At 44.3% G+C, this 122,685-nt stretch overlaps 4 protein-coding genes and 1 long non-coding RNA gene across 5 annotated transcripts in view; all 5 read right to left on the bottom strand.

Moving 5' to 3' along the window:
• Positions 1-1,443: 1,443 nt before the first annotated feature.
• Positions 1,444-63,787, bottom strand: LOC144983614 (NACHT, LRR and PYD domains-containing protein 12-like). Its single transcript, XM_078930498.1, has 10 exons — positions 63,724-63,787; positions 59,039-59,196; positions 51,493-53,308; positions 44,107-44,283; positions 34,051-34,227; positions 27,773-27,946; positions 15,089-15,262; positions 6,696-6,872; positions 5,636-5,809; positions 1,444-5,324 (listed from the first exon to the last, which is right to left on the bottom strand). Exons 2-10 carry the CDS (start codon positions 59,154-59,156, stop codon positions 5,318-5,320), a joined length of 2,994 nt encoding a protein of 997 aa, XP_078786624.1. The 5' UTR covers positions 59,157-59,196; positions 63,724-63,787; the 3' UTR covers positions 1,444-5,317.
• LOC144990519 (uncharacterized) lies at positions 21,844-25,339 on the bottom strand. Its single transcript, XM_078944044.1, has 2 exons — positions 24,785-25,339; positions 21,844-23,763 (listed from the first exon to the last, which is right to left on the bottom strand). Exons 1-2 carry the CDS (start codon positions 25,337-25,339, stop codon positions 22,006-22,008), a joined length of 2,313 nt encoding a protein of 770 aa, XP_078800170.1. The 3' UTR covers positions 21,844-22,005.
• Positions 63,788-84,203: 20,416 nt separating the features above from the next.
• The window catches only part of LOC144983597 (NLR family CARD domain-containing protein 3-like), a 92,703-nt gene continuing 54,221 nt past the window's right edge, over positions 84,204-122,685 (bottom strand). The window contains exon 11 of the mRNA XM_078930455.1: positions 84,204-87,506. Coding sequence (XP_078786581.1) covers positions 87,494-87,506 — 13 coding nt within the window. The 3' untranslated portion in view covers positions 84,204-87,493. The remainder of the gene's footprint in view (positions 87,507-122,685) is intronic.
• On the bottom strand, positions 94,412-103,217 carry LOC144983662 (uncharacterized). Its single transcript, XR_013647425.1, has 3 exons — positions 102,955-103,217; positions 100,386-100,559; positions 94,412-94,648 (listed from the first exon to the last, which is right to left on the bottom strand). It is a non-coding gene; the product is annotated as an uncharacterized LOC144983662 (long non-coding RNA).
• LOC144990518 (protein NLRC3-like) lies at positions 105,648-110,287 on the bottom strand. The gene is made up of 5 exons (XM_078944043.1): positions 110,277-110,287; positions 108,432-108,510; positions 108,072-108,270; positions 106,105-107,944; positions 105,648-106,009 (listed from the first exon to the last, which is right to left on the bottom strand). Exons 1-5 carry the CDS (start codon positions 110,285-110,287, stop codon positions 105,769-105,771), a joined length of 2,370 nt encoding a protein of 789 aa, XP_078800169.1. The 3' UTR covers positions 105,648-105,768.

Raw genomic sequence — 122,685 nt, 5'->3', positions numbered from 1 at the left:
CTCCTCTTTTCAGTTTGCTTATTATGGGTAATGTCTGCCACCTGCTGCTGTGATCTGCTGCTGCAGTTTATCAGAGATTGAACCATTTTTGGAGGAAACTTGTTCTCCAAATCAGAAGGAATTTCAACATTAATATATCCGTGACAATCTCTCTACATTAATCCAAAGAATTAAACAAATACTCAATTATTTATACATTTATTTGGAGAAGTAAGACCCATTTCATCAGAAAATCTCCACTAATTCAGGAATATAATTAGGGAGGTGTCAAGACGATTGATTTAGAATCAATGGTTGGAACTTTTAGAATCAAATGTTTAAAGACTTTATAGCTAATCCTGAATCATTCTGGTTTCATTTTCCCCAAATCATCTTCAAAAAAGTCGCTGGATTAGATTTTTTGTTGATGTGACTTTGAAATTTCCAAAATTCCTCTAAAGATTTAAGAATTTCACCAACAAGTACTTTTCCAGTGGAAAATGCTATGTAGTCCTAGTTTTCACCTCACTGCGCCCCCCTGTGGAACAACAGAGTAATGACCACAAACAGGAAGACAATGTTTCAGCAGAATTGGTTTGACCTCAAGATCATTTTGGAAACGATGTTCTGGATTCAAATGGAGAAATTCTTCAATGAAGAGACTTCAAAAGTCAATTTGATATTTAATGTTCAACCAAGGAATTTCAGAAAACCTGCAGAGAAATTCCAATTGCTTTAATCCATTTAATAAGAAATAGAATATTGTCTTCCAATGTTCAAATTAAACTACCAAATTTAGTCATAGATGAAATAAAACTCACTGAAAAATGTGATGATAAATATGTAAACAAATCCTTTAAAGGTCAATTCTACCATGACTTTAACAGTAAAGGATCATCAATCTAAAATAACAGACACATCAGGTGATCAACTATGGAAATTCATCAAATGGCCCGTAGTCCCCAAAATGAAAGAAATGCATCCAAATGAAAACAGATCATCTGAATTGACTGTGTTTGAAATTGAAGTCAGACTGTATTTCTCCTCATTGAATGGATTCAGAACTCAAATCCTTTATTGATGACATTTGGAAATCTGCTCCAGGATAGTTACTGATCTAGAGTCCAGATTGTTAAATGCCTTGAAATGTCATTGATGCTGAAAGATTTCTAGATTTTTAGACATGTAGACATTGTTTTGTGTGTGTAGAGCTGTGCCTTGCATCATTGTGTGGTTGTGTCTGAGAGTTTGTAATGATTATATTTCAATAATAATCAAATCTAAAAAGAGGGCGTCAGCAGCTTTAGCATCACCCACCAAGCTTTAGTTTGATGTTTTCTACTGGATTTATTTCCTTTTTGTGGAATAAAGTTGTTTTTAAAACATGATGGTGCTGAAACCAGGGAATTCTGGGATATGTCGGCATGTATAAATGCACACAAACATCCTGCAGACACACAGAACTCTGTGTTGATTATTTATTGATTTATTTATTCAATCATTCAAACTTTATTGCACATGATGTCATTTTCCAAGGATTCACTTTCAGGTTTGCAATAAGTACATCATTGTAAATAACAAATACACACATTTATAAATCTACTTTTAATGAAACCAAGTCATTGTAATTTTCAAAATAAAAGCCCGTTGTCCAACAGAGTTGTACTTTTCTAGCTGCAGACGTTTTTACCGTTTGAAAAAGTTCTCATCTGCTCCAAAACAGCCATCAAAGTGTATTTTGGAGATGTAGCTTCCAGCCTTAAAGGAGGCGGCGCTGTCATGGTGTGGGCTTTCCACTCTGGGATCTGTTTGTTCCCAAAAAGCATCTCAAAGCCATGAGGACTTTTCTGAACTTCCAGTCCCACACAGACACATGAGTTGGTTTGGTTCTCCTGTGTTCTGCAGCAGAGACGTTTTCCTAAACTTGTTGATGACTAAAGTTCTGCTGGTATTTTTCCTCTTCTAAACAGAACCAGAACCCAGAGAGTTCTGCCTTTTGTAGAGCTGCTTGCTTCAGTGTGTAGAGGAGTGTTTGATTCTCACATCTGGATCTATTTTGGCTAAAGGTGCTGTTTGCTGGTAACCCCCCCGCTGAGGATGTCTTTCTGTATTTGTGCTTCTGTTCATCACTAATTCAATCAACTTTTCGCAGAAAAACATCATTCAAACTAGTTTTTAATGTCTATTTCATATACATTTCCATCCATCCATCTTCCTCCGCTTATCCAGGACCAGGTCTCGGGGGCAGCAGTCTAAGCAGAGATGCCCAGACTTCCCTCACCCTGGCCACTTCCTCCAGCTCCTCTGGCGGGACTACGAGGCATTCCCAGGCCAGCCGAGAGATGCTTTTTTTGCTTTTTGGCTCAGCTCCCTCTTCACCACAACAGACCGATACAGCGACTGCATAACTACGGACGCCGCTCCGATTCGCCCGTCAATCTCACACTCCGGTATTCCCTCACTCGTGAACAAGACCCCAAGATATTTAAACTCCTCCACCTGGGACAGGGACAGGGACACACCACCACCGAGAGATGGCAACAGGACAACATCATCTGTAAAAAGCAGAGAGGAAATCCTGTGGTCCCCAAACCAGATCCCCTCCGGCCCCTGGCTGCGCCTACAAAATCTGTCCATAAAAACTATGAACAGAACCGGTGATAAAGGGCAGCCCTGCTGGAGTCCAACATGGACCGGGAACAGGTCTGACTTACTGCCGGCTATGCGAACCAAGCTCCTACTCCGGTCATACAGAGACCGGACAGCTCTCAGTAAGGGCCCCCGCGGTCGAACGCCTTCTCCAAATCCTCAAAACACATATGGTTTGGGTGAGCGAACTCACACAATCCCTCCAGCAACCTAGATAGGGTGTAGAGTGGGTCCACTGTTCCAGGAACAGGACGGAAACCGCACTGATGTTTCTGAATCTGTGGTTCGACTATCGGATGGACTCTCCTCTCCAGTACCCTGGCATAGACTTTCCCAGAGACGGTGAGGAGTAGTTGGAACACACCCTCCGGTCCCCCTTCTTAAAGAGGGGAACCGCCACCCCTGTCTGCCAGTCCAGTGTTACGGTTCCCAAGAGCCACGCAATGCTGCAGAGACATGTTAGCCAAGACACTCTCACAGGATCCAGAGACTTGAGGTGCTCAGGGCGGACTTCATCCACTCCCAAGGCCTTGCCACTGAGGATCTCGTTGAATACCTCAGTGACTTCAGCCCGGGTAATAGACAGCCTCCCCCCAAAGTCCTCATTTTCTGCTTCTTCAAAAGAAGGCGTGTCAGTGGGATTGAGGAGATCCTCGAAGTATTCCTTCCACTGCCCGACAATGTCCCCAGTCGAGGTCAACGCCCCCCCACCTGCACTGAAAACGGTGCCTGCGGAGAACTGCTTTCCCCTCCTGAGGCCGCGGATGGTTTGCCAGAATTTCTTCGAGGCCAACCGATAGTCCTTCTCCATGGCCTCACCGGACTCCTCCCAGGCCCGAGTTTTTGCATCCGCAACAGTCCGGGCTACAGCTCGCTTTGACTGCCAGTACCAATCAGCTGCCTCTGGAGTCCCACAGGCCAGCCAAGCCTGGTAGGACTCTTTCTTCAGCTTGACGGCATCCCTTACTTCTGGTGTCCACCACCGGGTTCGGGGGTTACCGCCGCGACAGGCACCAGAGACCTTGCGACCACAGCTCTGAGCAGCAGCCGAGACAATGGAGGTGGAAAACATGGTCCACTCGGACTCAATGTCCCCAACCTCCCTCGGTACCTGTTTGAAGTTCTCCCGGATGTGGGAGTTAAAGACTTCCCTAATGGGAAGGGCTCAGCCAGACGTTCCCAGCAGACCCTCACAGTACGTTTGGGTCTTCCAAGTCTTTCCGGCCTCTTTCCCCGCCAGCGAATCCAACTCACCAGCAGGTAGTGATCAGTGGACAGCTCCGCCCCTCTCTTCACCAGAGTGTCCAAGACACAAGGCCGAAGGTCGCCTGAAACAACTACAAAGTCGATCATTGACCTCCTGCCTCCTAATCCCCCGTGAACCCCCAACTTAATGTGATGGAGTTTGAGAGCTCGAGTGATCCCAGGAGCTAAGCTGTCTGGGACTTAAGCCCCTGGTAGGGTCTCCCATGGCAAACCGGTCCTGGATGACGAGCCAGACGAAGAGCGATTTAGAACTCCTGATGAAAGGAAACAGCAAGGACCCGATTACGTTGCCCGGATTGGCGTTACCCGGGTCCTACTCTGGAGCAAGGCCCGGGGTTGGGGCTCACAGGCCTGGTGACCGGGGCTCTTCCCATGGGCCCACCACCCGTAGGAGACCTCAAAAGCGGCCGATGCATTGTGGTTTTGGTGGCAGTCGAGGGCGGATGCCTTGGCGGCCCAAACCCCGGTCATGGAACTTGGCTTTTGGGACATGGAACGTCACCTCTCTGGGAGGAAAGGAGCCTGAGCTGGTGCGAGAGGTTGAGAGATCCCGTCTAGATATAGTTGGGCTCACCTCCAGACATAGCCTGGGTTCTGAAACTCAGTCCTTAGAGAGGGGTTGGACTCTCATATACATTTGTACATTTTTATTGTTTTATTCTGTTGGTTTTTGTCTGGTAGCTGCAGCATCAAATGACTTTAGAAAACGTAAAAAAGTGAAATAATTCAGATAAATGTGTATAGAAAAAACAAAGAAGTGGAGATGACAGTTTCTCTCTCTTCCAAATCAGCCCATGAGCCCAGCCTGATGTCACCACTGTTAGACTGCAGACTGGGGCTGCTATGCTGCTCCAACTCTTCTATCTGATCCTCAATCATCAATACAACCACTGGCACCTGGTCAGGGGCGTGTCCAACCTGAGAGGTAACCATCCATGACAATCCCCTTCACGTTGTAGCAGTGTTTCCAGCTAGAGCTAGGGCCTCCATCCACATCAGTTTAGAGAAACCGTCCAGGTTTACTTTGAACCAAGAGGAAACTTTTTTATTTAAAATGGAAACTAACTGGAGCCAGGTTAGTTTACCAGCTATTTACTGGTTGTTGTTACAAATTCATATCAGTGTTTATTTGCAGGAAACGACCAAACTTCACAATTTGACCCCATAGTGACCTTTCAGAAGTTAGAATTAGAGGAAGTGCAGTTCTCCATCAGTCCACTGGGGGAGCTGCAGCACCATAACGGAGAGACAGTGGAGCTGATCTCAGATCAGTTCCTGCTGCAGCTCTGACACTCATCTCCACTTCCTCTGATTCCTCCATCACTCTGATCTCCACCTCCCAGGAACACCGTCCAGTCACCACATCTCTGCAGACCAGCTGCTGCTGCTGCTCCTCTCTGCTCCTCCAGGAGGAACATCAGATTCAGAAGCTGCAGAAAGTAGAGAGACAGAGATGAAGGAGTGTCTCCTTATCTGGTCTGTCAGTCAGTGATGCAGCACAGCAGCAGAAAGAGCAGCAGGAGCTTCAGTCCTGTTCAGAGCAGCAGCTTCCTGTCATCTTCACCTGTTGGAGCTTCTGCTGCTCTGATTGGCTGACTGTTGTCCTGAAGCCTGTCATCATTCTCCTCAGAGCTTCACTGAGAAGCTGCAGCTTCACAGGAAACTCTGCATCTTTGCTCTCAGACTAACTTTAGGACCAAACATCTGGAAGCAGCTGGACTGACTCCAACCCTCTACTGACCTCAGAGTCTGCAGTTTGGAGTTTGGACTCTCCACCAGATCCTGGAGCTGCTGAACATCTGAAGACCGAAGGTTGTTGTAACTCAGATCCAGTTCTGTCAGGTGGGACGGGTTGGACTTCAGAGCTGAGACCAGAGCAGCACAGCTGGTCTTTGACAAACTGCAGCCATATAACCTGAATCCAGAACAAAGAGTTGAGTTTAAAGACAAAGTTCCTGTTTTTCTTCTTCACTTCTTCTAAAGAGTTCAGAGCTGAAGAAGATCAGAAAGTTTAGAAAAAGTCCAAAGATGTGAAGCAACAGCAGCAGATCAGAAGAGTCCAGCAGAAGCAGAGAAGAAGAACATTCAGGAACATTCAGGACAACATGCAGCTGCTTCAGGAAAGAAGTCCAGATGTGTGAAAGTCAAACATCAGCCTGTGGCTGCATCCAAACCAACTGATGTTTCTGCAGCAACAGCAGAAAAAGTCCACTTCCTCTTTCTGCTCAGCTCTTCTCCAAACAGCACTGAATCATGGGAGAATTTCAGCAGCAGGATGCTGGAAAGTCTTCCTCCCAGTTTTCAGGAGATGATCTTCCAGTCCTTCTCTGCTGCAGCCCTTCAAGCAGAGACTTTCAGCTCCAACAGATCAAAGCAGAGAGAAGAAGGAAGTGATGAGGAAGAGTCAGCAGCAAATGTTGGACATTGATCCCTGATCAAGCATGACTTCAGCTCTGAATGAAGAGTCAGAAGCTGCTGGGAGCTTTGATGGATGATGTGATGATGTTTGTGGATGAAAAGGTGAGGATGTTTGTGGAGGATGTGTCTGTCAGAGCAGCATCCAGCTGCAGCAGGACTCTGTCACCCTAACCCTTTGGACTCTCAGCTGCATCTGCTGAAACACAGCAGAACTCAGAGTGCATGTGAGCGTGCACGTGAGGCTGCTGCTTCTGCACTGCTTTAAAGGAGTCTCTTGGACCAAAGACACAGAGCAGAGCTGATGAGCCTCATGTCTGCAGTTCAGTCCTAACACAACTTTGTCATCATATTGATGTGAACACAACTGAAACATGGAGTCTGACCTCAGAGTCTGCAGTCTGCAGTCTGGACTCTCCAGAAAACCACACAGATGAACAACTCCTGAATCCAGCAGGATTTTGTTGTAGCTCAGGTCCAGTTCTGTCAGATTGGACGGGTTTTTCTTCAGAGCTGAGACCAGAACTTCACAGCTGATCTCTGACAAACTGCAGACCTTCAACCTGCAATGAGACAGAAAAGTGTGTTCAGGAGCAGTGATGCAGCTGGAGGTCCAGGAACTTGGTCCATTCAGTCAGGTGGGACCCGCCCTGATGAGACACTGACAGATGACATTTTTAGGAGAGATTTTGGAGGAAAAATCATGAAGACCTGGAAATGAAAATGAATTATGCATCGGGGGGGGGGGGGGGGGCTGTTTAGCAATTTCTTTTTCTGACTTTGACCCAAAAACATGAAGGTGAATGAAAATGCAGTAGATTTAATATAACTTTTATATGAAATGAAACTGAGAGTTAAAAATGGATTTTCATTTGAATTATGAACCAATAATCCAATAATTTTACTTTGATTAAAAAATTTGATTTCTAAAATGCCCCTCGTTTCCATCTGTGGGCTCAGAGCACCACAGATGATGGGTCGGTAAATTACCCACCAATTTACCCGCTGTAAATAATATTTTGAGCTCTTGTTTCTGATCCTAATCCATTCGTAGCCCTGGCTGAACTGGACCACTCCCACTCCTGGTTTACACGCATTGACCTCACTGATGTTTTATCTTTTTTCTGTCTGCTTCTACATCCTGAGTGTAGACATCTTCTCATTTACGTGTGAGACCAGCAGATGTGTTACACATGTTTTCAACAGGGGTTCTCACTCTCTCCAGGAATTTCCCATCAGGTATTAAAGGAGGTGCTTTCTGACTGTCCCCTGGAAGCCAACGTCACTCTCATGTATGGGGATGAAATTCTGATTTGTCATTTTAGGTCTGACTGGCTGCAGCAGACATTACGTCACCAATTACACAGGATTGAACCAACCACTCCATGACATGGTCAGACAGCAGAATAGGAGGAACCTTAAAGCAGACCTGCACTGGACTACAGAGGCTGAAACTGCTGTCATTGAACTAAAATAGACCCTGGCTGCAGCCTCTGAGCTGGCCACACCAGATTATATGTAGTAGCCCGTTCTTTCTTGGTGTTTCTGGAACAGAAGATCTAGCAAACGCTGTTCTGTTCCAGACAAAAGGGGGAGGAAGAGTAATACTTATGTACCTAAGCGTTATGTTAGACAACATGGACATGAGACATCACAAATGCACCTAACATACAGTTGGAGGAACCAAACCACTCTAGCACACAGTCATGGAATACCCATTACAAATATTGACCACACATGGAGGAGTGGCTCACATTCACACACAAAGGGATCAACATCACAGACCAAATGAGCACAGGAACAACACATGTGTGCTGAACCGGTGGAACAAACAGGAGAAGATCAGGTAGGATGTGCAGTCCACAGGGAGCAAAGAGTTCTACAGATGGTTGTTGTTTCAGGCATGACAAGGATGCATTGAGATCAGCATATGACGACGGACGGACGGACGGACGGACGGACGGACGGACAGACAGACAGACAGACAACTTTATTTATCCATTTGGGAGGTTCCCGCATGGACATTGACATCTCCATCGCATACAGCACTGATTAACATACATATAGGGATGTCACCAGGAAAACCAGAGAGGTTTCTGGTGGAAACCAGAGGCAGAATGAGGAGATCAGAATTGATTTTCCAGACATGGTGACCTCCATCAGAGGTCACAGGTATGTGTTGGTGTGCATGGATGAATTTACTGGGTGACCAGAGGCGTGGTCTACCAAGAGGGAGGACATCAAATCAGTGATAAATGTCTGGTTAATCAGTACATCCATCATCATGGTTTTCCCATCAAAGTCAGGTCACAGTCAAAACTGAATTGGGTAAAATCTGTGCACACACCAAAGTAAATGGGGTTGACTCTCTACCATTTGCTCTGATGTCAATCAGATGCTCAGTTATTCAGAGAGTAAGTTTGACCCACATGAGTAGCAGACAGAACTTTTTACAGGGCCACAGTCCCGGTTTCCATGCTCGGGAAGCTCAAATAACACAATGATTATTAAAATTCTCTCCATAGTTTTTTATCAGTTTTCTCCAAACAGGGGGTGAAGAGTCCAGAATGAGTCCCCACTGAGACTGACGCAGGTCTTGACTGGGTGCTGATAAAGGTCATCAAATGGAGATGGTCAGAAGCATGTTGGACAAACCCTTCCAAGTTGTGGAGAGAACGTCGCATGCAGTGAGGGTCCAAGGCAAAGGTGACACCTGGTTTCATTGGAGCAGCTGAACCACAGTGACCTTTGACACGGGTCCAGCTGGACCTCCAGGCAGCAGCTGAACCACAGTGACCTTTGACATGGGTCCATCAGGACCTCCAGGCAGCAGATGAACCACAGCGACCTTTGACACGGGTCCAGCAGGACCTCCAGGCAGCAGATGAACCACAGTGACCTTTGACACGGGTCCAGCAGGACCTCCAGGCAGCAGATGAACCACAGCGACCTTTGACACGGGTCCAGCAGGACCTCCAGGCAGCAGATGAACCACAGTGACCTTTGACACGGGTCCAGCAGGACCTCCAGGCAGCAGCTGATCCAGCGGTTTCCCACAGAGGCTCAACCCACACAGGGGCAGAATAGTCCCCGGGTTGCACCAGGAGTCATGTGCTCCTAAAGTTCTCCTCCTCAAGAATAGGGCTGGAGCGCCCCTAGTGGTAGGACTCAGGAGAGGAGAAGAACATCAGGTGGTTGAGTTTCTCTCCTACTTTTCTGTGTTGGTTTGATTTCAGCATTTGTGAGGTCATCCATGTTGTGGTGTTTTTGTGAAATGTTTATTCAGGTCTGTGGTGAGTCGGGTCAGGTGGGATTATATCTTTTGTGATTTTTGTGTTTGTTGCTATTTTGTGCGTTTGGTTGTTGTTTGATTCGTTTTGTGTGTGTGGTTGTTGTTTGATTCGTTTTGTGTGTGTGGTTGTTGTTTGATTCGTTTTGTGTGTGTGGTTGTTGTTTGATGGTTCACTCGTCGTCCACCTCCTGTCCTCCACCATTGACAGCCGGGCCCCAAAGGGAATGATGACCTTGTTGGCAGCAGGGGGGTCCTGGGTTTGTTGGTGGAGGGGGGTGGGGGGATGCGGTGGCACTGTGTTTGTGATGTTTTGTCCTTCTTTTGCTTTGTTTGTGTGTGTTGTTATTGTGGGGTGGGGTTTCTTCTTTTAGGTTTTTCATTTTTGATTTTGGATCTCTTAAGAGATCGAGACAGGGGTATTGTATTTTCTATGATCTTTTATCATGCATTTACTGGATTCTATATATGCATGTCTATTGTATTGCAAAAATATGCTGGATTCCTGCCTTCAGTAACAGATAATATGAACAGATGTCATCAGTAGGCCTGTTTTTGACCTTTGGTCTCTGTTTTCTTTCTGTACTGGAGTGTTTATGGAGCCACGACACCTGCAATGCAGACTACACAAAAAAACACCAGTCTAATTAAAGCTACAAGTAGCATTTAGCGGGCCCGAGCACGTGCGACCGCCTGGCACAGGCGACCAACCCGCGAGCAACGCCCTGCTTAAGCTGTTAAATGTCGTTCTTCCTTCTGCTTTCTGGAGCTGCAAGCTACTGTTAACATGACAGGAGCCTGTAGGTGGGGGGTGGGGGGCTGTAATCTGTTGGCTTTAAGGACAGAGACTTTTGCATATAGCATGAAAAAAAATTCTTCAACTGAAGCCTTGTTTAGACCTGCTCAATTTCTCATCCAGAAAAAGGCATTTTCAGATTAAAAATCAATCAAGCAATAATGATAATTAATAACACTGTACCTAATGATGAGAAAAATGGAACTGATCTAATTTCCACTACAATGTCTAGACAAGTGTCAGCTATGTCTGATAACTTGGCCAATTAGCTGGACCGGGATCTTGCAAAGTGCAGGTGGTTTAGCATCCAGTGTGATGAGTCTGGAAAGCAGCATTACTGCATAGCTGTCGGTTTTTATCAACATCAAGAGAAGAACTCTTGACACAACTGCCCTTACAAACAACTACAAAAGGAGTTGAAATGTATAACATGGTGAAAAAGTCTTTGTGCAGAATAATGTACCATTAGTAAAGCTGGCAGCAGAGACGGCAGACGGGGCTCCTGCTATGATCAATAAACAAACAGGTTTCATCACTCACTGTAAAGCTGACCCAGACTTTCCAAAATGTCTGCATTACTGCTGCGTCATTCACCAGTAGGACTTATGTGTAAAAGTGATTGGCCCTGGACTAGAGGTAAGTTCGGGCCTAAAAAATCCAGCCCGACCCGACACAGGTCCGCGGGCATTAAAGCCGAACCCGGCCAGAACCCGACCAATTAACTTGACTTGCAGGCCCGAGCCTGAAGCAAACCCGAAATTTCAAATTATCCCATGGTATTTTTGGCAGAAAAAAAACGCAAGATTTAACGTTAAAATAATCTACATATTTTTATGATCATGATAAATGCATTTGCACAATGAAATAACGCTGGAACACAGAATAAGAGGCCAGACAAAGAGAGTGAAAGACAGATCTTGATGCGCACTCGCTTCATTACGCGGAGAAATAGTGCAGCCACGGCGGTGCATGTTTGACTTTTCAGTTCCCCTGTCTTAAGTTTATCCTTGACTTCTTGCTGCTCCATATCGGGGATACCTAAACAAAATAGATGCGGACTTGAGGAGGGAAGATTACATTCACGACACGTGCACAGAGCTGCGGGTGGCCGGCGCCCCCCTCTTTCTGCCAGTTGCTGGACCACAGTGTATGTCAATCAACGGTGTGCTGGTGACTGGTGGGATAGAGGGGGCGGGGTCTGCGTGTGTGTGCGTTCGGTGAACGTTGTCCCTCTGAGTAAGAAGAAGCTGGCTGTGCCTTTCGGTTCGTGCGTAACCATTCTGACGTTCAGGATTAATAAAGAGCCGTTTGACAACCGCCCGCCTAAGGAGCTTCTTTGCAGCCATTACAATATATTTATTAAAAAAGTCAGCGAGAGAGAAGCCCGGCCCGAACCGACCCGAACGTAATGATTGTCATTTAGTGCCCGAAATTCGGGTCGGGTCGGGTCGGGTTCTGACTCGGGCTCGGGCTTAAGATCTTACCTCTACCCTAGACACATAATGACTACTATAGTGAAAATCATAAACTTCCTCAGCTGCAAGGCAAAACAGCACAGGATTTTCAAGGTGCTATTGGAGGAGATATCTGCTGAATATGGTGAATATGAATTTGGTGAATATGAACTTGCATTTTTGACCGACATTACTGGAAAACTAAACCTCTTGAACTGCGAGATGCAAGGCAATGGCAAAACTATATTTTTTTATGGAACAGCTTGCTGGAGCCAGTGTTTCTTGTGGGGATCTTTTCTGCCAGGGCTTGCCGGCTTGGTCGGTGGATGTTGCTGCAGTTGTCACCCTTGCTGGGGCAGCTGGAGTTAAACTTTGCAGCCTCACAGCTGTGAAGTGGACCCCGTTGCTGTCCCAGGCTGGGTGGGCGCTGTGGCGATGTTCCAATGGCCAGGCTGGCTCCTGATATGAAGAGATTCCCAAATACTGTTTCCTAACCGCAGAGCCAAGTATATGTTTACATGTTTAGGTCAATAATGTGATGAACAGCTTCATGTTGTCTAGTGATGTAAGTTTTTAACCTAATTAAACCTAAACATGCCACCCTGTTACTAATCCAGTTGATATACTTCTCCATCTGTGTCTTAGTGATATAAAAGCATTGTTTTTATATTTAGAGCTCTAAGCAACCAAAAGGTTTTCTATATAAAATACCTGTTTACAATTGTGCTCGCAGGTGAGGACACAGGCGCAGACGCAGGGACTCGTAGTCAAATCGTAGGTTTTAATAACACTCACGATTGTAACAATAATCCAAAACGATCCCATGACAGGGACGGGATCAGTGCAGGCTAAATACCCTCCAGGTGATTCAGCAACAGGTGAGACCAATAAGGTAAAGATAGAACAAACGAGCAGAGACAAAAAACCGGAAGTGTCAAAACAAAACCCAACAACCACCCTGGCCCAGAACCTGACAGTACCCCATCTTCAAGGAGCGCACCACCAGGTTTGTCAGGGTGCCGGCGGTGGAAATCCCGCTTCATGTTCTGGTCCAGGATGTAAGAGGCAGGTTCCCAGGACCTCTCCTGAGGACCGTAACCCCGCCAATCCACGAAGTACTGAAGACCCTGACCCCGTCGTCTGACGCCCATCAGGCGACTGATCGTCAAGGTCGGGTGTCCGTCGATGACACAAGGAGGCGGAGGCGGGGGAGCGATCTGATGGAGACTACTCGTGATCTGGGACACATGAAACACTGTGGACAAAAGGACAGACTGACCCGGCATTTAAGTGGGAGCTCGCAACCGGTGCCGGTCAGCCAGCCGCTTGTTGTTTGCAGATGAGCGTTGAAGGCCAGCACGGGCCTCCGTCCAAATGGGTCTGCATCGGCGGTAGAGGTGTTGGACTGAGGGAACTGCCACCTCCTTCTCCTGCTCGGGGAACAGCGGGGGTTGGTAGCCCAGAGAACATTCCAAACGGGGACATGCCTGATAGTATTGAATATTTCTTCAGCGGGCCGGCCTTCTTTCATTAATTTTCGTAACCCGCTCTATCCCCGCTATATGCGGCTCTTTCTTCCGTGTGCTAGGCCGGAGCGCCTCGACTATCGTGTCGACCTATGATGACCGTATTTTGCACTCTCTGTGTAGGATAAACTGGAGGAGCGCGGGGGGAAACAACTCTCAGCTGGAGGATGTGAACAGGTGAACAGGTAAAGAGGCGGGGGAGGGGCTTTGGCTTCAAACTCTGTCAGAGAGATTGAAACACAGCGTCAGATTTAGACGCAGCTTTCACTGCAGGAGTTGAAGCACAGACTCTCTCTGGGACTATCTTGTGATCTCAAACATGGAAACATGATTACCAAGTAGAACTCTCCAAAATACTAAACCCCATCTCTCCACATTCTTGGTGTCTAGTGTTGCGGAGTGGGTGTGTGTGTGTTGGGGACCGCACATGCGTGTGTGAGAGGAGGGAGCAGAAGAAAGGAGAGGAGAGTAGCGCACTTGCCGCGACAGAGAGGGAGGGGTGTGAGAGCGGAGGGAGGAGTGTGCGTTCATATTGTGTGTGTTTAGAGGAAGGAGAACCGTAATAAAGAGAAAGTTTCTGGCAAGACTGCTGCTAGCTTCTCTTGTAGCAATAACATGCTCCCTCCACAGCTCACCGTGACATTACCTTTTGTTAGGTAGTTAGCCGCTCAGCCCAGTGGAAATTTCAGAATAAAAGCACTTCAATTGCTGCTTTACTTCTGTTGTGAGTTAAAGTGTTGTGAGGTAAGTTAATATGTTGTGTTGTAACCCTTCTGGGCCATGAGTTAATGTATTGTGTTGTAACTGTACCGTCTTGTCCGTACGTTGTCCACTGTAAGGACAAGACGGAAACAAGAATCACAAAGTGAAGCAAGTTTGATCATGGCAGAGGAGATCAGCGCTTCAGCCAGACCATTTACCCAGAGAGAAGTTCTGAAGAGCTTTGATTTGACCAGGATTTATCATTTAAGGCTCACAGATCTCAGACGTGGAAAACTGCCTTTTTTCACTGTTCAATATAGCTAAGATCAGAAATCTACTCTCTAAGAGTGATGCTGAAAAACTCATCCATGCGTTTGTTACGTCTAGACTGGATTACTGTAACTCTTTGTTAGCAGCGTGTCCTAAGAGTTCCTTAAGAAGTCTCCAGCTTGTTCAGAACACAGCAGCTAGATTGTTAGCAGGAACTAGCAGAAGAGATCACATCACTCCTGTGTTAGTTTCACTTCACTGGATCCCAGTTGATTCTAGAATCAAGTTCAAGATCCTCCTGTTAACCTAAAAGGCCTTACATGGAATGACCCCATCCTATATCAAAGACCTCATAGTCCCTTACCATCCAATCAGAACACTTCACTCACTAAATGCAGGACTGCTTGTGGTTCCTAGAATTAGTCAAAGTACAGTTGGAGGTAGAGCGTTTAGCCACCAAGCCCCTGTTTTATGGAATAAACTCCCAGCTCATGGAAGAGAGGCCGACTCAGTTTCTACATTCAAAGTTAGACTGAAAATATTCCCCTTTGGACAGGATTATTGTCAGACTAGATCTACATGAGAACCTCTGAAAAAAGAGAAAAAGGAGCCTCAGAGTCTCAGCAGCAGCATACGGTAAGGTGGGAATGGGGGGGTCAGTCATCACTCTGTAGTCATGTCATCAGTCAGTCATCTGGACTCATCATATTGATGTGAACACAACTGAAACATGGAGTCTGACCTCAGAGTCTGCAGTCTGCAGTCTGGACTCTCCAGAAAACCACACAGATGAACAACTCCTGGATCCTGCAGGTTGTTGTAGCTCAGGTCCAGTTCTGTCAGATTGGACGGGTTTTTCTTCAGAGCTGAGACCAGAACTTCACAGCTGATCTCTGACAAACTGCATTCCTTCAACCTGCAATGAGACAGAAAAGTGTGTTCAGGAGCAGTGATGCAGCTGGAGGTCCAGGAACTTGGTCCATTCAGTCAGGTGGGACCCGCCCTGATGAGACACTGACAGATGACATTTTCAGGAGAGATTTTGGAGGAAAAATCATGACCACCTGGAAATGAAAATGAATTATTCATGGGGGGGGGGGGCTGTTTAGCAATTTCTTTTGAAATTTGACATGAAAACATGAAGGTGAATGAAAATGCAATAGATTTAATATAATTTTAAAATGAAAAGTAACTGAGAGTTAAACATGGATTTTCATTTGAATTATGGACCAAAAAAAAAGTTTAAATTCCAATAGATTTTACTTTGATTTAAGAAAAGTCTTTTTTTTTTTTTGACAATCAACAGAATATGGACCATTTTTTCTTATTTGATTTTATTTCACAGCATTACCTTATAATAAAAAAAAATAAAAAGAATATAATGATAAAAAGAATTCTCTTTCAATTATTGAAGATGGTTAAATTGATTGATTTCTAATTATTTTATTTCACTTGCTCCAAAAATGGATTCATGATTTTTTCTAATGAAACATAATTTGCACATATATTTAACTTTGGATACTTGATAAATTTTTGATATGAACATTTCTGAAACAGTCTTGTGTTTATTTTACTGACAGTTTTATTTTTTTAATCATATGCATTGTTTTTCTGAAGTATATAATCTGCATATATACTGTAGATAACTGATCTGATGTTGATTTCTAAAATACCTTTTTTCTACATAATAATTAAGTAATTCATCTTTGTCATGTGCTTTATTGATATTTAAGGATTCTTAATTCTGTCTGATAAAAGTGATGAACCGGATATTGATAAATCATGTCATAAAATGGTTACAGTAGAACAGGGGTGGGATTATATAAATTCACTTCCTTCCACTCCCTTTTGAGCAATATTTAATTTTATGTCTAATTATCCTAAGTTTGATACGTATTACTATTATTCAAATGATCAAAATTATTAAAATAATCATTAAAAATAACATTCGTATTAAATAAATAAATACATATTAATATTAAGCTGCGAAAGTGCAAAAACATGTGATCAACTATAAAACACATGTACAATTAGTTTTTTGTTAAATACAAACAAATAGGTAAGTGATAAAGTACACACCAAAACAAACAACTGTTCAGGGACAAAAAGAAATGAAAACAGCAACAACTTCAATAAAAGTAAAATGAATAGATTAGAGAAAGAAAGAAAAAGAAAAACACCCCTGGGACCGTGGAGTGTCACTGTAACACGGCGTTGTACAGTCTGATGGCTGTGGGGAGGAATGACCTGTGGTAGCTCCTTCTTGCACTGTGGGAGCAACAGTCTGGTACTGAAGGAGCTGGTCAGTGCCTCCACAGTTTGGTGCAGGGGTTGGGAGGGGGTATCCATGGTGGATGTCAGCTTAGCCAACTTCCTCCTGTCCCCCACCTCCTCCATGGACTCTAGTGTGCAGCCCAGGACAGAGCCGGCCTTCCTGACCAGTTTATTAAGCCTCTTCAAGTCTCTGCCTGTACTGCCCCCCGCCCAGCACACAACTCCATAAAGGACCACTGAGGCCACCACAGTGTCATAAAAGGTCCTCAGCAGCTGTCTGCAAACGCCGAACGACCTCAGTCTCCTCAGCAGGTGAAGGCGACTCTGACCCCTCCTGTACAGAGCATCCGTGTTGTTGGACCACTGCTATTTAGTTGAACTTCCAGTTATTTAAATGTGTCCACGACCTCAATGTCTGAACCCTGGATGTCCACCGGTGACTGTGGTGGTGAGGACCTCCTGAAGTCCAGGACCAGCTCCGTCGTCTTACTGGTGTTTAGTAGCAGGTGGTTAACTTCACACCAGCCAACAAAGTCAGACATGACCCCCCTGTACTCCTGCTCGCCCCCCCGATACACAGCCCACAACGGCACTGTCCTCTGAGAACTTCTGCAGGGGACAGTGGTGGGAGTCGTAGGTGAAGTCCGATGTGTACAGGGTGAACAAGAAGGGGGAGAGCACAGTCCCCCGAGGTGCCCCCGTGCTGCAGACCCCCACATCACACACACAGTCACGCAGCCTCACAAACTGTGGTCTGTCTGTGAGGCAGCTGATGGTCCAAGCCCCGAGCACCAGACGATAGAGGCTCAGATCTACCACACCAGACAAGATCCAAGGTGTAAGCAGTGCAAAGAGGCGCCTGAAACAATCCAGCACATAACTGCAGGGTGTAAAATGCTGGCAGGGAAAGCATACATGGAGCGCCACAAGCAAGTGGCTGGAATAATATACAGGAACATGTGTGCAGAATATGAACTGGAAACCCCAAGGTCAAAATGGGAAACACCTCCGAAGGTGGTAGAAAATGAGAGGGCAAAGATCCTGTGGAACTTCCTATCCAGACTGATAGGATGGTAATGGAAAACCAACCAGACATTGTAGTGGTGGATAAAGAACAGAGGAAAGCCGTTGTGGTGGCTGTGGCAGTGCCAAGCGATGGGAATATCAGAAGGAACATGAGAAACTGGAGAAATACCAGGGACTCAGAGAAGTCTGTTTTATAGGACTAGATGTTGTTATCCCTGAATAATTACTAAGGCACCGATGAGACACTGTGGCAAGCAGATAAATGGTGACGTCACTTGGGTTTTCAAGTGGACGCCCTCCTTCCTCAGTGTTTCGCTGATAGGCCCATGACACCTCCAGAGGGTTCAACAGTGAATCCCAGCGTCCCAGGTTCACCATCAGTCACCATACATTTGGAGGCCCAGGTCAGGTCCTTCCTCTTGATCCATAGCCACTGACTTCCCTTCTCAGCTGCCTGGGAGAGGTCTTTAATTGCCTGCCTTTGAGCCTTCCCTCGCACTCCCATCTCCCTGAATAGCCTGGGTGTTGAGGTGGCCACAAAACCCCTGCAGCCTACTTCCACTGGGCGTACATTCACGCTCCAGCCTTGCTCTTTGGCGTCTGCTGCAAGTTCGGCGTACCTCAGCATCTTTCTTTCATAAGCCTCCTCTATTGCACTCTCCTAGGGTACTGTGAGCTCTATGATGTATACGAGCTTGAGTGTGGATGACCACAGTACAAGGTCTGGTCGAAGGTTGGTGGATGCAACCTCCCGTGGAAAGCAGAGTTTCCTGTCCAGGTCCGCCAGCATTTTCCAGTCCCATGCTCTACCCAGCTGTCCTATGTCAGCTGCACTGGTGGTGTTGAAGGTGGCCTGACCCTCTCGGAGGAAGGGTATTAGCTGCCGATGAGATGTTGCCTGAGGAAGGGCGTTCACGCTTGTTCTCTGTTTTTCCAGCACTGTTGCAAACACCTTAGAACCACATTGTGTCGCCAGGTGTAACGGCCTTGACTGAGGCTGGTCTTGCATCCCACCAAGATGTGCTTCAATGTTGCTGGGCTTTGACATAAGGGGCATGAGGGGTCTTCGCCATACCACTGTTTTAGGTTTGCAGGAGAAGGCAAGACATCGTAGGTAGCCCTAATTGTAAAACTTGCCCTGGATGCCTCCATCTCCCACAGGTCTTTCCAGGAGACCTTCCTCTTCTCCACTCCTTCCCATCCCATCCACTGACCTTGCTTTGCCTGGGCCACGGCTTGAGCACACCTTGCTGCCTCCTCTTCCCGGCGTATCTCTTGGACCACCAGTCTACGCCTCTCAGCTGGGTTGGCCTTCCTCCAGGAAGGTGCGCTAGATGAGAGACCAAGACCACTCCTCCCCTCCTGCACGAATCCCACAATGTCTTTGTGTCTAAGTGCTGCCTTGGTCAGATCAGTTGCTGCCTTGGGGGCCCACTTCCTCCCAGTGGCCAGGATGGGAGCTGCTTGGACAACCATTGAGTCACAGGTATCTTGGAGTGTCATTTCCAACCTGACCTTGGCACACTTGTACTCCTCTACCAAACTGGATATAGGTAGTTCTAACATCCCCTGCCATAGAGTCCAATGGTACTGAGGCACCTGGGAAGGCCAAGCCACTTTCTGGCATAGGCATTGATCAGCCTTTCCAACTTTTCCACTTTTGACAGTGGCACTTCATACAGGGTTAATGGCCAGAGAAGTCGTGGGAGTAAACCATACTGCATGCACCAAAGCTTGAGTTTGCCAGGGAGCAGGGTTCTGTTGATTTTCTCTAGGCCACCAGCTATGTCCTTTCTGAGCTGCTCTACCTGCTCTTTGTCTTCGAGGGAAGCATCATAACAGCGGCCTAAGCTTTTCACGGGTTTTTCGGAAACTGTTGGGATAGGTTCCTCGCCAACGTGGAAGCGGTGGTCTGACAGCTTCCCCTTGACGATGGAGATACTTTTGGACTTACTTGGCTTGAGCTTCATCCGAGCCAACTCTATGTTCTTGTGAAGCTTTCCCAACAGCCGTACTGTGCAAGCCTTGGTCGTAGTCAGAGTAGTCAGGTTATCCATGTAGGCCCTGACCGGTGGAAGCCTCAGCCCAGGTCTTATTTGTTGCCCGCCAACCACCCACTGAGAAGCCCGTATGATGACTTCTATTGCCAGGGTGAATGCCAATGGGGAGATGGTGCAGCCAGCCATGATTCCCACTTCCAGGTGTTGCCACGCTGTAGTGTACTCTGCCGTCGTCCCACACAGTTGGATATCCTGGAAGTAGGCTTTTACCAGGGTTGTGAGAGCTGGTGGGACTCTGAAATAATCAAAGGCTGTCCACAGGAACTTGTGGGGGACAGAGCCAAATGCGTTTTCGAGGTCCAGGAAGACCACATGGAGATCTTTTCTTTCTTTCTTGGCAAGCTGAATCTGATGCCAGATAACGCTAGTGTGTTCTACACATCCTGAGAAGCCTGGGATCCCTGCTTTTTGGATTGATCTGTGAGATGGATAATGCACTGTAGGCAGGGGGGAGCCTTCTGCCCTGCATTCAAGATTATGTTCTGTGGCTGACCATCCAAAAAAGGAATACTTATGTAAACTCTTATGTACTCTTATATAAGGTTCTATGTTGCTAATAACCAAAAATGGAGAATGTCTTGATATGTTTATGTTTCTATGACTGACCCCCAAAAGGAATGTTTAATATAAAGTTTTATCCTGTTAAGGGAGGACTCTGTAGAGCATATCCTGACAATGTTTAGAATTTTATCCTATCCTGTTATGTTACTGACCCGTAAAAGGAGTGCTCTGTAGAAGATATTCTGACATGTTTATGATGGTATAGGATGAGTCTACGTGCAGGGTGAGCCTGCGGGAAGGGACCGGCCCTCCTTTTCCTCACGCTCATCAAAGAATATAAAAGATAAGGAAGCCCAATTTTATTTAGAGTCTGCTGTGGGTTACGTACGAACGCCCAGCCGGAGTTTTGTTTCAAGCCACTCTATCGGGACTGTTGGCTCTCCAGTCCGTGTGTCACGGTAGGGGCAGATGAATCTTTTCTGTTGAAACTGGATGGCTTAAACTCCTGTGTTATGTTGTGTCACTGTTTTGAAGCGGGGAATAAAAAGACACATTTTATTCTAGCTTGCAGTCTTTGAGTCATTTGTTTCTGCTCAGTGCCTACCTCCCTCGAACCTGCAAAAAATTATTTCATTAAACAATGTGTCAATCAAGTTGTTTCTGTGCAGGTAGCTTGTTAGTCTATGAGCCACCACACTGAAGAAGATTTTTCCCTCAACATTTAAGAGACTGATCTGGCGGAACTGGCCGAGAACTGCGGAGTCCTTCTCCTTGGGGATGAGGATCCCTCCAGCTCTCCGCCAGGATGCTGGAATCTCCTTCTTTATCCACAAAACTTTCATCAGCTTCCATAGGGATTGCAGGACGCCTGGGGCATTTTTGTAGAGCCTATAAGGAATTCCATTGGGGCCTGGTGCGGATGCGGCCCTTGCCCAATGCACAATTTTGACCACTTCACTCCACCTGGGTGGACTCGCGTCAAGCTGGTATTCTGGTGTGCTCACTGGTGGCATGTCAGGTGGGAGTGAGACCTCTTCATTGTGTCGGTCATCCGTACAGGTTTTTTTAAGATGTTCTTCCAGCACAGCCTTTGATGCAGAGAGACTTCCACTTTTTTCTTTTGTAAATAGACTCTTTACAAATTTGAAGGGATCTTTATAGAAGCGTGATCTTGTTTGCTCCTTCCTTCTGCATTTCCTCAGGAGGTTTTCTGCTCTTCTCAGTGTGGACAGCCTACCCTTGATCTCTTCCTGCAGAACGTTTATTCCCTCCTTTTCCTCCTCTGTGGCCTTCCTCCACTGTTTCTTCAGCTGCCGCCTCTCCTTAACTAACAGGTCTATTTCTTTTTGCCTTCGGGATTTGGTGAGGATTGTCGGAGTAGATCGTTTGCCCTCGACCACTCCGAACCGTTCCAATCCGTATGTGAAGATGAGAAGAAGAAGAACTGAGCTTGGAGAAGAAAACCACCCACGGTTATATATATATAATTGCCCCTCTCACCCTCCGCGGGTGGTTTCTCCTCCAAGCTCGGGTCCTCTACCAGAGGCCTGGGAGCTTGAGGGTCTTGCACAGTATCTTAGCTGTGCCTAGCACTGCGCTTTTCTGGACTGAGAGGTCTGAGGTCTTTCCAGGTATCTCAACTCAACTCAACTTTATTTATATAGCACTTTCATACAACAGTAGTTGAGACAAAGTGCTGAACACAACAGTAAAAAACATTAAAACATGTTAAGGGGGGGAAAACACAGAGGGAGATAAAACTATAGAAAACAGTAAACAGTTAGAAAAACAGTGGTCGTCATATTGGGTTAAAAGCCAGAGCATAAAAATGGGTTTTTAAACGGGTTTTAAAAATGGTCAGTGAAGGGGCTTCTCTAATGGCCAGCGGCAAAGTATTCCACAGCTTTGGAGCGCCTACAGCAAAAGCTCTGTCCCCTCTGAGCTTCCGTCTGGACCTCAGTACCTCTAGAAGCATCTGATCAGCTGATCTGAGGCACCGTGCCGGCGAATAGGGAGTGAGAAGCTCAGAGAGGTACAGCGGGGCAAGACCGTGTAAAGATTTAAAAACAAGCAGAAGAATCTTAAAATGAATTCTAAAATGCACAGGCAGCCAGTGAAGCGATGCTAGGATCGGTGTGATGTGGTCTCTTTTGCGTGCTCCAACCATAAGATGAGCAGCTGCATTTTGAACACGTTGGAGACGCAAGAGAGACGACTGGCTGAGTCCAAGATAAAGAGAGTTGCAGTAATCCAGCCGGGACGTGATGAAAGCATGGATTACTGTTTCAAAGTGTGCAGGTGTTAAAAAAGGTTTTACCTTAGCAAGTTGGCGAAGGCTTAAAAAGCTTAACTTCACTACAGAGCTTATCTGTTGGTCCATCCTAAAATTACTGTCCAATTTAACACCGAAGTTAGAAACAGTTGATTTTAAGAAACCAGTCAGAGAGCCCAGATCAATCGGGGACGGTCCACTAAAATCATTCGGTCCAAAAATTACAACTTCTGTTTTCTTTTCATTCAAACTCAAGAAACTTAGGGCCAACCAGTCCTTAATGTCATGGAGACATGACAGGAGCTGCGTCACAGAGAGATTATCCTTTTTTAGCGGCAGATAGATCTGACTGTCGTCAGCGTATAAATGAAAGGAAATGCCGTGTTTTCTTAGAATGGACCCTAAAGGTAACAGATATAAAGAAAACAGAAGAGGTCCCAAAACCGACCCTTGTGGGACCCCATAGGGAACCCGAGCTGTGGTGGATTCATAACCACCTAAACTGACACACATGGTTCTTTCCGCCAGGTAGGATTTGAACCAGTCCAGTGCAGTACCTTGAATCCCCACCAGGTTCTGGAGCCTAGAAATTAAAGTGCTATGGTCTACGGTGTCGAATGCTGCAGTTAGGTCCAGCAGAACTAGAACAACATAATCTCCAGCATCATTGGCCAAGAGAATGTCGTTGCTGACTCTTAGCAGTGCTGACTCAGTACTGTGAAGGGGTCTAAACCCAGACTGGAAGACTTCAGGAATTTTATGTTGGTTTAAGAAATCCTCCAGCTGTGAATAGACCACTTTCTCCAAGAGTTTAGAGATATAGGGCATCTTGGAGATGGGTCTAAAATTGGCCAGTACAGCACTGTCCAGGCTGGGTTTTTTAAGTATCGGCTGAACCATTGCATGTTTAAAGGTGGAGGGGACGACACCAGCAGCAAGACTGCTGTTGATAATAGAGAGGACCGTCTGTGCAATGCTGGGGAAGACCTCCTTGAAAAACTTAGGAGGGATGGAGTCTAGGGGAGAACCTGATGGTTTGCTTTGACTGACTAATTCATTTAAAAATTGAAGAGACGCTGGCTCAAATTTTCTAAATACAGCTGGGCAGAGAACACAGGTCGAAGGGTCGGAGGAAGGTAGAGTAATGTCAGCCCTTATATTTGATACCTTATTGTTAAAAAACTGTAAAAACATATTGCACAGGTCAGTGGAAGCTTCTAAGGACACCGCCTGTGGAGGATTAAGAACAGAGTCTATCATTTTAAAAAGCACCCGTGGGTTATGCTGATTAAGAACAATAATATTAGCCAAGTACTATTGTTTAGCAAGTTTTACAGTGCCCTGGTAAAAATGCCAACAATTCTTCAAGATTTGTAGTGAGATTTGCAGTTTGTCCCTCCTCCACCTGCGTTCAGCTTTCCTACAGGCCCTCCGAGCTGCCCGGGTTCTCTCATTGAACCAGGGCTCAGGTTTAGGACGGGGCTTTAGTGTCTTTAGAGGAGCCACAGAATCCAGGATGCTGGTGCAGGAGGAACTGAACCAGGAACTCAGCTCAAGAACATCAGCAGCAGAGGGAGGGACAACGAGCTGGTTAAAAGCAGAGGAAAACTGACCAGCAGTGGAAGAGTTAAAAATCCTGCGACGCTGAGGAGGGGCGGTAGATTTAACAGCAGTGCGTGAAAGTCCAGCTTCAAACACTACAGGCATGTGGTCTAAAACAGCTAAGTCACAGATCTCAATATTAAAAACAGGTAGTCCATGGGAGAGGACGAGATCCAGTACGTGTCCTGGTGTCATGAGTGGTTCCAGACACCCACTGAACAAGGTTAAAAGAGTCAATGATCTCTAAAAAGTCCTTCACCAAAGGCTTTTCAGGGCAACACACATGAATATTAAAATCCCCAACAATAAGAAAACGATCGTAGAGTGGCATCATTTCAGCCAAAAAGTCAGAAAATTCCTTCAGAAAATCTTTGTTGTACTTGGGAGGTCTGTAAACGACAGCGCACAGCACCGGGTCGGACCTCCCCACCTCGAAAGAAGTCAGCTCAAAGCTGGGGTACGATGATGACACACAGTGTCGTTTACACTTAAAATCGTTTGTAAAGACAGACGCAGTACCTCCTCCCCGACCAGACATCCGCGGGGAGCTAAAGTATGAAAATCCAGCAGGTAAAAGATCCACAAGAACACTGTCCTCACCTGGAGATATCCAGGTCTCTGTAATAAAGAGGAAATCCAGGCAGCGGGAAGTGAAGAAATCCCTCAAAATAAAAGTTTTGTTTGCTAGCGATCTGGCGTTTACCAGGCCGAATCTGGAAGCAGCGGCAGCCTGTATGTCATGGGACAGAAGCGACCGGGAGAGCGACGACAGGTTCCCGGGATTTACCCCGCGCCGGCGGGGGCGAGGAGAGCAGGAGCGGCGGGGCTGGTCTCCTCCGTCAAAGCCAGCAACAGGAATAATGCAGACCTCAGGTGGATCCAGGGAGCGCCAGGACAGCATGGAGCGGGGAAATAATCTAAATCCTGTTCGGGAAGAGGACGGGGAGCGGGCCCAGATGCCCTTCAGCTTCACAAGGCGGCCCCCGCGCTTGCCGCGTTTCCGATGACGCTTCCGCCGCAGGAAGAGAGCCGACGCCCTGAGCAGGTAGGCTGGGATGCCCAAAGGCAGAGGAGGTAGTGTTTGGCGACAGTACAACTTGGACGAACTTAGATCAGAGTTGGTAAATTGATGATCCAAAAGAAACTGACGATTATACACCAATAGAGACTCGGTTAGTCGCGTGCCAAGGTACAAAAACAACACAATCACGAACAACAGGGAGCGGGGTAGACGAGCAGCCACACACACCGGCGCCATCTTTCTTGTCTATCTGTTGTAGCCACTCCTCCAGCTTGGGGGTTACTGCCCCGAGTGCTCCAATTACCACAGGCACCACTGTCACCTTCACTTTCCAGGCTTTCTCCAGTTCTTCTCTGAGTCCCTGGTATTTCTCCAGTTTCTCATGTTCCTTCTTCCTGATGTTCCCATCTCTTGGCACTGCCACATCCACCACAATGGCTTTCCTCTGTTCTTTATCCACCACTACAATGTCTGGTTGGTTCGCCATTACCATCCCATCAGTCTGGATCTTGAAGTCCCACAGGATCTTTGCCCTCTCATTTTCTGCTACCTTCGGAGGTGTTTCCCATTTTGACCTTGGGGTTTCCAGTTCATATTCTGCACACATGTTCCTGTATATTATTCCAGCCACTTGATTGTGGCGCTCCATGAATGCTTTACCTGCCAGCATCTTACATCCTGCAGTTATGTGCTGGATTGTTTCAGGCGCCTCTTTGCACAGCCTACAACTTGGGTCTTGTCTGGTGTGGTAGATCTGAGCCTCCATTGCTCTGGTGCTCAGGGCTTGTTCCTGAGCTGTCAGGATGAGCGCTTCAGTGCTGTCCTGTAGGCCAGCCCTTTCTAGCCATTGGTAGGACTTCTTGATATCAGCCACTTCAGTTATGGTCCGGTTGTACATCCCATGTAGGGGTTTGTCCTCCCATGAGGATCTGTCCTCCAGCACTGTATCCTCTGCTCTCCATTGCCTGAGACATTCACTGAGCACACTGTCAGTTGGGGCCTTGAGCTTGATGTACTCATGCATCTTGGATGTCTCATCCTGGATAGTGGCTTCTACGCTCACAAGTCCTCGGCCTCCTTCCTTGCGGCTAGCATACAGTCTCAGGGTGCTGGATTTGGGATGAAACCCTCCATGCATGGTGAGGAGCTTTCGTGTCTTAACATCCGTGGTCTGTATCTCTTCCTTTGGCCATCTTATTATTCCTGCAGGGTATCTGATAACTGGCAGTGCGTAGCTGTTTATTGCCCGGGTCTTATTTTTGCCATTGAGCTGGCTTCTCAGGACTTGCCTTACTCGTTGGAGGTATTTAGCTGTTGCAGCTTTCCTTGTTGCCTGCTCCAGGTTGCCATTTGCCTGCGGAATTCCAATGTACTTGTAACTGTCCTCGATGTCTGCTATTGTTCCTTCTGGGAGTGAGACCCCTCCTGTGTGGACTACCTTGCCTCTCTTTGTCACCATCCGGCTGCATTTCTCGAGCCCGAATGACATCCCAATGTCAGTACTGTAGATCCTGGTGGTGTGGATCAGGGAGTCAATGTCACGCTCGCTCTTAGCATATAGCTTGATGTCATCCATGTAGAGGAGGTGACTGATGTTGGCCCCATTTCTGAGTCGGTATCCATAGCCAGTCTTGTTGATTATTTGGCTGAGGGGGTTCAGACCTATGCAGAACAGCAGTGGGGACAGAGCATCACCTTGGTATATCCCACATTTGATGGACACTTGTGCAAGTGGATTCCCATTGGCTTCAAGGGTGGTTTTCCACAGCTTCATTGAGTTTCCTATGAAGTCTCTTAGAGTCCTGTTGATGTTGTACAGCTCCAAGCATTCAGTGATCCATGTGTGTGGCATTGAGTCATAGGCCTTCTTGTAATCAATCCAGGCTGTGCACAGGTTGGTGTGTCGTGACTTGCATATATATATATATATATATATATATATATATATATATATATATATATATATATATATATTATACAAAATCTAATTAGATGCCACCAAAGGCAATAGAAATCATTGTCATGTGGGCACCGACGACCTCACCAAGATGGCGTCGCGCTCCACCACTTTTGGCCTGGTTTCCCAAGCAGGCGTGTCTCCTCTAGCGATAGAGGTCATTGGCTAGATTGTTAGCAGGAACTACCAGAAGAGATCACATCACTCCTGTGTTAGTTTCACTTCACTGGTTCCTAGTTGATTCCAGAATCAAGTTCAAGATCCTCCTGTTAACCTATAAGGCCTTACATGGTGTGACCCCATCCTATATCAAAGACCTCATAGTGCCTTACCATTCAATCAGAAACCTTCACTCACTAAATGCAGGACTGCTTGTGGTTCCGAGAATTAGTAAAAAGTACATTTGGAGGTAGAGCGTTTAGCCACCAAGCCCCTGTTTTATGGAATAAACTCCCAGCTCATGGAAGAGAGGCCGACTCAGTTTCTACATTTAAAGTTAGACTGAAAACATTCCTCTGTGGACAGGATTATTGTCAGACTAGATCTACATGAGAACCTCTGAAAAAAGAGAGAAAGGAGCCTCAGAGTCTCAGCAGCAGCATACGGTAAGGTGGGAATGGGGGGGGTCAGTCATCACTCTGTAGTCATGTCATCAGTCGGTCATCTGTCAGTCATCATATTGATGTGAACACAACTGAAACATGGAGTCTGACCTCAGAGTCTGCAGTCTGCAGTCTGGACTCTCCAGAAAACCACACAGATGAACAACTCCTGAATCCAGCAGTTTGTTTATGCTCAGGTCCAGGTGTGTCAGATTGGACGGGTTTTTCTTCAGAGCTGAGCCCAGACCTTTACAGCTGATCTTTGACAAACTGCATCTCTCCAACCTGCAATGAGACAGAAAAGTGTGTTCAGGAGCAGTGATGCAGCTGGAGGTCCAGGAACTTGGTCCATTCAGTCAGGTGGGACCCGCCCTGATGAGACACTGACAGATGACATTTTCAGGAGAGATTTTGGATGAAAAGTCATAAAGACCTGGAAATAAAAAATGAATTATGCATGGGGGGGGTGGCTGTTTTGGAATTTGTTTACAGTCCCTGACAAAAGTCTTGTCGCTTATCCATTTTGTAGAAACAAAAGCGTATAACCTTACTTTTAATGAATCCATTGGTTTTAGAAATGTCGCATATGAAAGCTAAAACCCTCCCAAATTATGTTCAATATACTAAAATAAAACTGCTTCACTTAAGAAAGATTGGTCATTTAATGAACACAGAAAGGTCACATTTTGGCAAGACAAAAGTTTTGTGGCCTTGTCATATGATGCACCCAATCCTAGATTACAGCCTCACCTGTGTCAATTACTGATCAATCAACTAGTGGGTGGGTATAAAAAGAACCCCAGCACACCAGGCCTTCACATCAACTGCAACTTGACCTCTGACAACATGCCTAAGATTCACCCTGAGACCAAAGCGTTGATTATCAAGAGGCTGAAGACCAGATCCACTGCTGAGGTGGCTGACACCTTCAATGTGTCTCAGCGTCAAGTACAAAGAATAAGAAAAAGATTTGAAGAGACTGGAGATGTTTTTGACAAGCCCAGGTCCGCAAGACAACTGCTCGGGAGGACCATTTGTTGGTTCGAAAATCCAAGGCCAGCCCCTTTTCCACAGCAGCAGAGCTCCACCAGGCCTGGTCACCTCAAGTCCCTGTGTCAACCAGAACAGTTTGTATAATTCTGTCTCAAAATGGCCTCCATGGTCAAATCAGTGCCCAGAAACCAGCACTAAACAAAAGGCAATTGAAAAAACGTGTGGCATTTGCCAAGGCCCACAGCCTGCTAAAAGGATGGACGCTGGAAAAGTGGCAGAAGGTGGATTTCTCAGATGAGTCTTCAGTTGAATTACATCACAGGAGACCAACTGGAGCCCGCATATACCCAAGATTCACCCAGAAAACAGTTAAGTTTGGTGGCGGAAAAATCATGGTCTGGGGTTACATCCAGTATGGGGGTGTGCGAAACATTTGCAGGGTGGAAGGCAATATCAATAGCCTAAAATATCAAGAAGTTTTAGGTACCTCTTACATTCCCAACCATAAAAGGGGTCAAATTCTGCAGCAGGATGGTGCTCCATCGCATACTTCCATCTCTACATCAAAGTTCCTCAAGGTGCTCCAGGACTGGCCAGCCCAGTCACCAGACATGAACATCATTGAGCATGTCTGGGGTAGAATGGAAGACCAAACCAAAGAATCTTGATGAACTCTGGGAGGCATGGAAGACTGCTTTCTTTGCTATTCCTGATGACTTCATCCATAAATTGTATGAATCATTGTCAAACCGCATGGATGCTGTCCTTCAAGCTCATGGAAGTCATACAAGATAATAAATATGGATCTCACAGTAGCACTACTTAATTCACTGATGTTATGCAACATATTTTTGTTTTGAAGTAAATTATTTGTTACATTTTCACATTACTCTCTGTAGGCGACAAAACTTTTGTCTTGCCAAAATGTGACCGTTCTGTGTTCATTAAATGATCAATCTTTCTTAAGTGAAGCAATTTTATTTTAGTATATTGAACATAATTTGGGAGGGTTTTAGCTTTCATATGCGACATTTCTAAGACCAATGGATTCATTAAATGTGAGGCTATACGCTTTAGTTTCTACAAAATGGATAAGCGATAAGACTTTTGTCAGGGACTGTATATGCTGACCCAAAAACATGAAGTTTAAAGAAAATGCAGTAGATTTAACTTTAAAATGAAATGGAACTGAGAGTTAAACATGGATTTTCATCTGAATTATGGACCAAAAAAATAAAAGTTTAAATTCCAATAGATTTTACTTTGATTTAAGAAAAGTCTTTTTATTTTGGACAATCGACAGAATTGTCAAGAACACGTACGTTCGACTGCTCTTCGTGGACGTCACATCAGCTTTTAACACCATCATCCCGCAGACCCTCACCCAAAAACTACACACACTTGGACTGAGCCCCACTCCGTGCGACTGGGTCTTGGACTTCCTGACAGACAGACCACAGTCTGTGAAAATCCGCAACGTCTCCTCCTCCCCGATCACCCTCAGCACGGGCTCCCCCCAGGGCTGTGTGCTGAGCCCCCTCCTGTTCACCCTGCTCACGCACGACTGCACAGCGAGTCACCCCAGCTGTCTGATCGTGAAGTTTGCGGATGACACAGCTGTGGTTGGACGCATCTCCAACAACGATGAGTCCGACTACAGGCAGGAGGTGGAACATCTGGAGAGCTGGTGCAGAGACAACAACCTCTGTATCAACGGGAAGAAGACCAAGGAGATGATCTTGGATTTCAGGAAGGACAGATGCCCCCCTCTCCCCATTCACATTGGAGGGGACGTGGTGGAAGTGGTTTCCAGCTTCAGGTATCTGGGCGTGCACATCTCCAGCGACCTTACCTGGAGCACCAACACCTCCTGCCTGGTCAAGAAGGCACACCAGCGCCTCTATTTCCTGAGGAGGCTCAGGCGTGCTGGGATGGGGATCTCAGTCCTGACCTCCTTCTACAGGTGTGTGGTGGAGAGCGTCCTGACCTCCTTCTACAGGTGTGGTGGAGAGTGTCCTGGCCTCCTACAGGTGTGTGGTGGAGAGAGTCCTGGCCTCCTACAGGTGTGTGGTGGAGAGCGTCCTGGCCTCCTTCTACAGGTGTGTGGTGGAGAGCGTCCTGACCTCCTTCTACAGGTGTGTGGTGGAGAGCGTCCTGGCCTCCTACAGGTGTGTGGTGGAGAGCGTCCTGACCTCCTTCTACAGGTGTGTGGTGGAGAGCGTCCTGGCCTCCTTCTACAGGTGTGTGGTGGAGAGCGTCCTGACCTCCTTCTACAGGTGTGTGGTGGAGAGCGTCCTGGCCTCCTACAGGTGTGTGGTGGAGAGCGTCCTGGCCTCCTACAGGTGTGTGGTGGAGAGCGTCCTGACCTCCTTTTACAGGTGTGTGGTGGAGAGCGTCCTGACCTCCTTCTACAGGTGTGTGGTGGAGAGCGTCCTGGCCTCCTTCTACAGGTGTGTGGTGGAGAGCGTCCTGACCTCCTTCTACAGGTGTGTGGTGGAGAGCGTCCTGACCTCCTTCTACAGGTGTGTGGTGGAGAGAGTCCTGGCCTCCTACAGGTGTGTGGTGGAGAGCGTCCTGGCCTCCTTCTACAGGTGTGTGGTGGAGAGCGTCCTGACCTCCTTCTACAGGTGTGTGGTGGAGAGCGTCCTGGCCTCCTACAGGTGTGTGGTGGAGAGCGTCCTGACCTCCTTCTACAGGTGTGTGGTGGAGAGCGTCCTGGCCTCCTTCTACAGGTGTGTGGTGGAGAGCGTCCTGACCTCCTTCTACAGGTGTGTGGTGGAGAGCGTCCTGGCCTCCTACAGGTGTGTGGTGGAGAGCGTCCTGACCTCCTTTTACAGGTGTGTGGTGGAGAGCGTCCTGGCCTCCTTCTACAGGTGTGTGGTGGAGAGCGTCCTGACCTCCTTCTACAGGTGTGTGGTGGAGAGCGTCCTGACCTCCTTCTACAGGTGTGTGGTGGAGAGCGTCCTGGCCTCCTACAGGTGTGTGGTGGAGAGCGTCCTGGCCTCCTTCTACAGGTGTGTGGTGGAGAGCGTCCTGACCTCCTTCTACAGGTGTGTGGTGGAGAGCGTCCTGGCCTCCTACAGGTGTGTGGTGGAGAGCGTCCTGACCTCCTTCTACAGGTGTGTGGTGGAGAGCGTCCTGGCCTCCTTCTACAGGTGTGTGGTGGAGAGCGTCCTGACCTCCTTCTACAGGTGTGTGGTGGAGAGCGTCCTGGCCTCCTACAGGTGTGTGGTGGAGAGCGTCCTGACCTCCTTTTACAGGTGTGTGGTGGAGAGCGTCCTGGCCTCCTTCTACAGGTGTGTGGTGGAGAGCGTCCTGACCTCCTTCTACAGGTGTGTGGTGGAGAGCGTCCTGGCCTCCTACAGGTGTGTGGTGGAGAGCGTCCTGGCCTCCTTCTACAGGTGTGTGGTGGAGAGCGTCCTGACCTCCTTCTACAGGTGTGTGGTGGAGAGCGTCCTGGCCTCCTACAGGTGTGTGGTGGAGAGCGTCCTGACCTCCTTCTACAGGTGTGTGGTGGAGAGCGTCCTGGCCTCCTACAGGTGTGTGGTGGAGAGCGTCCTGACCTCCTTCTACAGGTGTGTGGTGGAGAGCGTCCTGGCCTCCTTCTACAGGTGTGTGGTGGAGAGCATCATGACCTCCTGCATCACAGTGTGGCACGGCAGCTGCTCTGCAGCAGAGAGGAAAGCTCTGCAACGAGTGACCAAAGCTGCACAGAGGACTGTGGGCTGCAGCCTGCCGTCCACCACTGACCTCTATACGACCAGATGCAGGAAACGGGCCTCCCACATCCTGAAAGACCCCACTCACCCCTGACACCCTCTGTTCTCCCTGCTCCCCTCAGGCAGGAGACTGAGGAGCATAAAGAGCAGGACCTCCAGACTGAGGAACAGTTTATTCCTTGAAGCAGTCAGACAGCTGAACTCCGGTTGATCACTGCACCCCCCCACCCCCCCTCCATGGACAACAAGCTAATTCTAAAGTGCAATATCACAGGGCTGTGCAGTAATTAATATAATATACTGTGCAATTTGAAACATACTTTCTGTGCAATACTCACCAGGAACCACACCGTAACATATTGATATGACATTGATATTATATTATTTATTTATGTCTGAATGTAAACGGCTGGCCCGGGACCAGAAAGCCTAATTTCGTTTTATCATGTGATAAAATGACAATAAAGATTTCCTGATTCCTGAATGTGGACCTTTTTCTCATTTTATTTTATTTCACAGCATTACCTTATAATAAAAATGTAAAAAGAATATAAAGATAAAAAGAATTCTCTGTCAATTATTGAAGATGGTTAAATTGATTGATTTCTAATTATTTTACTTCACTTGCTCCAAATATGGATTCATGATTTTTTCTAATGAAAAATAATTTGCACATATTTTAACTTTTGATACTTGATCAATTTTTGCTATGAACATTTCTGAAACAGTATTATGTTTATTTTACTGATATAGTATTATTTTTTAATCATATGCATTGTTTTTCTGAAGTATATAATCTGCATGTATTTTGGATAATTGATCTGCAAAGTGAAGCAAGTTTGATCATGGTAGAGGAGATCAGCGTTTCAGCCAGACCATTTACCCAGAGAGAAGTTCTGAAGAGCTTTGATTTGACCAGGATTTATCATTTAAGGCTCACAGATCTCAGACATGGAAAACTGCATTTTTCACCTGTTCAATATAGCTAAGATCAGAAATCTACTTTCTAAAAGTGATGCTGAAAAACTCATCCATGCATTTGTTACGTCTAGACTGGATTACTGTAACTCTTTGTTAGCAGCGTGTCCTAAGAGTTCCTTAAGAAGTCTCCAGCTTGTTCAGAACGCAGCAGCTAGATTGTTAGCAGGAACTAGCAGAAGAAATCACATCACTCCTGTGTTAGTTTCACTTCACTGGATCCCAGTTGATCCTAGAATCCAGTTCAAGATCCTCCTGTTAACCTAAAAGGCCTTACATGGAATGACCCCATCCTATATCAAAGACCTCATAGTCCCTTACCATCCAATCAGAACACTTCACTCACTAAATGCAGGACTGCTTGTGGTTCCTAGAATTAGTCAAAATACAGTTGGAGGTAGAGCGTTTAGCCACCAAGCCCCTGTCTTATGGAATAAACTCCCAGCTCATGGAAGAGAGGCCGACTCAGTTTCTACATTCAAAGTTAGACTGAAAACATTCCTCTGTGGACAGGATTATTGTCAGACTAGATCTACATGAGAACCTCTGAAAAAAGAGAAAAAGGAGCCTCAGAGTCTCAGCAGCAGCATACGGTAAGGTGGGAATGGGGGGGTCAGTCATCACTCTGTAGTCATGTCATCAGTCAGTCATCTGGACTCATCATATTGATGTGAACACAACTGAAACATGGAGTCTGACCTCAGAGTCTGCAGTCTGCAGTCTGGACTCTCCAGAAAACCACACAGATGAAGAACTCCTGGATCCTGCAGGTTCTGGTTCCTGCTCAGGTCCAGGTATTTCAGATTGGACGGGTTTTTCTTCAGAGCTGAGCCCAGAACTTCACAGCTGATCTCTGACAAACTGCAGTTCTCCAATCTGCAATGAGACAGAAAAGTGTGTTCAGGAGCAGTGATGCAGCTGGAGGTCCAGGAACTTGGTCCATTCAGTCAGGTGGGACCCGCCCTGATGAGACACTGACAGATGACATTTTCAGGAAAGATTTTTACGACGGAGTTTTAGGGCCACGGTGAGGAAAAAAAAAATTCTGGCCAACGTGGCGAGATTAAAGTCGTCATGTCGACTTTAATCTTGTCTTGACGAGAAAAAACTTGACACAAAGTTTCGAGAAAAAACTCGTCTTGTCGAGATAAAAGTCGAAATAAAGTTTCGAGATTAAAGTCGCAATGTTGCGCGCGAGAGAAAAAAACTAAATTTACGAGATTATTGTGGAAGTGAGCAGCATGCAGAGCAGCAGGTGAACACCGTGCAGCAGCAGAGCAGACCGACTAAACTTTGTTGAACAGGTGAGCTGAATGTTTATTGGTAACGTCCCAAATGTCTGGAGGCTCATTTGATTGATTTACGATTCATTAAAGTTTTATTTATTGATGGTTGGTTTGCAGGATCTCTGCAGCCCGATGAAGCCATCGGGTGTCCCTGCAGCTGTCTGCTTGAATCCTTTCTTCCTCCACCAAAGACAAGATCTCTATGTTTGTGTGACGCTTCCGTCTGAGGAGGAGAAGCACTTTTTGCCTTTTTCAACGTTGTAATGCTAATATAACAGACTATTTTCATTCATCTTTGTTTTGTAATGATCAAACCGGTCGCTTCATCTGCAGGAGGGGGCGTATGTAACACTGTTTGCATCCGCATTGGTGTTCAGGTGACAGGTTCATGACGTAATGTGACAAATGAACTTCAGGTTATGTGAATGAAAAGGAGAATAAAGGCTGCAGCGGTCCTCTACACCCAAACGTGTCTCTGAGCTCCTTATTTTAGTGATGAAAGTCTGCTTTACTGACACCGAACCCCGGAAAGACTGCTACACGGAAAATAATCTGATTTTGAGTCGCCAAAAGGTTCAGAATCTCTTTGTTTTAAACCTATAATAATCCGGCAATGAAGCTTCACAAAAGGCTCCACATATTTCATCTTCAAACTAAGCTCCGATAAACAGACCACTACGGGGTTTTCTCCTTGTTAATCTATGACTTTTTTCCCGTGAATGTACGAGTTTTTATCTGCTAATAAAATTACTTTTATTGGTGGCCGTAAAACTCTTTTGTAAACTCTTAAATACAAAGCCACTAGCTCACTAACATAAGCCATAACACTGAATACTCCTGAAAGACTCAGTTTCTCTGCTCTCGCGCAACATTGCGACTTTGATCTCGAAACTTTATTTCGACTTTTATCTCGACACGACAAGTTTTTTCTCGAAACTTTGTGTCGAGTTTTTTCTCGTCATGACGAGATTAAAGTCGACATGACGACTTTAATCTCGTCATGTTGGCCAGAATTGTATTTCCTCACCGTGGCCCTAAAACTCCGTCGTAGATTTTGGATGAAAAATCATGACGACCTGGAAATAAAAATGCATAATGCATGGGGGGGGGGGGGGGGGGGGGGGGCTGTTTAGCAATTTCTTTTTTTTGTTGACCTGAAAACATGAAGTTTAATGAAAATGCAGTAGATTTAATATATTTTTAAAATGTAATGTAACTGGGGGTTGAAAATGGATTTTCATCTGAATTATGGAACAAAACAAACAAAAGTTTAAATTCCAATAGATTTTATTTTGATTTAAAGCTTTGACTTAAGAAGAGTCTATTTTTTTTGACAATTCACAGAATTGTTATTTTATTTTATTTCAAAGCATTGCTTCATAATAAAAAAAACTAAAAATTACAAAGAAAATAAAGATAAAAATAATTCTGTTAATTATTTAAATTAGTAAAATTGATTTCTAATTATTACTGAAAGAGTGGTATGTTTAATTTACTGATATAGTATTAACATTATTAGGCAATTTCATGATGGAATGAGGGCACAGGTTTCAGTTGGTAGTGGACCCAGTGACACCTTTCCAGTTAACCATGGCGTGAAGCAGGGATGGGTACCGAGCCCCGGTTTTGTACGAGCCCCAGGGTCACATTCTTCAGGACCGCAGTATCGTTAAGAACTGACCTGAACGGTCTGCTATCTGCACTGGAGAAGTGGCTTTTTTTGTGTCCCACAAGATATAAACGTTATCTGCCATATTTAACTCATCAAGTCAGTCAATTTTCCTTTAATTAACGATGATGTTAATTTCGCTGTTTTCGCTGAACAAGAGAGGTTTGTCTGGCTATTTGTGCACACGGGGGGGCGGAGCTGTTCAGACAGTACGCCCGCGCACACACACAAGGCAAGGGAGCGCGCACACAGACAGTGGTGATCTCGTAGGGGACACGTGACTGCCCCCCGAAAAAAATCCTTTTATCCCCCTATATACTAAGAACACCCATATCCGTGTAAAATTAATGAAGTTTGCGTCAAGGAGTCCCTTTGATGCCCTTTGATGCACTTTATGTTCTTAATTTGTTATTTATTCATTTTTTTTTCGTCCTCATAAAGTATCGATAAGAGTATCGTTAAAATACCGGATGGATAAGCAGTATCGATAAGAGTAGTAGTACTGTTAAAACCTTAACGATACCCATCCCTAGCTGTGTACTGGCACCAATCCTCTTCTCTCTTCATCTTACAGCTGTACTGGATACTATGAAAGAAGGCCCAAACAAGGGTGTCTTCATTCGCACAAGAACTGATGGTAAACTCTTCAACCTCGCCCGTCTTCGTGCCCACACTAAGACACAGGACGTGTGTCAGAGAACTACTTCATGCTGATGACTCAGCCCATCTAGCTAGTAACGCAAGGGTGGGCAATTATTTTAACTGGCGGGCCACATTGGGTTCTAACATTGGATAAAAGGGCCAGACCACGAGCAGATGCGTGCAGTGAGAATGATATAACATGGAATGTAGATAAAAACATTTGGATGGAAAATTATATTCTAAAACAAAACATTCTAGAGTTCTTAGTTTAAAACTTTTGCTCCCATTTTAGATCTCTTTTTTATTGTGAAGCCCTTTGGTACCTTCAAGGAGTTGTAAAGTGCTGTATGAATAAATTTTCATTCATTCATGACCCTTTTAATAAAATAAATAACACTATTTATGAAATAGAACAATGACCAAATATCTATAAATAAATAAAGGATCCTCTCCAGTCATAAATTCCACTGAGATTTTGAGGACTGCAGCTGCGCTGTGACCCGCTGCACGTCTGTTTCTCATCCAGTAATAATGAAAAAGCACATTTCTATGTCTCCTGCTGCAGCTACAAATATATCTGCACGACCTTTTTACCAGTACAAAGTTCCTCGTTTATTGCAGGAGTTCTAAAAATAACCAAGATCGGTGAAATCCACGGAGTCTGATTACAGACGTGTATGACAGTAAAACTCCTCACTGCCTAAATACAGCTTTCTCACACAAACATGAACATTTTCTCCCTTTTTTCTTGTTTAAATTCTCAAACCTTCCTAGAAATGAGGTCCAGGATCTTAGAATGAAAACAAAGATGTGATCGATCACAGATTTCTTAAGCTCTGAAGAGATCTGTGTTTCTAGGAGACACGGCACGGACTGAGGAGATTGATTGTAGGGTTGTGCCGATGGACGTCGTCCATCGTGATGGGTGACTGACATCCCGATGGAGAGACCACCATCGTGATGCCACGCCCCCGCCACGTTGCGCGTCGACACCATAAGCCGCGGTTACATGTACAAAATATCTTGATGGGATCAATGGTCGGATTAGAATCCAACCGTGTAGATGGGCCCAGAAAAATGTTTTCAGAATATAAAAACGTTCACTAAGGTCACAATTTCGGTCGGAATAAATCATTCGCACATGCGCAGTTTGAAAACCGGAAGGGGATACAACTTTCGCCGAGCGGTTTTTTTTTCCAAACTTTATTGAATGTAACAATTCAATACAAACATAACAGCGCCGAGCGGCTATATACATTGACATGTCAGCTCGGTAAAATACGAGATGCTCTTCTAAACGTGCTTTTAATAATGTTACGGTTATTATGAAACACCTGTTCGCTCATCATTTGAATTTTAATCCGTGTGGTCAGTGCTTTTTCTGAACGGAGCCAGGATTAGCAGTATGCTAACACGGGCTAACAACGTTAGCTTTGGGTGGTGCTGCATCCTGTGAATAACATCAGCCTTTATTTAGTCGGGACACGACTGGAAACACAAATCCACGTGATTGTTTGAATGTTTTCTAAGGACTGAGCGACATTTCTGCTTTGATGCTCAAACCTCTGTGTCTGCTGACGATCCGAGCTGTGCTCAGACACACGTTTAGACCCGGTTCTGAGTTCGGTTGCTTGTACCCCTAGAGCTGCGGGACGGATCGCAGTCTTAAATCTCCCACACATACCGCTCATGTACCCCCCCCCCTTCCCATCAAACACAAAGCTGTAAATCCGCACTCCGCCGGTCCACTTCGCTAAGTGCGGGAGTGGGCTACTTCTTTTCTATCTTGCTTGTTACTTTTTCTGTTAAAGTCACTTCCGTCAGTTTATACTGGATCATCGCGGATTAACCATTAGTTGGGAAATAAAATGAAAAAAGCAAAATAACGAATAGCAGTTATATAAGAACGAAAAATCGTCCATCCCGATGGTTGACAGCAAACATCGTCAACGGCCAAATTAGGAGACATCGCCCAACCCTAATTGATTGACAAGGTCTCTAGCCAATCTGCACACAGAACAGGGTACGCTGTATAAAAAAGGCAGCATAATCGCTCTAAAAGAATGAGCTAAACCGGGAAAGATGAACTGCGACGTAGAAAGGAAAGACTGTCTTGTGTTGTGTTTGACAGATTATAGAGGCTTTAAGGTTGGAGCACAGACTGCAGAAGTGGGGAAGAAAATGTCAAGTCTTGATCGTCTGGCCAGATTAAAAAAAACAAAAAAACATGGGTCTCTGATATTGTTCAGCGGGCCGGACCAAACATGGAGGCGGGCCGGATCCAGCCCGCGGCCCGTAGTTTGCCCACCGCTGTAGTAACGCATCTGATATGCAACAGATTGTAGATCGCTTTTCCTCCGCAGCTGAGATTTTTGGATTGAAGATTAATATCTCTAAGACCAAACTACTGTATCAGCCTCCCACATTATCCAACGAACACCCAGAGACGATTATGGTCCATGATGAACCACTGAAATCAACAGAAAGTTTTACTTACCTGGGCAGTACCTTAACTAACTCAAACTCAGCTGATCTGGAAGTGGAACAGAGAATACTTTCTGCCACTAAGGCATATGGTGCACTACAAAACAGACTGTGGAGTTGCCATGACATCAGCAGTAGGACCAAAGTGAAGGTATATGCAGCCGCAGGCTTTCCCTGTTTGCTATACTCTATCGAGTGTACCACTCTCTACAGCAGACACATCAAGGCTCTAACAAGACTTCAGCTTCGCCACCTTTGCTTCTTTCTTAACATCAAGTGGCAAGACCGTATGTTGAGATTTTGAGACGTGCCAACACAGTGTTGATGCCCTAATAACATCGTCCCAACATCGATGGGCAGGGCATGTATGTATGTCGGATTGCCCAAAGCAGTATTCTACTCTGAACTTTTTCAAGGAAAAGGAGCCGCGGTGGACAGAAACTATGCTATAGAGCTGTGTTAAAGCTACACATGAAGAGAGCAGGCATTCCACACTACAACTGGGAAGAAGAAGCCCTACAAAAATCCAAATGGCGTGAAACTTTAAAGAAAGCCATGAAAACCATTGAAGACCAACGCCAACGTGAATACCAACGGCACATCACCGGCGTCACTCCGTAGCAACCTCAACCGATTTCAAATGCTTGAGATGTGATCGCTTCTGCAGATCCCGCGCTGGGCTAGCAGCCCACATGACAGCCTGTCATTTTCTATTCCTCAAACTCGAGACAGTCAACTTCAACACACGAAGGACAGCCATATTTTTTAATCACATACATGATTTTTCTAATGAACATAATCTGCCTATTTTGTAGATAACTAAACTGATGTTGATTTCTAAAATACTTATTTTTTTATATAATAAATAATTCATCTTTGTCATGTGCTTTATTGATATTTAAGGATTCTTAATTTTGTCTGATAAAAGTGATGAACTGGATAATGATAAATGATGTCATAAAATGGTTACAGTAGAACAGGGGTGGATTATACAAGTTCACTTCCTTCCACTCCCTTTCAAGCAATATTTAATTTTATGTGTAATTATTCTAAGTTTGATACGTCTTTGTATGAATGTATAGCTGATGATTTTAATGTTTTTGTGTATTATTTTTACTTGAATGTTTAAAATAAACCATTTCAAATCAAAATCTAATCAAATCAAATCAAAAATTCAAATATCATTCATTCATCTTTAATCCTAAATTTTTAAATGCATTTTCAAATGACATCACATTGTAAAGGGAATTGTTCATTGGAAATTGATGATCACTTTGAATCATGGGTAAAAAAATTCATCAATAGGAAAATCTTGATCACATTTTAAGGGATCCAACACAAATCAAGAGAATATACAAAGTTTTTACCCCCTGCAGATATTTTACAGAGATTCATGAAAACAAAGTTGCTGATTCATGAAGACAAAGTTGCTGATTCATGAAAACTCATCAAAGAGACATTGTAGAATCTTCCAACAGCAAAGCTAAATGAACAGAACCCTGTTCAGAACCTTTAGAACAGGAAATCCCCCTCTGTGTTCCAGAGAAATCCACAATGAGTCCAGATTTCCAAAAGAACTGGGATTAGCGGTTTGGCCCTGAAGAACTCATGACCAGGGGCCTCATTTATAAAACTTTGCTTAGGATTTGCGTCAGAAGTGGCGTACGGATGAAACATAGGACGTGCGTACGCACAGAAATATTCGGATTTATAAAACCGTGCGCACGCACATCCTACGCATCTTTCCCTTAATAAATCACAATCAATTCTAAATGTTCCGCAGCTTTTGCGGCTTCATGACACGCCCATAGTTGCCCATAAATAGTCAGTGAAACGCCCACAAGTTAATATTAATTGATAGCGAAACCATGGCAAACACAGAGAGGAAATCAAAAAAACGTAACTTCACTCAATGTGAAGTAGAAGTGATCGTTGGCGAGGTGGAAAAGAGGAGAAAAGTGTTGTTTGGAGGGCACAGTGTGGGCATTACTAATGGCAAAAAGGCACGTGAGCGGCAAACGGTGGCAGACGCCGTAAATACTGTAGCCTCACAACCTCGGACCGTGGCCGAAATAAAAAGCCCGCAAAAGTCAAATAGGACGGCTCGAGGAAGTGGGAACCGGCTCATAAGCCAGTCGTCCTCGTTTGCCAGCAAGTCTTCTTGCTGTCTAAAGATGCGTTCACTCCGAATTCTTCCATTTGCCACATCTTCTAAGAGCGCAAGATCAGCCATTGTGCGTCATTACGCATTGTGATGGGGCATTTTATTTCCCTCCATTTAATTACATCTGACAATCTACAGATGTCGGTAATAATCCACGTGGAAATGGGAAATTGTTCAGCGCAAAAGTAATTTCTTGTTGCTTTCTGAATGGTTGAGACATACGCCATACATGGTTTTATCAAAAATAAAACAAACTAAAGGCATATGCATGAATACCATAATTCCACAGCTTATGAAGAAATGCTTTACTATGAAAACAACTTTCCCCAGTGGAAAATTAATCAATCAATCTATCTATCTATCTATCTATCTATCTATCTATCTATCTATCTATCTATCTATCTATCTATCTATCTATCTATCTATCTATCTATCTATCTATCTATCTATCTATCTATCTATCTATCTATCTATCTATCTATCTATCTATCTATCTATCTATCTGCATCTATATCTGCTCCTCCAGACGGACACATTGACGGGAATATCAGTTTTGTACATTATTTCGTTCTGTTAACTATATTATTTATGAGGATGAATTGCACAACATGCCAATATTGCAGAACATATTTCACTTTTCTTTCTGCAAATATGTGTTCATTTGAATTTTCGTTTGATCTTTTTTGTTTGTTTCACTGCTGATCGATCAAACGGGTGTTGGTGTAGCTGTTAATTGTAAGACTTGCTTTGTGAAGTCTTCATGTTATTTCTGAGAGGCAGTATTGTCATTTTCACTTTCACGTGTTTCTTCCATCTGCCAACGGTGTCGCCGTTTCTCATTTCACCCGTTTTTGTGCGTACGCCTGGGTCAGAGCTTGCGTGAAGGACCGCACATTTTCCCGTCAAGTTGCTTTTTATAAATCTCAATTATTGCGTAGAGAGTGGCGTACGCCTTCTTTTGTGCGTACGCAACATTTATAAATGAGGCCCCAGGACTGCTGCTGAACTAGTTCAGATAGTTAACGGCACATTTGAGGGAGAGAAATGACAGAGCAATGCAATATTGGAGTGTGTCTGAAGGTCACACACACAACAAGCTCTGAAGAATTCAACTTCTGTTGTTCTGAGTAAAGTCAGCCTGCCCACTTCTCACAACAACAGAGATGAAAATAGCAGCTAGCAAGCTACACAAGCGCACACCATACAATACAACAAAGAAACACTTGGAGGCAGAATTAGGAACAATTCTGCCTCCATAGTGCTGCGTTTCAGCACTATGGCCCCCGTTTATGGAACAGTCTGCCAGAGGATCTGAGGGCAGCAGAGAGCGTTAATGCTTTTAAGAAAAGGCTCAAGACCCATCTTTTTAATCTGGCTTTTAGCTAATTTTATTTATATATTTATTTATTTTTACTCCTTTTATTTATCTATTTATTCACTTATTTATTTATATGTATTAACTTATTTTTTTTTATTTATTGATCCATTTTGTTTTGTTTTATGAACTTGAAATAGATTTTTAAAGCGTAATTTTAATTTACCGTATTTCAATGTTTTATTGTTTTTATCAATATGTTTCCTTTTTTATTCTCATTTTCATTCATTTTTATTTCCGGTGCTTCCTCAGCTGGAGCCCCTCCCTCTGGGTCGGCTGCTGTTCAGCCACTGCGGCTCTAGATGGGGACCTGCATCACCGCTTAGCTGTGGTGGAGCGGTCCCCGCCTGTGATACTGCATTTGGCTGTGTATGCGGCTGTTCACAGAGGGGGAGGTTCCAATTACCAGCGTTTCCAGCATCATGTTCTTGTGCTCAGCCTATTTCTAATTGTCTTTCCCCATCGGTTTAAGGGTGGGAGGTGTGAAAGGAGTGGGGGGCTAGGTACGGGGATGTGGGCACTATTTACTTATTTATTTATTTATTTGTTTGTTTATTTATTTATTTATTTATTTATCTATTTATTTATTAATCATCATGATTTTTTTATTTTATTTTGTTGTGTTTTAATGTAAAGCACTTTGTGTTATATTTTAATATGAAAAGTGCTTTATAAATAAAGTTTGATTTGATTTGATTTGAAAGAGCATTTTCTGTCAATCCCTCTTCTGTCAGAGTAGAAGATCCAGAAAGCAGAAGAGATGAAGATTCAGACACTTCATCAGACACTTTTCAGCCGTGCAGAATCACAAAGTGAAGCAAGTTTGATCATGGCAGAGGAGATCAGCGCTTCAGCCAGACCATTTACCCAGAGAGAAGTTCTGAAGAGCTTTAATTTGACCAGGATTTATTATTTAAGGCTCACAGATCTCAGACGTGGAAAACTGCATTTTTTCACCTGTTCAATATAGCTAAGATCAGAAATATACTTTCTAGCCTCAGAGTCTCAGCAGCAGCATACGGTAAGGTGGGAATGGGGGGGGGGGGGGGTCAGTCATCACTCTGTAGTCATGTCATCAGTCAGTCATCTGTACTCATCATATTGATGTGAACACAACTGAAACATGGAGTCTGACCTCAGAGTCTGCAGTCTGCAGCCTGGACTCCTCAGAAAACCACACAGACGAAGAACTCCTGAATCCTTCAGGTTCTGGTTCCAGCTCAGGTCCAGTTCTGTCAGATTAGACGGGTTTTTCTTCAGAGCTGAGGCCAGAACTTTACAGCCGATCTCTGACAAACTGCAGACCTTCAACCTGCAATGAGACAGAAAAGTGTTTTCAGGAGCAGTGATGCAGCTGGAGGTCCAGGAACTTGGTCCATTCAGTCAGGTGGGACCCCCATAATGATAAACATCGTGAGTTCCCATTCCATTCAGTAAAAAAGTAAGAATCTTCCCATTCTTCGCAGAGCCACACACGTAGATGTCAGGAGCAGCACACATTTTTAATCCCCTCTGATGGATTTGAGTGTGGTTTAAGAGGTTAAGAAATTAGGCACAGTATTGTAACAACTCAGCTGCTACGTCAGAAGTACGCTGCTGATTAACTGACAGCGTTGGGGAGCTGTCCGTGTCCCAAATACCACACGACTATAAAGCTGAGGGGGCGGAGTACTTAACCCTGAGAATCATTTTCTGACGTGCAGTAAGGTGGATTCTGGTGAGGCACTGACTCCTCTGATGTCAAATTTACAATAGGATTTAACTGGTAATTCTTTGTAACTAAACATTCCTCTTTCAATGTCCCTTACACCAACGAATTCACAAACATCTGGACAGAGCATCCTTATGCTGTCCAAATAATTCATATTCATAATAAAAACATTAAATACATTACACTTCAGATTTATGTAGCATAAATTACTTTGAGCCTTCATTTAAAATTTTTGCTTTTGACATTTGTTTTATTTAACATGACTGATTGACCTGCAGAAGCTGATGATTTATGTTACACTAATGCATATCAGCAAATTATCTCCTTCACGAAGTGACAGTGAACTTTCTCCATTAGATAACAATTCTTGCAGCTCCTGCACACATTCAGGGCCAATGTATGTGTACCCTCACTCAAACAGCCAAACAGCATGAACCTCACTTCTGCTAACAGCTACCTGGCTCATGGTTTTGCACTCAAGATTACCCACTTCCCATGATCCTTAGGGGCATAAGGCGGGGCTAACCCCCGGGCCAGTCTTAGACTATCTGATCGGTTCCTTAACGTGAGTGTCAGTCCCCGATGCCTTGATTTCATGTTTCCAGGTACTAAACAGGGACTGGCAGACATATTGAGGAGAACATCGACAGAAGATTGAGAGCAGCTCTTTTCCACACGGGGATTTCTCTGTTCTCCAAAACGTAATAGGGCCCCTTTTTCAGAGAGATTTCAGCTCAATCATCTCCAGTTGTCTCGCTGCCTCATCAGTGACAAGCGGGGATCTCAGGCAGTCAGTCTCTGCATTAAAGGGTCCATGATAAAAGTAATCTGCAGTCGTTTCCATCCAGTTGCGCAAGCAGCGTCACGTTCTGCGCTTTATTCATTTGGATTGCAGCTTTCTGCTGTGTGATCTCCGCAAAGAAGGAAAGTGGGACAGAGATTGTTGTTTTGAATGTGCACTTTGAAAAGCTTCAACTTGTTCATAAAGGAGACAATTTGTGTCAGATCAGGAAGAGCTTTTGATTTTCTCAGGGATACGTTAAGTTCTTTTCTGTCATGAGCAATGTAAGTGCTTCCAAAAGCTCATAATGATAAATATCGTGAGTTCCCATTCCATTCAGTAAAAAAGTAAGAATCTTCCCATTCTTCGCAGAGCCAATGTTGACTTATTTTTTCCGGCATTGGGTGTAACCCGCGGTCACGTAGATGTCAGGAGCAGCTTCGAAAATGCACACAGCCAATTTAATTTTATTATCGTTTATTTTTAATCCCCTCTGATGGATTTGAGTGTGGTTTAAGAGGTTAAGAAATTAGGCACAGTATTGTAACAACTCAGCTGCTACGTCACTGTGGCAGGGAAGCAAGAAGTACGCTGCTGATTAACTGACAGCGTTGGGGAGCTGTCCGTGTCCCAAATACCACACGACTACGGGCAGACTCAGAGGGGGCGGAGTACACTGAGAATCATTTTCTCCTTTCCGACAATACGCCCATACTGACAAACAGCATGCATGAGACTTCTGCTTCCAGCCCTCTCACTTATGGTTGTCACCCAAGATTCCCCACTTCCCATGAGTCTTTGCGGGGCTAACCCCCAGGCCGTCACATTATATTGAAAATACGATGAGATGCAAAGAGGCAAGAGCCGCGTGTTCGCCACCCCTGCACTAGACCATTGCAGACATCTATGGATGCATTAAGATTACAGCATTTTTGATGCCCATATGTGACACATCAGAACGCTGTTCTGGATGTGTGGTTTGTACGTGATAAAACGCCGCTTTTTACACCCGTCTTAGGGCAACACAAGACGGTGTAAATTATATTCTACTTCTAAAATATGCTCAAAAAGCATTTTTTACACCACTTTTCCTGGTGATTTGTGACGCCTTTAGCTTGCCATAGAAAGACGGTGACACGCGGGGGTGTAACAGGTTAAACCCAGACTTTCTGTCTGTTCTGACAAAGGTCAACAAGTTTTAAAATGAATACTAAGACTGATCACTCCAAAAAAAAAGAATGACTGTCCAATTGTGGAAAAAAATATATAACTATATTATAATATAACTATAATGATCAAACTAAGGAAAAAGTAAAAACATATATTTTTGCAATAAAAGCACCATGACAGAATGAACTGACACTCAGTTCCTCTGTCTTGTAATGGAACAAATGATAAGACTAAATACTCTCATTTTATACTCTTTTTCCTGTAAGCGATCACGTGATTGACTTCCACATCCTAGCGGTAGAAGCCGGCTGGCCCGATCGAGCTCTCAAGGGTGTCTTCTATGAGTCTTTAAATGAACCTATCAAGGACCACCTTTGTACCCAACCTGAAGCCACCACATTTTAGGAACTTGTCTCCGCTGCCCTCCGTTCTGACATCCGGCGTAGGGAGCGGTTCAATGAACGCAAACAATCCCACAATACCAAAGCCATCTCCGCTACTCTTATCTCTCCTCCCCTCTCTCAGATCATCCCTCCTTTAAAGTCATCTGAGGAATCTATGTAAATAGGACACTCAAAATTATCTGCTGAAGAATGCCAGAAGTGTCGTGAGGAGGGCTCTTGCTTCTATTGTGGATAACAGGGACCTAGGGGGTCAACATCTTTCCCGCATGACCCACCGTACGAAACCCATTCTTCTGATTTCATCTGGCAATCATAGAGAAACTATTCAATTTATTATCACTAATTCTAAACATACTCCCATCATTTTAGGATTTTTGTGGTTAAAATCACACAATCCTCAGCTAAACTGGTCTCATCGGCAGATTTTGAACTGGAGTGCCTATTGTGTGGCCAACTGCCTCCAGTCCGCTGTTCCCCCCGTCTCCACTCGTATTTGCAACCCTCCTGACAATGTTGACCTGTCCAAAATTCCTGGGTGTTATCATTGAAGCAGGCCACATTCGACTGGACCCTTCTAAGATCGAGGCTGTTAGTAACTGGGAACCCCCGGAAAAAACCACAGCAATTTCTGGGGTTCGTCAATTTCTATCGCCGTTTCTTCAGGAATTACAGTAGCATCGCCACCCCTCTAACCAAACTCACTTCCACGAATCACCCGTTTCATTGGGGACCTGCAGCCCAGGCGGCATTCAACAAACTCAAGCAACTTTTTGTTTCAGCTCCCATCCTCATCCAACCTGATCCCTCTCGACAATTCATAGTAGAGGTGGATGCCTCAGATTCCGGCGTGGGAGCAGTCCTCTCTCAAAAGGAGGAGTCCTCGGGTAAACTAAAATTATCGCCTGCAGAGCAAAATTATGATGTCGGCAACAGAGAATTGCTTGCTATCAAGTTGGCTCTGGTAGAGTGTCGTCACTGGCTGGAGGGGGCTGAACAGCCTTTTACAGTATGGACTGACCAAAAGAATTTGGCGTATTTACGCATAGCCAAGAGACTGAACTCACGTCAAGCCCGCTGGTGTTTATTTTTCGACCGATTCCATTTTAATATCACTTACAGACCCGGCAGTAGGAATGTCAAACCCGATGCTCTCTCCCGCAAATACAGCCCTTCTGAAAACTCCATCTCCACCATCATACCAGAAACCTGCATCGTGGGCAACCTCATTTGGGTCCAGCAACACAAGACGGGTCCAGCAAGCACAAGGTGAGGAGCCCAACCATGCACCATGTCCTAGAGGTACTCTTTTTGCCCGATCTTCTCTCAGGTCCGAGGTCATTACATGGGGGCATGCTTGGAAGGTGTCCTGTCACGGCGGAGTACATCAGACTATCAGTCTTATCCGTAAGAGGTTTTACTGGCCCTCATTGGAGAGAGACGTTCATGAATACATCGCGGCCTGTACCACCTGCGCCCGCTCTAAGTCTTCGAACTCTGCTCCAGCTGGACTACTTCCGCCACTACCTACTCCTAGTCGCCCCTGGTCTCACGTCGCAGTTGATTTCATCACCGGTCTGCCACCCTCTCATGGTAACAATGTCATTTTCACCGTTATTGACCGGTTTTCTAAGATGGCTCATTTCACTCCCCTTCCTCAACTGCCCACCACCACTGAAACCGCAAACACCCTGGTCAACTTTGTGTTTCGTCACCATGGCATCCCGTCCGATATTGCATCAGACAGGGGACGCCAATTTCTCTCCCAAATCTGGAAGGCCATTTGCTCCCCCATCGGAGCATCGGTCAGTCTCACATCTGGATAACATCCTCAGTCAAACGGCCAAGCTGAGAGGGCCAATCAGGAGCTGGAGGCGGCTCTTTGTTGTCTGGCGGCACAAAATCACAAAGGACTGGTCTCAGTATTTGGTTTGGATTGAGTACGCCCGCAACGCACATCCTTCCTCCGTTACTGGGGTGTCTGCGTTCGAGGCCGCCCTTGGTTTCTCACCACCTCTGTTTCCGTCCCAGGAATTCGATTTGGCGGTGCCATCGGTCCAACATCTCCAGCATTGCCAACGCATCTGCCGCCAGACCAAGGCTGCTCTCTTCCGCACCAAGGAGAGCAACTGCCGCATCGCCAATCAACACAGGGTGGTGGGACCCACTTACCAGCCTGGACAGAGGGTCTGGCTCTCTGCACGGAACGTTCCCCTCCAAGCCACCTCCCGGAAACTGGCTCCCCGGTACATTGGACCCTACGAGATCGACAGGATCATCAATCCTTCCTGTGTCCATCTGAAACTCCTGGCTGTTCTCAAGGTACACCCTTCATTCCATGTCTTGCAAATTAAACCTGTTATAGACAGTCCTCTGTGCCCGCCGTCCGCTTCCCCTCCACCCACCTGGGTCACGGACGGCGCCCCCGCCTTCACGGTTAGCCGGGTAATGGATGTCTGACGCCGTGGCCGTGGGTTCCAGTTCCTCGTCGACTGGGAGGGTTATGGTCCTGAGGAGCAGTCCTGGATTTCCCGCTCGCTCATTCTGGACCCCTCCCTGATTGAAGACTTCTACCTGGCCTACTCGCTGTCCCAGACCGCCTGGAGGCGGTCGTTGAGGGGGGGTACTGTCATGGTGCCTCTGTCATCTCTCCTCCCCTTCCCCTCTCTGCTTGGCTCCTGATGCATCCCAGCTTTGTCCACTCAACTCATTACCCAACTGGCCTTCTTAAGGAGATCCTGAACCAGCATTCTTCGCCAGTTCGTTGCCCCCTGATGGTGCATAACCTGGTCTCTAGTCAAGTCTTGTTTGTTCATGTCTAACCTTGTTGTTGCCTCACCTTCAGGAAATTCATACCACGAGTGGACACCTGAGTCACCAGATCTCCTAAGCCACAGAACCTCTCTGAACCTCGAGAGCCTCCAGCCTCGCCACGAGCCTACACCGACCTCCAGCCACGCCACGAGCCAACTCCGACCGCGTACCTCGCCTCAAGCCACAGCTACCTTAGGCTACTTCCAGCAACTTCTCCCGCTGTTCTCCAACAAGCAACGTCATGATCTCAAGCTAATCCATATTACATTAAAACTTTACTTACCATCTACTCACCTGTGTGTTCGTTCTGGGTTCCAGCGCCTGGGTCTGCCTCGCCTAGCTTGCCATAACAAATATACCTTTAAAACCTTTTTGACCTTCTGTTTGTGAATGACAATAAATGTCAGATCTGTTGGAAATGTTTCTGTATTTCTTTGTATCAGAGTTCACATTATTGTTGGTGACAGCACAGTTGTTCTGGAGAAAATGTCAAACTGACACTTTGTGTCACAAACGTTGCTGACCCCTGGTTTAAACCTTTCCCTGGCCAGGTAGCCCCGCCCCCAAGCCTCATCCATAAACTACCTGCAGAGGTTCTTCACTCTAATTCAGCAAAGATTTAGTGTCTGTTTAAGCACCAGGAACAAGAACCAGAAACCAGTCTAATGAAAGAGCTGGTTCTGATCCAGGCTGGGTTCTGAAGAAGAACCAGAACCAGGTCTGTGGGAAAGACCTGTCAGTCTGCTGCAGGTTGACCTCTTCATATTTCTGCATGAGGAGCTGCTGCTCTGTGGCTCAGAAATCTGCTGCAACTGTTTTTCCACTGAAATCTGCACTTCTGGGATGGATTCCGGTTTTCTTTCAAGAACACAGAACATGAACTTCTCCCAGATATCAACCCCTGGATGGATTTACGTTCTCCTGTTTAGTCTGGTGTGGAAAAACATGCCAGAAAAAAGGTCATCAGATGAGACCCAGCTGGGGTTTTGAATTGAACTGATGTTTTTCTTCTATCTACTGCTGTTTCTTCATCAGTGACGTCTATCTGACACTTTCTCCTAAATCACAGAAAACCAGACTCAACTTCTTGTAGATCAGTGGTTTTCCACCTTTTTTCAGCCAAGGTTCACTTTTACCTTGACAAAAATCCTGCGGCACACCAGCAACCAAAACTAAAAAGAGAATCTCTGTGGTCTGTATTGATGTACAGTCCCTCCATGATCTCACCAGCATTTTTTGGAATAATTGAACTGATGTTTTTCTACTACCTACTGCTGTTTCTCTGTTAGTGACGTCTATCTGACACTTTCTCCTAAATCACAGAAAACCAGACAACTTCTTGTAGAGAATCAACATTTGAATGAAAGCTGAACTGAGAGCTTCCAGTTTACAGTATGGACTCTTCAGTCCAGCTGACAGTCGCTTCACTCCTGAATCTTGCAGGTTGTAGTTTAGACTCAGGTCCAGAAGTCTGAGTCTGGAGGACTGAGAGCTGAGAACTGAGGACAGTACTGCACAGCTTTTCTCTGACAGATCACAGCAATTCAGGCTGAAGAAAACAAAGACAGACAGCAGTTATTGAATCTTTCATGTTTCATTCAGATTCATTTGTCCACTGAAGGTGATTTTCATGAGAGTTCTTACAGAGCTTTGTTGGAGGCTTTGACCACTGGCAGCAGCCTCAGAAGACCCTCCTCTGAATCAGTGTATTTAAACAGGTTAAACTCTTCCAGATCTTCTTCTGATGACAGCAAGATGAAGACCAGAGCAGACCACTGAGCAGTAGACAGTTTATCTGTGGAGAGACGTCCTGACCTCAGGACCTGTTGGATCTCCTCCACTAGAGATCCATCATTCAGTTCATTCAGACAGTGGAACAGGTTGATGCTTCTCTCTGCAGACAGATCCTCACTGATCTTCTTGATGAACTGGACTGTTTCCTGATTGGTCTGTGAGCTACTTCCTGTCTGAGTCAGCAGACCTCTTAGGAGACTCTGATTGGTCTGCAGTGAAAGACCCAGGAGGAAGCGAAGGAACAAGTCCAGGTGTCCGTTTGGACTCTGTAAGGCCTTCTCCACAGCACTCTGGTACAACTGGACTGGACTGCTCTGTTCAGGCTGAGAGATCGGTTTCAGTTTGAGAATCTTAAAGGATATTTTCTTCTGTTTGTCCATGAGGTTGAGTCCAGAGGTGATGAAGGTCAGGTGGACATGAAGAGCAGCCAGAAACTCCTGAACACTAAGATGGATGAAGCAGAAGACCTTGTCCTGGTACAGGCCTCTCTCCTCTCTAAAGACCTGTGTGAACACTCCTGAGTACACTGAGGCTGCTCTGATATCGATGCCACACTCTGTCAGGTCGGATTCATAGAAGATCAGGTTTCCTTTCTGCAGCTGCTCAAAAGCCAGTTTTCCCAGAGACTCCATCATCTTCCTGCTCTCTGGACTCCAGTGAGGATCTGTCTCAGCTCCTCCATCATACTTGACCTTCTGGACTTTGGCCTGAACCACCAGGAAGTGGATGTACATCTCAGTCAGGCTCTTGGGCAGCTCTCCTCTTCCTCTGCTCTTCAGCAGATCCTCCAGAACTGTAGCAGTGATCCAGCAGAAGACTGGGATGTGGCACATGATGTGGAGGCTTCTGGATCTCTGGATGTGGGAGATGATCCTGCTGGCCTGCTCTTCATCACTGAACCTCTTCCTGAAGTACTCCTCCTTCTGTGGATCATTGAACCCTCTGACCTCTGTCACCATGTCAACACACTCAGCAGGGATCTGATTGGCTGCTGCAGGTCGTGTGGTTATCCAGAGGAGAGCAGAGGGAAGCAGGTTCCCCCTGATGAGGTTTGTCAGCAGATCAGCCACTGAGGTGGACTTTCTAGGGTCCTTCAGGATCCGAGCCTTGTGGAAGTCCAGAGGAAGTCGACTCTCATCCAGACCATCAAAGATGAAGAGGACCTGGAAGTCTTCAAAGCTGCAGATTCCTGCTTGTTTGGTTTCAGGGAAGAAGTGATGAACAAGTTCCACCAAGCTGAACTTCTCCTCTTTCAGCACATTCAGCTCTCTGAAAGTGAATGGAAATGTGAAGTGGAGGTTCTGGTGGGCTTTGCCTTCAGCCCAGTCCAGAGTGAACTTCTGTGTTAAGACTGTTTTCCCGATGCCAGCCACTCCCTTAGTCATCAGGGTTCTGATTGGTTCTGGTCTTCCAGCTGGGAGTTGGAAGAGCTCTTCTTGTCTGATGCTTGTTTCTGCTCTGTCTGCTTTCCTGGATGCTGCTTCAATCTGTCTGACCTCACGTTCTTCATTCAGCTCTCCTCTTCCTCCCTCTGTGATGAAGAGCTCTGTGTAGATCTCATTCAGAAGGGTTGGGCTTCCTGCTTTAGCCATCCCCTCAAACAAACACTGGAACTTCTTCTTCAGACCAGATTGGACTTCATGTCGACAAACTGCAGCAGCAGATCCTGAATGAAGACAACAAACAGTAAATCAAGTCTCTGCAGCCCTGTATGATGAGGGTTTGAATCCCTGTTGAGACAATAGCATCTTGAAAATCCTGTGATGTTTTACTTTTCAGCTGAGGTTGTTTATGATTTTCACAATAGGAGTCATTATATGTCCAGAGCCAATCACTTCTGCACATAGGGCCTACTGGTGAATGACGCAGCAGTAATGCAGACATTTTGGAAAGTCTGGGTCAGCTTTACAGTGAGTGATGAAACCTGTTTGTCTATTGATCATAGCAGGAGTCCCTTCTGCAGTCACTGCTACAAGCTTTTCTAATGGTACCTTTTTCTGCACAAAAACTCCTTCACCATGTTATACATCTTCATCCTCTTATAGTTGTCTGTTAGGGCAGTTGTGTCAAGAGTTCTTCTCTTGATGTTAATAAAAACTAACAGCTGCGCTGTACTGCTGCTTTCCACAGACTCATCACACTGGATGTGAAACCACCAGCACTTTGCAATATCCCGGTCCAGCTAATTGGCCAAGTTATCAGACATAGCTGACACTTATCTAGACATTTTAGTGGAAATGAGATCAGTTCCATTTTTCTCATCATTAGGTACAGTGCAGTGACGTGCGGTCGGGTGAGGCCTGTCATGATCGTGATAAAATAGAAAAATAAATTAAGTAAATATTACTTTCCACATCTCAACGTTCCCTTCTCTACTTCTGTGCCTGTCCCAACCCCGGTTGCTTTGAGAGGGTTGCGTCAGGAAGGGCATCCGGCGTAAATCATTGCCAAGTTTACCATGCGACTCGTTCGCAGTGGCGACCCCTGATTGGAAAAGCCGAAAGAGAGAAACAAAAACTTTCCACATCTCAACATGTTTTCCACAGTTTCTGAGGTTAAAATCGCCACATTTTAGTGTTGCACAATCACATACGGAGTGGAAACTCCGGGTGAGGCTCAGGAGCGCTGTGTCTCATGTCTGACTGCAGGAGTCAGTTTAAATAGATGTGCGGTTGGAACGCTGCTGTCTATGGGAGCGAATATGTAGCAAAATTAAAAATAAAAGTCCAAACCAGAAATGCTTTTTCCTTTTCAAACTGAAGCTGCATTTGTTGACTCAAAATTAAAAAGAAATCAGCCAAACTGCTTTTCATTTTCTTCTTCAACATCGCTTATTCTGTCCCTTAATTAAAATCATAATGATGAATAATGATAAATGGATTAACAGAAATGCTTTTTCGTTTTCACAATGTAACTGCATCAAATGACTCAAAAATAAAATTAAATGTCACTCCGTCAAAATGCTTTTCCTTTTCTTCTTTAACATCACTCGTTCTGTGACATAATTAAAGCCAAAACGCAAAGAGAGGATTGCATTGTTGTTTTCACATACAGCCCGCCATAGCTGTAGCAAAATTCAATACCAGTGAAAATTTCCTAAACAACACCCTTTGCCCTCCTGGCAGGGTTGCCAGATTAGGTGGTTTGGTTCTAAATTTGTGGGTAAAGGGTTAGATGATTTTAGGATTTAGATGATTTTAGGATTTAGATGATTTTAGGATTTAGATGTTTTTAGGATTTAAATGTTTTCAGGATTTAGATGTTTTTAGGATTTAGAGGATTTTAGGATTTAGAGGATTTTAGGATTTAGATGTTTTTAGGATTTAGATGTTTTCAGGATTTAGATGATTTTAGGATTTAGATGTTTTCAGGATTTAGATGTTTTCAGGATTTAGATGTTTTTAGGATTTAGATGTTTTTAGGATTTAGATGTTTTCAGGATTTAGATGTTTTTAGGATTTAGATGTTTTTAGGGTTTATATGTTTTCAGGATTTAGATGTTTTTAGGATTTACATTTTTTCAGGATTAAGATGATTTTAGGATTTAGATATTTTCAGGATTTAGAGGATTTCAGGATTTAGATGTTTTCAGGATTTACAGCGGGAAAATAAGTATTGAACACGTCAACATTTCTCTCAAAAAACATATTTCTAATCGAGCTATTGACATGAAATTTTCACCAGATGTCGGCATCAACCCAAGTAATGCACACATAGAAAGAATGTGTAATAAAGTGAACTGGCACAGGGAATAAGTATTGAAAACGCTTACTGAAATGTATTCAAAATTTAGTGCAAAAACCTTTGTTGGTGATTACAGCCTCAAGACGCCTCCTGTATGGAGAAACCAGTCGAAATAGCTCAGGTGTGATTTTTGGCCCATTCATCTACACAAACTGCCTTCAAATCTTCAAGGTTCCGGGTTTCTTCTGTGAACCCGGATCTTCAGTTCTTTCCAAAGATTTTCAATTGGATTCAAGTCTGGTGATTGACTGGGCCATTCTAGCAGCTTTATTTTCTTTTTCTTCAACCAGTTGAGTGTTACCTTGGCTGTGTGCTTGGGATCGTTGTCTTGCTGAAAGATCCAGCCTCTTTTCATCTTCAGCAGCCTGGCAGATGACAGCAGATTCTGATCAAGAATGTCTCCATACTTTTCTCCAGTCATTATTCCTTCAATGATATGAAGTCTACCAGTACCACATGCTGAAAAACAGCCCCACGCCATGATGCGCCCACCTCCAAACTTGACTGTTGGTATGGTGTTTTGGGGGTGATGTGCGGTGCCATTTTTCCTCCAAACATGTTGTGTCTTATGACATCCGAAGAGTTCAATTTTGGTCTCATCTGACCAGAGTATCTTCTCCCAGAATGTCATGGGTTTATCCAAATGTTGTGTGGCAAACTCCAAACGAGCTTCAACATGCTTCTTCTTCAAAAATGGAGTCTTGCGTGGTGTGCGTGCATGGAGGCCATGGCGGTTGAGTGCATTACTTATTGTTTTCTTTGAAACAACGGTACCTGCTGATTCCAGGTCTTTCTGAAGCTCTCCACGAGTGGTCCTGGGCTGTTGGAGAACCCTTCTGATGATTGTTCTGACTCCTCTGTCTGAAATCTTGCGAGGAGCACCTGGCCGTGGCAGGTTTATGGTAATGCCGTGTTCTTTCCACTTCCGGATGATGGCCCCAATGGTACTCACTGGAACTTTCAGAAGTTTAGAAATGCGCCTATAACCAATGCCTTCAGTGTGTTTTGTAACAATAAGGTTGCGTAGGTCTTTGGACAGCTCTTTGCTTTTACCCATCATGCAATGCTTCTTGTCTAACACCTTGATGGTGAGAAACCTTTTTAAAAGGCATCAATCAGGACTATACCAGCTGATATTACTTTGCACTAATAGGGGGCAGGTTAACCTTCTGAATACTGACAAACTCCAGCTGCTTTCTTGGCTTGCCAGACCTTTTTACCCCTCCTTTTCTTCATGTGTTCAATACTGATTCCCTGTGCCATTTCACTTTATTACACATACCTTCATTTATGGACATAAATGTTTGGATTTCTTTCTATGTGTGCATAACTTGGGTTGATGCCGACATCTGCTGAATATTTCATGTCAATAGTTCGATTAGAAATATGTTTTTTTAGAGAAATGTTGACGTGTTCAATACTTATTTTCCCCGCTGTAGATGGTTTAAGAATTTAGATGTTTTCAGGATTCAGATGTTTTCAGGATTTAGATGTTTTTAAGGTTTAGATGATTTTAGGATTTAGATGATTTCAGGATTTAGATGATTTTAGGATTTAGATGTTTCCAGGATTTAGATTATTTCAGGATTTAAATGTTTTCAGGATTTAGATGTTTTCAGGATTTAGATGATTTTAGGATTTAGATGATTTTATGATTTAGATGTTTTCAGGATTTAGCTGATTTCAGGATTTAGATGATTTCAGGATTTAGATGATTTTAGGATTTAGATGGTTTTCAGGATTTAGCTGATTTCAGGATTTAGATGATTTTAGGATTTAGATGATTTTATGATTTAGATGTTTTCAGGATTTAGCTGATTTCAGGATTTAGATGATTTTAGGATTTAGATGATTTTATGATTTAGATGTTTTCAGGATTTAGATGTTTTCAGCATTTAGATGTTTTCAGGATTTAGATGTTTTCAGGATTTAGATGTTTTCAGGATTTAGATGTTTTCAGGATTTAGATGATTTTAGGATTTAGATGATTTTATGATTTAGATGTTTTCAGGATTTAGCTGATTTCAGGATTTAGATGATTTCAGGATTTAGATGATTTTAGGATTTAGATGGTTTTCAGGATTTAGCTGATTTCAGGATTTAGATGATTTTAGGATTTAGATGATTTTATGATTTAGATGTTTTCAGGATTTAGCTGATTTCAGGATTTAGATGATTTTAGGATTTAGATGATTTTATGATTTAGATGTTTTCAGGATTTAGATGTTTTCAGCATTTAGATGTTTTCAGGATTTAGATGTTTTCAGGATTTAGATGTTTTCAGGATTTAGATGTTTTCAGGATTTAGATGTTTTCAGGATTTAGATGATGGTTCTCCTCTGCTAAATCTCAGAACTGAGCAGATTGAATCTGAATGTGAACAAGTCAGAACAGCCATTGGAGGCAGAGATTTGATCCCAAAGAAAAGCTCAAAGTGAAAGAATGTGGATCTTCCAGATCTGTCAGAGCTTCCAGGAAAAACTCTGACAGATTCCAACAGAGAGAAAGATGTGAGGAGCAGAAAAACACTTTAGTTTGACACTTTCATCACTGCAGGAAGTTCAGAAAAAGTCCAGAAAAAGAGTCACGCTGATCTCTCGTGAAAAGCAGAACCATCTCTGGAGATTTTAGCTCTGATTGGACCAAAAAACATGGAGATTTTCAAGACTTTAGGCCAACAAAGAACAGTGACATCTGCTGGAGAAATGTAACGTCACAGTTCTGATGATTCCATGATTTGAACCATTTTGCTGGTTTGGATTTCTTCAGGAAATGGAAATCTTCCCGACAACAAGCCGGGTTTGGTTGAGGAGTAGAAAAAAATGTTAAAAACATGTGGAGGAAACGGTTCTTTGTCACAAATCCATCACTTCTCTCACTTCTATTGACCCAACTTTTAAAAATGTATTTGAAAGTCAAATAAATACTGAATGAATTATTATCATTGTTAATAACTAACAGCTAACTTTGATTTTTTTTGCATGTTTTTTGTCTTATTAAAGGAAAGATGACAAATAACGCAGAAAACTGTTCTCTAAGCTGTTCTTTTCTATTGTTGTTTTAATGTTCTATTATCAGAACCAAACAATCACCTAAAATCAGCATTCTGGTCAGATTTTCACTATTAAGACTTTATTTAAACTCAATTTCATCCATTTAAATTATTAAAATGTGAAAAAGATTCAATAAAATGAAAAATTAACATCAAGTAAATGTAGAAAGTAAAGACATAAATGGATCATATTTTTACCAATTCCTCTAAAATCATGACAGGATGTGACGTCATTTTTACTCCCACTGGTTCATTTTCAGGAGATTGATTCATATTTATGGAATCATATTCCATTCAATGATTACAAAATAAAACAGGTGATCTTTGTTCACATTTCTTTCTCTGGTTTTCATTGTAATATTTTAAGAACTCCAAACATGCTGAACTCTGACCTCATCGGTTCATGAAAACTAGAAGATGAGCTGCAATTAAACGTAGAAAAACAGCAACGTTTCCGTGTCGTAGACATGATCCGTGTAGTTCATGTGTTCATCACCATATATCCAGTCTGTTCTGTTCTTCATCAGATAGATTTGATTGTCAGAGGTCAGAGGTCATTAGGGAACATAAAACGTGCAGCCAGATGACATTCAGACGTACCAAAGCTGTGAGGTGATTGGAGTTTCTCACTCTTCCTCCCCCTCTTCCTCCCCCTCTCCAATGCTGTCGGTTCCCACCTCCTTGTAATCCTCTGAGTGTTTGTCAGCACGGTACCCATGGAAACGCTTGCAGGTACGAGGAAGAGAAGAAGAAAAGATCTGAAGAGGAGAACACATTTATCACCAGCAAGAAGGTCAAACCAACATCCTGAAGTGTTTGTGCCTAATCTAATGTTTCAAAAAATGCAACAGGCTTTAGAGCATGAATGGCTGACAAAAGCTGACTGGATGGTGGAAAAGAGGATTCTGAACAATAAGCTGAACTTCCTCAGAGCTGGATTTGATGAGGTACAGAGAGGTTCCATTCCTGCTTCTGGAGAAAGAAGACCTCTGGTGACCTCCTGTTGCCATGGTAACCAGCCTTCCCAGTCACCCACTGATCTGGTTGGAGGTGGAACCCCGGTGGAGTTCCTGGAACAGCGTCCAGCTGCAGCTGGCTTCCAGGTTCCTCAGCTGGAGGTTTCCACATGTGTAATCTAACGGAGCGGTTCTATGTGGTTCCATTCTGTGTTTTCTTTCTATCTCTCCCACCTCTATCAATGGAGAAGTAAATAAAATGAAAAGAGCTTAAAAGAAGATGTTTGTAAAGCAACCTTTTATGGGGGGGGGGGGGTCATCCATTAGAATGGAGCAAATGCTTCCAGTTGGATGTTCTTCCAGGTGGATGTTCTTCCAGGTGGATGTTCTTCCAGGTGGATGTTCTTCCAGGTGGATGTTCTTCCAGTTGGATGTTCTTCCAGTTGGATCTTCTTCCGGGTGGATGTTCTTCCGGGTGGGATGTTCTTCCGGGTGGGATGTTCTTCCGGGTGGGATGTTCTTCCGGGTGGGATGTTCTTCCGGGTGGGATGTTCTTCCGGGTGGATGTTCTTCCAGTTGGATGTTCTTCCAGTTGGATGTTCTTCCAGTTGGATGTTCTTCCAGGTGGATGTTCTACCAGTTGGATCTTCTTCCAGGTGGATGTTCTTCCAGGTGGATGTTCTTCCAGTTGGATGTTCTTCCAGGTGGATGTTCTTCCAGGTGGATGTTCTTCCAGGTGGATGTTCTTCCAGTTGGATGTTCTACCAGGTGGATGTTCTACCAGTTGGATGTTCTTCCAGTTGGATGTTCTTCCAGGTGGATGTTCTACCAGTTGGATCTTCTTCCAGGTGGATGTTCTTCCAGGTGGATGTTCTTCCAGGTGGATGTTCTTCCAGTTGGATGTTCTTCCAGTTGGATGTTCTTCCAGGTGGATGTTCTACCAGTTGGATCTTCTTCCAGGTGGATGTTCTTCCAGGTGGATGTTCTTCCAGGTGGAAGTTCTTCCAGGTGGATGTTCTTCCAGTTGGATGTTCTTCCAGGTGGATGTTCTTCCAGGTGGATGTTCTTCCAGGTGGATGTTCTTCCAGGTGGATGTTCTTCCAGGTGGATGTTCTTCCAGTTGGATGTTCTTCCAGGTGGATGTTCTACCAGTTGGATGTTCTTCCAGTTGGATGTTCTTCCAGGTGGATGTTCTACCAGTTGGATCTTCTTCCAGGTGGATGTTCTTCCAGTTGGATGTTCTTCCAGGTGGATGTTCTTCCAGGTGGATGTTCTTCCAGTTGGATGTTCTTCCAGGTGGATGTTCTACCAGTTGGATGTTCTTCCAGTTGGATGTTCTTCCAGGTGGATGTTCTACCAGTTGGATCTTCTTCCAGGTGGATGTTCTTCCAGTTGGATGTTCTTCCAGGTGGATGTTCTTCCAGGTGGTTGTTCTTCCAGGTGGATGTTCTTCCAGGTGGATGTTCTTCCAGGTGGATGTTCTTCCAGTTGGATGTTCTTCCAGGTGGATGTTCTACCAGTTGGATGTTCTTCCAGGTGGATGTTCTTCCAGTTGGATGTTCTTCCAGGTGGATGTTCTTCCGGGTTGGATGTTCTTCCGGGTGGGATGTTCTTCCGGGTGGGATGTTCTTCCGGGTGGGATGTTCTTCCAGGTGGTTGTTCTTCCAGGTGGTTGTTCTTCCAGGTGGATGTTCTTCCAGGTGGTTGTTCTTCCAGGTGGATGTTCTTCCAGGTGGATGTTCTTCCAGGTGGATGTTCTTCCAGTTGGATGTTCTTCCAGGTGGATGTTCTACCAGTTGGATGTTCTTCCAGGTGGATGTTCTTCCAGTTGGATGTTCTTCCAGGTGGATGTTCTTCCGGGTTGGATGTTCTTCCGGGTGGGATGTTCTTCCGGGTGGGATGTTCTTCCGGGTGGGATGTTCTTCCAGGTGGTTGTTCTTCCAGGTGGTTGTTCTTCCAGGTGGATGTTCTTCCAGGTGGATGTTCTTCCAGGTGGATGTTCTTCCAGTTGGATGTTCTTCCAGGTGGATGTTCTTCCAGGTGGATGTTCTTCCAGGTGGTTGTTCTTCCAGGTGGATGTTCTTCCAGGTGGATGTTCTTCCAGTTGGATGTTCTTCCAGGTGGATGTTCTTCCAGTTGGATGTTCTTCCAGTTGGATGTTCTTCCAGTTGGATGTTCTTCCAGGTGGATGTTCTTCCAGGTGGATGTTGTTCCAGGTGGATGTTGTTCCAGGTGGATGTTCTTCCAGTTGGATGTTCTTCCAGGTGGATGTTCTACCAGTTGGATCTTCTTCCAGGTGGATGTTCTTCCAGTTGGATGTTCTTCCAGGTGGATGTTCTTCCAGTTGGATGTTCTTCCAGGTGGTTGTTCTTCCAGGTGGATGTTCTTCCAGGTGGATGTTCTTCCAGGTGGATGTTCTTCCAGGTGGATGTTCTTCCAGTTGGATGTTCTTCCAGGTGGATGTTCTTCCAGGTGGATGTTCTTCCAGGTGGATGTTCTTCCAGTTGGATGTTCTTCCAGGTGGATGTTCTTCCAGGTGGTTGTTCTTCCAGGTGGATGTTCTTCCAGGTGGATGTTCTACCAGTTGGATCTTCTTCCAGGTGGATGTTCTTCCAGGTGGATGTTCTTCCAGGTGGGATGTTCTTCCGGGTGGGATGTTCTTCCGGGTGGGATGTTCTTCCAGGTGGTTGTTCTTCCAGGTGGTTGTTCTTCCAGGTGGATGTTCTTCCAGGTGGATGTTCTTCCAGGTGGATGTTCTTCCAGGTGGAAGTTCTTCCAGGTGGATGTTCTTCCAGGTGGAAGTTCTTCCAGGTGGATGTTCTACCAGTTGGATGTTCTTCCAGGTGGTTGTTCTTCCAGGTGGATGTTCTTCCAGGTGGATGTTCTTCCAGGTGGATGTTCTTCCAGGTGGATGTTCTTCCAGGTAGATGTTCTTCCAGGTGGATGTTCTTCCAGGTGGATGTTCTTCCAGGTGGATGTTCTTCCAGGTGGATGTTCTTCCAGGTGGTTCATTTTCTCCTGTTTGTATGCATCTTCTAACTTTGATCTTCAGTTCTGCTCCTCCTCCCCTTTAATCCCACGTCTGTCCTGCTTGACACATGTAGCGTGTCTCTCATGAGGACTCGGTCAGAGAACTGGCTACATTGCACGTCTGTCTTTTCTCCACACCTTCTCTATTTGAAATGCTCTTCTTGTCGGTCGTTGAATGGAAAGTGTTGACGTTTGTTCCAGGCAGCAGATTTGAACATGCAGCTGTTTGACGCCCTCTCGTGGCAGTCACAGGTAACTGCAGCTGCTCTGCTTCCTGCAGGTTTGATTCCGTCCGCCGATGGAAAATGATTAATTTCTCAGACTTTATTGACAAACGACATAATACAACAACAATGTCAATGTCTCAGGGGGAATTGAAATGTGTAGATATTGCAGAAAAATACAATATATATATATATATATATATATATATATATATATATATATATATATATACACACACACACACACACACACACACACACACACACACACACATATCTAAACACAACATAATAGAAAAGGAAACAGCAGTTCATAAAACCTTTGGGGTTTGATAAACTTTACATTTTTCAAAAATCAATTTAGTTGATTTTTGATTGATTTTTGAAGATCAATTTAGTTGGATGGGGGACCTTTCTGTGTGGAGTTTGCATGTTCTCCCCGTGCATGCGTGGGTTCTCTCCGGGATCTCCGGCTTCCTCCCACCGTCCAAAAACATGTTTCATAGGTTGATTGGCAACTCTAAATTGTCCATAGGTGTGAATGTGAGAATGGATGGATGTGTGATTGAGGATATTCTACACTGCGACAGACTGGCGACCCTTTAACTTCACCTTTGAACATTTATGAAAACTCCGTAATTTCTATCACTCTATAAAATAGTTTCTTTGTAACATTTAATCATATTTACAGGATGATCAAAACTTAAATAAAAAATGTTAGTTTTCTATCAGTTAAACTTAGATCCATAAATCTAAATATTCACTATATCTCCTACAATCAAGCATTAATCAGAAATCTGCATTTAACATGCGCTATAAACCAGAACAACATATTGTATGAAGTTTGTTTCATTAAATATATAATAAATTAAGTTCAGAGCAGAGTCTGACCCCCCCCCCCCCGCACTTCAAAGCTGTCAGCTGTTAGACAAAAATGATAATAACAATAATGATCTACTCTTTCACCACCATCTCTCTACCACACTTCATATTTACTCTTGACAAAGATCATCTCAAAACAACATTTCTGATTATAATCTGTAATTATCATTTATTCAGATGCTCTTTTACTGACCTGTGGTGAGAACAGAAGAGACAAACACTTTGAGCTGCCGTTAGCTTCAACACAGGAAACTTTATTCTTCTTCCTGACAGCCCAACTACTCTATACCAGCGTGATGATCGCCCTCTAGCGGCCGGTCGTGAAATAGCACAATGGTAACTGAGCCTGTTCTGAAATCAGTACTTAACGAGATTTATCAGGGATAAAAAAATATATACAACAACATAAAGACTATGACAAAATAAAATAGGGGTGTCTTCTTTTTTTTCTGACCCACCACACATGTATGAGAATTAGTATGATGATGAATTTAAAAAAATAAACACTCCAATGGTGCTTAAAAACCCTTTATTGGGTAAGTGACTGTTTTTGGTAATTTCCGCACCTGTTACTTATCGCGTCCTTCCCCCGTCTCAGTGAGTTCAAGAGTCATGGGATCTTTACCCATGACTCAGCAAAGATCATCCTCCATTATAGGTTACTCAATTGTGCAACTTGACCAATCAGCAGAGAGCAGGGTCAAATCAAATTTCCCCTTTTCTCCAAAATCAGAAAAAGTTGCTTTTGCAGCTCAGTTCACTGGACATTTTCAAAGGAATCGTCAAAACTAACCACGGTAAGTTGATGAAACTCATACATTTTATTGTTGAATAGTTTTGTTAAGTGTTGACATATAAGTTGTTTGCGGAGAATTTATTGAAATGAGTGAAAATACAGCCTGAAAAATGCAGGCACCATATGTGATCATACGCCCTTTTCACTAAAAACAAAATTTTACTTGGTATGTCTGTTTTTGGACATATGTCCTATGCATCTAACAAACCATATTAGTGCATTTTCTTTACAAATGAAGAAATACAACTTAGAATATTATGTTTTAATGTTGCCAAATGTTTATATCACTATACAGTGATTCAGAGAGAATTTAAAAACTGTTTTTAGTTTATGAATAGTTATAAAGAGTGACTTTTGTCAGTTTATGATGTTATGAAAGTTGTTTTATTGCATGTGTTTAATTTTTAGCTTCCATCAATCTTTTATGGCAGTTGCAGGACGTGTTTATCATGTACCTTACCCCAATAGTTTGTGGCACATTGATGGGAACATGCGTCTCCTAAGGTGATTATTACCATACTTGTCATCCTTTTTTAGATTTTGAAAATAACTTCAGCAAGTAGAAAAAGTTTCCAGCTCTATTGTTTCCAGACGACTGTCAATAGTCTTAGAATCTTCCAGTAATATTTGTTTTTCAACCTTTCTAGATGGGGTTTTGGGATTCATGGTTCAATTGATGGATCCTCCCGTCTGATGACTTCCCTCAACTGCAGCACAGACAATCGTGCCACAACAGAGCTTTCTCCGTGTTTGAAAGCAACATGCCTCTATGCCCTACCATCAAGAGTCAGAGCTGACCATGGTGCTGAAAACATCCTGGTGGCTTCATTCATGCATCTACTTCAAGGACTTGAACACAGAGGATCCAGAACCGGACGATCCGTTCACCATCAGAGCATTGAAGGCCTTTGGCGTGATGTATTTCTGCATGTGTTGCAGCACTTTGACCTCATGTTCTACTCCTTAGAGGATTCAGAGCTTCTAAACCCAGATGATGATGTCCACAGACTTTCACTGCAGATTGTTTCTCTTCCTGAAATTCCACAAAGACTGGAGCAGTTTAGACAGGCCTGGAACCTCCAGAAAATAATGGCCAACCATCTGAACTCTGGACAGAGGGATGCTCCAAAACATTGCAACAGACAGCACAGCTGTCAACAATGTGTTTGGGGAAAATCCCTCCAGCCACCAAAACATTGATGCCATCCTAGAGCAGGATGGAATTCAAAGACTGCCTCCACTGGAGGAGGAAGAGTTCCAGCTGTTCATGGAGAGCCACCTACACTCATCCTCACTCAGCAACAACAGACATCTGTACACAATGCAATCCAACAACTTTCTGATGGTAAGTTCAAATATCAGGCTTGCTGTACTGCTATTCTCAGTATTTTGCAAACATAGCCATAGTCCAATTCCAAGCCCAGAGACAAAAGTTTATTGGCTGCATATGTGATCCAGGACTGAAAGACCGCTTTGAAGTTTGATTTTCTGTTCAAATAAGGTGGTATGGGCAGTGCAGCTGATGGAGCTAATGCCAGGTGTGCTAGATTTAGCACTAACACTTTTGGTGCTGTGTTATGTTTTGTGTGTTTTTTTGTAGTACTGTTGGCTGACAATATTTGTGTGGATCTTTTCTACTCCCATTGTGTTAGAATCTAACTAAGAATCATCTAACTCAGAGGTTGCTGGTTCAATTCTCCCATAGCAACATTTGAAAGTTGACAGACAAAAATGTAAAGTTCAAAGCACCATGAGAAGACGTTTCAGTGTGAGTGGCCCTGATGGTGTAGTGGGTTAGTGTGAGGCTCTAAGGTTCAAATCCCATCTGTTGCTCACGTCTTCTAGAGACAAACAGCTTTTCTTCTTCGAGAACAAACAGAAAAGTGTCAAGAAGACGATTCAAGATAACAGAAGAATAGCTCAAACTGCTGTCAAAGCCCAAATCTTTGACACTTCAAGGATTGAACTGGACACTTCAAGGAAAGTCTCAGGCGTGAGGGGTTTAGTGTGGCACTCCAGGTTTTAGAAAGTCAAATGAATCTCTGACACCTTAGATTTAAAGTTCAAACTAAGTCAATCCATTTTGAATGAAATAGTCGTATCCTTTTCAAATCAGAAAGAATTGATTTAGGAATCCATCTCTGTAAAGGATCAAATCCAAACTAGTCCATATTCATCTCAACTTGAGATTTTTCAGTCTATTTATTGGACTAAAGTGAAATGTTTGTCCAGAGTTTAGTCTATTCTGCTGCCGATGCAAAGAAGTTCATCAAAAACAAACCAATGAAAGATTCTGTTTCCCCCCAAACTAAATGACATCGGTTAGGATTTAGTGTGTGTGGGGGGGGGGGTCATGTCCCCAAACACAAATTTATGGACAAAAATAGAAACCCGTCATGACCAACATTTACTCTTTTCATCATCATCTTTGGTCTCAGAATGAAAAACACAATATAATAAAACTATTTTCTATGCCAAATTCAATATGCATAAATATTAATGTATAGCCCCCCCACCCCACCCCCAATTTACAATAGTTATTAGTGAATTTCAAATCCAGTTAGAATCCTTCAAACTGCTAGAGGAGCCAAAAAAAACCTTCTTTTGTTCAAATGTTTGATGTTCAGTCATGTTTTTTTGAAAGTTCCAATTGTTCAATGAAAAACAATAGAAGCTAAAAAAGGGAAAAGGGTTTGTCGTGCCGCCATTGGCTCTGAAGCAGCAACCAGGTCAAGATGTTCCACACTCTGAAAAAAACCTGACACTTAGTGGGAGTTTTCTGCAGTGATGTGATGCAGCCAGAACAGTTTAGTGTTATTGGCTTGATCAGAAGGGTGAGGGTTCAAATCCCACCATTGATAAAACAAAAAATAGCTTTTTTCAGACTTTGAAGTCATCTTCACCTCATGAGAACCAAGAGCTGCTGCTCTAACGCAGACATAAGAGTTCAGGGAAATCCTGCCTGACCTTAATTTGACCTTTGAAGGTTCAAATTCCACTTAGTCTCTTGGTAAATAATCTAACAGGTTTATTCTCTTTTTTTTCTCATAATTTAGATGACCTGCAGCTCTGATGCAGTCAGAACAGCATAGAGTTATTGGCTTGAATAGAGGAGTTGGAGGCAGAGTGAGCAGAAGGGTGAGGGTTCAAATCCCACTGAGAGTCTTTGATCAGAAGATCATCATTTTTTCTCAGAGTGGAACATCTTCACCTCATCAGAACGAGGAGCTGATAATGATAATGCTGAGACTATCTGCTGCCTCTGCAGTTGTGCTGTTCGCCTCTCAGACTATGGAAGCCAATCTGCATCATAAATAAAAAGCAAAGTCATAACTAGAAATGCTTTTTCATTTTCAAAATGTAGCTGCAAATGCCACAAAATTAAAAGGAAAAAGCAATATTTCAAAATGCTTTTTCATTTTCTACTTAAAACCGCTTATTCTGTGTCATTATTAAAATGAAAATGCAAAGAGGGGATTGCATTTGCATTTTAACATCCACCCTGGGAAACTTGTCGCAAAATTCTTTCTCACTGAGCATTAGCAGAAGAGCATACAAAAGCCTGAGGGTTCAAATCCCACTGAGAGTCTTTGTTCAGAAGATCATCATTTTTTCTCAGAGTGGAACATCTTCACCTCATCAGAACCACCAGCTGCAGGTCTGGTTCAGACAATAGGATTCAGGAAAAACACACCTGACCATCAAACACCAGCTTGATGGTTCAAATCCCAACTTTCATCTAAAACATTTCTCAGAGTGTGGAACATCTTCTCTCATCAGAACCACCAGCCGCTCCTCTAAGACAGACTGATGGCTTCAGGGAAATGATGCCTGACCTCAATTCCCAACTGTGAGGGTTCAAATCCCACTGAGTATCTCTGTCATTTTCTTCAAAGTGGAGAACATCTTCACCTTAAATGAGAGACCAGCTGCTGATTTGACACAAGCAGAACAGCTCAGCGTTGTAGAGTTGATCTAACAAGCAGATGAGTGAGGGTTCAAATCCCACCGCATGGATTTGGAAAGAAACCCTCCAAGTTTTTTCAGAGAGTCTAACATCTTCACCTCATCAGAACGAGGAGCTGCAGTTCTGGTCTAGGAAGTACAGCACAGTGGTAGAGAAGAGGCTATTATGGGTGGGAGTGCAGGGTTCAATTCCGAGCTTGGGACAGAGGCAGTAACTTCCCTCTGTCAGACTGAAGGTCAATCAAGGTCAGTGCAGTTTGTCTGGTTGGCAAAGGTCAAGGAAATGGGAGAAAGCAGCAGCAGCAGATGCTAGAAAAGGTTGGAGGATAGAGAAGAGCAGCACAGATGGAGTGAAGGAGGAAGGATGAGGGGCTGGTCACAGAAAAGAAACATGGAAGACAACAGAAACATGTGACCAGCCCCTCAGGGGGGAGGAAGAGAGAGGAAGACACAGGCTAAACAAAGGGAAAAGAGGTTAGATAATAAGAGCAGATTTGACTTTTAGAATAACCCAAATGCATCTGGGTTGGGGGGGAAGGTTATATAAACTTTTCCAACACACCTCCCTCTATCTCCACCTTCATCCTTTCCCTCCTCCCATCCCATCTTCTCCCCCATGCTCCCTTTGGAAACTGACCACATTTGTCTTCTTCCTCTCATTTCCTCCTTTGTGGCCAGTTTCCACCCCCCCTCCACTAACCCCCCCTACACTGACTTACCAATGAATCCTATCATCTGTTTCTTCCTGTTGAATTCTCTTTAGTTCTTGTTTCTAGATGACAGAGGTAAGTTACTGCCTCTGTCTCCAGCTGGGAATTGAACCGTTTTCCTAGTTAATAAGCTGCTCTCTACCACTGAGCTATTCTACCTAGACTGGAGCTGCAGCTCCTCGTTCTGATGAGGTGAAGACAGTCTACATTGTGGAAAAACTAGGAGTTTCTTTCCAAAGATACTTAGCAGGATTTGAACCCTCCACCTTTTGCATTGGTGGTGTGATGTGTTTCCACTGAGCCCTCATGGCTGGAACAGAGCAGTAGCTGGTCGTTCTGATGAGGTGAAGACGTTCCAGACTCTGAAAAAACTGTTGATGGATTTAGAAAGACATTAGGAGGGAATTGAACCCTCAGTCTTCTGCTCCCAGGATCAAGTGGTTACCACTGAGCTGATCTGTCTGCAGCAGATCAGCAGCTGGTCTCTGTTTTGAAGTGAAGATGTTCCACACTCTATTCAAAAAACAGTTTTCTGGACCATACTTTGTGGGATTTGAACCCTCTCTCTTTGATTGAAAGGTCAGCCGTGCCTCCACTGAGCCGTTGTGTCTGCAGCACAGCAGCAGATGGACTCCTAGTTTCTTTTTGTGAACTTGTCCAACAGCTGAGCAAACAGATGAATCTGGGTCAGGAATCTTTAGACACACTAGGTGGAGATTTGAAGAAACTCCTTTTGGAATTTAGACTCAACTTTATTCATCTGACTTCTATTTGGAACATTTTTTTGTTGGAGCGGATGGAAAAGAAAAGGAGGGAAGAAGACAGAGGGATGTTAGAGGGAGGGGGGGTAAAACCATGAAGCAGCAGCATGTCTAGAATCATTCCAGTCAGGGTCAGATTAACCCTGGTCTATCCTAGGCACTTTAACGTTGGGAGTTGGGTCATCTAGACCCACCAGACAGTGCTCTGAACCTTTTTTCTTCAATGATTTGTGATCTTCACTGTCCATGGATTCCATGAAATCTTTCCACCTTTATCCACCTTTGTCATGGTAGGGAGAACACGTCAATGGAAGGGGGGGTCATCTAAAATAGCACAAGGGTTAATCCAGATCTAGAAGGGGCGGGGCCTGTCCACACACATACTCAAACGTTGGAAACATACCTGTTGGCTCCAAAAATGTTCACATCCAGACAAGTCTGCATGTCCACCATCCAACTCATGTTCACACACGCAAACACACAGTTTAAGGAATTTAGCAACAGTTTCCAGAGAAATTACCCAGAATCCCGTTTGTTTCAGTCCAGATTCTCACTTTCTGACTTTGGACTGAAAAGTTCACAGTTCTGGAAAATAGGAAGAAAGCCTAAAGTCCAGAACTTCATGAGCCGTCTGGCGCCGTTTGGATGGGCCGGCGCTCACCGGTCTGCGGTGGCTGATGGCGTTGAGGCGGTGAGCGATGCACCACACAACACTTTTGATTGATGCACAAATACAGCAACGTGTTTCCATGGTGATGAGTCACCACCAATTGAAAAGAAAAAAACAACATAGAGACGGTAAAAACAGAAGACATTTGAAAAAAAAAATGCATCCAGACAATAAAAGGCAGCAATTTCTCTACTGCCTTTGGTCTGAATGAATTGGTAAATTCCACTGTTGGTTTTTAGAGAACACTTGACATCAGATGGTTCCAAAAACTGAGTGGAACCTGGTGAACGCGTCCTGAGCCGACTCGTCTACATCCTGGATCTCCAGAGGGGAACTGGTTTGGGACTGTATGAGAAGGAGGGTCAAAGGTCACTTTAGTCTGTTCCATTTAGTTTAGCCATTACCTATTGAATTGGATGACTTCATGTTCTTTAGGGTTTGGTGTTTATTCTACAATTACCGGTAGAATTGAGACGACTATTGTTGGAATATTGGACTACATCAATCAAAGTGAATAGAATTGAAAGAAGGGGGGTTCATTGACTCTATTGAGCCTTTGATCTGATTGAACAGGAGTTTCTATTTGGTACATTAGAGTTTCTGGGATTTGGTAAACATTTAATAATAGAATGAATTCAGTTTCTGTTTTGGTTTTTGTTCCCAATAGTACCGTCCTTCCACAAAGAACGTCCCTAAGATTCCCAGTTCAGAAAGGAATAAAGTAGGTTTGTTTCAAAAATGTCATTTAGAAACTCTAAAAGAATTCAATGAAAGCGACTTGCTGATGTCACAGTCTTTAATGAAAACGGTAACCAACTTCCTCAAATGTTTCAAACAACAGTTGTTTCCATTGAAAGCCTTGGGTCTAAAATGAAAGCTGTGAAGACAACAGTTCAACATTTGGAGAAACATCAACCAAAGGACATGGATCAGTTCACTGATCTCAGGATCTGGAAAAAGTCTCAAGTCAATGGAAACTTAACCCTAGCTGGTTCAATGTTTCTGACAGAAAAGGATTTCTGCTTTGACCCAAAGGCAAAAGAGACACAGCCAGTAGAAGCATCTACCAAGCAAGAAGAATCATTCAACAAACATGAGATTTTGGTTTATTCATCTTCATATTCAGCACATTTTTCATCCAGAAAAACAGATTTTTTCATGTTTTTTTCCCTTTTACAACAAATGGTACAGATTTTTGTAATGTAGTAAAAAACACCTTTTTTAAACGGGTTTCCCTTTGTGATGTCACATTTTCAAGACATTTTTGTTTCTTTCTCTATGAACTCTCATCAAGCAGCTGTTGATCAAAGTTCTTTGTGTTTGGAAGCCTGTCAATCAAAAGCATTCCAGAGAAAAAACCCGCTCAGCCATCACTGACGTGCTTGAAAACATCAATATTCAGGATTTACACCATTTCCAACCAGGAATTTAAGAAAATCAATCTATTTTCTAAAAATATCCATTTTTAACAGATGTTTATCAGACATGACTATAATTTATAGAAAACATTCAAAAAATGAAAACATTTGAAGAGACAGATAAAAACGTGGTAAAAAAAAAACTAACAATGACAGAAGAAAATACATTTGATTGGTTTTATTACAGAAAAATGTTCAAATAAAAATATCAATTAAATGAATAACACCAATCAATAAAGTTGATCAAATAAATGATTTTCTTACGTTAAACAGTTTCAGGGAAAGTTTCCCTTTTGTTCCATTGAAATGTTCCAAACATGATTTCAATAAAGCTTTCTATTTTGTATTAATCCAAAGCCTTAACACAATAAATAATGTTTTAAACTGAATGAGCTGTTATTTAAAGTAAAACAGGGAAAAAAGGAGAACCAGAGCAGCTGAGCTGTGACAAATGAAAAGTTCAAAAAGTTCAAAGTTGAACTGCAAAATGATCTGAATGATGAAAAAATCATTCTATTGTAGTTTGATGAATTGTATAGTATAGTCCATAAATATTAATGGTCCAGTCTTAGAAATGTGCCTTTTCTAAGGTTAAATGAATGAATTAGCATATATCTAAACTAAGGTCAAACTCTACTAATTTGGTTTATTCTGATTCAGAAAAAGATTCATTCATCTATGAATGACTGTTATTATGTCAGAAAGAACGCAGACATTGTCCTAAAACTAAACAGTGATCCCTTTCAGATCAAATGATTGCTCCTCACCAACAGGAAGGACTCCCATGATGCTCAGCGGCTGAGAGGAGCTCCTCATTAGGAAAAACTGCTTAGTTGGCCTGGAACTCCTCCGGTCCCGGACCAATCTGAGGAGTGAATATTCTGGGATGAGTTTGATGAGGCTGTCTGAGAGTTGGGGGCAATAGACCAATGTCTAAAGCTTCTTCAAATCAATCTGTTAGAAAAGGGGTCATTTTATCAATAAAACATTGATAAAACTCACTTGTTAGTCCATCATTACCTGGACTTTTATTCTCTTTCAGAGATTTAATCCAGTCTTCAACTTCCTCTGTTTTCATTTTCTGCTCTCAAGTCTTTTCAAAGGTTTCACTGAATTTTCTAACCTTATCTTTAATATTGTTAATAAATACTTCAATATCTTCTTCTCTAAATCATCTTTAGTGTCAAGTTTCTGATAGAATTTTACAACATATTGACAAACCATTTTTGTATTTTCACTTATTGAATTATCAATTTTAATTTGACGCAGACAAGAAATTTCAAAGAGATTGAAACTCCAGGTAAACAGGTGACAGCGCCCTCTACCGGCTGATGTCTCTCACTGCAGAGTCCTTTGGCTTTGGAGACAAACATCATTTCATACAGTTAGAGAGAATCTGGGCTTTCAGAGGTTTGTGGAATTTTGTGGAAATTAATATTTCTGTAATTAATAAAATATCAAATGAATCTCATTCTCTGACTGAAGGTAATTGAGGACAGTTCCTTTTCTCTCCTCCTCTGTTTAGATTTACTCCTGCTGGTGGTCAGCCAGCAGGCGTGGTGTATTATGGGTAATGTGTGCCACCTGCTGCTGTGATCTGCTGCTGCAGTTTATCAGAGATTGAACCATTTTTGGAGGAAACTTGTTCTCCAAATCAGAAGGAATTTCAACATTAATATATCCGTGACAATCTTTCTACATTAATGCAAAGAATTAAAAAAAATACTCAATTATTTATACATTTATTTGGAGAAATAAGACCCATTTCATCAGAAAATTTCTAATAATTAAGGAATATAATTAGGGAGGTGTGAAGACGATTGATTTAGAATCAATGGTTGGAACTTTTAGAATCAAATGTTTAAAGACTTTCTAGCTAATCCTGACTCATTCTGGTTTCATTTTCCCAAAAACATCTTCAAAAAAGTCGCTGGATTAGATTTTTGGTTGATGTGACTTTGAAATTTCCAAACTTCCTCTAAAGATTTCAGAATTTCACCAACAAGTACTTTTCCAGTGGAAAATGCTCTGTAGTCCTAGTTTTGGCCTCACTGCGCCCCCCTGTGGAACAACAGAGTAATGACCACAAGCAGGAAGACAATGTTTCAGCAGAATTGGTTTGACCTCAAGATCATTTTGGAAACGATGTTCTTGATTCAAATGGAGAAATTCTTCAATGAAGAGACTTCAAAAGTCCATTTGATATTTAATGTTCAACCAAGGAATTTCAGAAAACCTGCAGAGAAATTCCAATTGCTTTAATCCATTTAAGAAGAAATAGAATATTGTCTTCCAATGTTCAAAATAAACTACCAAATTTAGTCAGAGATGAAATAAAACTCACTGAAAAATGTGATGATAAATATGTAAACAAATCCTTTAAAGGTCAATTCTACCATGACTTTAACAGTAAAGTATCATCAATCTAAAATAACAGACACATCAGGTGATCAACTATGGAAATTCATCAAATGGCCCGTAGTCCCCAAAAAGAAAGAAATGCATCCAAATGAAAACAGATCATCTGAATTGACTGTGTTTGAAATTGAAGTCAGACTGTATTTCTCCTCATTGAATGGATTCAGAACTCAAATCCTTTATTGATGACATTTGGAAATCTGCTCCAGAATAGTTACTGATCTAGAGTCCAGATTGTTAAATGCCTTGAAATGTCATTGATGCTGAAAGATTTCTAGATTTTAGACATGTAGACGTTGTTTTGTGTGTGTAGAGCTGTGCCTTGCATCATTGTGTGGTTGTGTCTGAGAGTTTGTAATGATTATATTTCAATAATAATCAAATATAAAAAGAGGGCATCAGCAGCTTTAGCATCAGCCACCAAGCTTTAGTTTGATGTTTTCTACTTGATTTATTTCCTTTTTGTGGAATAAATTTGTTTTTAAAACATGATGGCGCTGAAACCAGGGAATTCTGGGATATGTTGGCATGTATAAATGCACACAAACATCCTGCAGACGGCGATATGTGTTGATTATTATTTATTTATTTATTCAATCATTCAAACTTTATTGTACATGATGTCATTTTCCAAGGATTCACTTTCAGGTTTGCAATAAGAACATCATTGTAAATAACAAATACACACATTTATAAATCTACTTTAAATGAAACCAAGTCATTGTAATTTTCAAAATAAAAGCATGTTGTTCAACAGAGTTGTACTTTTCTAACTGCAGACGTTTTTAGCGTTTGAAAAAGTTCTCATCTGCTCCAAAACAGCCACCAAAGTGTATTTTGGAGATGTAGCTTCCAGCCTTAAAGGAGGCGGCGCTGTCATGGTGTGGGCTTTCCACTCTGGGATCTGTTTGTTCCCAAAAAGCATCTCAAAGCCATGAGGACTTTTCTGAACTTCCAGTCCCACACAGACACATGAGTTGGTTTGGTTCTCCTGTGTTCTGCAGCAGAGACGTTTTCCTAAACTTGTTGATGACTAAAGTTCTGCTGGGATTTTTCCTCTTCCAAACAGAACCAGAACCTTTTGTAGAGCTGCTTGCTTCAGTGTGTAGAGGAGTGTTTGATTCTCACATCTGGATCTATTTTGGCTAAAGGTGCTGTTTGCTGGTAACCCCCCCGCTGAGGATGTCTTTCTGTATTTGTGCTTCTGTTCATCACTGATCCAATCAACTTTTCCTCTTTTCACGTTGGTGAATAAGTGAAATAATTCAGATCAATGTGTAGAAAAAACAAAGAAGTGGAGATAAGAATAACTGGAATTTATTCTAGGAGCATCTTAAATTCAGGGAGAGCCAAGGCGAACACAACAAACAGAACACACCTCTAGTAAACGGAGAAAACAAACTTCCCTCAGATCCTACAAAATAAAAGTCCCAAACCTACATGCTGACTGTCTGACCACTAAAAGAAACAGGAGAACAAGGATTTGGCAGAAAATGGCAGCTCTCCCCTACAAAGTTGACAGTTTCTCTCTCTTCCAAATCAGCCCATGAGCCCAGCCTGATGTCACCACTGTTAGACTGCAGACTGGGGCTGCTATGCTGCTCCAACTCTTCTATCTGATCCTCAACCATGATGCTCCTTTGATTATGCATTGACTTGATTCTATATATGCATAAATATTCTATTGTGAAATATGTTTGTTTCCTGCCTGCAGTAACAGATGAGATGTGCCGAGGTCAGCAGCTATTTTATTTACACATTTTCCAGAATTCCTTCAAGTTTATAATGTGAACTTTAGAGTTTAAACTGTTTTCAAATGTTCAATCTGGTTTTTAGTTCACTTTAAGATGATCCTGATTTGACTCCATAGTGACGTTTCAGAAGTTAGAATTAGAGGAAGTGAGTGGGAATCGCAGGCCCAGACCCATCGTGGCCAAGTTGGTGCTGCACGAAGAGAAGGAAGAGGTGAGGCGCCGTGGTAGGGAGCTCCGGGGACATCAGGATGGATGATCAGTTCCCTAAAGAAAGGATCCTGATCCCCATCAGAAGGAAGTTTCTGAGTGAAGGGGCCCGCGCTGTCATCTCTGTGGACCGACTCTATGTGAATGGACAGCTCCACCGCGACCCAAACGTCACTCCCTGGCTCTTCTAAACCAGACATGTATCCACACCCTTTACACTCTCTGCACAGGTGTCAGTTTATGCTTATATGTGACACACTGGGCAGAACTCACGGGGCAGAAAGGTTTTCCACTTTAGGTAAAATCCCCACCAGTCTCCTCAGCAGCTTCAAACCTGTTTATGATAGGTTTGTTCTGTTTCTACCCTCCCTGTTTCTTAATTACCCCCTCCCTCTGCACTCCTTTTTCTCTTTTCACACACTATTCCCTCCCCCTCACCTAAGCTGCCACATAACTCAGCCACCCTACAATAGTACTGATCTGCACAACACACTCAGACACTCAGGATGTCCAGCATTATATCACATGCACTGTACATTACACATAAAGCCTCATAGCAACATCAAGCACACCATTATGTGTACATATATACTCATTTTTGCCTCCATCAATAACATACAGTTTCTAGCATCCACCTCAACAGCAGCATGTCCACCCTAAGGTTAGTTACTTGGAATGTGCACGGAGCTGGAACCTGAGAGAAGAGACTGAAAATATTGACCACATTAAAAAACCTCAAAACTGATCTTGCGTTTCTTCAAGAAACTCATATGTCTAATTCCTCAGTGAATATTTTCGCCACAGCAGATTTTCCAAACGTATATTCAGCCTGTTATAATTCTAGACAGAGAGGAGTAGCAATTATGATAAATAAGGAAGTTAAATTCACCGAAGCCAAAAAAATCGTAGATCCAGAAGGAAGATTTATAATAGTCACTCTTTCCACTCAAAATATGCAGCTGTGTTTAGCTAATGTGTACGCCCCCAATGCAGATGACCCTAAATTCTTTCATTCCTTCTTCTCTGCGCTATCTGAGCATACAGACAAATCGCTAATTATTGCAGGTGACCTCAACATGTGTTTAGATCCAGAGATGGATAGGCTAAATAACACAGGAAATCTTAGAATCTGGCAATCCACAAACACTGTTAAACAGTACATGGAGGATTTTGGTCTTTGTGATGTTTGGCGTTTATTCCACCCCACGAAAAGAGCTTATACCTTTTTTTCCACAGTTCATCAATCATACTCCAGGCTAGATTATTTCTTGGTTAACAGCTCCTTGTTGAACATAGCTATGGAAACACAGATCCAGCTGCGATAAATTCTGTTTTTAAAAACTTTTACCAATCCTCAACTCATCTCAAATTGATCCTTCTGACAATGACATCAATAGTTTTCTCAATAGCATAGCTTTGCCTAGACCAGGGGTAGGCAACCTGCGGCTCTGGAGCCACATGCGGCTCTTCAGCCTCATTGTAGTGGCTCCCGATGGCTGGCGACCTGTCCAGGGTGTACCCTGCCCTACGCCTATACCAGCCGGCCCCCGTGACCCCACTGATGGGAAAGAAGCGGGTAAAAGTATATGGACCATCTAAAATTTAGATGACAAATTATAAAAAAAAAAAAAAAACTTTATTTAGATTCTAAAATTTAGATTCTAAATAAAGTTTTTTTTTTTATTTGTCACTTTAAATATATGTCACATCAACGTCAGCAGCCGTCGCCTTTACTTGCTGGCGGGACCACGACGGGAACCCCTACCACTGTAAGCATAAAAAGAGCCCAAAAAAGAAAAGTTTCAGAAGAAAATAGAGAGTTTAATGCAGCGCGGACATCTGCCAATGACGCTGGCTTACCTGCGTGCTTGATATGTGGCGAGAAACTATCAAACAACAAAAAAAAGTAACGTTGAAAGACATTTTCAAAGCAAGCATTTAGCATTTGCTGAAAAATACCCAACCGAAGATGAGCGCCAGAGAGCAATTTTCTGAATTGCAACGAGGAGATGGAGAGAGAAAACTATCTTTCAAAAAATGGATCAGCTCTCCACAGTCAACTACAGCGGCTAGTTTTTGGCAGCTCAGGAGATGGTAAAGAGGGGTAAGCCGTTCACAGACGGAGAATACATAAAAGAAACCTTTATTCAAATATCAGAGCATCTATTCTCCGATTTTAAAAACAAAAAGGAAATTGTTCAGAAAATGAAATACATGCTTCTCTCTGCAAAGACTGTTAAGGACAGGACCATTAAAATGGCAGCAAATATCAGTAGTAAGCAAATTGACGATGTTAATGCAGCTCAAGCATCTTCAATTGCCTGTGATGAGTCAAGTGATGTAAACGATGTTGAGGAGGTAGCACTTTTATGCAGGTACCCCAATGCTAATGGGCCGCAGGAAGAACTGATTGAACTCATACCGCTTAAGGGCCAAACTCGGGGGCAGGACATTTGTGATGCTGTTGTCTAAAAGATAAAGGGATAAACCCCACTCACCTAGTGTCGGTATCTACTGACGGGGCGCCAAGTATGAGAGGAGCACAGAAGGGCTTTGTGAATTTACTTCAAAAGTCACCGGGCCGAGATCTGATGACGTTTCTCTGCCTTATCCACCAAGAAGCACTTAGCGCACAAACATTTCCCCCTGAATGTGTGGAAGTAATGAACCTTGTTATTAAGATGGTGAACAAAATAATTGCGGATGGGTTAAGCCACCGACAGTTTTGTTCGTTGTTAGAAGAAGTAGAAAACACGTCTTCAGATCTCCTGCTGCTCAACAGAGTCCGGTGGCTGTCCAGGGGGGAGGTGCTGAAACGCGTCGCTGCCTGTCTGGAGCACGTAAAAACCTTCTTGGGAAATAAAGGCCTCAGGTATCCTGAGCTGGAAGACCCATCTTGGCTGGAAAAGTTTTACTTCATGGTAGACATGACAAGTTACTTGAACATGCTGAATAAAAATCTCCAAGGACAGGGAAGCACGGCTCTGCACATGCTGGAGGAGATTTGGGCATTTAAGCGCAAGATGACAGTGTTCGCCAGAGATGTACAAAATGGCACGCTCTCTCACTTCCCCTCCCTAAGAGAGTTCAAAGAAGAAAACAATCACATAAATTGTGATAATTTACACCGTGCCATTACTGCAATGCAAGCTGCATTTGGAGAAAGATTCAGTGAGTTCAGAAAGGAGAAACAGCCTCTCTCTTTCCCTGTCGCACCGCTGAACAGCGACCCATCCCTCCTGAACACATCCGCATTCACAGGAGTAAGTAAGCCTGATCTAGAAATTGAACTGGCCGATATTGCGGATAAAGTTTTGTGGGTTAACAAGTTTAAATCCCTGTCAGCGGATCTTGAAGAAATTGCCCGTCAGAGGGCTACTCTCGCTAAAGAGCACAAATGGAGTGATATGGAAAAACTACCCCAACCCGACAAACTTATTTTTGCAACATGGAATGCCATTCCTGACACCTAAATCAACATGAAAAGGTGTGCATTAGGAGTCCTATCCATCTTTGGTTCAACTTACTTATGCGAGCAAGTTTTCTCAAGCATGAACATTATAAAGTCCAAATACCGCTCCCGCCTCACCAGCGAGACTCTACAGTCCTGCATGAAGATGAAAGTCACATCTCACAGCGCCGACATAGGGAAGATCTGCAGGGAAATTCAGACACAGAAATCCCACTAAACAGGTAAGAGGAACATAATTTCCACTAAACAGGAAATTATTTTTTTTTAAATCCTCATACTCAGAACTGATGTCGTTTTTTTGTATTTTAAGGTGCGTCCATTGATCACTGGCTGGCTGCCAACAAACCCGAAGAGGACGGGAGAATGCATGGGTTACTACTATTAAACATATTATATATTAAAGTGGGCTTGTTTGTTGTATTCAGTGGCTTCAACTGTTAAAATTTAAATAAAGATTAAAACTTTTAGAAGTTTATAAACTCTGTAATTTTTTGCGGCTCCAGACACATTTTTTTGGGAGGGGGGTGGGCAAAGTGGATCTTTTGACAAAAAAGGTTGCCGACCCCTGGCCTAGACCAAAAACAGGGACAAGTCACAGCCCCGGAGTCCCCTCTTACTGAAGAAGAGCTACATAAAGCATTAACCAACATGCCTAGTAAAAACGCCCCAGGACCAGACGGCTTCCCAGCAGAATTTTAGAAAGAGTTTTGGCTAATTTTAGCTCCCATTTTTCTCAGAATGACAATAGAAATTAAGGACAATTATCTACCTCCAAATATGAATTCTGATACTATTATCTTACTTCTGAAACCTGGGAAAGATCCCACATCACCATCCAGCTATCGACACATATCGCTGATTAATGCAGATCTTAAAATAATCTGCAAAGCTTTAGGCTGGAGAAGGTAGTTCCTTCTCTAATACATCCTGACCAAACAGGTTTTATAAAGGGTAGACATCCATCTACCAACATGCGCAGATTAATCAACCTCATAGATTATACAACCATCAACAACCGAGAAGCAACCATTTTGTCACTGGATGCAGAAAAGGCATTTGATCGGGTCAACTGGAAATTTTTAATAGCCACCCTGAACAAATTTGGCTTTGGAAAATCATTTATTAACTGGATTAAAATATTATATGCCTCTCCTAATGCTCGTATCAGAACAAATGATCAAACATCTCCAAGCTTTAATTTACAAAGAGGAACCAGACAAGGCTGTCCACTATCTCCATCTTTATTTGCACTATTTATTGAACCTCTAGCTGCTGCTATTAGGCAAAGTCGAGACATTGAAGGCATTCAAACCAAAAATCTAGAACACAAAATAAGTCTTTATGCAGATGATGTTTTACTATTTACTCCAAATTCACAATCTTCCATCTGCCAAATCATCTCCCTAATTAATAGATTTCCCTCAGTTTCAGAATACTCCATAAACTGGTCTAAAAGCACAATTCTACCAATTAATTGAAATTACCTAAATCCGTCATCTATTAAAATACAAACAGGCAACATAAAGTACTTAGGTATAAATATTTCCTCTAGGCTTTCTGATCTATTCAAGCTAAACCACACCCAACTCTACCCATTTCTCTAATCGGGAGAGTTGCAACCATAAAAATGACGATTCTCCCAAAAATTAACTACCTGTTTTCAATGATTCCTTCCAAACCTCCAACTACTTGGTTCAAATCATTAGACTCATTCATTTCCCAATTCCTCTGGGAAGGTAAACCACCAAGGATCAGTTTAAAAACTATTCAAAAACATAAAGATAGAGGAGGACTAGGCCTTCCAGACTTCCAGGACTACTACTCCATGAACAGATTGTGTTATGTACAAAAATGGCTGAATCCTGGTGTGCTGGATGAATCCTGGCTAGACATAGAACAAAATCTGTGATAACCTAGATATTTCTAATTTACCTTTCTTCAGTTCTAAAATTAAACAACACAAATGCTTCAGAAGTTTAAACATCAGCTCATCCTTAACAGCCTGGTGGGATTTTCTCAAAAAAACAACCTCACATTATTTCCATGTAAACTTACCCCCATTTGGAATAACCCTGACATTTTAATTAGCAATAGCTGCATATTTTGTCACAGAGTGTAATTGTAAAATGAAGCTTTTTAAATTGTGTGCGTTTAATGTTAAAATTGTCCTCGTTGGTCACCTATAAGCCCTTTTTTTGGTCTACTTTTCTGAGAAAACTGGACTTCGAGTCTTTATAATCTAGAAAATCGTGCACTCTGCCAGTCAACCACACTAACGGCTACGTATGTAAAGATCTGCTGGCTTCAGCTGCTCAATAAAGCCGTTCTGAACTGCCTGGTTGGAATGAGGTTTCATTGAGTGATGTTTCATTTTGATGTGGGCTCGTTTTATGTGGCACAGATCAGCATCGCTGCTCCCACTGAGAGCAATGTTCTTCACATTATAGGTGGGTTAAAAATACACAGTAATCATGTGTCAATATGTCACCTCTAGTGTGCGGCCCGGAACTTTGCTCATTTTTCTGTATTTGGCCCTCACCAAAAAAACTTTGGACACCCCTGCCATAGATTGAGGATAACGTTGAGAGGGACAGAAATGTTCTATTCTGAATTATATGCTGGAACTGCTGGATTCCTTTGTTCTTCCATGAAGCAAAATGAATCATGTTTTGAACAAAAAAATTCCAAAAACAAAAGTTCTTTTTTACATAAAGGGAATACTTTTTCACAGTTCAGAATGCTATTTATTAAAATGCCCCGTCCTCGTGCGGGCCCCTTGGCGACGGCGGCCGTGTCCCCTGGGTGCCGGCTTCCTGGGCCCGGAGGTGCTCTCTCTGCACGGTGGGGGGGTTAACATTACACCTGAGCCGGGGGTGTTCGTGTCCCTGGGGGGTGGGTCCTGGTCCTTGCCCCTGAGCGCTGGGCCCTGCCAAACTTCCAACATGGCCGAGCCTGGTCGGGCCATATTTACAACACCCATTGTGGGCCACCCTTTTTTCCCTGGGGTTCCCCCCTCCTGGGCGGGGGCGGCGGGCCCCTGCCTTGCTCCTCCCTGGACCAACCGTGGGCCGGGTGGGTGGCTGCCTGGAGTGCGGAGCGGGTCTCCCTTGGGGGGTCCTGGCTCGTACCTGGGGTTGGGGCGGGGGGATGCCCGGAACCCCTGGGTGGTGGTGGGGTGCTCGTCTGGGGCTGTGGGCGTCCTTCTCCGGTGGGGCCCTGCGTTGGGCTCTCCCGGCGCGGCGGGGGGGCTGCTTTCCTGGTTGGGCTGGGGCGGCGCTCTCTTTCCCTCCGCGCCTCCCTGCTCTCTGGCTCTGGGGGCCTCGCGGCGGTCCTGCTGGCCCTGGCCTGGGTGGCGGTTGTTCCCTGCCTGTTCCCGTGTGGCGCTGGGGGGATTCCGGCTGCCGCTGCTGCTGCGGCGGGGGTCTGGGTGTGGGGGTGGCTGGGCGCTCCTCCTTCTTTTCACATTCCACCATCCATTTTAGAAGAACATAAACACTCACCTGAGCACAGGTGTTAGCTCACCTTTGCACTAATATTTTGCATGATTGAATGAATGAAAGATGTCACACTTGTTGGTTTAAAGGCATAGGTATGCGTTTGTGAATACTATCTGTTTTGTGTGCATGTTGACATGTGGACATTTTTGCAGCTAGCAGGTGTGTTGATAACCTATGAGTGTGTGTGTGGACAGGCCCCGCCCTTTTTGTACTACATTTGAACCTTACCATAATGATTAACAACCAGTATACTTGTTGCTTTATGCTGCTTCATGGTCTTATCCCCCTTCCCCTCCTATTATCACCCTCCTACCCCCCCCCCCCCTCTCTCTAACATCCCTCTCTCTTCTTCCCTTCTTTCCTTTTCCGTCCGGTCCAACACCAAAGATTTCCAAACATGGTTGAAATTAATAAAGTTTGGCCTCAATTACAAAAGGGGTTTATTCAGTCATACCTTTGGTTTGTCTGAAGATTAATAACGCCTCTTGTTAAAGTAAAATATGTCCAACACAAGAGGCCCTCCGCTCTCATCTGCCTGCCTAGCTGTTGGACAGGACAAGTTTAAAAAAAAAATTATAATAAAATGCCCCGTCCTCCGAACACAGAAAATATCGACCCCCACACCTCCGCTCAGTTCTCACACACCCATCTCCAATTGCACTCGCTCCCCCCCCCCCCCCCCCCCCCCCCCCTCTCTCGTGGCACGCGGGGCTGTCAGCACACACCCACTCCGCAACACACCTTTCTGTGAGCGACTCCATCTAGTGTTGAAACTGAGAAGTGCAACAGAGTTGATCTCAAGCGCCATGTGCGGGCCATATTCAATTACATTTTCAAAATTTGCTGCGGGCCAATATAAACAGACCCACGGGCCGCAGTTTGCCCGCCGGCTGTAGTTTGGACACCCCTGATCTATGGGATTAGTAAAAACAAATTTCTAGAATATCAGCAATTTAAATCAGCTATAAGCACTAAATACTGCCTGACCCAAATAGACCTAGACCTTTCCCTTACAGTAACACATTTTATTGACCCAAAAAAATCCCAAGCTCACTTCCAAAATGTATAAGTTGATATCTAACATAGATGAAACCATTTACTTACCCATGACAAAATGGGAGTCTGAGCTATCATTGAATTCTAGTGATCAATTTTGGCTACAGATCTGTTTGAATGCCTTTAATATGACCAAAAGTCCTAATCTGCAACTTATTCAATACAAGATTCTCCACAGAACTCACTACACCGGACAGAGGTTATTTAAAATGGGTCTCAATCAGTCTGCTGTATGCACACAGTGCATAGGTAACAACATAGACGACTATTTGCATGCTCTGTGGCTCTGTCCACCTGTCCAATCATTTTGGCGTAAGGTCTGTGAGGATTTATCAGTCTGGTTTAATCATAAGATTCCTGCTTGCCCCAAATTCTGCTTATTCTGTGACCTGAATAACATCAACATGGAATCTAACAAGGCCTATATGGTTCTCACCGCTGTATGTATCGCAAAGAAAACTATCCTCCTAAACTGGAAATCTAAAAATAATCTTAGCATCAACCACTACAGAAACCTCATGTCAGAGCATATTAGTTTAAAGATAATGTCCTCCACAAAAAACCTGTCGGCTTCAGACTCTCCCTGGCTCCAGCTGGTTAGTCACATCACCTAGTAGGGGTGGGATGGTGATGGGTTGAGCCGGGTCCTGGCCGGTTGGGTGGGCCGGGGTGGGTTTGGGGTGGTGGGATCTGCCGGGCCTGCCGTTCTCCAGGCTTCGGGGCTCTGGCTGCTCGTAGGGGGGGCGCACTCTGCCGGCGACTTGGTAGGGGCTCCTGGGTTGGTGCCTTCTGGGCGCAGGGTAGGCAGTGCGACCGGGAACGGCAGACGGGTGCCGTGCTGGGTGGCTGGTTGCCGTGGCGTGGGGGGGGGCTTGGGGTTCTGGAGCCTGGGGTCGTCTGCCCGCGGCCGGTGTTTCGCCCGTGGCCAGTAGTTGGCGCATGGCCTGGCCTCCCGGGGGGGTCGGCGTTGCATTCGAAGCAGGGGTTAAGGGGTTCACTTGGGTGGGTTTATTGTATTATTACTATTTTATTTATTTATTCATTTATTATTTTATTCCTTTCTTTCCTTTTTATTTATTTTTATTATTTTTTATTATTATTTTCTTTAATTTATTTATTTCATTTTATTTATTTTATTATTATTAGTAGTAGCAGTATTAGTATCATTTATTATTATTATTATTTAATCTATTTTGGGTTTTTTTAGGGGGGGGTGCAGGGGGCGGGGTGCTAGTCCTTAGGGAGGTCAGGGCATGAATGGTGGGGCTGGCCCTCCTGCCCCTCCGTTTTGGCACCGGGCCCCTTCCTTGCTGGCTGTCTCTCGGCGCTACGAGGCTCTGACCTCCATCTGCGGCTGGCTTGCCGCCTCCTGACTGCCAACCGCCCTGGGAGGGGGTCGCCTACCGCGGCCGGCTGGGGGGCCGGTCGCTCGGGGGAGCCTTCTTCCCCGGTTGTGCCCATCCGGCTGCTCCTCCCCGCTCTCACCCAAACAAATTTCGCACACAGGCACATAGGGCTCGGGGTATCTGGATGGGGGGGTCATGCTGGCGGGGCTCACTTGGAGTGTCTCTCTGGGGTCGCGTCGGCATCCGCCCTCCATCCCGCTTTTACTTGCATATTAGACACCCTGATTAATCTAGGGCCTTGTGGGGAGGGTCATCTTTCACTGGTCCCCCACACAATTTTAACTTCCACTTTAGACACACACTGCATGTTAGCAGCACACACACAGCAAATACACACCACACACAGAGGGACCCTGGAGTGGGGGGGCCCTGCGGCTTGGAAGCGGTGGGGCTTCCCACACTAGAGACCTCCTATTTTACCTGCAGCACACATACAGCACTCCCACATCTCCGTACATGGGTGGGGTCGGGGAGGGGCGGTCGGTCTTCACCCCCCTGGTCCTCTCAGGGGGGCCGGGGATTGTGGGTATCCTGTCGGTTGCGGTGATGGTCGGGCATACGACGCTGGGGGGTCGGTCGGCCGAAGGGGGTTACTGCGTGGCGGCAGGGGGTGGGGGGCAACCACAAGATCGTAAGTATGTGTGTGAGAGTGCATGGGTGGGACGGACCTGGGGGCTGGCTCACTGGGATCCTCTGTGCCTTTCCCTCCCCATCACAGAGGGGGGAGGGCATTGAGGGGGTTGGGGAGGGGGGCTCAGATAATATGGCGGGTGAGGAAGGTTGTAGTGGGTAGGGTTATGGGGGGTGGCTGTGGGTTGCTTGGATTGGGTACCGGGGCTGGCTCGCGGAGACGGGGCGCCGGTCGGGTGGTGGGCGGCTCATGGGTTTTCGGGGCCCTGGCTTCATCCTTGGCTCTTGTCTTGGGTTCGCTTATGCCTTTGGGTGTCGGGGGGGGCCCCCTATAGGGTGGCCTTCTCTGCGCCTGGCTGGGTGGGCGGTCCCCTCCTCCCTCACTCCCGGGCTGCCTGGGTCCGGATGCCGGGGGCGCTTCTGGCCTGGGGGTCTCTCCTCCCCTCTCCTGGTCTGGCTGGGTAGGATCTGGCTCCCTTTATGAACACACGGTTCACTTTGGCAGCGTGCATGTATCTCCACCCCCACGCGCATGTGCACACTGCCACACTGCTCCCTGTCTGCTTCATCCCCCTTCCTAACCCACAGTGTCTTGATGGAGAGATATTTTCCGCTCATCTTCGTGTCAGAACTTCACCTTTGATGTAATATTTGTCTTTCCAGCAGATCTGGTATAATTGTTACAACTTAAAATAAAAACTTATTCAAATCAGTACTTGTATCCCCCACTTTCTCACCTCTTTTCCTTTTACTCTCTTCCACCCCCCCTCACATTCTTCCCCTCTCCCTCCCCACACACACTAAATGTAACAAATAAAAAAAATAATACAACAAAAAGGGGTTTATACAAATCTACACTCTGATTTCTCGAAGCTATACAACCTCTTTTTGTGATAGTAATACCTGTCCAAACAAAATGCCTTCAGCTCTAATTGTTTGCTAAGTTGTTGGACAGAACAAGTAAGAATTAGAGGAAGTGCAGTTCTCCATCAGTCCACTGGGGGAGCTGCAGCACCATAACTGAGAGACAGTGAAGCTGATCTCAGATCAGTTCCTGCTGCAGCTCTGACACTCATCTCCACTTCCTCTGATTCCTCCATCACTCTGCTCTCCACCTCCCAGGAACACCGTCCAGTCACCACATCTCTGCAGACCAGCTGCTGCTGCTGCTCCTCTCTGCTCCTCCAGGAGGAACATCAGACTCACCACCTCCACCTGAAGAGAGAAAGTAGAGAGACGGAGATGAAGGAGTGTCTCCTGATCCTGGTCTGTCAGTCAGTGATGCAGCACAGCAGCAGAAAGAGCAGCAGGAGCTTCAGTCCTGTTCAGAGCAGCAGCTTCCTGTCATCTTCACCTGTTGGAGCTTCTGCTGCTCTGATTGGCTGACTGTTGTCCTGAAGCCTGTCATCATTCTCCTCAGAGCTTCACTGAGAAGCTGCAGCTTCACAGGAAACTCTGCATCTTTGCTCTCAGACTAACTTTAGGACCAAACATCTGGAGGCAGCTGGACTGACTCCAACCCTATACTGACCCCAGAGACTGCAGTTTGGAGTTTGGACTCTTCACCAGATCCTGGAGCTGCTGAACATCTGAAGAATGAAGGTAATTCCCTCTCAGGTCCAGTTCTGTCAGGTGGGACGGGTTGGAATTCAGAGCTGAGACCAGAGCAGGAATTCTGGACCAATCCAAATGGCATTCCTCCAACCTGAATCCAGAACAAAGAGTTGAGTTTAAAGACAAAGTTCCTGTTTTTCATCCTTCACTTCTTCTAAAGAGTTCAGAGCTGAAGAAAATCAGAAAGTTTAGAAAAAGTCCAAAGATGTGAAGCAACAGCAGCAGATCAGAAGAGTCCAGCAGAAGCAGAGAAGAAGAACATTCAGGAACATTCAGGACAACATGCAGCTGCTTCAGGAAAGAAGTCCAGATGTGTGAAAGTCAAACATCAGCCTGTGGCTGCATCCAAACCAACTGATGTTTCTGCAGCAACAGCAGAAAAAGTCCACTTCCTCTTTCTGCTCAGCTCTTCTCCAAACAGCACTGAATCATGGGAGAATTTCAGCAGCAGGATGCTGGAAAGTCTTCCTCCCAGTTTTCAGGAGATGATCTTCCAGTCCTTCTCTGCTGCAGCCCTTCAAGCAGAGACTTTCAGCTCCAACAGATCAAAGCAGAGAGAAGAAGGAAGTGATGAGGAAGAGTCAGCAGCAAATGTTGGACATTGATCCCTGATCAAGCATGACTTCAGCTCTGAATGAAGAGTCAGAAGCTGCTGGGAGCTTTGATGGATGATGTGATGATGTTTGTGGATGAAAAGGTGAGGATGTTTGTGGAGGATGTGTCTGTCAGAGCAGCATCCAGCTGCAGCAGGACTCTGTCACCCTAACCCTTTGGACTCTCAGCTGCATCTGCTGAAACACAGCAGGACTCAGAGTGCATGTGAGCGTGCACGTGAGGCTGCTGCTTCTGCACGCGCTTTAAAGGAGTCTCTTGGACCAAAGACACAGAGCAGAGCTGATGAGCTTCATGTCTGCAGTTCAGTCCTAACACAACTTTGTCATCATATGGATGTGAACACAACTGAAACATGGAGTCTAACCTCAGAGTCTGCAGTCTGCAGTCTGGACTCTCCAGAAAACCACACAGATGAAGAACTCCGCAATTCAGGTTCTGGTTTCTGCTCAGGTCCAGTTCTGTCAGATAGGACGGGTTTTTCTTCAGAGCTGAGACCAGAACTTCACAGCTGAATTGTGACAAACTGCAGTCCTTCAACCTGCAATGAGACAGAAAAGTGTGTTCAGGAGCAGTGATGCAGCTGGAGGTCCAGGAACTTGGTCCATTCAGTCAGGTGGGACCCGCCCTGATGAGACACTGACAGATGACATTTTCAGGAGAGATTTTGGATGAAAAATCATGAAGACCTGGAAATGAAAATGCATTATGCATGGGGTAAGAGGTAAGATCGGGCCTAAAAAATCCAGCCCGACCCGACACAGGCCCGCAGGCATTAAAGCCAAACCCGGTCCGAACCCGACCAATTAACTTGATTTGCAGGCCCGAGCCCGAAGCAAACCCGAAATTTCAATTTATCCCATTTTTATTTCCAGAAACCCCCCCCAGATTTCTTAAAGGTAAAATAATCTACATATTTTTACGATCATGAAAGCTATTTTCTTTTGAACAGAGAGTGGTCGCTGCAGCCGCGTGCGTATAAGCTCGTTGTTGTGGCATAGAGTTCTGCCGGAAGCGCTGCACATAGGTTCCTCCCTACATGACAAATGCATTTGCACAACGAAATAACGCTGGAACACAGAAAAAGAGGCCATTTTTAATTTTTCGCTCCTATATAATTGCTATTCGATATTTTACTTTATTACTTTATTTATTTTATTTTTATTTTATTTCCCAACTAATGACTCATCCGCGATGATCCAGTATAAACTGAGGGAAGTGACTTTTTACAAAAAAAGTAACAAACAAAATAGAAAAGAAGTAGTCCGCTCCCACACTTAACTAGTCAAGTGGACCGGCGGAGCGCGGACTTACAGCTTTGTGTTTGGGGGGGGGGGGGGGGGGGGGGGGGGGGCTTTGTTACATGAGCGGTATGTGTGGGAGATTCGAGTTGCGATCCGTCCCGCAACTCTAGGTGAATGACCGAACTCAGAACTGGGTCTAAAAGTGTGTCTCAGAGGCTTTGGGGCGGTGTAATAATAATAATAATAATAATAAATTTTATTTAGAATGCGCTTTACATTTTAGATAAAATCTCAAAGCGCTACAATGGAGGCAGGAATAACAATGGTTTACAATAAGAACAAAGTAAGACAAAAAACAATAGTCAAAGTACTTAAAAGCATTATTAAAAAAGAAAGTTTTTAAGCCCTTTTTAAATGTGCCAAGGCTTTGTGGGGCTCTGAGGGATTGTGGAAGATTGTTCCAGAGTGGAGGGCTGATGAAGGCAGTGTGTGAAATTGGAACGGAGGAGTCGTGAAGTGGCTTGCGGGAAAAGGAGCTTACTTGAGTTCCATGTGTCCATGGAACTCCATGGACACATTGGTAGGTGAGAAGACAGAGTTTGTATTGAATTCTGGAACGAATGGGTAACCAGTGAAGTGACTGAAGGACAGGAGTGATGTGGTCAAATTTGCGTCTCCTTGTCAGGACCCTAGCAGCGCAGTTTTGGATGTGCTGGAGCTCCAGGCTCCTGCCAGGAATCTCAACAAGGAGAGCATTGCAATAATCTAGTCTGGAGGAGATAAAAGCATGGATTACTTTTTCTGCATCAGACTGGGTGAGTGAGGGGCGGAGCTTTGCAATGTTTTTGAGATGGAAAAAAGAGACTTTGGAGAGGTGACGTATATGATGATCAAATGTTAGAGTAGAATCGATTTTGACACCAAGATTTATCACAGGTGAAGAAAGCAGGATGTTGTGACCAGAGACCAGAATACTTTTGGTGGAGGATGTTTTGATCTGGTGAGGGGTAACGATTAATATGGCTTCAGTTTTGTTGCTGTTGAATTGGAGAGAGTTTTCAGCCATCCATGCCTCTATCTCCTCGAGACATGCCTGGAGGGCAGAAGAAGTTAGGGTGGGAGTGGAATCCATTTTTACACATAACTGTGTGTCATCGGCGTAACAGTGGAATGAGATGTTGTGTTTACGAATGATTTGTCCAAGTGGAGATATGTAGATGGTAAAGAGTGAAGGTCCAAGAACAGAGCCTTGAGGAACTCTGCAGGGGACTGTGTGTGTGTGAGATTTAGCAGTCCCCAGAGCCACATATTCTGTCCTGTTTGTGAGATAATAATAATAATGGATTGGATTTATCTGCGCTTTTCAAGACACCCAAAGCGCTTACATTGTGTCCATTATTCATTCACTCCTCATTCATACTTGGTGATGGTAAGCTACGGTTGTAGCCACAGCTACAACCGTAGCTTGCTGATTTAAACCAGTTGAATATGTTCCCAGAGAGTCCAACAGTAGTATGAAGACAGTTAAGGAGAATGCCGTGATCCACAGTGTCAAATGCAGCTGATAGGTCCAGAAGGAAGAGTAGAGATGGGGAGCCCTGGTCATTCATGATGATGAGTAGGTCATTCATGACTCGGACCAGGGCTGTCTCTGTACTGTGAGCTGGCCGGAAACCAGACTGAAATTTTTCATATAAGCTGTGCGTTGAGAGATGATGGTGGAGCTGAGCAGCGACAACTTTTTCAAGAACCTTGGACAGGAATGGTAGGTTGGAGATGGGTCTGTAGTTTGCCAAGTTATCAGGGTCCAGTGCAGGCTTTTTTAAGTGTGGTCTTATAAAAGCAGTTTTGAGAGCAAGGGGGACATGACCAGCTTGTAATGATTGGTTAATTATAGTTGTGATAATTGGACTGATACTTTGATCAGGGCTGTTGGGAGGGGGTCAAGTGAGCAGGTTGAGAATTTCATAGTCCTCAAGATGGCCTCAACCTCTTTCTGTGTAGTGGATGTGAATTCAGAAGGGGTCCTTGGAGCTGTTGGTACAGTCGGGTTTGCAGATGAGGTGGGAATAGTGGTAGTGGGCAGCAAGTTAGATCTTATGGAAGATATTTTTTTGGTGAAAAAATCCATGAATCTATCACAGCTGCTGACACTAGCATCACTATGGGTAAGTGTGGGGGGCTTAAGCAGAGAGTGTATGGTGGAAAACAGCTGTTTTGAATTTCCAGTGTTGCTATTGATCTTGTGGGAATAGAACTTAGACCTGGCTATTGTAAGGGCTATACAGTAGACCAGGGGTCGGGAACCTATGGCTCGCGAGCCATATATGGCTCTTTTGATGGTCACATGTGGCTCGCAGACAAATCTTTAATTATACTTTTTTTTTTTATTAGACCAGTCCTCGGCGCGATGCCAGAGGCGCGCAGTAGTAGCGGTGCTTAGAGAGAGAAATCTGCGCCAGCACTTTCAGTTTACTATTATCTATTATTTCACAGAGTTTGTGCCAGATGAAAACCTGTGAATTGCCGTGCCTAAAACTGCGCGCTCCCGTCTCTGAGAAAGAGCGCGCAGTTGCGGAGACGGGATGTGTGAGGAAGAAAGCAGAGGGTGGGGGTGAGGGGTTGTGGAGACCGGCAGCAGGTGAATCGCGCAGGGATTGTAAAAACGTAAAACCCGCTGCCCGTCACTCACTGCAGCGTGTGAGTGTGTGTTTGACTCCATGTCTGCATGTGAGCAGTCTTTGTCACATCTACAGAACATTCAGACCTAAGATCACGTTTAACGTCTCAACGCCTGCGTGAAGCAGAAACTCACCACGTATCAACCAGACAAGACAATCAGCAAAACTACCACGAGAAATACTCGTCATTTATTAGCAACAGCATAACAATGTTATTGAAAAGAATCCACAGACTTATTGTACTTTAAAAATGTTGAAATTACATCAAATGCACACATTCATTTGTATATTTAGTTTTAAACATATTGTCGCAGACTGAGTTTAACTTGGCTGTTAGGCCGCGTTATAAGTTCTGGAGTTCTGGAACGCATCAAGCAGAGATCTGATTGGCCCTCAGTTCTGTCGCTCAGCCTGTTGTTAGGTAATTTGGACCAATGGGGTTCAGCTATGGGCCGAATAAGGGAAATGGGAGGGCTGGAGCGGGAGCAGGGGAATATAAAGTTGGGAGAAGCGCTCTCATCTCGCTGGAGAGATTCAGAAGTTGCTGAATTAATTGTACGGCGTTTGTTGTGGTCTGCAGTAACCAGAATAAAGAACCTTAAAAGAGGTTAAGTCTCCGTGCCTCAGTGTGGGAAAGGGACACTACATTATTGTATGGCTCTTTCGAAGTTACATTTAAAAATATGTGGCGTTTATGGCTCTCTCTGCAAAAAAGGTTCCCGACCCCTGCAGTAGAGTTTTTGATGGTCTCGATGGGCCTGTTTGTGTACTGCCAAGTTGTTTTTTACGAGTCTCCGTTCCATGGCTCGTCCAAGTCTTTTAAGAATACGCAGTTCCTCTTTGTACCACGGGGCTGATCTAGTGAAAGAGACGGTTCTTGATTTCAGGGGTGAATTGGATTGCAGAATGTTATGAAGTGTAGAATTGTAATGATCAACAGATTCATTAACTGAGGTGAGTGGTGATGGCAGAGTTTTTGTATATCCTCTTGAATGGCTGCATGGTCAATGTTTTTGAAGTTCCTGAAATATATTTTCCGTTTTGTGTTTTGATGTTGGTGAGCCAATGCTACTTTTAATGAAATAACCTTGTGGTCAGACACGTCCAAGTCATAAATAGGATTACATAATACAGATTAAATGAAGTGCGTGGAGGGGATGGGGGATTGGGGGGTTGGGGGTCCGCGGCACACGTCTGTGCAGAACCGGGGCCTGTGATCCGTATGGTTATGGTATGGCTTTTGCGGAGTGTGAAATATCAATGTATATAGCCGCTCGGCGGAACCGATATCCTCTCCCGGTTTTTCAAACCCTACTGCGCATGTGCGAATGATTTATTACGACCGAAAATGTGACCCATGGTACGTTTGTTATATTCTGAAAACATTTTTCAGGGCTCATGTACAGGGTTGGATTCTAATTCGACCATAGATCCGATTAAGATATTTTGCACATGTAACTGTGGCTTATGGTGTCGACTCGCAACGTGGCGGGGGCGTGGCATCACGATGGTGTCTCTCCAGCGTAATGCCACTCACCCATCACGATGGACGATGGTATCATCCATCGACACAACCCTAGTTCAAGATCCTCCTGTTAACCTATAAGGCCTTACATGGAATGACCCCATCCTATATCAAAGACCTCATAGTGCCTTACCATCCAATCAGAACACTTCACTCACTAAATGCAGGACTCTTTGTGGTTCCTAGAATTAGTCAAAGTACAGTTGGAGGTAGAGCGTTTAGCCACCAAGCCCCTGTTTTCTGGAATAAACTCCCAGCTCATGGAAGAGAGGCCGACACAGTTTCTACATTCAAAGTTAGACTGAAAACATTCCTCTGTGGACAGGATTATTGTCAGACTAGATCTACATGAGAACCTATGAAGAAAGAGAAAAAGGAGCCTCAGAGTCTCAGCAGCAGCATACGGTAAGGTGGGAATGGGGGGGGTCAGTCATCACTCTGCAGTTCAGTCCTAACACAACTTTGTCATCATATTGATGTGAACACAACTGAAACATGGAGTCTGACCTCAGAGTCTGCAGTCTGCAGTCTGGACTCTCCAGAAAACCACACAGATGAAGAACTCCGCAATTCAGGTTCTGGTTCCTGCTCAGGTCCAGTTCTGTCAGATTGGACGGGTTTTTCTTCAGAGCTGAGACCAGAACTTTACAGCTGATCTTTGACAAACTGCAGTTCATCAACCTGCAATCAGACAGAAAAGTGTGTTCAGGAGCAGTGATGCAGCTGGAGGTCCAGGAACTTGGTCCATTCAGTCAGGTGGGACCCGCCCTGACGAGACACTGACAGATGACATTTTCAGGAGAGTTTGTAACACTCTACAGTTCATTTAGAGTCTTACGATAATTGTCGCGGGTTGATTATAGAACACAAATGAACAAATGTACAACCAATTAAATCAAGATATGTTCTTTAACCCTAACAATTCATTGATCCCAGTCACACTCCATGAATCGCTCTCCCGATGTTTACATATAGGTCCGTGCCTGCATTTACAATGACACCCTATTGTCCGTCTAGCGTCCTCCACCTGCATGCGCAGAAGCGCTCCAATATAAGAATCCCTCCCAAAGTCAAAAGAAACAGATAAAAACTGAAATGATCTCACCCCGTCCTTCGGGTTAATGTCAGTGAGTCTCATTTTGCTCTTGGTCACTTTCCAGCCACGTCCATCCCCAAAAGAAATTAATAATAATCCCCGCAGCAGAATTTGGAAAGGTCCACGTCAGATCCTCCTCTGTAACTCCCGTTGGTCGGTTTCCGAGGTATTCGGTGAGTACTTGCTCCTTGGAAGGGCCCTTGTAGTCTCCCTTTCCGTCTTGTCAGAGTTTGTGACTCTTCTTAGCCTTCAGCCCACCTTGTCTGTCCCTTTTTAACCCGGAAGCCATGCCGTGAGTTAACGCACCCCCAGCTGATATCGCATCAGCTGTGAAGGGTGACGTCAGCGGCATCCCCGGTACACCAATACACAAAATACACACATACACTAAAATAAAAGGAAAACATAGGACCTCTTCACCTCACAGGGTGTAAAATACAGAAAATATGATACATTTATGTGACTGTCACATAGTCCCCCCTCACGCCGAAGGCTACTAAGGCCTTAACCCATGATAGGTCTTTGATAGGTCTAGGTTACCCGGGAGAAAGTGCGCATCTTTCCTCCATTGGTTATAGTACCTAGCTTGTCTAGCCTTATGCAACCCCACTCTCCGTCTGATCTCCTCTGCCATTGAACCTATTTTTACCAGCTGGGCTACCGATGAAACGTTCCCACGCAGACAGACGGCCATCTCGGGTTGATGTTATTAAGTGTCCGCCGAACTATCTTTTCTTCTGTCATGTCTCGTTTCCACTTCAGACACAAAGCCCTATAGTCATAGGCAAAGTGACGTAAACACTGCTTCGGCCTCTGCACAGTTGTTCTTAATTGCTCTTCCACTTCACTTAAATAATCCGTTGGCAGGAAAGCGGATAAAAAAGCCTCCTTGAATGTCAACCAATCATGTACAACAGGTTTAATGGCTTTCCACCAGCTTAAAGCGGGTCCCTTCAGGACTGCGGACAGGGATCCTAACAGTTCGTGATTTGACAAGGGTCTAAGGTCAAGATAGTTTTCACACTGTTCAATGAAATTCAGTGCATCCGAGGTCTGCAGACCACCGAATGTGGGAAAATCCAACAGAACAGGAGGTTTGGATGGGGGGGTTGCAATTTCTAATGGACTTTAACCTGAAAACATAAAGGTGAATGAAAATGCAGTAGATTTAATAAATTATTAAAATAGAAATAGAACTGATAATTGTTAAATGGTTTTCATCTGAATTATGAACCTAACAAACATAACATCCAATAATTTTACTTTGATTTAAAGCTTTGATTTCTAAAATGTCAGATTAAATAGTATTTCTTCATCTTGAATCTTATATTGTAAAATAAATTTTCAAATGACATCATCACATTGTAAAGTAAATTGTTCACTGAGGATTGAAGATCACTTTGAATTATGGGTAAAAAAACTTTCAATAGGAAAATCTGGATCACATTTTAATGGATCTGACACAAATCAAGAGAATATAGAAAGTCAAAACCCCCTGCAGATATCTTACAGAGAATGAAAATTCATGAAAACAAAGTTGCTGATTCATAAAAACAAAGTTGTTGATTCATGAAAACAAAATTGCTGATTCATGAAAACATAATTGCTGATTCATGAAAACAAAGTTGCTGATTCATGAAAACCCATCAAAGAGACATTGTAGAATTTTCCAACAGCAAAGCTAAATGAACAAGGAATGTTTTCAAAGGACCAGAAATCCTCCTCTGTGTTCCAGAGAAATCCACAATGAGTCCAGATTTCCAAAAGAACTGGGATTGGCGGTTTGGCCCTGAAGAACTCATGACCAGGACTGCTGCTGAACTAGTTCAGATAGTTTTTTTTTTAACTTGTCCTGTTCAACAGCTGGGCAGACAGATGAGAGCTGAAGGCCTCTTGTGTTGGACATATTTTACTTTTACAACAGCGGTTATGAATCTTCTGACAAACCAGAGGTTTGTCTGAATAAACGCCTTTTGTAATCGAGGCCAGACTTTATTCATTTTAATTCTTTTTGAAATTCTTTTTTGTTGGACCAGACGGAAAAGGAAAAGAAGGGGAGAAGAGAGAGGGGTGTTAGAAGGAGGGAGATAGGAGGGCAGTAGCGGTTTTAGGCACGGGCCATACGGGCGATCGCCCGGGGCGGAAAAATGACGGAGGGGCGGCGCCAGCGGCTCAGCTCTTGTAAAATACTTTATGCACCACTATTGATTTACTTATATCACAGAGTTTGTAACAGCCTGAAACCTGGCGGCGCCCCCGCCCCGCAGCTGCGGTCCCTCCTGTCTTTGAGATGTAGACGCAAATGTGTGTGAGAAGGAGAAGGGAGGGGGCGCGGGGTGAAAAAGGAGAAGGGAGGGGGCGCGGGGTGAAGGGTGCAGGCTGAGAGGTGAGCATGGAGCGCAAAACGCATGCGCAAACTTGGCTGGATCTTCTTCCAGGGGGGCAACGGTCGCGGGCCGCGGCTCAGTGCTTGATGCAAAAATAAAAATAAAAATTGCGCCGCCATGTAGCGAATTGGCGCCCCTGGGTGCAGTTGCACGCGCTCCTGCTGGAAATGTTTGACGAACGGGGGGGGGGCTGCGGGTATAAAAAAGGTATAAAAAAATCATGCTTTTTTGGTTATTTTTGTGTGAAATGCCCAAATAAAAAATGGGAAAACAAAAAAAATTCTTCACTTAGATGACAGTTGGTTTAGTCGACAGACTTGATACCTATGTCAGGACATTTATGCCAAATGCAAAAACATCTGAAATATGGAGAAAAAAGGTCAAAGCTGGTGCCCAATTTAGAAAGAAAAGAGAAGAAGAAGAGGAGAAACGAGACAAAGAAAAGGGTATTATCGCATAGCTAGATGCACGTTTTTTAAATTCGAATGCTACCTGCCCTACAACAACAACAACGTTGCAGAGGAAAAATCTCTTGTTTGGTCTATCATGACCAAAACTGAAGTAGGCCCAAATATTGCAAATAACGTCATTTTTAAGATATTTATTCTTAAATGTTTGCTCTGCCTTAACTTGTAACATTAGTTATGATTCGTGTGTCTGTCTGCTCTGCTGTAACACAAAGTTTTTGTTGTGTTTTTTTGTTGTACATTAGTTCATAATGTTAAATAAGCTGTGATGGTAGAATGCTGCTGCTGCTGCTGCTGCTGCTGCTGTTAGCTTTTCAAAACTCCAGTTGATCAAGTCATACCTGAGATCACCAATGTCTCAGGAGCAACTCACTAACCTGCTGTTGTTAGTATCAATCATTCAGGGGGGGAGCAGATTACATATGATGACGTTATTGACAAGCTTGTTTTAGTTAGTGTTTTCTGTTCTTAGTGCTGCAGTTACATTTATTCTAGTGTATTATTAGTGTGATTTGTAGTTTATAATATTTATTTCAGATTATTTGTGTTTGATTAAATATTTCCTAACTGTATTTCCAGTTACAATAAATGGACAAAGTGACTCTATGGGGGGGGGGGGGCAGAGGAGGGTCTCGCCCAGGGAGTAATTCAGGGTAGAACCGCCACTGTAGGAGGGTGATCTTAGGAGGGGAGAGGGGGGTAAAACAATGAAGCAGGATAAAGCAACAAGCTACTGGATGTTTATCATTACGCTAAGGTACAGATAGAATACAAATCTCAAAGGGGCGGGGCCTATCCACACACACACTCAAATGTTATAAACACACCTGTTAGCTGCAAAAATGTCCACATGTCAACATGTACATAATACAGATAGTGTTCACACACGCATACTTATGCCTACAAGCCAACTAGTGTGAAATATTTCATTCATTCACGCAATTTGTTAGTGCAAAGGTGAGCTAACACCTGTGCTCAGTTAAGTGTTTATGTTCTTCTAAAATGGATCATGGAATGTGGAAAGCAGGAGGGGGAGCAACCAGCCACCCCCACACCCAGACCCCCGCCACAGCAGCCGCGGCAGCCAGAAGCCCCCAACGCCACGTGGCAGCAAGCAGGCAGAGAACAACCGCCCCCGGGCGCCCACGCCCGCCACCCAGGCCAGGGCCAGCAGGACCGCCGCGAGGCCCCCAGAGCCAGAGAGCAGGGAGGTATGGGGGGAAAGAGAGCGCCCCAGCCCAACCAGGAGAGCAGCCCCCCTGCCGCACCAGAAGAGCCCAACGCAGGGCCCCACCCGAGAAGGGCACCCACAGCCCCAGACGAGCACCCCATCAACACCCAGGAGTTCTGGGCATCCCCCCGCCCCAACCCCAGGTACGAGCCAGGACCCCCCAAGGGAGACCCGCTCCGCGCTCCAGGCAGCCACCCACCAGGGCCACAGATGGTCCAGGGAGGTGCAAGACAGGGGGCAGCCGCCCCCGCCCAGGAGAAGGGCACCCCAGAGAGAAGGGGGGCCCACAAGGGTTGTTGTAGACATGGCCCGACCAGGCTCTGCCACAGATGGAAATTGGCGAGGCCCAGCACCCGGCGGCAAGGACCAGAACCCACCCCGCAGGGACACAGACATCTCCGGCTCAGGTGTAATATGATCCCAGGTTTCTGGGCTTGCCAGAAAGCTCAGGGATCCCTCTCCCTGCGTGGGGAGAGCACCGCCGGGCCCAGGAAACCGGCACGCAGGGGACACGGCCGCCGCCGCCAAGGGCCCCGCACGCCCCACCAGGGATGGGGTAGGGGACAGATGGTCCAAGGTCCAGCCTTCCTTGCGACATGACTGTGTGCGTGTGTGTTAGTGAGGGTGTGTGTCTGTGTGTGTGTGTGTTTGTTTGAATGTATATTTTGAGGAGTAAATGGTGTGTGCACTAAGGGGGTGCAGTTAAAATTGGCAGGTAGGGCACTGAGGGGACATCTCCTGATTACTCACAGCTATGTCAGTCCCAGTTGATTCTAGAATCAAGTTCAAGATCCTCCTGTTAACCTATAAGGCCTTACATGGTATGACCCCATCCTATATCAAAGACCTCATAGTGCCTTACCATCCAATCAGAACACTTCACTCACTTAATGCAGGACTGCTTGTGGTTCCTAGAATTAGTAAAAGTACGGTTGGAGGTAGAGCGTTTAGCCACCAAGCCCCTGTTTTCTGGAATAAACTCCCAGCTCATGGAAGAGAAGCAGACAGTTTTACATTCAAAGTTAGACTGAAAACATTCCTCTTTGGACAGGATTTTTGTCAGACTAGATCTACATGAGAACCTCTGAAAAAAGAGAAAAAGGAGCCTCAGAGTCTCAGCAGCAGCATACGGTAAGGTGGGAATGGGGGGGTCAGTCATCACTCTGTAGTCATGTCATCAGTCAGTCATCTGGACTCATCATATTGATGTGAACACAACTGAAACATGGAATCTTACCTCAGATTCTGCAGTCGGCAGTCTGGACTCTCCAGAAAACCACACAGATGAAGAACTCCTGGATCCTGCAGTGTGTTTATGCTCAGGTCCAGGTGTGTCAGATTGGACGGGTTTTTCTTCAGAGCTGAGACCAGAACTTTACAGCTGATCTCTGACAAACGGCAGTCCTTCAACCTGCAATGAGACAGAAAAGTGTGTTCAGGAGCAGTGATGCAGCTGGAGGTCCAGGAACTTGGTCCATTCAGTCAGGTGGGACCCGCCCTGATGAGACACTGACAGATGACATTTTCAGGAGAGATTTTGGAATTTATTTTTATATTGAGTAAAACATATTGAGTTAAATGAAAATGCTGAAGATAATAATGTGTCTAAAGGACGAGTTAGTAGATTTGATGTGAGAACTTGTGCACCAAAAATCTGTATCTGTGTGTACAAAAGCTTTTGCTATGAACTGGCAAATTCCAATTAACATGTGTTCATTTAGTGTTTCAAGCTCCAATCTGTGATTACAACTGCTCAAATGACCTTCAACCTGAAGCTGCTGTCTCTACACCTGCACTCTGACTTCTGACACATTCCTTGCGAGAAACTTTTTTCAAAACTGATCGGTATCCGATAATGGAACTAGGGGAAGGAGTGTTGGAATATTGTATAGAAGTTATCTTATATTTGCTTATATTATTCATTACCTACCTATATAGCTGCTATAATCATGTTTGCAGAAGTGTGTGCGTGTCCACACACACTTCTGTAAACATGCAAAAAAAAAGGCCTCGCTCAGACAATACGGACCTCGTCTGTGGAACAGCCTGAGGATGTGAAGGCCTCATCCACTGTTGAGGTTTTTAAAAAGAAACTAAAGACTCATCTATTTAACTCAGCTTTTAATTAGATCTCATATGTGTGATTTTTACTCTTATTTTTTATATGCTATTTTATCACATATTTATTTATTTGCCTTTTAGTCCTTTTATGTCTTAACTTATTCTGATTTATATTTTAGACTTTTATATGCACTAAATCATCTTATTTAATTTTAATTAATATTTTCATATTTGACCTCTTTTCATATTTAATCTTTCTTATTTTATTACTTTTACATCTTAAACTGTTTACAAGTGTTTTCTCCCCCTTGGCTGGGGTGTTAGTGTTCGGGCTCACAGAGATTTTGGCCATGCTTGTCCTCTGGCATCTATTGTTCCGGCTCCTTTGGGCTGAAGGGCCTGGTGTGCCCATGTTGGGTGCACTGGGCCTGGGGGTTGGGGGTCTCTGGGGCGGGAGGTGCTGGGGATGAGTTGTGCCTGTGCTGCTTAGATGCTGACACCCCGGCCAACAGGAGGACAGGGCGGACGGCGCCTTCTGGGTTCTCTTTTCTTTAGCTCTGTCATTTCTCTTTGATTTTTGCTTGTTTTTGTTTATTTTATTATGAGGGGCTTATTTATTCATTTTATTACACGTGTGGGGATTCGTTTTATTGTATTCTTGTTTGTTTTTTATGGAGGCACCTTGAGCTGTCTGTTTGACATGAAAGGTGCTTTATAGATAAAATAACATGAATTTGAACTCTGTTTCACAGGAAGGTGGAGGTGACATCCTTGGGAGAAAACGATTATCTTTGTGTCTTTCCAGCATTCTCCTGAGAACCTGTTTTAGCTGTGTCTAGAATGAGTTGGAGGACGCTCTGAGTTAGTTTATCCCTGAGAAAAGGCTTTGCAGGTCCGAAAGTGATGTGAGAAAACTGTGGAAGGATGGACATGTGCCAATTAATGTTTCTGATAGCGCTGCAGCTGTGTTTGATCTGTTTCCCCTCCTTGGAGCTCAGCGCATATGTAGCTTAGGGAAAACCCAACAAACGTAATAAAAGGGGAGGCGACAGAATATGCGCCAGAGTGGAGAGAGATTGTTGCTGGGTATAATCTATAAAAGGAGAGGGTGCTGTCGAAGATGACACCCAGACTCTTAACCTGAGGGGAGGGGGAAATGGAGGAGGTTTCAAAGGGAATTGAGAAGTTTTGGACTCTGTTTATAACGGATTTGGTGCCGATCAGGAGAAGTTCAGTTTTATCATTGTTTAGTTTTAAGAAATTAGTAGTGAACCAGGACTTTATTGCAAGAAGGCAGTCAGTGAGGGAAGTGGGAGGTAGAGAGGAATTTGGCTTGGTGGAGATGTAGAGCTGAGTATCGTCTGCATAACAATGGAAGTTAATCTTGTATTTAAGGAAGATTTGACCAAGAGGGAGAAGCTAGATGATAAATAGCAGGGGTCCCAGGACGGAGCCCTGGGGAACACCTGTAGTGACAGGAACTGTATGGTAGGTGAACTGTTTTAATTGAATAAATTGGGTGCGACCAGAGAGGTAAGAGTGAACCTTTATTTGAATACCTTTATTATGAGTCATATCTCTTAAAATGTAAAAACCTTTATAAAAACTTTTAAAGATAGAATTTCTCACAAATAATTGATTTTAGTATGAATACGCTGACAAGTCATCACTCTGTAGTCATGTCATCAGTCAGTCATCTGGACTCATCATATTGATGTGAACACAACTGAAACATGGAGTCTGACCTCAGAGTCTGCAGTCTGCAGTCTGGACTCTCCAGAAAACCACACAGATGAAGAACTCCAGAATCCTGCAGGTTCTGGTTCCCGCTCAGGTCCAGTTCTGTCAGATTGGACGGGTTTTTCTTCAGAGCTGAGATCAGAACTTTACAGCTGATCTCTGACAAACTACAGTCCTTCAACCTGCAATCAGACAGAAAAGTGTGTTCAGGAGCAGTGATGCAGCTGGAGGTCCAGGAACTTGGTCCATTCAGTCAGGTGGGACCCGCCCTGATGAGACACTGACAGATGACATTTTCAGGAGAGATTTTGGATAAAAAATCATGACCACCTGGAAATGAAAATGCATTATGCATGGGGGGGGCTGTTTAGCAATTTCCTTTATGACTTTGACCCAAAAACATGAACAAAGCTCTTTCCAGTCACTTTCCCATTCAGACACTGAAGGTGGCTCTGCTGCTCAACACTGGCACCCTCCTTCCACCAGAGGCAGGGTGGGGTTTAGTGTCTACAAATAAATATAATTATGTCACTAAAAGTCAGCAAAAGAAAAAATAACAAACATTTGTGTATCCTGTGGAATCAAACTCATAATTTCCACATGATAAAAACATAAAGTACAGCATTTTAATCACTAGACCATAGCAGACAACTATGGATTCATTAACATTACAGCTTTTTTGATGCCCATATGTGCCACATCAGATCTCCGTTCTTGACGTGTGGTTTGAACGTGATAAAACGCAGCTTTTACATCCGTCTTAGGACAACACAAGACGGATGTAAATTATTTTCTACTTTTAAAATGTTCTTAAAAACCAGTTTTTTTACGCCACTTGTCCTGGTGATTTCTGATACCTTTTACTTGCCATAGAAAGACAGAGACATGGTGGAACAGGTTAAACCCAGACTTTCTGTCTGTTCTGACAAATGTCAACAAGTTTAAAAATGAATACTAAGACTGATCACCACTCCAATAAAAAAAGAATGATGCTGTCCAATTGTGGAAAATGTATATAACTGTATATAATATAACTATAATGATCAAACATAATTTTACATGCAATACAAGCACCATGACAGACTCAAATTAAATTAAGTTCCTCAGGCTCTTTCTTGTAATGTAGCAAATGATTAATAAGACTAAATATTCTTATTTTTTCATTTTAATTGTAGTGACGTTTTTAAAAATATTGATGGTATTTTTTCTGAAGTATCCAATCCTATTGCTGTAGGTCTGACATACACAAATGCAGTACTTTGGGTTTCAAACATAGTTGCAGTACTATTTCAACTTTGACCTTGTGATTTTCCTTGTGCAATATTGTTATGAAAGTACTTTTTAGAGTTAATTCCAAAATAACTTTTAAACATTTTTGAGCTGCTGTTTGTGAATGACAGTAAATGTCAGATCTATTGGAAATGTTTCTGTGTTTCTCTGTATCAGAGTTCACATTTTTGTTGGTGACGGCACAGTTGTTCTGGAGAAAATGTCAAACTGACACTTCATGTCACAAACGTTGCTGACCCCTGGTTTAAACCTTTCTCTGGCCAGGTAGCCCCGCCCCCAGCCTCATCCAGAAACTACCTGCAGAGGTTCTGATCCAGGCTGGGTTCTGAAGAAGAACCAGAACCAGGTCTGTGGGAAAGACCTGTCAGTCTGCTGCAGGTTGACCTCTTCATATCTCTGCATGAGGAGCTGCTGCTCTGTGGCTCAGAAATCTGCTGCAACTGTTTTTCCATTGAAATCTGCACTTCTGGGATGGATTCCTGATTTCTTTCAAGAACACAGAACATGAACTTCTCCCAGATATCAACCCCTGGATGGATTTAGGTTCCCCTGTTTAGTCTGGTGTGAAAAAACATGCCAGAAAAAAGGTCATCAGATGAGACCCAGCTGGGGTTTTGAATTGAACTGATGTTTTTCTTCTATCTACTGCTGTTTCTCTGTCAGTGACGTCTATCTGACACTTTCTCCTAAATCACAGAAAACCAGACTCAACTTCTTGTAGATCAGTGGTTTTCCACCTTTTTTCAGTCAAGGTTCACTTTTGACTTGACAAAAATCCTGCGGCACACCAGCAACCAAAACTAAAAAGAGAATCTCTGTGGTCTGTATTGATGTACAGTCCCTCCATGATCTCACCAGCATTTTTTGGAATAATTGAACCACAAAACAATTGATGCTGCATTATTTAATAATAATGTTCAACTAAATGAGTTGAAAATGTGTCCAGATAGCCGTTTCTCCCTCCAGGTTGTTAAATGCACTTTCATGTAAACCTCACCAAACCAAACAAAATGACATTCTTTCTAAACGGTGATTTATGTTTTTGTAAAGCAACTGTACTTTTTGATCACGTTTACGTGCTCTGACACTGGATCCCGCGGGAAACTACTTGGGGAGCACGGATGATCCGTGATCCATACGGATCATTAGTCTCAGTTCTTCAAAGACGTGTGCCGTGGTCCTCCCCTCCTTCTCTTTTCTCCCACTTCATTCATGTCCTCCACTTTTTTTTAACCCGCGTCAGATTCATCTCCACCTATCAAAGTGGCTGCTGGACGTTCGTCCAAAAGTGTGTTTCTAAATCTGACGCTACCACCGTGTGTGGGAGGAGCTACCGTCAAAAGTTTTTCTCGCCCTCCTTATAAAAGACATGGAAGATGCTGAGAGATCCGGTGTATTTCTACTACAAAGAGCTCCACAAAAGCGTCAGAGTGAAACATGGACCTATTTGATGAACATGGAGCTGATATTCTGGTGATGGTAAATGTTTTAGATCAGTAAAAATGAGTCATTTCCAGCAGCACATCTGATCATCTCTCACGGCACACTGGTTGAAAAAGACTGTAGAGAATCAACATTTGAATGAAAGCTGACCTGAGAGTCTCCAGTTTACAGTCTGGACTCTCCAGTCCGGCTGACAGTAGCTTCACTCCTGAATCCTGCAGGTTGTTGTTTAGACTCAGGTCCAGAAGTCTGAGTCTGGAGGACTGAGAGCTGAGAACTGAGGACAGAGCTGCACAGCTTCTCTCTGACAGATTACAGCCTATCAGTCTGCAGAAAACAAAGACAGACAGCAGTTATTGAATCTTTCATGTTTCCATCAGATTCATTTGTTCACTGAAGGTGATTTTCATGAGAGTTCTTACAGAGCTTTGGTGGAGGCTTTGACCACTGGCAGCAGCCTCTGAAGAGCCTCCTCTGAACCACAGTATTTCTGCAGGTCAAACTCTTCCAGATCTTCTCCTGATGACAGTAGGATGAAGACCAGAGCAGACCACTGAGCAGGAGACAGTTTATACGTGGAGAGATATTCTGACCTACGAAGACGAGACAGCTTTTCTGTGGAGAGCCATCCTGACTTCAGGAACTGCTGGATCTCCCCCACTAGAGATCCATCATTCAGTTCATTCAGACAGTGGAACAGGTTGATGCTTCTCTCTGCAGACAGATCCTTACTGATCTTCTTCTTGATGAACTGGACTGTTTCCTGATTGGTCTGTGAGCTACTTCCTGTCTGAGTCAGCAGACCTCGTAGGAGACTCTGATTGGTCTGCAGTGAAAGACCCAGGAGGAAGCGGAGGAACAAGTCCAGGTGTCCGTTTGGACTCTGTAAGGCCTTCTTCACAGCACACTGGTAGAACTGGACTCGACTGGTTTTAGAAAGACAAGAAAACCAAGACTTTTTCTGTTTTCCCTTCATCAGGTTGAGTCCAGAGGTGATGAAGGTCAGGTGGACATGAAGAGCAGCCAGAAACTCCTGAACACTCAGATGGATGAAGCAGAAGACCTTGTCCTGGTACAGGCCTCTCTCCTCTCTAAAGACCTGTGTGAACACTCCTGAGTACACTGAGGCTGCTCTGATATCAATGCCACACTCTGTCAGGTCGGATTCATAGAAGATCAGGTTTCCTTTCTGCAGCTGCTCAAAAGCCAGTTTTCCCAGAGACTCCATCATCTTCCTGCTCTCTGGACTCCAGTGAGGATCTGTCTCAGCTCCTCCATCATACTTGACCTTCTGGACTTTGGCCTGAACCTCTAGGAAGTGGATGTACATCTCAGTCAGGCTCTTGGGCAGCTCTCCTCCCTCTCTGCTCTTCAGCAGATCCTCCAGAACTGTAGCAGTGATCCAGCAGAAGACTGGGATGTGGCACATGATGTGGAGGCTTCTGGATCTCTGGATGTGGGAGATGATCCTGCTGGCCTGCTCTTCATCTCTGAACCTCTTCCTGAAGTACTCCTCCTTCTGTGGATCATTGAACCCTCTGACCTCTGTCACCATGTCAACATATCCTGGAGGGATCTGATTGGCTGCTGCAGGTCGTGTGGTTATCCAGAGGAGAGCAGAGGGAAGCAGGTTCCCCCTGATGAGGTTTGTCAGCAGATCAGCCACTGAGGTGGACTTTCTAGGGTTCTTCAGGATCTGAGTCTTGTGGAAGTCCAGAGGAAGTCGACTCTCATCCAGACCATCAAAGATGAAGAGGACCTGGAAGTCTTCAAAGCTGCAGATTCCTGCTTGTTTGGTTTCAGGGAAGAAGTGATGAACAAGTTCCACCAAGCTGAACTTCTCCTCTTTCAGCACATTCAGCTGTCTGAAAGTGAATGGAAATGTGAAGTGGAGGTTCTGGTGGGCTTTGCCTTCAGCCCAGTCCAGAGTGAACTTCTGTGTTAAGACTGTTTTCCCGATGCCAGCCACTCCCTTAGTCATCACGGTTCTGATTGGTTCTGGTCTTCCAGCTGGGAGTTGGAAGAGCTCTTCTTGTCTGATGCTTGTTTCTGCTCTGTCTGCTTTCCTGGATGCTGCTTCAATCTGTCTGACCTCATGTTCTTCATTCAGCTCTCCTCTTCCTCCCTCTGTGATGAAGAGCTCTGTGTAGATCTCATTCAGAAGGGTTGGGCTTCCTGCTTTAGCCATCCCCTCAAACACACACTGGAACTTCTTCTTCAGACCAGATTGGACTTCATGTCGACAAACTGCAGCAGCAGATCCTGAATGAAGACAACAAACAGTAAATCAAGTCTCTGCAGCCCTGAATGATGAGGGTTTGAATCCCTGTTGAGACATCAGGAAATCTTCATTTCTCAGCAGCTGAAACCTTCAGAGAAATCCTCTTACTGCTCTGCAGTCCATCAGCCAGCTCCTCCTGCTTCATTCTCCTCAGGAAGTTCACTGTGATCTTCATCACTGACTCTCTGCTGCTCCTCTGCTCTTCATCTTCAGCCTCCAGCTCCTCCTCTTCCTCCCTGTGACTCAGAAGCTTCTGGATCTTCTTCAGCTCCTTCTTGACAAAAGTGACAATGTTGTCCTCCAGCAGCTGCAACAGAATTCCAGATGAATGAGCCAATCAGAGTGAAGTCATGGAGCCAAACATCAGCTCCATGTTGGACACTCTGACAATCCACTGGTCTGCAAAGTGCAGCATGGAGACGACTGTGGACAGAATGATGGGAAAGTAGTTGTTGTTCATGTACAGACCAGAAAGATGGAGTCCAGCTGTGTTTGATGCTGCTGGACAGACGGACCACTGGGAGTCTCTGAGCTCTGCTGGTCCAGTCTGTGGAGAATCAGCAGCAATCAGCTCCATTCTGTCTGTACTGGTAGGTTGAAACCAAACTAACTAGAGTCATGTCACAGCTAGAATGTTCTAGTTCACAGTTCAGATGGAGAACAGCAAACCAATGGATCATATCAACACCTCTCTGTCCATGTCTACAGAGTCACTGAAGTGTCTAGACTGTCTTGGAGCCAAAGGCTGGATTCATGTCTCTGCTGCCCCCATGTCCACTGTAATAAATCCAACTTAAGGTTTTTGACTTAACACAATCTTTCAAGTTGTAATAACTCTATAATCTAAGTTCTACTAATCAATTCAAAAATTTAAGTCAGTTCAGTGTAACCCGGATCAGTGCCCCACTTGCATTACCAGATTTGGAACACCTGGGCGCTCTCATTTTGGTGGGGCCAGTTCCCTTTATTAACATCCGGGTCACATAGCCACTTCCTGTCATCCATGCTCTGGCTGTTGCTGATCTGCTGTGGCTGGCTGCATCTCCTATAGCCGTCTGCTATCTAAACTTTAAACAAAACTCTGTAACATCTTACCGGACTAGTGTAACCCGGGTGATTTTCAGCCATTTTCTGTTCTCCTGCCCTCCCTCTTTCCGTTCTGTCCGGCTGCTTACGAGCTATCGCGAGACTTGCGCGGTTCCGGTAATTCCCACGTGACTTTTCGTGCCTCTTTAAAAATGGCGCAGTACAGACTGTCGCTGGAAGCTAGTTGGAGCTACTGTTCGATTTAAGAGGGATCTGGCCAGGTTCCATCTCCGTTTCTATGTTGATTCCTTCCTTTTGATGGTGAGCTGCCTGGAATCGCCTGGAACCTGTGTGGTAAGAGGCGCAGCAGCACTGTCCTCTCCCCATTTAATACCTCACCTTGCCTTTACCAAAGGCACAGTGCACCTGTTCTGTTCTTCCTGGACAATAAAACCCGGATTAAATTCTGGAATTGCACCGATCAGCTGTTTTGGAACTCATGAACTGTTTATCTTTAAAACATTGTGAACAGCTTGTGTATATATTGTAAATGTCTTTTGGGGTTAACTATATTAAATTTCACTTTTTGCACCATAGCCATTATCTTTGTCTTTGTGTTTTGTTTGGGCCCTTCACCTCCCTCCCTGAGAAGAACCAAAGATTTTCAGATACTAGCCTAAACTCAAACTCTCAATGAAATCTTAATTTATAAGTATCTACATACATATAAAAAGTGGCGAGCTAGCTAGGAGGGAGTAGGAAGTGTCTTAACCCACACTGTGCGGTAATTTGAATTTATTTTCCTCTGCAACATTATTGTGTCATCATGGATGTGTTTATGAACTTGGGAATTAAAATACCAAACAGTGTAATAGTTGAAGGCATATCAGTCACTGAAACAATAGGTGCTGAAGAATTTATCGACTTTTTGGAACAATATGGACGTGTTGACAGAACTGAAATGATATCGGAATCGTGTTCAGAATTTGAAGGGTCGCTTATTATTGAATTTAACAGCGGTACAAAATAGTTGATTTACGGCACAGTCTACCGTATACATTTAGTTCTTCTGATAAAACGGAAACATGCCTAATTTCTGAATTGTCCACGGTTTATGCAGAATACATTGCAAAAAGTAAAACGTAGTCTTATCTGACAGAGCTGCAAAATGTTGCAAAACTCTCTGGTATGGACTTTGCTAAAGTGCTAAAAGTTACAATGGCTCAGATTGGACGGTCCGTCGCCGAGATCCACCGTGTTGCTGAGGAGTAGAGCCTGCCTGCAGACCTCAAGGCCATTGTACCGCCCCAAAACCATCAGCAAGACCACCAACCTCCATTATCCCACCACAGGAGACTTCACCTTTCCTAGCAAAAAGTAACCCACACCCCGCATCTTGGCAGCATACTACAGAGCCCGGAGAGAGAGCGTCTACCACCACCCCAGATTTCAACCCACCTGAAGTCCAGCGCTATGTGGTGGAGCACATAGTGAAGAGCGAGGCAAATGTTTTCCCACAGAAACTGAAAGTGTTTTCAGGACGACTGCAGAGACCAGCGCATGAGGCAGATTATGTATGAAGGTAAAAATGTGTCAAAAAGAATGCACTTGTGAATTTGATTTGAGAACTTGTAATATAGAATCTGAATACTTGTGCATCAAAAATCTGCATCTGTGTGTAAAAATCTTCTGCTGTGAACTGACAAATTTCCATTTGCATGTGTTCATTTAGAGTTACAACTTCAAATCTGTGATTACAACTGCTCAAATGTGCTTTTGCGTGTGCTCGAATCTGCTGCCGCAAATCACAGGTGCGCTACAACTGCGCTCTGACTTCTGACACATTCCTTGCGAGAAACTTGTGTCTAAACTGATCTGTGTCCGAAAGTGGACATAGGGGGGGAGGGAGGGTAAGAGGAGGCGGAGTCAACCAATCAGAGTGCTGGATTCGGAGAACTTGGTCAAGTTAGAAAGATCTTCACAGATTCACACTTCCTGCTTCAATAACTCTTCTGATAAACATTCAAATGTGACAGCAAGTCTCTCAATCATTTTGTATGAACACAGAGAGTGAAATAAAAATGCATTTCTACAGAAAAACTTAGTTTTCTCCTGCATTTTAACGAGAAATGATCTCTTCGTGCTTTAAATGCAGACATGCAGCTAGACGGCTGCGAACGGACAGGATCAGGAAGATGATCATCTTTGTTGTAGCAGGACAACAGGGCCAGGGCTATGAGCAGCTTTATTATAAATCATATGGATAAACATTTGAAAAAAAATATTAGATTAGATAAATGCGTTCTCCGCGATTTTCCAGGGGGCGGCGCGCGGCTGTGGCGGACTCAGCCCGCTGAGGAACGGCTGGCCGCTGCCTGAGCGAGGGCGTAGCGTGTCGCTGGTACGCGACACCGCGGCCAGACGCCGAGCTCCGCGGAGGAAAGAAGAAACGAAGATCCCGCTGACCGTCGGCGGAGCACGCCTCTCGCTCGCGGGTGCTCCGCGCTCGTCCAGCGGGACCCTCGGTCTCTCCTTCGGCCTCTCCTTCCTCCGCGGAGCTCGGCGGCTGGCAGCGGTGTGACACCGCGCTATATGCCCTCGCTCAGCGGGCAGCCGCCGAGCTCCGGAGGAAATAAGAAGCAGGGATCCCGCTGACAGACGGCGAGGTCTACGCCCTCTCTCAGCGGAGGAAAGAAGAAGCGAGGATCCCGCTGACCGACGGGGGAGCACACCTGTCGCGCATACCCAGCCGTTCCTCAGCGGGCTGAGTCCGCCACAGCCGCGCGCCGTCGCCTGGAATGTCGCGGAGAACGCGTTTATCTAATCTAATATATTTTTTTCAAATGTTTATCCATATGATTTATAATAAAGCTGCTCATAGCCCTGGCCCTGTTGTCCTGCTACAACACAGATGATCATCTTCCTGATCCTGTCCGTTCGCAGCCGTCTAGCTGCATGTCTGCATTTAAAGCACGAAGAAATCATTTCTCATTAAAATGCAGGACAAAACTAAGTTTTTCTGTAGAAATGCATTTTTATTTCACTCTCTGTGTTCATACAAAATGATTGAGAGACTTGCTGTCACATTTGAACGTTTATCAGAAGAGTTATTGAAGCAGGAAGTGTGAATCTGTGAAGATCTTTCTAACTTGACCAAGTTCTCCGAATCATGCACTCTGATTGGTTGACTCCGCCTCCTCTTACCCTCCCTCCCCCCCCTAGTTCCATTTTCGGACACAGATCACTTTTGACAGAAGTTTCTCGCAAGGAATGTGTCAGAAGTCAGAGCGCAGTTGTAGCGCACCTGTGATTTGCGGCAGCAGATTCGAGCACACGCAAAAGCACATTTGAGCAGTTGTAATCACAGATTTGAAGTTGTAACTCTAAATGAACACATGCAAATGGAAATTTGTCAGTTCACAGCAGAAGATTTTTACACACAGATGCAGATTTTTGATGCACAAGTATTCAGATTCTATATTACAAGTTCTCAAATCAAATTCACAAGTGCATTCTTTTTGACACATTTTTACCTTCATAATTATGATACCCGACGGTCAGGAGTGGACTTAATGCTGCGGGACCCGTCAATCTCAGACCTCCAGCGTTCTCTGAAGATTGTCGACAGCCTCCTGCCACCAGCAGCTGATGTGCACAGACGCCTTGCCTTTAGTTTATCTGGACACTCTCGACTCTGCTTGTGGCACTGTACAAGGTGGTGATGAACTTTTTGCCAAATTTATGGACACTTTCCAAAACAATGGAGAAAAGCCATCCTCCAATCTGCATATACTCCAAGTGGCACTGAATGCAACTGCAAAAAGGGGTGGAGTTAAGGACATTGATGCCAACAAACACTTTATAAATCAATTCTGCCGGGGGTGCTGGGACAGCTCCTTAATTTCTGAACTCCAACTGAAGCAAAGGAAGTTGAACCCATCAACATTCAATGAACTGTTGCTGCTTCTTCGGACTGAAGAGGATCGGGAGGCGACAAAGATCCAAAGAATGAAACATCACCTCGGGGCCGTCAGACAGAAAGCAACCACCCATGTGCAGTTGGCTCAGGTTGAGACTGGTTGTGAGGGAGGAGCAGTTGCTGCACTAACCAGCATAACCCAGCAGCTGGCAGAACAACTTGCTGAAGTACAGCGACAACTGGCATTGTTAACGGCTAACAAAGGCCAGCCTCCAACCAACTCCTGTTCCAAAGCAGAATACAGCAAACAGCCTGCATCCCGGAAGTCCACACCTGCCCAACACAAACCTGGGTTCTGTTTTAGGTGTGGTGAAGATGGTCACATTCGTCCCCAGTGCCAAAATGAACCAAATAGTGCTCTGGTTGCCCGCAAAAAGAAACAGTTTGCCAGAAACAACAACCCACGTTCACAAACAGTCAGTTAAACTAGTCGGGGTTCCTATTGAGGGGCAAATGGGAACCAATATGGAACAAACTTGTCCCAAAGAGAAAGAGACTGTGAAGTGTGCGGAGATGAGTGAAGCTGAATCAAAGACCACCACGCCCACCAGACTACCAAAGGGCCTTAATGGTTCAAAATGCTGCTGTGGTGGAGACTGATGAACATTTATGCAACTGCCTCCTTGACACCGGCTCGCAGGTGACGACAATTCCAGTGTCATTCTATAATCAATATCTGAGCCACCAGCCTGTGAAGCCACTACACAGCACTTTCAACCTCCAGGTTGAAGGTGCAGCAGGACAGTCAGTGCCATATTTAGGTTATGTGGAACTGGACATCACTTTTCCTAAGGACTTCCCAGGAGTGGAAATGGATGTGCCAACGCTTGCTCTTGTTGTTCCGGATGCTCGTTCTGAGTCCTCATCTCCTGTGCTTATCGGGATGAACACCCTCGAGCCTCTCTATGAACAGCATCTTGGCAGCTGTTACTCCACCTTCCAGCCCATTGCACAGGGGTATCGCGCAGTCCTAAAGCTCCTGCAATTAAGACATCAGCAGAGTAACATGGGCAGCGCCGGATCTGTGCACCTGTTGAGCCAAACTCCAGTCCTGGTTCCAGCTGGTCAGATAACTGTCCTAGACGGTTCTGCTAGATTCGACGTCCGTCCACCAGACCAGCTGGCCATCGTCGAACATCCAGCCTCAACGTTACCTGGAGGCCTGTGTGTCCAGAGCTGCCTAATCATTCTCCCACACCATCCACTGTACAAAGTGCCTGTCTTCATACAGAACCAGTCAGAGCAAGATGTGTTTATTCCACCATTAACCATCATTGCTGGCACTGGAGTTTCACCAACTATCTTATCACAACAGGTTACCACCTCAGATCCAAATCACAAGAACCCGTTGCAGTTTAATTTTGGAGACTCACCCATTTCACCACAGTGGAAGGAGGGCATAACTACAAACCTCAGCAACATGCCCAATGTATTCTCCCACCATGACATGGACTTTGGCTGCACAGATCGGGTAAAACATCACATCAAGCTCAATGATCAGACTCTTTTCAAACATAGAGCGAGACCGATACACCCCAAAGATCTAGAAGCGGTCCGCAGACATCTCCGGGACTTGCTCGAGGCAGGGGTGATTAGAGAGTCTGAGTCACCATTTTTGTCCCCGATTGTGGTGGCGAGGAAAAAAAATGGTGAGGTGAGGCTATGCGTCGATTACAGAAAGCTCAATCTACAGACTGTGAAAGATGCATATGCTTTGCCAAACATAGAAAAATCATTCTCTGCACTGACGGGATCCAAGTGGTTCTCTGTCCTTGACTTGAAATCCGGTTACTACCAGATCGAGATGGCCGAAGAGGATAAAGCCAAAACCGCTTTCATCACACCTCTTGGTTTTTGGGAGTGGAACCGGATGCTGCAGGGAGTCACGAATGCTCCGAGCACGTTCCAGCGAATTAAGGAGCGTTGCATGGGTGATTTGCACCTTAAGGAGGTTCTCGTCTTCCTGGACGACATCATTGTTTTTATGCAACCTTCGAGGAACATGAAACCCGTCTTCTCCATGTGTTGTCTCGCCTTGAGGATTTCGGATTAAAACTATTGCCAGACAAGTGCAAGTTTTTCCAATCATCTGTCCGTTATTTGGGGCACATTGTGTCCGAAGATGGTGTCCACACAGATCTAGAAAAGATAAAATCTCTAAAATCCTGGCCAGTCTCCCGCAACTTGAAGGAGTTGCGATCTTTTCTGGGTTTCGCTGGATACCATCGACGGTTTGTTAAGGACTATGCAAAAATTGTGAAGCCATTAAATGAACTGACACGTGGCTATGCACCTACTCGCCATTCCCCCAAGATGAAAAAACCAGGAGGGAAATACTTGGACCCTAAGCAATCCTTTGGTGAAAAGTGGACCAGTGAACAGCAGAGAGCATTTGAGACAGTAATCATTAAACTAACATCTGCCCCTGTTCTAGGTTTTGCGGACCCAAAGCTGCCGTACATCCTACATACAGATGCGAGCACTACTGGATTGGGAACAGTGCTGTACCAGGAGCAGGAGGGGAAGGTGCGGGTCATCGCTTACGCCAGTCGAGGATTGTCACTGAGTGAGTAGAGATACCCGGCCCCTAAACTGGAGCTTTTGGCCCTGAAGTGGAGTGTCGTCGAAAAGTTCCACGACTATCTATATGGAGCCACTTTCACAGTTGTAACTGACAACAACCCTCTAACCTACGTTCTCACGACAGCCAAGCTGGATGCCACAAGTCAACGGTGGTTGGCGGCGCTATCGACATATTCATTCACGCTGCAATTTCGTGCTGGAAAACAGAATCTAGATGCCGACGCTCTGTCAAGACGTGCTCATGGAGATCCTCCTGAAGACCACTCCTGCCAGGAGTGGGACCTGCTTCGCCAGTTGACTCAGCAGCCATCTGCGCCTGGTGATGCAGAGGAGATCTAGCCAGAGGTTGTGGATGCCATCTCCGAGAGCTGCCTAGTTAGAGCACAAGATCAGAATCCTAGTCAAGGTACTGTGACCCTGGTTGAGTCTCTGTCTGCGACTGTTGACAGCATCTCTGACATCTTCACAGAGGAGTCCCAAGGCCTGCCAGTAATACCATCTCTGTCTCGCACCGATCTCAAAGAACATCAAAGAGCAGACCCTGCCATTCGAGAGATCATAGACCAGCTCGAGACCGGTGAGAAAATTCCACTTACAGCTCGTGATGAACTGCCAGAGATTCCCCTGCTGCTGCGAGAGTGGAACAGGCTAGAGCTGGTCGATGGGGTTCTGTATCAGAGGAGACAGGATGATGAGAAGGTTCTTCTGCAGCTAGTTCTGCCACCTGACCAGCGTCCCACTGTATTAAAGAGTTTACACCACGACATGGGGCACATGGGGATTGAGAGGACTCTGGATCTGGTCCGCCAGCGATTCCTCTGGCCGAAGATGGCAGTTGACGTGGAGAATACCATCAAAACATGTGGCTGATGTGTGAGAAGGAAGACACTGGTGGAGAAGGCTGCTCCGCTTGATAACATAAGGACAAGTCGTCCACTTGAAATCTTGTGTATAGATTTTCTCACCCTTGAACCAGACAGTAGCAACACAAAGGACATTTTGGTTCTCACAGACCATTTTACAAAATTTGCAGTTGCCATTCCTACTGCCAACCAGAAAGCCGGGACTGTTGCCAAGTGCCTCTGGAATGAGTTCATGGTGCATTATGGTATTCAAGAGCGCATCTACTCAGACCAGGGCCCAGACTTCGAGTCAAAACTCATCAAAGAGCTGTGTGAGGTTGCCGGCATCAAGAAAAGCAGGACTACTCCGTACCATCCACGGGGAAATCCAGTTGAGCGTTTTAATCGCACACTGCTGGGGATGCTTGGAACCCTAGAGAATAAACAGAAGTCACAGTGGAAACACATGTGAAGCCCTTGGTTCATGAATACAACTGCACGAAAAACGAGGTCACAGGGTTTACGCCATATGAACTGCTTTTTGGTCGTTGCCCTCGTCTCCCTGTTGACTTAGCCTTTGGTCTACCAGTCCGGGAACCAAGATCCATGTCTCATTCTGACTGTGTTAAGAATCTTCGCTCACTTCTAGAAGAGAGCTACAAACTCGCCTCCAAACACGCCTTCAAGTCTGCAGCATAGAACAAAGCCCACTTTGACAAGAAGATAACTCCATCAAGCCTGGACATTGGAGATCGTGTCCTTGTTCGTAATGTCCGCCTGCGGGGAAAGCAGCCGCAGCAGGGCCAAATGTTGATAACTCTTGCAACGGGACGCGCATTATCTAAAGGGGGAGGGTGTAACCCGGGTGATTTTCAGCCGTTTTCTGTTCTCCTGCCCTCCCTCTCTCCGTTCTGTCCGGCTGCTTACGAGCTATCGCGAGACTTGCGCGGTTCCGATAATTTCCACGTGACTTTTCGTGCCTCTTTAAAAATGGCGCAGTACAGACTGTCGCAGGAAGCTAGTTGGAGCTACTGCTACAAATATCGTGTTACCGGGATTTGTTCGATTTAAGAGGGATCTGGCCAGGTTCCATCTCCATTTCTATGTTGATTCCTTCCTTTTGATGGTGAGCTGCCTGGAATCGCCTGGAACCTGCGTGGTAAGAGGCGCAGCAGCACTGTCCTCTCCCCATTTAACACCTCACCTTGCCTTTACCAAAGCCACAGTGCATCTATTCTGTTCTTCCTGGACAATAAAACCCGGATTAAATTCAGCTGTTTTGGAACTCATGCACTGTTTATCTTTAAAACATTGTGAACAGCTTGTGTATATATTGTAAATGTCTTTTGGGGTTAACTATATTAAATTTCACTTTTTGCACCATAGCCATTATCTTTGTCTTTGTGTTTTGTTTGGGCCCTTCACCTCCCTCCCTGAGAAGAACCAAAGATTTTCAGATACTAGCCTAAACTCAAACTCTCAATGAAATCTTAATTTATAAGTATCTCCATTTGGGCTACACTAGTTCTTTGAACAACCACACCTTGAACTAACTACTCTTGGGTGAGTTTATGCGATCGGGTCACACACATAGCAGTACATTAGTATTTCAAAGGCTTTCTACCTCAGAGAAATGCCATGCTAGTCTTTTTTTTTGCTGTTGAAATTGGAAATATTTCAGTTAATTGTTTTCAATTTTTGTCCATTTTAGGACTTTTCAACTTGTTTTTTGTACTTGTGCTTGGTCGGCCATTTTGGTTTTGAATTCATTCATTAATTTCATTCATTGTTTTCCTCCTTTGATTAATGCTAAACTGAATTGATTAATGCTGAAGCTAAATATGATTAAAAGTGCACTTTATTTTTGAAACATTGGAACCCATTGAAACCCATTTATTTATATGCCTGAAATTTGAAAGTAGGTTTCTACAAATTTTGTTAGGACCTTATTTGATTATTGTTTTTCTTACAATTATGACATACACTTATATGTTGTAAATAATGTATTGTAAATAGTATGTCTTGTATGTGTCTAATCTATCATTTGTTTGACCTTGTTTAGGTCAGGTTTTTTTTCCCACCCCCACTTCTATCCCTATTGGAACAACTTTTTGATCTGCACCATACAGGAATGGTGCCTGGCGAGCTACCCACGAACTCTCAATGAGACCTTGAATTAAGAACCTATGAAAAAGGAACTTTGCAAAAGACTCCATACCCAAAGGAAAAGAACTTTGAAAACCAAAAACTGAAAAATATCTCTCTGGATCCCTGGACACTCATTTCTTCACTGTCTCAACTTATTGTTTTGTTTTTTGCTTTCTTTAATACAGTCAATTGATTGCTTTATCCCTGTGTTGCGTCTTCTATCCACACACTCTGGGCTCCATGAGTCGAACAAAATCTTCTGTAGGTCAAAGCAAGCTAATAAAGCGCTATATCAGCAAGTTAAGATAGTTGTACACTTCAACATTATCTTTTGGAGTTGGCATTGTCCACTGATGTTTGTCAAGAAGCGTCTTAACATTTATTTAATGACATAAGTATTAGAATCAATTATATATGTTTGTGTGTGTGTTAGTTTACAGAGCCGGAGAGAAGCGTGAGGGTATAGTTTTTAGAAGGATTACAATTGGTGGTCTCGGCTGGCGGTGTGGTGGCAAAGTGCAGAGCATATGATGAAGTGAACTATTACTGGTCTTTAGAAATTCCATTTGGACTTCCACAGCATTCCAGAAAATCTGTTTGATAAAACGTTAGTGAGGGTCACGCAACATGTAAGAAGAGTAAAATATAAAAAAGACCTGGAAGAAACAGACAGAGAGGAAATTCTGCTGGGAAAAGAGGAGCAGCCGATGTCTGAACCAACGGTGACAACTTTTATCCTAAATGGTTTGAAAAAAAAAAAAAGAACGGTCCTATTTATAAGCCTGATGTTGTTGAGAAATTCTAAATTAGAATAGAAATATTTTGTAACGTTATTTTGTAAAGGGGTAGAGGATTAAGGTTTTGCACAGAGAGGTATGTGCAGCGGCAGGTTCCCACGTAGGTCTGCTGGTGGAGCGGGGGAGCGGACAGAGTTTGTGTGTATATGGAAAAAAACAAAAAAACAAAAACAAAGACAGACATGAAAGTCAATACTGGTTACGTACTAACAGACTCATTTTAGTGAAATGGCTTAGTTTGATTAAGGGTTATACCCAAGTGTTATGTGTTGGGTTTTGTATTTTGTGATTTTGTGTAAAAGTTTTGATTGTGTTAAAAGTTATGGACTGTATAATTCTTTGCTTTGTCTGTGTTTTAACAAAACACTTGGAGTTGGGTGTGTCAATTGTGTTTGTGTTTAGTAGGAGTTGTGTTGGTGACATGGCTAAAGATAGATATAGAGAAGTGGGGGCTCTGGGGACAGCTGGAGGTCAAGGTGATTGGGGAACCAGTGTATGCAAAAGCAAGTGAAACGCAGCAAGGAGGATCTGATGCGACTGACAGGACAGAGCAGTGAAGAAAGACAACGTCTTCCCTCTGGGGGGGTCAGAACAAACAGGAAGATGAGATGCACTTAGGACAGGGAGGTGTGACAAAGCAGGTTTGTCAGGGAACTGTTTATAGAACAGGATGGTGGACGTACAGCACACACATACACATACATTATAAATATAAAAATAATAATAATATTAAAAAATATATTTTGGATGAACGGAAAGTTGCAGTATTAGGGGCTCCTAAATCTTTAATTATACAAGTGATGTCATTTCTGTAGATGGATGGTTTTTTTTTTTAGTGAACTTTTTCTGGAATCACACTACAGTGATCCCTTGCTATAACACGGTTTACTTTTCACGGTTTCGCTACTTCACGGATTTGCATCGTGCATTGTGTTCTGCATTCTGATTGGCTAAAGTCACTCCGCTTCTTCTCTACCTGTGCATCAATAAAGTTGCAGTTTAATATGTACACGTCTGTAAAACAGCTTCCCAATTTTACAACACGTACGTGCAAATCATCTTGCAATTTCGAGTTTCTCTAAAACCCATAGAAAAAAGAGCGACAACAACTGCCTATCACTATGTTCTTCTCCCGAACAAACAGACCTGCACCACGGGCTTCAGAAGGAGAAAACACTGCAGAGCGGAGTCAGGATGCAGCGGCTCAGTCTGAAGAGCAGTAAATACACCTGAGTCACTAAATGTCCCACTGTACTTTGTATTTTATTCATAATCATTTTAAATTTTCTCCCGTTTAATCCAATACTCGGGTTGCGGTGGGCGGGGCTTATCTCCGCGATTTGAAGCCTTCTGTTCACATTGATTATTCAAATTATTATTTGACAGTACAGAAGTTATTTGTTGAAAAAAACGTTTCTAATGTACTTTTATTTGTGAAACAAATGCTTGAGCCTGTAAAATGGTTTGTTCTTTCTTTTCAATGTATAATGGAGTATTTAATTCTATAATGATTGTAAAAAAAATAGAGGTTTCTACTTCACAGATTTTGCCTATCACGTGTTCTTTTTGGAACAGAACCCCCGCGACAAACAAGGGTTTACTGTACTTAGAAATGCTGTTAGTTCACACCTATCTTGTCCAGACACACAAATAGTTATAATAATACTTAAGATAAATAAATAAATTAAAATAAAAAAGGGAAGAAGATTTTGAGGTTTGGACAGACAATGCTTACATTCATTCTGTCCACTGACGGGGCTTTTGAAAATTACAATCAGTTATACTGTTTGGACCCACATCCTAGAGATTCAGCCTCTCCTCACAGCTGCAGGTCTGCAGCCTTGAGTTTCCCAGGGAGATGCAGTCAGAGCGCTTTGTTTGGAATTTGCTGCAAATGGTGTAGAGAAGTGTCTGTGCATGCTGGTGTCATTCAATAAAAACAGAGGATCCGGTGTCTGCACAGTGTTAACTAAACAACCAATGTTTCTTTGGACTATGATTCGGTATGATAATATGATTCAAACTAACAAACTCAAACCAAGAATGCCAAACTATAACGAATGCACCTGAAAGTGAGAAACAATTGTGGATGAAACGTTTAATGTCAAAAGGAAGACAATAAATTGGAAGAAGTCAATAAACAGGTAATTGAGTTGCAGCTGGCAGAGGCTACGCAGAAAGCAAAAATGAATAAATACATGAATACAAAAAATAAAATGTAAAAAGATAAAAATAATATTAAATATATAAATAAAATTTCTTAGGCTTACAACGGAAGCTCAGTGGTCGCATTTGTCTGGTGCATTTCTGCCAGGTCCGGCCTGGTTTCATTTTACAACCTATAACTCATCTATGAACAGTCTTAGTGGTGACGGCTGTCAATCCGGCCCTCGCCCCGCAGGATTTAGGCGACAATGACGGGGAGAGGTGGGGTGAGAGGCGAAGGTTTCCGGGGCGGTACACTCAGGGAACTGATGGATGCTGGATTGTGCTATTACTGCGAGGAACCTGGCTATTGGACTAGAGGCTGTCCATACGAACTTTGGCAGCCTTGTGGATGCCATGGGTCCAGAGGTGGACCACCTAGGGGCAGAACCCCAAGAGGGCGTGGACACGGGCCTGTTCACCAAATGCCTGCAATACACTGGCATCCCAGGAGGCATGGAACCTCTGGAATCCTCAAGAATAATGAGACACGGACTCTGCCATACACCAAGTCCTTGAACACTAAGGTCAGCAAACAGACTGAACCACCACTTTGTGCACTCGCCAACAGTGCCAGTCGATTTTTGGGTTGTCACCTGCTGGTGAAGCTGGGAGCAACCAGTCTGTAAAGCCCGGATGGGTTACAGGTCACTCTACCAGATGGGACTATACTCCATTGCCGAGCGGATGAACTCACTCATGAGGCCCAGTACCTTGATCGTCCAACAGAGGAGCCACTGGCAGACTTGTACTGGGAATTACTCGATCCAGAAACCAAAGCGCATGAAGGTATTCTGTCAGCTTTCCTGGTGTGGAAACCTTGGATCTCCAGCCTTGAGCCCTACGTCTCCCCGTCTGACCCCCTCTCGTGATTTTTTAAAAAGATAGAAATCTAAAAACCTGGTACCAAGGCCCAACAGGACAGTAATAGCAGATCGCTAGACTACATATTTATGTAGACTCTGAAGGGTGGGTAGCAGACGCTCTGCTCACACCCTCTCACAAGGCGTTGTTTCTGATATAGTACCCCACGTTTCCCATACATTGCATCCCAAACCTGAGACTAAAAAATTAGGCGGAGTGTTAAAACGCGCCTCAGCCCAAACGTATTAGACTCTCACTCAGATGTCCCAAGTCTGGTA

Source organism: Oryzias latipes, chromosome 2 (assembly GCF_053564925.1).
Source record: "Oryzias latipes strain Hd-rR chromosome 2, Olatipes_Hd-rR_3.1".
In the NCBI taxonomy this organism is placed as follows: domain Eukaryota; kingdom Metazoa; phylum Chordata; class Actinopteri; order Beloniformes; family Adrianichthyidae; genus Oryzias; species Oryzias latipes.
This window is presented reverse-complemented; position numbering and strand designations above follow the sequence as displayed.

Excerpts from the sequence above, each read along its gene's own strand:
- LOC144990518 (XM_078944043.1), bottom strand. Across the intron at positions 108,271-108,431 it reads AGCTGGACTCCATCTTTCTG|CTGCTGGAGGACAACATTGT; the intron begins GTCTGTACATGA and ends ATTCTGTTGCAG. Across the intron at positions 106,010-106,104 it reads AAAGCCTCCACCAAAGCTCT|ACTGATAGGCTGTAATCTGT; the intron begins GTAAGAACTCTC and ends TGTTTTCTGCAG.
- LOC144990519 (XM_078944044.1), bottom strand. The coding sequence starts at position 25,339 with ATGGCGCCGGTGTGTGTGGCTGCTCGTCTACCCCGCTCCCTGTTGTTC. Across the intron at positions 23,764-24,784 it reads CTGCTTCCAGATTCGGCCTG|CATAACCCACGGGTGCTTTT; the intron begins GTAAACGCCAGA and ends GTTCTTAATCAG.
- LOC144983614 (XM_078930498.1), bottom strand. The coding sequence starts at position 59,156 with ATGGGTACCGTGCTGACAAACACTCAGAGGATTACAAGGAGGTGGGAA. Across the intron at positions 53,309-59,038 it reads CCAATCACCTCACAGCTTTG|GATCTGCTGCTGCAGTTTGT; the intron begins GTACGTCTGAAT and ends GTCTTCATTCAG. Across the intron at positions 44,284-51,492 it reads AAAGCCTCCAACAAAGCTCT|GTTGAAGGTCTGCAGTTTGT; the intron begins GTAAGAACTCTC and ends GTCTCATTGCAG.